The 144,179-nt window shown below is 47.2% G+C and overlaps 3 protein-coding genes across 5 annotated transcripts; 1 reads left to right on the forward strand and 2 right to left on the reverse strand.

Annotated features, from left to right (window-relative positions):
* Positions 1-4,533: 4,533 nt before the first annotated feature.
* SYT11 (synaptotagmin 11) lies at positions 4,534-23,824 on the reverse strand. 3 transcript variants are annotated; one of them, XR_011850984.1, is made up of 5 exons: positions 23,664-23,823; positions 10,795-11,585; positions 10,489-10,612; positions 7,297-8,452; positions 4,534-7,140 (listed from the first exon to the last, which is right to left on the reverse strand). XR_011850984.1 is itself a non-coding variant. In XM_072131618.1 (4 exons), the coding sequence occupies exons 1-4, from the start codon at positions 23,695-23,697 to the stop codon at positions 8,142-8,144; spliced, it is 1,257 nt and encodes a 418-aa protein (XP_071987719.1). In that variant the 5' UTR covers positions 23,698-23,824; the 3' UTR covers positions 4,534-8,141. The 3 variants fall into 3 exon arrangements, 2 of the variants coding, with proteins under 2 accessions (XP_071987719.1, XP_071987718.1); XM_072131618.1 differs by having other exon boundaries at positions 4,534-8,452; positions 10,492-10,612; positions 23,664-23,824; XM_072131617.1 differs by having other exon boundaries at positions 4,534-8,452.
* A 12,490-nt stretch (positions 23,825-36,314) lies between these two features.
* On the forward strand, positions 36,315-72,632 carry GON4L (gon-4 like). The gene is made up of 32 exons (XM_072131615.1): positions 36,315-36,468; positions 49,394-49,586; positions 49,660-49,752; positions 56,308-56,489; positions 56,563-56,637; positions 60,494-60,544; positions 60,618-60,668; positions 60,826-60,912; positions 60,990-61,103; positions 61,185-61,340; positions 61,426-61,618; positions 61,707-61,808; positions 61,888-61,928; positions 66,883-66,986; positions 67,231-67,441; positions 67,517-67,603; positions 67,768-67,939; positions 68,054-68,195; positions 68,269-68,419; positions 68,492-68,608; positions 68,689-69,843; positions 69,979-70,213; positions 70,295-70,476; positions 70,551-70,748; positions 70,825-70,968; positions 71,057-71,200; positions 71,277-71,393; positions 71,469-71,582; positions 71,655-71,724; positions 71,821-72,190; positions 72,268-72,370; positions 72,493-72,632. Exons 2-32 carry the CDS (start codon positions 49,397-49,399, stop codon positions 72,595-72,597), a joined length of 5,256 nt encoding a protein of 1,751 aa, XP_071987716.1. The 5' UTR covers positions 36,315-36,468; positions 49,394-49,396; the 3' UTR covers positions 72,598-72,632.
* On the reverse strand, positions 72,425-85,134 carry MSTO1 (misato mitochondrial distribution and morphology regulator 1). Its single transcript, XM_072131616.1, has 14 exons — positions 84,965-85,134; positions 81,524-81,638; positions 74,900-74,972; positions 74,769-74,808; positions 74,661-74,697; positions 74,461-74,590; positions 74,284-74,389; positions 74,079-74,213; positions 73,861-74,013; positions 73,653-73,784; positions 73,397-73,575; positions 73,185-73,289; positions 72,996-73,111; positions 72,425-72,814 (listed from the first exon to the last, which is right to left on the reverse strand). Exons 1-14 carry the CDS (start codon positions 85,043-85,045, stop codon positions 72,594-72,596), a joined length of 1,623 nt encoding a protein of 540 aa, XP_071987717.1. The 5' UTR covers positions 85,046-85,134; the 3' UTR covers positions 72,425-72,593.
* Between the last annotated feature and the right edge of the window lie 59,045 nt (positions 85,135-144,179).

Genomic DNA, 144,179 nt, shown 5'->3' on the forward strand with positions numbered 1-144,179 from the left:
GTATGGGGGGGAGGTATCTGTGTTATGTAGTATGGGGGGGAGGTATCTGTGTTATGTAGTATGGGGGGGGAGGTATCTGTGTTATGTAGTATGGGGGAGAGGTATCTGTGTTATGTAGTATGGGGGGGGAGGTATCTGTGTTATGTAGTATGGGGGGGGAGGTATCTGTGTTATGTAGTATGGGGGGGAGGTATCTGTGTTATGTAGTATGGGGGGGGGTATCTGTGTTATGTAGTATGGGGGGGAGGTATCTGTGTTATGTAGTATGGGGGGGGAGGTATCTGTGTTATGTAGTATGGGGGGGGAGGTATCTGTGTTATGTAGTATGGGGGGGGGTATCTGTGTTATGTAGTATGGGGGGGGTATCTGTGTTATGTAGTATGGGGGGGGAGGTATCTGTGTTATGTAGTATGGGGGGGAGGTATCTGTGTTATGTAGTATGGGGGGGAGGTATCTGTGTTATGTAGTATGGGGGGGGAGGTATCTGTGTTATGTAGTATGGGGGGGGAGGTATCTGTGTTATGTAGTATGGGGGGGGTATCTGTGTTATGTAGTATGGGGGGGGTATCTGTGTTATGTAGTATGGGGGGAGGTATCTGTGTTATGTAGTATGGGGGGGGAGGTATCTGTGTTATGTAGTATGGGGGGGGGTATCTGTGTTATGTAGTATGGGGGGGGGAGGTATCTGTGTTATGTAGTATGGGGGGGGGGGTATCTGTGTTATGTAGTATGGGGGGGGAGGTATCTGTGTTATGTAGTATGGGGGGGGGAGGTATCTGTGTTATGTAGTATGGGGGGAGGTATCTGTGTTATGTAGTATGGGGGGAGGTATCTGTGTTATGTAGTATGGGGGGGGGTATCTGTGTTATGTAGTATGGGGGGGGGAGGTATCTGTGTTATGTAGTATGGGGGGGGGTATCTGTGTTATGTAGTATGGGGGGGGAGGTATCTGTGTTATGTAGTATGGGGGGAGGTATCTGTGTTATGTAGTATGGGGGGGGAGGTATCTGTGTTATGTAGTATGGGGGGAGGTATCTGTGTTATGTAGTATGGGGGGGGGAGGTATCTGTGTTATGTAGTATGGGGGGGGAGGTATCTGTGTTATGTAGTATGGGGGGGAGGTATCTGTGTTATGTAGTATGGGGGGGGAGGTATCTGTGTTATGTAGTATGGGGGGGAGGTATCTGTGTTATATAGTATGGGGGGGAGGTATCTGTGTTATGTAGTATGGGGGGGGAGGTATCTGTGTTATGTAGTATTGGGGGGGAGGTATCTGTGTTATGTAGTATGGGGGGAGGTATCTGTGTTATGTAGTATGGGGGGGGGTATCTGTGTTATGTAGTATGGGGGGGAGGTATCTGTGTTATGTAGTATGGGGGGGAGGTATCTGTGTTATGTAGTATGGGGGGGGGGGTATCTGTGTTATGTAGTATGGGGGGGAGGTATCAGTGTTATGTAGTATGGGGGGGGTATCTGTGTTATGTAGTATGGGGGGGGGAGGTATCTGTGTTATGTAGTATGGGGGGAGGTATCTGTGTTATGTAGTATGGGGGGGAGGTATCTGTGTTATGTAGTATGGGGGGGAGGTATCTGTGTTATGTAGTATGGGGGGGGGAGGTATCTGTGTTATGTAGTATGGGGGGGGAGGTATCTGTGTTATGTAGTATGGGGGGGGGGTATCTGTGTTATGTAGTATTGGGGGGGGAGGTATCTGTGTTATGTAGTATGGGGGGGGAGGTATCTGTGTTATGTAGTATGGGGGGGGAGGTATCTGTGTTATGTAGTATGGGGGAGGAGGTATCTGTGTTATGTAGTATGGGGGGAGGTATCTGTGTTATGTAGTATGGGGGGGAGGTATCTGTGTTATGTAGTATGGGGGGGGAGGTATCTGTGTTATGTAGTATGGGGGGGGAGGTATCTGTGTTATGTAGTATGGGGGGGGGGGAGGTATCTGTGTTATGTAGTATGGGGGGGGGAGGTATCTGTGTTATGTAGTATGGGGGGGGGAGGTATCTGTGTTATGTAGTATGGGGGAGGAGGTATCTGTGTTATGTAGTATGGGGGGGGGAGGTATCTGTGTTATGTAGTATGGGGGGGAGGTATCTGTGTTATGTAGTATGGGGGGGGGAGGTATCTGTGTTATGTAGTATGGGGGGGGAGGTATCTGTGTTATGTAGTATGGGGGGGGGAGGTATCTGTGTTATGTAGTATGGGGGGGGGAGGTATCTGTGTTATGTAGTATTGGGGGGGGAGGTATCTGTGTTATGTAGTATGGGGGGGAGGTATCTGTGTTATGTAGTATTGGGGGGGGAGGTATCTGTGTTATGTAGTATGGGGGGGGAGGTATCTGTGTTATGTAGTATGGGGGGGGAGGTATCTGTGTTATGTAGTATGGGGGAGGAGGTATCTGTGTTATGTAGTATTGGGGGGGAGGTATCTGTGTTATGTAGTATGGGGGGGAGGTATCTGTGTTATGTAGTATGGGGGGAGGTATCTGTGTTATGTAGTATGGGGGGGGAGGTATCTGTGTTATGTAGTATGGGGGGGGAGGTATCTGTGTTATGTAGTATGGGGGGGAGGTATCTGTGTTATGTAGTATGGGGGGGGAGGTATCTGTGTTATGTAGTATGGGGGAGGAGGTATCTGTGTTATGTAGTATGGGGGGGGGGAGGTATCTGTGTTATGTAGTATGGGGGGGGAGGTATCTGTGTTATGTAGTATGGGGGGGGAGGTATCTGTGTTATGTAGTATGGGGGGGGAGGTATCTGTGTTATGTAGTATGGGGGGGGAGGTATCTGTGTTATGTAGTATGGGGGGGGGAGGTATCTGTGTTATGTAGTATGGGGGGGGGGAGGTATCTGTGTTATGTAGTATGGGGGGGGAGGTATCTGTGTTATGTAGTATGGGGGGGGTATCTGTGTTATGTAGTATGGGGGGGAGGTATCTGTGTTATGTAGTATGGGGGGAGGTATCTGTGTTATGTAGTATGGGGGGGGGGAGGTATCTGTGTTATGTAGTATGGGGGGGGAGGTATCTGTGTTATGTAGTATGGGGGGGGTATCTGTGTTATGTAGTATGGGGGGGGAGGTATCTGTGTTATGTAGTATGGGGGGGAGGTATCTGTGTTATGTAGTATGGGGGGGGGAGGTATCTGTGTTATGTAGTATGGGGGGGGAGGTATCTGTGTTATGTAGTATGGGTGGAGGTATGTGTGTTGGGGGGTGGAGGTATCTGTGGGGGGGTATCTTTGTTGGGGGGGAGGTATCTGTGTGTGTGGGGTATCTGTGTGGGGGGCTGGGGAGGTATCTGTGTGGGGGGCTGGGGAGGTATCTGTGTGGGGGGTAGGGAGGTATCTGAGGGGGGAGGTATCTGTGTGGGGGGGTAGGGAGGTATCTGAGGGGCGAGGTATCTGTGGGGGGGTGGTATCTGTGTGGGGGGGCGTAGGTATCTGTGTGGGGGAGGTATCTGTGTGGGGGGGGTGGGGAGGTATCTGTGTTATGTAGTATGGGGGGGAGGTATCTGTGTTATGTAGTATGGGGGGGGGGTATCTGTGTTATGTAGTATGGGGGGGGGGGGAGGTATCTGTGTTATGTAGTATGGGGGGGAGGTATCTGTGTTATGTAGTATGGGGGGGGGTATCTGTGTTATGTAGTATGGGGGGGGGAGGTATCTGTGTTATGTAGTATGGGGGGGGGAGGTATCTGTGTTATGTAGTATGGGGGGGAGGTATCTGTGTTATGTAGTATGGGGGGGGGGTATCTGTGTTATGTAGTATGGGGGGGGGGGGTATCTGTGTTATGTAGTATGGGGGGGGGAGGTATCTGTGTTATGTAGTATGGGGGGGGAGGTATCTGTGTTATGTAGTATGGGGGGGGGGAGGTATCTGTGTTATGTAGTATGGGGGGGAGGTATCTGTGTTATGTAGTATGGGGGGGGGTATCTGTGTTATGTAGTATGGGGGGGGGAGGTATCTGTGTTATGTAGTATGGGGGGGGAGGTATCTGTGTTATGTAGTATGGGGGGGAGGTATCTGTGTTATGTAGTATGGGGGGGGAGGTATCTGTGTTATGTAGTATGGGGGGGGGAGGTATCTGTGTTATGTAGTATGGGGGGGAGGTATCTGTGTTATGTAGTATGGGGGGGGGAGGTATCTGTGTTATGTAGTATGGGGGGGGAGGTATCTGTGTTATGTAGTATGGGTGGAGGTATGTGTGTTGGGGGGTGGAGGTATCTGTGGGGGGGTATCTTTGTTGGGGGGGAGGTATCTGTGTGTGTGGGGTATCTGTGTGGGGGGCTGGGGAGGTATCTGTGTGGGGGGCTGGGGAGGTATCTGTGTGGGGGGTAGGGAGGTATCTGAGGGGGGAGGTATCTGTGTGGGGGGGTAGGGAGGTATCTGAGGGGCGAGGTATCTGTGGGGGGGTGGTATCTGTGTGGGGGGGCGTAGGTATCTGTGTGGGGGAGGTATCTGTGTGGGGGGGGGTGGGGAGGTATCTGTGTGGGGGGTATTTTAAAATACAAATCACACATCAAACGTTTTAAGTGAATTCGTTTTTATTCTGTGGTTACGAGATTGCGTTACAGGGCGGCAGCGCGGTGTCTGCAGGTCACATGACACACGAGGCTCTACCGACCCCACATACAGAAAGCTACACTACAACATGGAGCTCCTCCCATTATCAGGGGTCACAGCATCAGTAGGGATTAGAGAAGGAGCCTTATCAGACGGCATCAGAGCCCCAGCAATCAGGCCTCATCAGGGTCCTTCAGTAGGGATGAGAGCCTTATCAGTAGGGATGAGAGCCTTATCAGCATGGATGAGAGCCTTATCAGTAGGGATTAGAGAGGAGTCTGAAGGGATGAGAGCCTTATGGGAGGGGATTAGAGCTTTATAAGGGGCGATCAGGGCCTTCTCTATAGAGACGAGTCTGACGGGATGAGAGCCTTATCGGAGGGGATAAGAGCCTTCTCTATAGGGATTAGAGATGAGTCTGAAGGGATGAGAGCCTTATCGGAGGGGATTAGAGCCTTATCGGAGGGGATTAGAGCCTTATCAGAGGGGATCAGAGCCTTATCGAAGGGGAGCAGAGCCTTCTCTATAGGGATTAGAGATGAGTCTGAAGGGATGAGAGCCTTATCGGAGGGGATTAGAGCTTTATAAGGGGCGATCAGGGCCTTCTCTATAGAGACGAGTCTGACGGGATCAGAGCCTTATCGGAGGGGATAAGAGCCTTCTCTATAGGGATTAGAGATGAGTCTGAAGGGATGAGAGCCTTATCGGAGGGGATTAGAGCCTTATCGGAGGGGATTAGAGCCTTATCAGAGGGGATCAGAGCCTTATCGAAGGGGAGCAGAGCCTTCTCTATAGGGATTAGAGATGAGTCTGAAGGGATGAGAGCCTTATCGGAGGGGATTAGAGCCTTATCGGAGGGGATTAGAGCCTTATCAGAGGGGATCAGAGCCTTATCGAAGGGGAGCAGAGCCTTCTCTATAGGGATTAGAGATGAGTCTGAAGGGATGAGAGCCTTTTCGGAGGGGATTAGAGCCTGATCAGGGCACTACTGAATGCAATGCGAGCCTTATCTTAGGGAATCGGAGCCTTATTGTAGGGGATCCAAGCTTCATTAGAGAATACAAGCTCCTTTACACTACAGTTATAGTAGAGCATTATAACAGGTTATAACAGGCCGAGTATAATAACATCACAGACAGGAGCCTAGAAGGAAGTTAGAGAAATCGAGACTTTTCTCTGAGATAAAAGATTACAATAAAATCAGAACTTTATTACTTGAAGATTACAGATTACGCAGAGATCGGAGCCTTTTCCGTAGGTTCTGGTCCTAAAGACATCTTCTTTACAGATAGGATTTATATTTGGGTCTGAGCCTTTTGTATATGAGGATGGAGACCTGAAGCAGATGATAATCAGGGATAGGGAGGTCCAAGCTTTTTCTATGGAAAAATGGGGGATTGAAGGGTCAGGTCATTTTTATGGGATTGTCCCAGAGCGTCATAAGACTTATTGGGGATTGTTGGAGAGTCGCGTCTAGTCCTCATATTGGATGGAATCTGAGCTTCATTACTTGGACATCTGAGGTAGACCTTGGTCTAATCACAGAAAGCTCCACACTTTATATACAGGACATCAGAGGATGGAGGGATCAGAGCCTTTTCTATAGGGAATATTACTGCAGAATACAGGACCGAGCCTTTTCTATAGGGAATATTACTGCAGAATACAGGACTGAGCCTTTTCTATAGGGAATATTACTGCAGAATACAGGACTGAGCCTTTTCTATAGGGAATATTACTGCAGAATACAGGACTGAGCCTTTTATATAGGGAATATTACTGCAGAATATGGGACTGAGCCTTTTATATAGGGAATATTACTACAGAATACATGACTGAGCCTTTTCTATAGGGAATATTACTGCAGAATACAGGACCGAGCCTTTTCTATAGGGAATATTACTGCAGAATACAGGACTGAACCTTTTCTATAGGGAATATTACTGCAGAATACAGGACTGAGCCTTTTCTATAGGGAATATTACTGCAGAATACGGACTGAGCCTTTTCTATAGGGAATATTACTGCAGAATACGGGACTGAGCCTTTTATATAGGGAATATTACTGCAGAATACGGGACTGAGCCTTTTCTATAGGGAATATTACTGCAGAATACGGGACTGAGCCTTTTCTATAGGGAATATTACTACAGAATACATGACTGAGCCTTTTATATAGGGAATATTACTACAGAATACATGACTGAGCCTTTTATATAGGGAATATTACTAAAGAATACAGGACTGAGCCTTTTATATAGGGAATATTACTGCAATATACAGGACTGAGCCTTTTACCAGAGCCCTGTACCACCTGGTAAAGTATATTGCGGAGCCGAGCCTTGTGGTAGGTGCTCATCGGGAAGTAGATTACTATCAGGACGAGGGCAATGTCCTATATAATTGGCCATAGATGTTAGTCTGACGTGGACAAGCTCTGAATGTGTCTTCAACCAGCAGATAAATCCTCTTCCTTGTAAGACTGATGGTCCTTCAGCTGAACGTGTCTGGGCCGTGTCCATGACTGTGATGTATCTTATCATTCACCAGTTGTTCAGCCATCGACCTACCTCTAACTGATGTGTTTGGACACCGTTACCGTGGCCTGAAGACATTTGTGTTCAGGAACATGAGAGTCGGGGTAGAGGGCTGAATCAATGTGACGCACCCATCGAGCTTCTATGAAATGGATACAAACAACTTGGAGCAGTCCGGTGACAGGAAACCCAAGAGTCTTCTCCCCTTCAGGAGGACATCATGACTATTCCTTTGCTATCATCAATAGGCCGTTAGTATTTTACTCATTGGTTCGAGGCCAGGGAGAAGGCTAACTGGCCACAATCTCTGCAAAACATGTGTACGGCAGGAGTTCCTGCTGGGCTCCTGGGTTCCCTGACAATGCGAGGCGGTTCTGAACATCTGGATCATACTGGTGAGAAGGTACAACAGATAAAAGTCCATGCTGGAACCATGTCCACATTCAGAGAAGGACAACTGGAGTGATAAGGACTTGAGCGCACCAGTACAATGGCCTGTTCTTCTGGGTTGTCATCAGCTGTGACCTAGGGTGCAGGAGACACAAAGCCATGGGCTACACACATCACAACAGCTGCCATGCGGTCACGGGACTCATGGAGCAGAAGACAATGGGTGCACATGATTCATTTCAAGAGCAAAATCTGGTCTTGTGCTACCACGTTGGACCCTCCTCACCAAGAGCTGGGAATGTGGACCTCATGCACGGGGCTTCTAGAGAGAGACAGCTGAAACAAGTGTCTGCCGTGAACATGCAAACAAAGGGTTACACTCTGTATATACCGTATAGAGATGCTGTGTTACTATTATCGTGTCCTGACTGCCTAAAGAATTTGACCTACCACTAAAACGAGGCTGATACCTTCAGCATTCGGCAGATGTAAAGTATGGTAGGTAACAGGTGCCTTGGTCACTGGAGGGTTAAACAGGATAACACAAAGAATGGATATCTCCTGCCCGTTTGGTTCTAGCTCTCTGCCTATCACTATGGCCGCTGTCACCTCCTTCACCCTGCTAAAGTGCTCTGGAGAAGCCCCTAGTACTCGCTCAAGCTGTGCCACTTGGCAATCAGCTTGCGCGGGTTATCACACACTTCCCGCCAATGTTCAATGCCGTTAGCTGTGACGCTGTGTGCCCCCAAGATTACGCGGCCCACCACCTGGTTCTTGGTGGTGCGATCAAAGTCGATGACTAGAAACTCAATGCTGATATCCGGCAACAGGTCTATGGGAATGTCATAGATGAAAGACTCGTTGAAGACCGGGCTAAGCGTACACTTCTTCACGTGCGTCTTCTTCTTTGCGATACGTTTTCGGCCATAGTAGACGTTTACTTTGACATATGGATCTGTGGAAGGAGACAAAACTCGCACGTTACACTGCCCAATCACGTATGGGATTATTGGGGATGAACCCAAGGCCCTTCCTTGTACACTACTAGGAGAGAACTGTAGAAAGGGACATCAACTAAGAGTGGCACTGATTGGAGAGGAAAAAATAAATCATAAGGGGGTGGGGACTGATGGAAGAAGTGAGGTGGATAGATAAGAGGAGGACACATGAAGGAGATCGTGGAAGATCAAGGACTGATGGAAGACAAAGACTAAATCTATGGAAGACAGAAGAAAAAAGGAAAGATCTATAAAGAATGGGGACTGTTATGAGGAGAAGGGATCTATGGAGGAAGAGGAGAGAAGTCATCATCTTCTGGGAAAGAGGACAGAAGAAGAGGACATCTAATGATCAGAGAGAGGAGGACAGATCTGTAAAGAACTGAAGGGGAACTTAGATGAGAAGAAGAGATCTAAGGAGGATGGAGACAAATCAGGTGACAACGGTAGAGGAGGCCACAAGGCAAAAGGAGAAGATGACATAAGAGGAGATATATAAAGACTTAATATAGAACTGGAGCAAGAACAGAAGAGGAGGTTATCTACAAGGGATGAAGACCGATAGGAGAGAAAGAGAAGAGATTTATTTGGTATGAGGGCTGAAAAAGGAGGAAAGCTACAGTAGAGGGCAAGGGCTGACGGACGAGGAGATCCGTAGAGGGCAAGGGCTGACGGACGAGGAGATCCGTAGAGGGCAAGGGCTGGCGGACGAGGAGATCCGTAGAGGGCAAGGGCTGACGGACGAGGAGATCCGTAGAGGGCAAGGGCTGACGGACGAGGAGATCCGTAGAGGGCAAGGGCTGACGGACGAGGAGATCCGTAGAGGGCAAGGGCTGACGGACGAGGAGATCCGTAGAGGGCAAGGGCTGACGGACGAGGAGATCCGTAGAGGGCAAGGGCTGACGGACGAGGAGATCCGTAGAGGGCAAGGGCTGACGGACGAGGAGATCCGTAGAGGGCAAGGGCTGACGGACGAGGAGATCCGTAGAGGGCAAGGGCTGGCGGACGAGGAGATCCGTAGAGGGCAAGGGCTGGCGGACGAGGAGATCCGTAGAGGGCAAGGGCTGACGGACGAGGAGATCCGTAGAGGGCAAGGGCTGACGGACGAGGAGATCCGTAGAGGGCAAGGGCTGACGGACGAGGAGATCCGTAGAGGGCAAGGGCTGGCGGACGAGGAGATCCGTAGAGGGCAAGGGCTGGCGGACGAGGAGATCCGTAGAGGGCAAGGGCTGGCGGACGAGGAGATCCGTAGAGGGCAAGGGCTGGCGGACGAGGAGATCCGTAGAGGGCAAGGGCTGGCGGACGAGGAGATCCGTAGAGGGCAAGGGCTGGCGGACGAGGAGATCCGTAGAGGGCAAGGGCTGGCGGACGAGGAGATCCGTAGAGGGCAAGGGCTGGCGGACGAGGAGATCCGTAGAGGGCAAGGGCTGGCGGACGAGGAGATCCGTAGAGGGCAAGGGCTGGCGGACGAGGAGATCCGTAGAGGGCAAGGGCTGGCGGACGAGGAGATCCGTAGAGGGCAAGGGCTGGCGGACGAGGAGATCAATAGAGGACGGGGACTGATAGAAGGGGGTAATAGAAGTAATCCATAGAGGACAGGGACTGATAAGGTAATAGGAGAGATTGAACAGGACAGGGAATGATGGAAGAGGTCAATAGAAGAGATTCAAGAGGACGGGAGTACTGATGCAAGAGAAGACCCATAGAGGACAGGGACTGGTGGAAGAGGGTAATAGAGGAGATCCATAGAGAACAGGGAGTGACTGAAGAAGAGAACCGTAGAGGCTGGGGACTGATAAGAGGGGGTGAAAGAAGAAATTGTGACTGGAAGGGTTAGAGGAAGAGCGAGAAAGAAAAGGTTTGTAGAGTTGTGTGGGGCCGTAGGTTATTTCTGCCGGTGTGGCTGGATATAAACGGGGAAGAATCCATAACAGCAAGGTGGGCGCCTTGGTCTGACTGGTTGGGGAGGAGTCTATGGTGGATAAATAGCTGCTACCTGACAGGCCAGTGATGTCCATTCTGGGCAGATGTTTGGCTTTCAGCACCACCACCGTCATTCGCTGTGCCACCGGCTGATAGGACAACGACACCTGCAGTTCACCACGGCTGACACACTTCTGTGAAGACAAAGACAACTCTCATCATGTGGAGTCACTCTCCATACCGCAGTACATGCTCGCCACTCATCAGACTGACTACTTCACTCGTCATCCTGTGCAATCCCAGTATGTCACACAGCAGCTGTACCGCACCATGGGATAACGGGCACGCCAATAGTTACATGTCTGACGCTGCTCACCTGAATGTTCCTTCTCACAATGTCCCTGGAGATCTGCACTCGCCCAGTGCTTGGATCCACACCAGATAATGGCACCATCACTTCCCCGATCACATCATCTCGCGAGAAGCGGTCAAAGCTCAACACTAGAAAGTGAAGCACCAGGTCCTGGAGCTGGCTGTACGGGATGCCGTAGAAGGTAAATGTCTCATCAAACACCGGGTCTAGAGTCTTCCGTAGAACGCGTGTCTTCACTCGATGCTTCTTGTCTGGCAGGATGGTCATTTTGATGTAGGGGTCCGAACCTTGAGAGTGTTCATCCATCACAGGGAGGCTGTGAGCTTCTTGTATGGTCACCACCAGGGCTTTCTTTGGAAAGTTATAGTCCACGGAGATGGTGAGTGTCCCCAGCGCAGCCTCTTCATCCGGGGATGAAGGAGAGGACCTCTTGCTTCCGCTGGAGCTTGTGCTGACGCTCGGACTTGCTTCCTCTCCATAGTGAGGGTTGATGGGAAGCTGGTTGACGGCAGTGGCCAAGCCATTGGGACCTTTCTCAGCCCCCACTAGCCCTGCCTCAACACTGTCGCCATCTACACGTGACTTGTCCCTGCGGACACGAAAAGTCTTCTTTTTGTTGCTGAGGGCCTCGGGGTAAATACTGATCCCCTTTAGCATATGGATGAACTTGTATGGAGGATTTTTAAATTTCTTCTCTGATCGCCCATGACAGCAGCTCCAGATAAAGACCCCGACTGAGACCGAAACCACCAAGACCGCTGCCCCGATGAACCCTGCCGCTATCGGAGACATATCTGTGGAAGAAGACAGAAGATGTGATATATACAACAAGGGATCACAGCACAGAATGACCTCCAACATCGAACACACGTGTCCTGTAGTCTAGTGACATCACCTGATACACGGATCACACGTGTCCTGTCCTCTAATGACATCACCTGATACACGGATCACACGTGTCCTGTCCTCTAGTGACATCACCTGATACACGGATCACACGTGTCCTGTCCTCTAGTGACATGACCTGATACACGGATCACACGTGTCCTGTAGTCTAGTGACATCACCTGATACACGGATCACACGTGTCCTGTCCTCTAGTGACATCACCTGATACACGAATCACATGTGTCCTGTCCTCTAGTGACATCACCTGATACACGGATCACACGTGTCCTGTCCTCTAGTGACATCACCTGATACACGGATCACACGTGTCCTGTCCTCTAGTGACATCACCTGATACACAGATCACACGTGTCCTGTCCTCTAGTGACATCACCTGATACACGGATCACACGTGTCCTGTCCTCTAGTGACATCACCTGATACACGGATCACACGTGTCCTGTAGTCTAGTGCCATCACCTGATACACGGATCACACGTGTCCTGTCCTCTAATGACATCACCTGATACACGAATCACATGTGTCCTGTCCTCTAGTGACATCACCTGATACACGGATCACACGTGTCCTGTCCTCTAGTGACATCACCTGATACACGGATCACACGTGTCCTGTCCTCTAGTGATATCACCTGATACACGGATCACACGTGTCCTGTAGTCTAGTGACATCACCTGATACACGGATCACACGTGTCCTGTCCTCTAGAGACATCACCTGATACACGGATCACACGTGTCCTGTCCTCTAATGACATCACCTGATACACGAATCACATGTGTCCTGTCCTCTAGTGACATCACCTGATACACGGATCACACGTGTCCTGTCCTCTAGTGACATCACCTGATACACGGATCACACGTGTCCTGTCCTCTAGTGACATCACCTGATACACGGATCACACGTGTCCTGTCCTCTAGTGACATCACCTGATACACGGATCACACGTGTCCTGTCCTCTAGTGACATCACCTGATACACTGATCACACGTGTCCTGTCCTCTAGTGAAATCACCTGATACACTGATCACACGTGTCCTGTCCTCTAGTGAAATCAACTGATAAACGGATCACACGTGTCCTGTCCTCTAGTGACATCACCTGATACACGGATCACACGTGTCCTGTCCTCTAGTGACATCACCTGATACACGAATCACATGTGTCCTGTCCTCTAGTGACATCACCTGATACACGGATCACACGTGTCCTGTCCTCTAGTGACATCACCTGATACACGGATCACACGTGTCCTGTCCTCTAGTGATATCACCTGATACACGGATCACACGTGTCCTGTAGTCTAGTGACATCACCTGATACACGGATCACACGTGTCCTGTCCTCTAGAGACATCACCTGATACACGGATCACACGTGTCCTGTCCTCTAATGACATCACCTGATACACGAATCACACGTGTCCTGTCCTCTAGTGACATCACCTGATACACGGATCACACGTGTCCTGTCCTCTAGTGACATCACCTGATACACGGATCACACGTGTCCTGTCCTCTAGTGACATCACCTGATACACGGATCACACGTGTCCTGTCCTCTAGTGACATCACCTGATACATGGATCACACGTGTCCTGTCCTCTAGTGACATCACCTGATACACTGATCACACGTGTCCTGTCCTCTAGTGAAATCAACTGATAAACGGATCACACGTGTCCTGTCCTCTAGTGACATCACCTGATACACGGATCACACGTGTCCTGTCCTCTAGTGACATCACCTGATACACGGATCACACGTGTCCTGTCCTCTAGTGACATCACCTGATACATGGATCACACGTGTCCTGTCCTCTAGTGAAATCACTTGATACACGGATCACACGTGTCCTGTCCTCTAGTGACATCACCTGATACACGGATCACACGAGTCCTGTCCTGTGGTGACATCACCTGATACACGGATCACACGTGTCCTGTCCTTTAGTGACATCACCTGATACACAATCACACGTGTCCTGTCCTCTAGTGACATCACCTGATACACGGATCACACGTGTCCTGGCCACTAGTGACATCACCTGATACAAGGATCACACGTGTCCTGTCCTCTAGTGAAATCACTTGATACACGGATCACACGTGTCCTGTCCTCTAGTGACATCACCTGATACACGGATCACACGTATCCTGTCCTGTGGTGACATCACCTGATACACGGATCACACGTGTCCTGTCCTTTAGTGACATCACCTGATACACGATCACACGTGTCCTGTCCTCTAGTGACATCACCTGATACACGGATCACACGTGTCCTGGCCACTAGTGACATCACCTGATACAAGGATCACACGTGTCCTGTCCTCTAGTGACATCACCTGATACACGGATCACACGTGTCCTGTCCTCTAGTGACATCACCTGATACATGGATCACACGTGTCCTGTCCTCTAGTGACATCACCTGATACACGGATCACACGTGTCCTGTCCTCTAGTGACATCACCTGATACACGGATCACACGTGTCCTGTCCTCTAGTGGTGACATCACCTGATACACGAATCACACGTGTCCTGTCCTCTAGTGACATCACCTGATACACGGATCACACGAGTCCTGTCCTGTGGTGACATCACCTGATACACGGATCACACGTGTCCTGTCCTCTAGTGACATCACCTGATACACGGATCACACGAGTCCTGTCCTGTGGTGACATCACCTGATACACGGATCACACGTGTCCTGTCCTTTAGTGACATCACCTGATACACAATCACACGTGTCCTGTCCTCTAGTGACATCACCCGATACACGGATCACACGTGTCCTGGCCACTAGTGACATCACCTGATACAAGGATCACACGTGTCCTGTCCTCTAGTGAAATCACTTGATACACGGATCACACGTGTCCTGTCCTCTAGTGACATCACCTGATACACGGATCACACGTATCCTGTCCTGTGGTGACATCACCTGATACACGGATCACACGTGTCCTGTCCTTTAGTGACATCACCTGATACACGATCACACGTGTCCTGTCCTCTAGTGACATCACCTGATACACGGATCACACGTGTCCTGGCCACTAGTGACATCACCTGATACAAGGATCACACGTGTCCTGTCCTCTAGTGACATCACCTGATACACGGATCACACGTGTCCTGTCCTCTAGTGACATCACCTGATACATGGATCACACGTGTCCTGTCCTCTAGTGACATCACCTGATACACGGATCACACGTGTCCTGTCCTCTAGTGACATCACCTGATACACGGATCACACGTGTCCTGTCCTCTAGTGGTGACATCACCTGATACACGAATCACACGTGTCCTGTCCTCTAGTGACATCACCTGATACACGGATCACACGTGTCCTGTCCTCTAGTGACATCACCTGATACACAGATCACACGTGTCCTGTCCTCTAGTGACATCACCTGATACACGGATCACACGTGTCCTGTCCTCTAGTGACATCACCTGATACACTGATCACACGTGTCCTGTCCTCTAGTGACATCACCTGATACACGGATCACACGTGTCCTGTCCTCTAGTGACATCACCTGATACACGGATCACACGTGTCCTGTCCTCTAGTGACATCACCTGATACACGGATCACACGTGTCCTGTCCTCTAGTGACATCACCTGATACACGGATCACACGTGTCCTGTCCTCTAGTGACATCACCTGATACACGGATCACACGTGTCCTGTCCTCTAGTGACATCACCTGATACACGGATCCCACGTGTCCTGTCCTCTAGTGACATCACCTGATACACGGATCACACGTGTCCTGTCCTCTAGTGACATCACCTGATACACGGATCACACGTGTCCTGTCCTCTAGTGACATCACCTGATACACGGATCACACGTGTCCTGTCCTCTAGTGGTGACATCATCTGATACACGGATCACACGTGTCCTGTCCTCTAGTGGTGACATCATCTGATACACGGATCACACGTGTCCTGTCCTCTAGTGACATCACCTGATACACGGATCACACGTGTCCTGTCCTCTAGTGACATCACCTGATACACGGATCACACGTGTCCTGTCCTTTAGTGACATCACCTGATACACGGATCACACGTGTCCTGTCCTCTAGTGACATCACCTGATACACGGATCACACGTGTCCTGTCCTCTAGTGACATCACCTGATACACGGATCACACGTGTCCTGTCCTCTAGTGGTGACATCACCTGATACACGGATCACACGTGTCCTGTCCTCTAGTGACATCACCTGATACACGGATCACACGTGTCCTGTCCTCTAGTGACATCACCTGATACACGGATCACACGTGTCCTGTCCTCTAGTGACATCACCTGATACACGGATCACACGTGTCCTGTCCTCTAGTGACATCACCTGATACACGGATCACACGTGTCCTGTCCTCTAGTGACATCACCTGATACACGGATCACACGTGTCCTGTCCTCTAGTGACATCACCTGATACACGGATCACACGTGTCCTGTCCTCTAGTGACATCACCTGATACACGGATCACACGTGTCCTGTCCTCTAGTGACATCACCTGATACACGGATCACACGTGTCCTGTCCTCTAGTGACATCAACTGATACACGGATCACACGTGTCCTGTCCTCAAGTGGTGACATCACCTGATACACGGATCACACGTGTCCTGTCCTCTAGTGACATCACCTGATACACGGATCACACGTGTCCTGTCCTCTAGTGACATCACCTGACACACGGATCACACGTGTCCTATCCTCTAGTGACATCACCTGATACACAGATCACACGTGTCCTGTCCTCTAGTGACATCACCTGATACACGGATCACACGTGTCCTGTCCTCTAGTGACATCACCTGATACACGGATCACACGTGTCCTGTCCTCTAGTGACATCACCTGATACACAGATCACACGTGTCCTGTCCTCTAGTGGTGACATCACCTGATACACGGATCACACGTGTCCTGTCCTCTAGTGACATCACCTGATACACTGATCACACGTGTCCTGTCCTCTAGTGACATCACCTGATACACGGATCACACGTGTCCTGTCCTCTAGTGGTGACATCACCTGATACACGGATCACACGTGTCCTGTCCTCTAGTGACATCACCTGATACACGGATCACACGTGTCCTGTCCTCTAGAGACATCACCTGATACACGGATCACACGTGTCCTGTCCTCTAGTGACATCACCTGATACTATGATCACACGTGTCCTGTCCTCTAGTGACATCACCTGATACACGGATCACACGTGTCCTGTCCTCTAGTGACATCACCTGATACACGGATCACACGTGTCCTGTCCTCTAGTGACATCACCTGATACACGGATCACACGTGTCCTGTCCTCTAGTGACATCACCTGATACACGGATCACACGTGTCCTGTCCTCTAGTGACATCACCTGATACACGGATCACACGTGTCCTGTCCTCTAGTGACATCATCTGATACACGGATCACACGTGTCCTGTCCTCTAGTGACATCACCTGACACACGGATCACACGTGTCCTGTCCTCTAGTGACATCACCTGATACACGGATCACACGTGTCCTGTCCTCTAGTGACATCACCTGATACACGGATCACACGTGTCCTGTCCTCTAGTGACATCACCTGACACACGGATCACACGTGTCCTATCCTCTAGTGACATCACCTGATACACGGATCACACGTGTCCTGTCCTCTAGTGACATCACCTGATACATGGATCACACGTGTCCTGTCCTCTAGTGACATCACCTGATACACGGATCACACGTGTCCTGTCCTCTAGTGACATCACCTGATACACGGTTCACACGTGTCCTGTCCTCTAGTGACATCATCTGATACACGGATCACACGTGTCCTGTCCTCTAGTGACATCACCTGATACACGGATCACACGTGTCCTGTCCTCTAGTGACATCACCTGATACACGGATCACACGTGTCCTGTCCTCTAGTGACATCACCTGATACACGGATCACACGTGTCCTGTCCTCTAGTGACATCATCTGATACACGGATCACACGTGTCCTGTCCTCTAGTGACATCACCTGACACACGGATCACACGTGTCCTATCCTCTAGTGACATCACCTCATACACGGATCACACGTGTCCTGTCCTCTAGTGACATCACCTGATACACGGATCACAGGTGTCCTGTCCTCTAGTGACATCACCTGATACACGGATCACACGTGTCCTGTCCTCTAGTGATATCACCTGATACACAGATCACACGTGTCCTGTCCTCTAGTGACATCACCTGATACACGGATCACACGTGTCCTGTCCTCTAGTGACATCACCTGACACACGTATCACACGTGTCCTATCCTCTAGTGATATCACCTGATACACGGATCACACGTGTCCTGTCCTCTAGTGATATCACCTGATACACGGATCACACGTGTCCTGTCCTCTAGTGACATCACCTGATACACAGATCACACGTGTCCTGTCCTCTAGTGACATCACCTGATACACGGATCACACGTGTCCTGTCCTCTAGTGACATCACCTGATACACTGATCACACGTGTCCTGTCCTCTAGTGACATCACCTGATACACGGATCACACGTGTCCTGTCCTCTAGTGACATCACCTGATACACGGATCACACGTGTCCTGTCCTCTAGTGACATCACCTGATACACGGATCACACGTGTCCTGTCCTCTAGTGACATCACCTGATACACGGATCACACGTGTCCTGTCCTCTAGTGACATCACCTGATACACGGATCACACGTGTCCTGTCCTCTAGTGACATCACCTGATACACTGATCACACGTGTCCTGTCCTCTAGTGACATCACCTGATACACGGATCACACGTGTCCTGTCCTCTAGTGACATCACCTGACACACGGATCTCACGTGTCCTGTCCTCTAGTGACATCACCTGATACACGGATCACACGTGTCCTGTCCTCTAGTGACATCACCTGATACATGGATCATACGTGTCCTGTCCTCTAGTGACATCACCTGATACACGGATCACAGGTGTCCTGTCCTCTAGTGACATCACCTGATACACGGATCACACGTGTCCTGTCCTCTAGTGATATCACCTGATACACAGATCACACGTGTCCTGTCCTCTAGTGACATCACCTGATACACGGATCACACGTGTACTGTCCTCTAGTGACATCACCTGATACACAGATCACACGTGTCCTGTCCTCTAGTGACATCACCTGACACACGGATCACACGTGTCCTATCCTCTAGTGATATCACCTGATACACGGATCACACGTGTCCTGTCCTCTAGTGACATCACCTGATACACGGATCACACGTGTCCTGTCCTCTAGTGACATCACCTGATACACGGATCACACGTGTCCTGTCCTCTAGTGACATCACCTGATACACGGATCACACGTGTCCTGTCCTCTAGTGACATCACCTGATACACAGATCACACGTGTCCTGTCCTCTAGTGACATCACCTGATACACGGATTACACGTGTCCTGTCCTCTAGTGACATCACCTGATACACAGATCACACGTGTCCTGTCCTCTAGTGACATCACCTGATACACGGATCACACGTGTCCTGTCCTCTAGTGACATCACCTGATACACGGATCACACGTGTCCTGTCCTCTAGTGACATCACCTGATACACAGATCACACGTGTCCTGTCCTCTAGTGACATCACCTGATACACAGATCACACGTGTCCTGTCCTCTAGTGACATCACCTGATACACAGATCACACGTGTCCTGTCCTCTAGTGACATCACCTGATACATGGATCACACGTGTCCTGTCCTCTAGTGACATCACCTGATACACGGATCACACGTGTCCTGTCCTCTAGTGACATCACCTGATACACGGATCACACGTGTCCTATCCTCTAGTGACATCACCTGATACACAGATCACACGTGTCCTGTCCTCTAGTGACATCACCTGATACACGGATCACACGTGTCCTGTCCTCTAGTGACATCACCTGATACACGGATCACACGTGTCCTGTCCTCTAGTGACATCACCTGATACACGGATCACACGTGTCCTGTCCTCTAGTGACATCACCTGATACACGGATCACACGTGTCCTGTCCTCTAGTGACATCACCTGATACACGGATCACACGTGTCCTGTCCTCTAGTGACATCATCTGATACACGGATCACACGTGTCCTGTCCTCTAGTGACATCACCTGATACACGGATCACACGTGTCCTGTCCTCTAGTGACATCACCTGATACACGGATCACACGTGTCCTGTCCTCTAGTGACATCACCTGATACACGGATCACACGTGTCCTGTCCTCTAGTGACATCATCTGATACACGGATCACACGTGTCCTGTCCTCTAGTGACATCACCTGATACACGGATCACACGTGTCCTGTCCTCTAGTGACATCACCTGATACACGGATCACACGTGTCCTGTCCTCTAGTGACATCACCTGATACACGGATCACACGTGTCCTGTCCTGTAGTGACATCACCTGATACACGGATCACACGTGTCCTGTCCTCTAGTGACATCACCTGATACACGGATCACACGTGCCCTGTCCTCTAGTGACATCACCTGATACACAGATCACACGTGTCCTGTCCTCTAGTGACATCATCTGATACACGGATCACACGTGTCCTGTCCCCTAGTGATGTCACCTGATACACGGATCACACGTGTCCTGTCCTCTAGTGACATCACCTGATACACGGATCACACGTGTCCTGTCCTCTAGTGACATCACCTGATACACTGATCACACGTGTCCTGTCCTCTAGTGACATCACCTGATACACTGATCACACGTGTCCTGTCCTCTAGTGACATCACCTGATACACGGATCACACGTGTCCTGTCCTCTAGTGACATCACCTGATACACGGATCACACGTGCCCTGTCCTCTAGTGACATCACCTGATACACGGATCACACGTGTCCTGTCCTCTAGTGACATCACCTGATACACGGATCACACGTGTCCTGTCCTCTAGTGACATCACCTGATACACGGATCACACGTGTCCTGTCCTCTAGTGACATCACCTGATACACGGATCACACATGTCCTGTCCTCTAGTGACATCACCTGATACACGGATCACACGTGTCCTGTCCTCTAGTGACATCACCTGATACACGGATCACACGTGTCCTGTCCTCTAGAGACATCACCTGATACACGGATCACACATGTCCTGTCCTCTAGTGACATCACCTGATACACGGATCACACGTGTCCTGTCCTCTAGTGATATCACCTGATACACGGATCACACGTGTCCTGTCCTCTAGTGACATCACCTGATACACGGATCACACGTGTCCTGTCCTCTAGTGACATCACCTGATACACGGATCACACGTGTCCTGTCCTCTAGTGACATCACCTGATACACGGATCACACGTGTCCTGTCCTCTAGTGACATCACCTGATACACGGATCACACGTGTCCTGTCCTCTAGTGACATCACCTGATACACAGATCACACGTGTCCTGTCCTCTAGTGACATCACCTGATACACGGATCACACGTGTCCTGTCCTCTAGTGACATCACCTGATACACGGATCACACGTGTCCTGTCCTCTAGTGACATCACCTGATACACGGATCACATGTGTCCTGTCCTCTAGTGACATCACCTGATACACGGATCACACGTGTCCTGTCCTCTAGTGACATCACCTGATACACGGATCACACGTGTCCTGTCCTCTAGTGACATCACCTGATACACGGATCACACGTGTCCTGTCCTCTAGTGACATCACCTGATACACGGATCACACGTGTCCTGTCCTCTAGTGACATCACCTGATACACAGATCACACGTGTCCTGTCCTCTAGTGACATCACCTGATACACGGATCACACGTGTCCTGTCCTCTAGTGACATCACCTGATACACTGATCACACGTGTCCTGTCCTCTAGTGACATCACCTGATACACGGATCACACGTGTCCTGTCCTCTAGTGACATCACCTGATACACTGATCACACGTGTCCTGTCCTCTAGTGACATCACCTGATACACGGATCACACGTGTCCTGTCCTCTAGTGACATCACCTGATACACGGATCACACGTGTCCTGTCCTCTAGTGACATCACCTGATACACGGATCACATGTGTCCTGTAGTCTAGTGACATCACCTGATACACGGATCACATGTGTCCTGTCCTCTAGTGACATCACCTGATACACAGATCACACGTGTCCTGTCCTCTAGTGACATCACCTGATACACAGATCACACGTGTCCTGTCCTCTAATGACATCACCTGATACACGGATCACACGTGTCCTGTCCTCTAGTGACATCACCTGATACACGGATCACACGTGTCCTGTCCTCTAGTGATATCACCTGATACATGGATCACACATGTCCTGTCCTCTAGTGACATCACCTGATACACTGATCACACGTGTCCTGTAGTCTAGTGACATCACCTGATACACGGATCACACGTGTCCTGTCCTCTAGTGACATCACCTGATACACGGATCACACGTGTCCTGTCCTCTAGTGACATCACCTGATACACTGATCACACGTGTCCTGTCCTCTAGTGACATCACCTGATACACGGATCACACGTGTCCTGTCCTCTAGTGACATCACCTGATACAAGGATCACACGTGTCCTGTCCTCTAGTGACATCACCTGATACACGGATCACACGTGTCCTGTCCTCTAGTGACATCACCTGATACACGGATCACACGTGTCCTGTCCTCTAGTGACATCACCTGATACACTGATCACACGTGTCCTGTCCTCTAGTGACATCACCTGATACACAGATCACACGTGTCCTGTCCTCTAGTGACATCACCTGATACACGGATCACACGTGTCCTGTCCTCTAGTGACATCACCTGATACACGGATCACACGTGTCCTGTCCTCTAGTGACATCACCTGATACACAGATCACACGTGTCCTGTCCTCTAGTGACATCACCTGATACACGGATCACACGTGTCCTGTCCTCTAGTGACATCACCTGATACACGGATCACACGTGTCCTGTCCTCTAGTGACATCACCTGATACACGGATCACACGTGTCCTGTCCTCTAGTGATATCACCTGATACACGGATCACACGTGTCCTGTCCTCTAGTGACATCACCTGATACACTGATCACACGTGTCCTGTCCTCTAGTGACATCACCTGATACACGGATCACACGTGTCCTGTCCTCTAGTGACATCACCTGATACACGGATCACACGTGTCCTGTCCTCTAGTGACATCACCTGATACACTGATCACACGTGTCCTGTAGTCTAGTGACATCACCTGATACACGGATCACACGTGTCCTGTCCTCTAGTGACATCACCTGATACACGGATCACACGTGTCCTGTCCTCTAGTGACATCACCTGATACACTGATCACACGTGTCCTGTCCTCTAGTGACATCACCTGATACACGGATCACACGTGTCCTGTCCTCTAGTGACATCACCTGATACACGGATCACACGTGTCCTGTCCTCTAGTGACATCACCTGATACAAGGATCACACGTGTCCTGTCCTCTAGTGACATCACCTGATACACTGATCACACGTGTCCTGTCCTCTAGTGACATCACCTGATACACGGATCACACGTGTCCTGTCCTCTAGTGACATCACCTGATACACGGATCACACGTGTCCTGTAGTCTAGTGACATCACCTGATACACGGATCACACGTGTCCTGTCCTCTAGTGACATCACCTGATACACTGACCACACGTGTCCTGTCCTCTGGTGACATCACATGTTGTATTTTGTGTCCTGTGGATGTGACGTCATTCCTGATAAACACAGCATCGGGCCTGGTGACGTCATAACAACAACAAGGCCGCTGACGTCACAGGAGCCCGGGCCGCGCCCTGCACCAGACACTTACCGAAGCCTCGGGTGAGGCTGGTGATATCCGCCATTGCCGCTCCCGTCACTGCATCTCCCGCCGCCGCCGGTGCTGACAGGATCCCGGAGATGCGCCTGGTCCTGATGCGAGACAAGCCCGCCCACTGCTGCCGAGCCCCGCCCTGCCTACGGAGATAGCCGAGCCCCGCCCTGCCCAGCACACGGAGATAGCCGAGCAGCCGAGCCCCGCCCAGCCAGGCACACGGAGATAGCCGAGCAGCCGAGCCCCGCCCAGCCAGGCACACGGAGATAGCCGAGCCCCGCCCAGCCAGTCACACGGAGATAGCCGAGCCCCGCCCAGCCAGTCACACGGAGATAGCCGAGCCCCGCCCAGCCAGGCACACGGAGATAGCCGAGCAGCCGAGCTCCGCCCAACCAGGCACACGGAGATAGCCGAGCCCCGCCCAGCCAGGCACACGGAGATAGCCGAGCCCCGCCCAGCCAGGCACACGGAGATACCCGAGCAGCCTAGCCCCAACCAGCCAGGCACACGGAGATAGCCGAGCAACCGAGCCCCGCCCAGCCAGGCACACGGAGATAGCCGAGCCCCTCCCAGCCAGGCACACGGAGATAACCGAGCAGCCGAGCCCCGCCCTGCACACGGAGATACCCGAGCTGCCGAGCCCCCCCCAGATACCCGAGCTGCCGAGCCCCGCCCTGCCCTGCACAGAGAAATACCCGAGCGGCCGAGCCCCGCCCTGCCCTGCACAGAGAAATACCCGAGCGGCCGAGCCCCGCCCTGCCCTGCGCACTGAGATACCCAGCAGCCGAGCCCCCCCCAGCGTGCCACACGGAGATAGCCGAGCTTAGCCCCGCCCCTGGACTCTCTGGAGATGTAAAGACGCGATCAGACACAGCTAAATGTCCCGCCCGCACCCTGAGCGTGTCCTGCAGGGATCGCCAATCACATCGCTGCTTACAAGTGGCAGGAGCTGCAATGTGATTGGATGATTCTGATCATAACTCAATCACTGCCCCGAGACTACCCGAACCCAAGCATCCAATGACCCGAACACCACAACCCGAACCTCCTCCTCCTTATCCTCTGCTTCATCTCTCCTCCTCACCCTCCTCTGCTTCATCTCTTCTCTGCTTCATCCCTCCTCTGCTTCATCTCTCCTCCTCATCCTCCTCTGCTTCATCTCTCCTCCTCATCCTCCTCTGCTTCATCTCTCCTCTGCTTCATCTCTCCTCTGCTTCATCTCTCCTCCTCATCCTCCTCTGCTTCATCTCTCCTCTGCTTCATCTCTCCTCTGCTTCATCCCTCCTCCTCATCCTCCTCTGCTTCATCTCTCCTCTGCTTCATCTCTCCTCTGCTTCATCCCTCCTCCTCATCCTCCTCTGCTTCATCCCTCCTCTGCTTCATCCCTCCTCCTCATCCTCCTCTGCTTCATCTCTCCTCTGCTTCATCTCTCCTCCTCCTCATCCTCCTCTGCTTCATCTCTCCTCTGCTTCATTCCTCTTCTGCTTCATCTCTCCTCATCCTCCTCTGCTTTATCCCTCCTCTGCTTCATCTCTCCTCCTCCTCATCCTCCTCTGCTTCACCCCTCCTCTGCTTCATCCCTCCTCTGCTTCATCCCTCATCCTCCTCTGCTTTATCCCTCCTCTGCTTCATCTCTCCTGCTCATCCTCCTCTGCTTCATCTCTCCTCTGCTTTATCTCTCCTCCTCATCCTCCTCTGCTTCATCCCTCCTCCTCATCCTCCTCTGCTTCATCTCTCCTCCTCATCCTCCTCTGCTTCATCTCTCCTCCTCTGCTTCATCCCTCCTCTGCTTCATCTCTCCTCCTCATCCTCCTCTGCTTCATCCCTCCTCTGCTTCATCTCTCCTCCTCATCCTCCTCTGCTTTATCTTTCTCTGCTTCATCCCTCCTCTGCTTCATCTCTCCTCCTCCTCATCCTCCTCTGCTTCATCTCTCCTCTGCTTCATCTCTCCTCCTCCTCACCCTCCTCTGCTTTATTCCTCCTCTGCTTCATCTCTCCTCCTCTGCTTCATCTCTCCTCTGCTTCATCTCTCCTCCTCCTCATCCTCCTCTGCTTTATCCCTCCTCTGCTTCTCCTCCTCCTCATCCTCCTCTGCTTCATCCCTCCTCTGCTTCATCTCTCCTTTGCTTCATGTCTCCTCCTTCTCACCCTCCTCTGCTTCATCTCTCCTCCTTCTCATCCTCCTCTGCTATATCTCTCCTCATCTCTCTCCTCCTCATCCTCCTCTGCTTCATCTCTCCTCTGCTTCATCTCTCCTCTGCTTCATCCCTCCTCCTCATCCTCCTCTGCTTCATCTCTCCTCTGCTTCATCTCTCCTCTGCTTCATCCCTCCTCCTCATCCTCCTCTGCTTCATCCCTCCTCTGCTTCATCCCTCCTCCTCATCCTCCTCTGCTTCATCTCTCCTCCTCCTCATCCTCCTCTGCTTCATCTCTCCTCTGCTTCATCCCTCTTCTGCTTCATCTCTCCTCATCCTCCTCTGCTTTATCCCTCCTCTGCTTCATCTCTCCTCCTCCTCATCCTCCTCTGCTTCACCCCTCCTCTGCTTCATCCCTCCTCTGCTTCATCCCTCATCCTCCTCTGCTTTATCCCTCCTCTGCTTCATCTCTCCTGCTCATCCTCCTCTGCTTCATCTCTCCTCTGCTTTATCTCTCCTCCTCATCCTCCTCTGCTTCATCCCTCCTCCTCATCCTCCTCTGCTTCATCTCTCCTCCTCATCCTCCTCTGCTTCATCTCTCCTCCTCTGCTTCATCCCTCCTCTGCTTCATCTCTCCTCCTCATCCTCCTCTGCTTCATCCCTCCTCTGCTTCATCTCTCCTCCTCATCCTCCTCTGCTTTATCTTTCTCTGCTTCATCCCTCCTCTGCTTTATGTCTCCTCCTCCTCATCCTCCTCTGCTTCATCTCTCCTCCTCCTCACCCTCCTCTGCTTTATTCCTCCTCTGCTTCATCTCTCCTCCTCATCCTCCTCTGCTTCATCTCTCCTCTGCTTTATCTCTCCTCCTCCTCATCCTCCTCTGCTTTATCCCTCCTCTGCTTCTCCTCCTCCTCATCCTCCTCTGCTTCATCCCTCCTCTGCTTCATCTCTCCTTTGCTTCATGTCTCCTCCTTCTCACCCTCCTCTGCTTCATCTCTCCTCCTTCTCATCCTCCTCTGCTATATCTCTCCTCATCTCTCTTCAGCTTCATCCCTCCTCTGCTTCATCCCTCCTCTGCTTCATCTCTCCTCTGCTTCATCTCTCCTCTACTTCATCCCTCCTCTGCTTCATCCCTTCACTGCTTCATTCCTCCTCTGCTTCAACTCTCCTCCTCTGCTTCATCTCTGCTCTGCTTCATCCCTTTTCTCCTCATCCTCCAATGCTTCATCTTTCCTTCTCCTCCTCTGCCTTATCTCTCCTCTGCTTCATTTCTCCTCAACTCTCCTGTCTATGGTGATGGTAGAACCTCCTCTCCTCTAGGTGTAGAGGATGCCCCCTGTCTATGGTGATGGTAGAACCTCCTCTCCTCTAGGTGTAGAGGATGCCCCCTGTCTATGGAGATGGTAGAACCTCCTCTCCTCTAGGTGTAGAGGATGCCCCCTGTCTATGGTGATGGTAGAACCTCCTCTCCTCTAGGTGTAGAGGATGCCCCCTGTCTATGGTGATGGTAGAACCTCCTGTCCTCTAGGTGTAGAGGATGTCCCCTGTCTATGGTGATGGTAGAACCTCCTGTCCTCTAGGTGTAGAGGATGCCCCCTGTCTAAGGTGATGGTAGAGCCTCCTCTCCTCTAGGTGTAGAGGATGTCCCCTGTCTATGGTGATGGTAGAACCTCCTCTCCTCTAGGTGTAGAGGATGCCCCCTGTCTATGGTGATGGTAGAACCTCCTCTCCTCTAGGTGTAGAGGATGCCCCCTGTCTATGGTGATGGTAGAACCTCCTCTCCTCTAGGTGTAGAGGATGCCCCCTGTCTATGGTGATGGTAGAACCTCCTCTCCTCTAGGTGTAGAGGATGCCCCCTGTCTATGGTGATGGTAGATCCTCCTCTCCTCTAGGTGTAGAGGATGCCCCTGTCTATGGTGATGGTAGAACCTCCTCTCCTCTAGGTGTAGAGGATTCCCCCTGTCTATGGTGATGGTAGAACCTCCTCTCCTCTAGGTGTAGAGGATGCCCCCTGTCTATGGTGATGGTAGAACCTCCTCTCCTCTAGGTGTAGAGGATGTCCCCTGTCTATGGTGATGGTAGAACCTCCTCTCCTCTAGGTGTAGAGGATGTCCCCTGTCTATGGTGATGGTAGAACCTCCTCTCCTCTAGGTGTAGAGGATGCCCCCTGTCTATGGTGATGGTAGAACCTCCTCTCCTCTAGGTGTAGAGGATGCCCCCTGTCTATGGTGATGGTAGAACCTCCTCTCCTCTAGGTGTAGAGGATGCCCCCTGTCTATGGTGATGGTAGAACCTCCTCTCCTCTAGGTGTAGAGGATGCCCCCTGTCTATGGTGATGGTAGAACCTCCTCTCCTCTAGGTGTAGAGGATGCCCCCTGTCTATGGCGATGGTAGAACCTCCTCTCCTCTAGGTGTAGGGGATGTCCCCTGTCTATGGTGATGGTAGAACCTCCTCTCCTCTAGGTGTAGAGGATGTCCCCTGTCTATGGGGATGGTAGAACCTCCTCTCCTCTAGGTGTAGAGGATGCCCCCTGTTTATGGTGATGGTAGAACCTCCTCTCCTCTAGGTGTAGAGGATGCCCCCTGTCTATGGTGATGGTAGAACCTCCTCTCCTCTAGGTGTAGAGGATGCCCCCTGTCTATGGTGATGGTAGATCCTCCTCTCCTCTAGGTGTAGAGGATGCCCCTGTCTATGGTGATGGTACAACCTCCTCTCCTCTAGGTGTAGAGGATGCCCCCTGTCTATGGTGATGGTAGATCCTCCTCTCCTCTAGGTGTAGAGGATGCCCCTGTCTATGGTGATGGTAGAACCTCCTCTCCTCTAGGTGTAGAGGATTCCCCCTGTCTATGGTGATGGTACAACCTCCTCTCCTCTAGGTGTAGAGGATGCCCCCTGTCTATGGTGATGGTAGATCCTCCTCTCCTCTAGGTGTAGAGGATGCCCCTGTCTATGGTGATGGTAGAACCTCCTCTCCTCTAGGTGTAGAGGATGCCCCCTGTCTATGGTGATGGTAGAACCTCCTCTCCTCTAGGTGTAGAGGATGCCCCCTGTCTATGGTGATGGTAGTACCTCCTCACCTCTAGGTGTAGAGGATGCCCCCTGTCTATGGTGATGGTAGAACCTCCTCTCCTCTAGGTGTAGAGGATGTCCCCTGTCTATGGTGATGGTAGAGCCTCCTCTCCTCTAGGTGTAGAGGATGCCCCCTGTCTATGGTGATGGTAGAACCTCCTCTCCTCTAGGTGTAGAGGATGCCCCCTGTCTATGGTGATGGTAGAACCTCCTCTCCTCTAGGCGTAGAGGATGCCCCCTGTCTATGGTGATGGTAGAACCTCCTCTCCTCTAGGTGTAGAGGATGTCCCCTGTCTATGGTGATGGTAGAACCTCCTCTCCTCTAGGTGTAGAGGATGCCTCCAGTCTATGGTGATGGTAGAACCTCCTCTCCTCTAGGCGTAGAGGATGCCCCCTGTCTATGGTGATGGTAGAACCTCCTCTCCTCTAGGTGTAGAGGATGCCTCCTGTCTATGGTGATGGTAGAACCTCCTCTCCTCTAGGTGTAGAGGATGCCTCCTGTCTATGGTGATGGTAGAACCTCCTCTCCTCTAGGTGTAGAGGATGTCCCCTGTCTATGGTGATGATAGAACCTCCTCTCCTCTAGGTGTAGAGGATGCCCCCTGTCTATGGTGATGGTAGAACCTCCTCTCCTCTAGGTGTAGAGGATGTCCCCTGTCTATGGTGATGGTAGAACCTCCTCTCCTCTAGGTGTAGAGGATGCCTCCTGTCTATGGTGATGGTAGAACCTCCTCTCCTCTAGGTATAGAGGATGCCCCCTGTCTATGGTGATGGTAGAACCTCCTCTCCTCTAGGCGTAGAGGATGCCCCCTGTCTATGGTGATGGTACAACCTCCTCTCCTCTAGGTGTAGAGGATGCCCCCTGTCTATGGTGATGGTAGAACCTCCTTTCCTCTAGGTGTAGAGGATGCCCCCTGTCTATGGAGATGGTAAAACCTCCTCTCCTCTAGGTGTAGAGGATGCCCCCTGTCTATGGTGATGGTGGTACCTCCTCTCCTCTAGGTGTAGAGGATGCCCCCTGTCTATGGAGATGGTAGAACCTCCTCTCCTCTAGGTGTAGAGGATGCCCCCTGTCTATGGTGATGGTAGAACCTCCTCTCCTCTAGGTGTAGAGGATGCCCCCTGTCTATGGTGATGGTAGAACCTCCTCTCCTCTAGGTGTAGAGGATGCCCCCTGTCTATGGAGATGGTAGAACCTCCTCTCCTCTAGGTGTAGAGGATGCCCCCTGTCTATGGTGATGGTGGTACCTCCTCTCCTCTAGGTGTAGAGGATGTCCCCTGTCTATGGTGAAGGTAGAACCTCCTCTCCTCTAGGTGTAGAGGATGCCCCCTGTCTATGGTGATGGTAGAACCTCCTCTCCTCTAGGTGTAGAGGATGTCCCCTGTCTATGGTGATGGTAGAACCTCCTCTCCTCTAGGTGTAGAGGATGCCCCCTGTCTATGGTGATGGTAGAACCTCCTCTCCTCTAGGTGTAGAAGATGCCCCCTGTCTATGGTGATGGTAGAACCTCCTCTCCTCTAGGTGTAGAGGATGTCCCCTGTCTATGGTGATGGTAGAACCTCCTCTCCTCTAGGTGTAGAGGATGCCCCCTGTCTATGGTGATGGTAGAACCTCCTCTCCTCTAGGTGTAGAGGATGTCCCCTGTCTATGGTGATGGTAGAACCTCCTCTCCTCTAGGTGTAGAAGATGCCCCCTGTCTATGGTGATGGTAGAACCTCCTCTCCTCTAGGTGTAGAGGATGTCCCCTGTCTATGGTGATGGTAGAACCTCCTCTCCTCTAGGTGTAGAGGATGCCCCCTGTCTATGGTGATGGTAGAACCTCCTCTCCTCTAGGTGTAGAGGATGTCCCCTGTCTATGGTGATGGTAGAACCTCCTCTCCTCTAGGTGTAGAGGATGCCCCCTGTCTATGGTGATGGTAGAACCTCCTCTCCTCTAGGTGTAGAGGATGTCCCCTGTCTATGGTGATGGTAGAACCTCCTCTCCTCTAGGTGTAGAGGATGCCCCCTGTCTATGGTGATGGTAGAACCTCCTCTCCTCTAGGTGTAGAGGATGTCCCCTGTCTATGGTGATGGTAGAACCTCCTCTCCTCTAGGTGTAGAGGATGCCCCCTGTCTATGGTGATGGTAGAACCTCCTCTCCTCTAGGTGTAGAAGATGCCCCCTGTCTATGGTGATGGTAGAACCTCCTCTCCTCTAGGTGTAGAGGATGTCCCCTGTCTATGGTGATGGTAGAACCTCCTCTCCTCTAGGTGTAGAGGATGCCCCCTGTCTATGGTGATGGTAGAACCTCCTCTTCTCTAGGTGTAGAGGATGCCCCCTGTCTATGGTGATGGTAGAACCTCCTCTCCTCTAGGTGTAGAGGATGCCCCCTGTCTATGGTGATGGTAGAACCTCCTCTCCTCTAGGTGTAGAGGATGTCCCCTGTCTATGGTGATGGTAGATCCTCCTCTCCTCTAGGTGTAGAGGATGTCCCCTGTCTATGGTGATGGTAGAACCTCCTCTCCTCTAGGTGTAGAGGATGCCTCCTGTCTATGGTGATGGTAGAACCTCCTCTCCTCTAGGTGTAGAGGATGCCTCCTGTCTATGGTGATGGTAGAACCTCCTCTCCTCTAGGTGTAGAGGATGCCCCCTGTCTATGGTGATGGTAGAACCTCCTCTCCTCTAGGTATAGAGGATGCCCCCTGTCTATGGTGATGGTAGAACCTCCTCTCCTCTAGGTGTAGAGGATGTCCCCTGTCTATGGTGATGGTAGAACCTCCTCTCCTCTAGGTGTAGAGGATGCCCCTGTCTATGGTGATGGTAGAACCTCCTCTCCTCTAGGTGTAGAGGATGCCTCCTGTCTATGGTGATGGTAGAACCTCCTCTCCTCTAGGTGTAGAGGATGCCCCCTGTCTATGGTGATGGTAGAACCTCCTCTCCTCTAGGTGTAGTGGATGCCCCCTGTCTATGGTGATGGTAGAACCTCCTCTCCTCTATGTGTAGAGGATGCCCCCTGTCTATGGTGATGGTAGAACCTCCTCTCCTCTAGGTGTAGAGGATGTCCCCTGTCTATGGTGATGGTAGAACCTCCTCTCCTCTAGGTGTAGGGGATGCCCCCTGTCTATGGTGATGGTAGAACCTCATCTCCTCTAGGTGTGGAGGATGCCCCCTGTCTATGGTGATAGTAGATCCTCCTCTCCTCTAGGTGTAGAGGATGCCTCCTGTCTATGGTGATGATAGAACCTCCTCTCCTCTAGGTGTAGAGGATGCCCCCTGTCTATGGTGATGGTAGAACCTCCTCTCCTCTAGGTGTAGAGGATGCCCCCTGTCTATGGTGATGGTAGAACCTCCTCTCCTCTAGGTGTAGAGGATGCCCCCTGTCTATGGTGATGGTAGAACCTCCTCTCCTCTAGGTGTAGAGGATGCCCCCTGTCTATGGTGATGGTAGAACCTCCTCTCCTCTAGGTGTAGAGGATGTCCCCTGTCTATGGTGATGGTAGAACCTCCTCTCCTCTAGGTGTAGAGGATGCCCCCTGTCTATGGTGATAGTAGATCCTCCTCTCCTCTAGGTGTAGAGGATGCCTCCTGTCTATGGTGATGGTAGAACCTCCTCTCCTCTAGGTGTAGAGGATGCCTCCTGTCTATGGTGATGATAGAACCTCCTCTCCTCTAGGTGTAGAGGATGCTCCCTGTCTATGGTGATGGTAGAACCTCCTCTCCTCTAGGTGTAGAGGATGTCCCCTGTCTATGGTGATGGTAGAACCTCCTCTCCTCTAGGTGTAGAGGATGCCCCCTGTCTATGGTGATGGTAGAACCTCCTCTCCTCTAGGTGTAGAGGATGCCCCCTGTCTATGCTGATGGTAGAACCTCCTCTCCTCTAGGTGTAGAGGATGCCTCCTGTCTATGGTGATGGTAGAACCTCCTCTCCTCTAGGTGTAGAGGATGCCCCCTGTCTATGGTGATGGTAGACCCTCCTCTCCTCTAGGTGTAGAGGATGCCCCCTGTCTATGGTGATGGTAGAACCTCCTCTCCTCTAGGTGTAGAGGATGCCTGCTGTCTATGGTGATGGTAGAACCTCCTCTCCTCTAGGTGTAGAGGATGCCCCCTGTCTATGGTGATGGTAGAACCTCCTCTCCTCTAGGTGTAGAGGATGCCCCCTGTCTATGGTGATGATAGACCCTCCTCTCCTCTAGGTGTAGAGGATGTCCCCTGTCTATGGTGATGGTAGAACCTCCTCTCCTCTAGGTGTAGAGGATGCCCCCTGTCTATGGTGATGGCAGAACCTCCTCTCCTATAGGTGTAGAGGATTCCCCCTGTCTATGGTGATGGTAGAATATCCTCTCCTCTAGGTGTAGAGGATGCCTCCTGTCTATGGTGATGGTAGAACCTCCTCCCCTCTAGGTGTAGAGGATGCTCCTGTCTATGGTGATGGTAGAACCTCCTCTCCTCTAGGTGTAGAGGATGCCCCCTGTCTATGGTGATGGTAGAACCTCCTCTCCTCTAGGTGTAGAGGATGCTCCCTGTCTATGGTGATGGTAGAACTGCCTCTCCTATACGTGTAGAGGATGCCCCCTGTCTATGGTGATGGGAGAACCTCCTCTCCTCTAGGTGTTGAAGATGCCCCCTGTCTATGGTGATGGTAGAACCTCCTCTCCTCTAGGTGTAGAGGATGCCCCCTGTCTATGGTGATGGTAGAACCTCCTCTCCTCTAGGTGTAGAGGATGTCCCCTGTCTATGGTGATGGTAGAACCTCCTCTCCTCTAGGTGTAGAGGATGCCCCCTGTCTATGGTGATGGTAGAACCTCCTCTCCTCTAGGTGTAGAGGATGCCCCCTGTCTATGGTGATGGTAGAACCTCCTCTCCTCTAGGTGTAGAGGATGCCCCCTGTCTATGGTGATGGTAGAACCTCCTCTCCTCTAGGTGTAGAGGATGCCCCCTGTCTATGGTGATGGTAGAACCTCCTCTCCTCTAGGTGTAGAGGATGTCACCTGTCTATGGTGATGGTAGAACCTCCTCTCCTCTAGGTGTAGAGGATGCCCCCTGTCTATGGTGATGGTAGAACCTCCTCTCCTCTAGGTGTAGAGGATGTCCCCTGTCTATGGTGATGGTAGAACCTCCTCTCCTCTAGGTGTAGAGGATGCCCCCTGTCTATGGTGATGGTAGAACCTCCTCTCCTCTAGGTGTAGAGGATGCCCCCTGTCTATGGTGATGGTAGAACCTCCTCTCCTCTAGGTGTAGAGGATGCCCCCTGTCTATGGTGATGGTAGAACCTCCTCTCCTCTAGGTGTAGAGGATGCCCCCTGTCTATGGTGATGGTAGAACCTCCTCTCCTCTAGGTGTAGAGGATGTCCCCTGTCTATGGTGATGGTAGAACCTCCTCTCCTCTAGGTGTAGAGGATGCCCCCTGTCTATGGTGATGGTAGAACCTCCTCTCCTCTAGGTGTAGAGGATGTCCCCTGTCTATGGTGATGGTAGAACCTCCTCTCCTCTAGGTGTAGAGGATACTCCCTGTCTATGGTGATGGTAGAACCTCCTCTCCTCTAGGTGTAGAGGATGCCCCCTGTTTATGGTGATGGTAGATCCTCCTCTCCTCTAGGTGTAGAGGATGCCCCCTGTCTATGGTGATGGTAGAACCTCCTCTCCTCTAGGTGTAGAGGATGCCCCCTGTCTATGGTGATGGTAGAACCCCCTCTCCTCTAGGTGTAGAGGATGCCCCCTGTCTATGGTGATGGTAGAACCTCCTCTCCTCTAGGTGTAGAGGATGCCTCCTGTCTATAGTGATGGGAGAATATCCTCTACTCTAGGTGTAGAGGATGCCCCCTGTCTATGGTGATGGTAGAACCTCCTCTCCTCTAGGTGTAGAGGATGCCCCCTGTTTATGGTGATGGTAGATCCTCCTCTCCTCTAGGTGTAGAGGATGCCCCCTGTCTATGGTGATGGTAGAACCTCCCCTCCTCTAGGTGTAGAGGATGCCCCCTGTTTATGGTGATGGTAGATCCTCCTCTCCTCTAGGTGTAGAGGATGTCCCCTGTCTATGGTGATGGTAGAACCTCCTTTCCTCTAGGTGTAGAGGATGCCTCCTGTCTATGGTGATGGTAGAACCTCCTCTCCTCTAGGTGTAGAGGATGCCCCCTGTCTATGGTGATGGTAGAGCCTCCTCTCCTCTAGGTGTAGAGGATGCCCCCTGTCTATGGTGATGATAGAACCTCCTCTCCTCTAGGTGTAGAGGATGTCCCCTGTCTATGGTGATGGTAGAACCTCCTCTCCTCTAGGTGTAGAGGATGTCCCCTGTCTATGGTGATGATAGAACCTCCTCTCCTCTAGGTGCAGAGGATGCCCCCTGTCTATGGTGATGGTAGAACCTCCTCTCCTCTAGGAGTAGAGGATGCCCCCTGTCTATGGTGATGGTAGAACCTCCTCTCCTCTAGGAGTAGAGGATGCCCCCTGTCTATGGTGATGGTAGAACCTCCTCTCCTCTAGGTGTAGAGGATGTCCCCTGTCTATGGTGATGGTAGAACCTCCTCTCCTCTAGGAGTAGAGGATGCCCCCTGTCTATGGTGATGGTAGAACTACCTCTCCTCTAGGTGTAGAGGATGTCCCCTGTCTATGGTGATGGTAGAACCTCCTCTCCTCTAGGTGTAGAGGATGTCCCCTGTCTATGGTGATGGTAGAACCTCCTCTCCTCTAGGAGTAGAGGATGCCCCCTGTCTATGGTGATGGTAGAACCTCCTCTCCTCTAGGTGTAGAGGATGCCACCTGTCTATGGTGATGGTAGAACCTCCTCTCCTCTAGGAGTAGAGGATGCCCCCTGTCTATGGTGATGGTAGAACCTCCTCTCCTCTAGGTGTAGAGGATGTCCCCTGTCTATGGTGATGGTAGAACCTCCTCTCCTCTAGGTGTAGAGGATGCCACCTGTCTATGGTGATGGTAGAACCTCCTCTCCTCTAGGAGTAGAGGATGCCCCCTGTCTATGGTGATGATAGACCCTCCTCTCCTCTAGGTGTAGAGGATGCCTCCTGTCTATGGCGATGGTAGAACCTCCTCTCCTCTAGGTGTAGAGGATGCCCCCTGTCTATGGTGATGGTAGAACCTCCTCTCCTCTAGGTGTAGAGGATGCCCCCTGTCTATGGTGATGGTAGAACCTCCTCTCCTCTAGGTGTAGAGGATGCCCCCTGTCTATGGAGATGGTAGAACCTCCTCTCCTCTAGATGTAGAGGATGCCCCCTGTCTATGGAGATGGTACAGCCTGCTGTAGATGGATTGGATCCCCCTATCTATGGAGATGGTACAGACTGCTGTAGATGGATTGTATCCCCCCATCTTCGGAGATGGTACAGCCTGCTGTAGGTGTGGACTATTTGTATATCAGATGACTGTGGGGGGCGGGACATGTGTTTTATCTGGATTGGGATTGGTTGTTGCCAGTCAGTACTAACACCCCCTAGCAGACTCCTCCTTCAATAGTCCCCGCCTTTTCCCGACTGTTTCTCTTGCAGTGCGCAGGCGCGGTGTCACGGGGCGGTGCTGTGTTGTTTGTATTTTGGAGTCAATATGGCGGCCGCGTCGTAGCGGGAAACCGGAATGTGTGACCGAGGCCGAACCTGAGCGCTGCGATACCGGTAATTACAGGGCGTCCTGCCCCTCTATACTGATACTATATACTGTGTACTGCCCCTGTATACTGATACTATATACTGTGTACTGCCCCTGCTGCTGTATATACTGCCCCTGTATACTGATACTATATACTGTGTACTGCCCCTGCTGCTGTATATACTGCCCCTGTATACTGATACTATATACTGTGTACTGCCCCTGCTGCTGTATATACTGCCCCTGTATACTGATACTATATACTGTGTACTGCCCCTGCTGCTGTATATACTGCCCCTGTATACTGATACTATATACTGTGTACTGCCCCTGCTGCTGTATATACTGCCCCTGTATACTGATACTATATACTGTGTACTGCCCCTGCTGCTGTATATACTGCCCCTGTATACTGATACTATATACTGTGTACTGCCCCTGCTGCTGTATATACTGCCCCTGTATACTGATACTATATACTGTGTACTGCCCCTGCTGCTGTATATACTGCCCCTGTATACTGATACTATATACTGTGTACTGCTCCTGCTGCTGTATATACTGCCCCTGTATACTGATACTATATACTGTGTACTGCTCCTGTATACTGATACTATATACTGTGTACTGCCCCTGTATACTGATACTATATACTGTGTACTGCTCCTGTATACTGATACTATATACTGTGTACTGCCCCTGTATACTGATACTATATACTGTGTACTGCCCCTGCTGCTGTATATACTGCCCCTGTATACTGATACTATATACTGTGTACTGCTCCTGCTGCTGTATATACTGCCCCTGTATACTGATACTATATACTGTGTACTGCTCCTGCTGCTGTATATACTGCCCCTGTATACTGATACTATATACTGTGTACTGCCCCTGCTGCTGTATATACTGCCCCTGTATACTGATACTATATACTGTGTACTGCCCCTGCTGCTGTATATACTGCCCCTGTATACTGATACTATATACTGTGTACTGCCCCTGCTGCTGTATATACTGCCCCTGTATACTGATACTATATACTGTGTACTGCCCCTGTATACTGATACTATATACTGTGTACTGCCCCTGCTGCTGTATATACTGCCCCTGTATACTGATACTATATACTGTGTACTGCCCCTGCTGCTGTATATACTGCCCCTGTATACTGATACTATATACTGTGTACTGCCCCTGCTGCTGTATATACTGCCCCTGTATACTGATACTATATACTGTGTACTGCCCCTGCTGCTGTATATACTGCCCCTGTATACTGATACTATATACTGTGTACTGCCCCTGCTGCTGTATATACTGCCCCTGTATACTGATACTATATACTGTGTACTGCCCCTGCTGCTGTATATACTGCCCCTGTATACTGATACTATATACTGTGTACTGCCCCTGCTGCTGTATATACTGCCCCTGTATACTGATACTATATACTGTGTACTGCCCCTGCTGCTGTATATACTGCCCCTGTATACTGATACTATATACTGTGTACTGCCCCTGCTGCTGTATATACTGCCCCTGTATACTGATACTATATACTGTGTACTGCCCCTGTATACTGATACTATATACTGTGTACTGCCCCTGCTGCTGTATATACTGCCCCTGTATACTGATACTATATACTGTGTACTGCTCCTGCTGCTGTATATACTGCCCCTGTATACTGATACTATATACTGTGTACTGCCCCTGCTGCTGTATATACTGCCCCTGTATACTGATACTATATACTGTGTACTGCCCCTGCTGCTGTATATACTGCCCCTGTATACTGATACTATATACTGTGTACTGCCCCTGTATACTGATACTATATACTGTGTACTGCCCCTGCTGCTGTATATACTGCCCCTGTATACTGATACTATATACTGTGTACTGCCCCTGCTGCTGTATATACTGCCCCTGTATACTGATACTATATACTGTGTACTGCCCCTGCTGCTGTATATACTGCCCCTGTATACTGATACTATATACTGTGTACTGCCCCTGTATACTGATACTATATACTGTGTACTGCCCCTGCTGCTGTATATACTGCCCCTGTATACTGATACTATATACTGTGTACTGCCCCTGCTGCTGTATATACTGCCCCTGTATACTGATACTATATACTGTGTACTGCCCCTGCTGCTGTATATACTGCCCCTGTATACTGATACTATATACTGTGTACTGCCCCTGCTGCTGTATATACTGCCCCTGTATACTGATACTATATACTGTGTACTGCTCCTGTATACTGATACTATATACTGTGTACTGCCCCTGCTGCTGTATATACTGCCCCTGTATACGGATACTATATACTGTGTACTGCCCCTGCTGCTGTATATACTGCCCCTGTATACGGATACTATATACTGTGTACTGCCCCTGCTGCTGTATATACTGCCCCTGTATACGGATACTATATACTGTGTACTGCCCCTGCTGCTGTATATACTACCCCTGTATACTGATACTATATACTGTGTACTGCCCCTGCTGCTGTATATACTACCCCTGTATACTGATACTATATACTGTGTACTGCCCCTGCTGCTGTATATACTGCCCCTGTATACTGATACTATATACTGTGTACTGCTCCTGCTGCTGTATATACTGCCCCTGTATACTGATACTATATACTGTGTACTGCCCCTGCTGCTGTATATACTGCCCCTGTATACTGATACTATATACTGTGTACTGCTCCTGCTGCTGTATATACTGCCCCTGTATACTGATACTATATACTGTGTACTGCTCCTGCTGCTGTATATACTGCCCCTGTATACTGATACTATATACTGTGTACTGCCCCTGCTGCTGTATATACTGCCCCTGTATACTGATACTATATACTGTGTACTGCCCCTGTATACTGATACTATATACTGTGTACTGCTCCTGCTGCTGTATATACTGCCCCTGTATACTGATACTATATACTGTGTACTGCTCCTGCTGCTGTATATACTGCCCCTGTATACTGATACTATATACTGTGTACTGCCCCTGCTTCTGTATATACTGCCCCTGTATACTGATACTATATACTGTGTACTGCCCCTGCTGCTGTATATACTGCCCCTGTATACTGATACTATATACTGTGTACTGCCCCTGCTGCTGTATATACTGCCCCTGTATACTGATACTATATACTGTGTACTGCCCCTGCTGCTGTATATACTGCCCCTGTATACTGATACTATATACTGTGTACTGCTCCTGCTGCTGTATATACTGCCCCTGTATACTGATACTATATACTGTGTACTGCCCCTGCTGCTGTATATACTGCCCCTGTATACTGATACTATATACTGTGTACTGCCCCTGCTGCTGTATATACTGCCCCTGTATACTGATACTATATACAGTGTACTGCCCCTGTATACTGATACTATATACTGTGTACTGCCCCTGCTGCTGTATATACTGCCCCTGTATACTGATACTATATACTGTGTACTGCTCCTGCTGCTGTATATACTGCCCCTGTATACTGATACTATATACTGTGTACTGCCCCTGCTGCTGTATATACTGCCCCTGTATACTGATACTATATACTGTGTACTGCCCCTGCTGCTGTATATACTGCCCCTGTATACTGATACTATATACTGTGTACTGCCCCTGCTGCTGTATATACTGCCCCTGTATACTGATACTATATACTGTGTACTGCCCCTGCTGCTGTATATACTGCCCCTGTATACTGATACTATATACTGTGTACTGCCCCTGCTGCTGTATATACTACCCCTGTATACTGATACTATATACTGTGTACTGCCCCTGCTGCTGTATATACTGCCCCTGTATACTGATACTATATACTGTATACTGCCCCTGTATACTGATACTATATACTGTGTACTGCCCCTGCTGCTGTATATACTGATACTATATAATGTGTACTGCCCCTGCTGCTGTATATACTGCCCCTGTATACTGATACTATATACTGTGTAGTGCCCCTACTGCTGTATATACTGCCCCTGTATACTGATACTATATACTGTGTACTGCCCCTGCTGCTGTATATACTGTCCCTGTATACTGATGCTATATACTGTGTACTGCTCCTGCTGCTGTATATACTGCCCCTGTATACTGATACTATATACTGTGTACTGCCCCTGCTGCTGTATATACTGCCCCTGTATACTGATACTATATACTGTGTACTGCTCCTGCTGCTGTATATACTGCCCCTGTATACTGATACTATATACTGTGTACTGCCCCTGCTGCTGTATATACTGCCCCTGTATACTCATACTATATACTGTATACTGCCCCTGTATACTGATACTATATACTGTGTACTGCCCCTGCTGCTGTATATACTGCCCCTGTATACTGATACTATATACTGTGTACTGCTCCTGCTGCTGTATATACTGATACTATATACTGTGTACTGCCCCTGCTGCTGTATATACTGCCCCTGTATACTGATACTATATACTGTGTACTGCCCCTGCTGCTGTATGTACTGCCCCTGTATACTGATACTATATAGTGTGTACTGCCCCTGTATACTGATACTATATACTGTGTACTGCCCCTGCTGCTGTATATACTGCCCCTGTATACTGATACTATATACTGTGTACTGCCCCTGCTGCTGTATATACTGCCCCTGTATACTGATACTATATACTGTGTACTGCCCCTGCTGCTGTATATACTGCCCCTGTATACTGATACTATATACTGTGTACTGCTCCTGCTGCTGTATATACTGCCCCTGTATACTGATACTATATACTGTGTACTGCCCCTGCTGCTGTATATACTGCCCCTGTATACTGATACTATATACTGTGTACTGCTCCTGCTGCTGTATATACTGCCCCTGTATACTGATACTATATACTGTGTACTGCTCCTGCTGCTGTATATACTGCCCCTGTATACTGATACTATATACTGTGTACTGCCCCTGCTGCTGTATATACTGATACTATATACTGTGTACTGCCCCTGCTGCTGTATATACTGCCCCTGTATACTGATACTATATACTGTGTACTGCCCCTGCTGCTGTATATACTGCCCCTGTATACTGATACTATATACTGTGTACTGCCCCTGCTGCTGTATATACTGCCCCTCTATACTGATACTATATACTGTGTACTGCCCCTGCTGCTGTATATACTGCCCCTGTATACTGATACTATATACTGTGTACTGCCCCTGCTGCTGTATATACTGCTCCTGTATACTGATACTATATACTGTGTACTGCCCCTGCTGCTGTATATACTGCCCCTGTATACTGATACTATATACTGTGTACTGCCCCTGCTGCTGTATATACTGCCCCTGTATACTGATACTATATACTGTGTACTGCCCCTGCTGCTGTATATACTGCTCCTGTATACTGATACTATATACTGTGTACTGCCCCTGCTGCTGTATATACTGCCCCTGTATACTGATACTATATACTGTGTACTGCCCCTGCTGCTGTATATACTGCCCCTGTACACTGATACTATATACTGTGTACTGCTCCTGCTGCTGTATATACTGCCCCTGTATACTGATACTATATACTGTGTACTGCCCCTGCTGCTGTATATACTGCCCCTGTATACTGATACTATATACTGTGTACTGCCCCTGCTGCTGTATATACTGCCCCTGTATACTGATACTATATACTGTGTACTGCCCCTGCTGCTGTATATACTGCCCCTGTATACTGATACTATATACTGTGTACTGCCCCTGCTGCTGTATATACTGCCCCTGTATACTGATACTATATACTGTGTACTGCCCCTGCTGCTGTATGTACTGCCCCTGTATACTGATACTATATACTGTGTACTGCCCCTGCTGCTGTATATACTGCCCCTGTATACTGATACTATATACTGTGTACTGCCCCTGCTGCTGTATATACTGCCCCTGTATACTGATACTATATACTGTGTACTGCCCCTGCTGCTGTATATACTGCCCCTGTATACTGATACTATATACTGTGTACTGCCCCTGCTGCTGTATATACTGCCCCTGTATACTGATACTATATACTGTGTACTGCTCCTGCTGCTGTATATACTGCCCCTGTATACTGATACTATATACTGTGTACTGCCCCTGCTGCTGTATATACTGATACTATATAATGTGTACTGCCCCTGCTGCTGTATATACTGCCCCTGTATACTGATACTATATACTGTGTACTGCCCCTGCTGCTGTATATACTGCCCCTGTATACTGATACTATATACTGTGTACTGCCCCTGCTGCTGTATATACTGCCCCTGTATACTGATACTATATACTGTGTACTGCCCCTGCTGCTGTATATACTGCCCCTGTATACTGATACTATATTCTGTGTACTGCTCCTGCTGCTGTATATACTACCCCTGTATACTGATACTATATACTGTGTACTGCCCCTGCTGCTGTATATACTGCCCCTGTATACTGATACTATATACTGTGTACTGCTCCTGCTGCTGTATATACTGCCCCTGTATACTGATACTATATACTGTGTACTGCCCCTGCTGCTGTATATACTGCCCCTGTATACTGATACTATATACTGTGTACTGCCCCTGCTGCTGTATATACTGCCCCTGTATACTGATACTATATACTGTGTACTGCCCCTGCTGCTGTATATACTGATACTATATACTGTGTACTGCCCCTGCTGCTGTATATACTGCCCCTGTATACTGATACTATATACTGTGTACTGCCCCTGCTGCTGTATATACTGCCCCTGTATACTGATACTATATACTGTGTACTGCTCCTGCTGCTGTATATACTACCCCTGTATACTGATACTATATACTGTGTACTGCCCCTGCTGCTGTATATACTGCCCCTGTATACTGATACTATATACTGTGTACTGCTCCTGCTGCTGTATATACTACCCCTGTATACTGATACTATATACTGTGTACTGCCCCTGCTGCTGTATATACTACCCCTGTATACTGATACTATATACTGTGTACTGCCCCTGCTGCTGTATATACTACCCCTGTATACTGATACTATATACTGTGTACTGCCCCTGCTGCTGTATATACTGTCCCTGTATACTGATACTATATACTGTGTACTGCCCCTGCTGCTGTATATACTGTCCCTGTATACTGATGCTATATACTGTGTACTGCCCCTGCTGCTGTATATACTGCCCCTGTATACTGATACTATATACTGTGTACTGCTCCTGCTGCTGTATATACTGCCCCTGTATACTGATACTATATACTGTGTACTGCCCCTGCTGCTGTATATACTGCCCCTGTATACTGATACTATATACTGTGTACTGCCCCTGCTGCTGTATATACTGCCCCTGTATACTGATACTATATACTGTGTACTGCCCCTGTATACTGATACTATATACTGTGTACTGCCCCTGCTGCTGTATATACTGCCCCTGTATACTGATACTATATACTGTGTACTGCCCCTGCTGCTGTATATACTGCCCCTGTATACTGATACTATATACTGTGTACTGCCCCTGCTGCTGTATATACTGCCCCTGTATACTGATACTATATACTGTGTACTGCCCCTGCTGCTGTATATACTGCCCCTGTATACTGATACTATATACTGTGTACTGCCCCTGCTGCTGTATATACTGCCCCTGTATACTGATACTATATACTGTGTACTGCCCCTGCTGCTGTATATACTGCCCCTGTATACTGATACTATATACTGTGTACTGCCCCTGCTGCTGTATATACTGCCCCTGTATACTGATACTATATACTGTGTACTGCCCCTGCTGCTGTATATACTGCCCCTGTATACTGATACTATATACTGTGTACTGCCCCTGCTGCTGTATATACTGCCCCTGTATACTGATACTATATACTGTGTACTGCCCCTGCTGCTGTATATACTGCCCCTGTATACTGATACTATATACTGTGTACTGCCCCTGCTGCTGTATATACTGCCCCTGTATACTGATACTATATACTGTGTACTGCCCCTGCTGCTGTATATACTGCCCCTGTATACTGATACTATATACTGTGTACTGCCCCTGCTGCTGTATATACTGCCCCTGTATACTGATACTATATACTGTGTACTGCCCCTGCTGCTGTATATACTGCCCCTGTATACTGATACTATATACTGTGTACTGCCCCTGCTGCTGTATATACTGCCCCTGTATACTGATACTATATACTGTGTACTGCCCCTGCTGCTGTATATACTGCCCCTGTATACTGATACTATATACTGTGTACTGCCCCTGCTGCTGTATATACTGATACTATATACTGTGTACTGCCCCTGCTGCTGTATATACTGCCCCTGTATACTGATACTATATACTGTGTACTGCCCCTGTATACTGATACTATATACTGTGTACTGCCCCTGTATACTGATACTATATACTGTGTACTGCCCCTGTATACTGATACTATATACTGTTGGTAGTGATGATCGGGGGGTGAGGTACGGTCAGGCGGTGCCTCCTCGCTGTGTAGTGATGGGGGGGTGAGGTACGGTCAGGCGATGCCTCCTCGCTGTGTAGTGATGGGGGGGTGAGGTACGGTCAGGCGGTGCCTCCTCGCTGTGTAGTGATGGGGGGGGAGGTACGGTCAGGCGGTGCCTCCTCGCTGTGTAGTGACGGGGGGGTGAGGTACAGTCAGGCGGTGCCTCCTCGCTGTGTAGTGATGGGGGGGGAGGTACGGTCAGGCGGTGCCTCCTCGCTGTGTAGTGATGGGGGGTGAGGTACGGTCAGGCGGTGCCTCCTCGCTGTGTAGTGATGGGGGGGGTGAGGTACGGTCAGGCGGTGCCTCCTCGCTGTGTAGTGATGGGGGGGGTGAGGTACGGTCAGGCGGTGCCTCCTCGCTGTGTAGTGATGGGGGGGGTGAGGTACGGTCAGGCGGTGCCTCCTCGCTGTGTAGTGATGGGGGGGGTGAGGTACGGTCAGGCGGTGCCTCCTCGCTGTGTAGTGATGGGGGGGTGAGGTACAGTCAGGCGGTGCCTCCTCGCTGTGTAGTGATGGGGGGGTGAGGTACGGTCAGGCGGTGCCTCCTCGCTGTGTAGTGATGGGGGGGTGAGGTACGGTCAGGCGGTGCCTCCTCGCTGTGTAGTGATGGGGGGGTGAGGTACAGTCAGGCGGTGCCTCCTCGCTGTGTAGTGATGGGGGGGTGAGGTACGGTCAGGCGGTGCCTCCTCGCTGTGTAGTGATGGGGGGGTGAGGTACGGTCAGGCGGTGCCTCCTCGCTGTGTAGTGATGGGGGGTGAGGTACAGTCAGGCGGTGCCTCCTCGCTGTGTAGTGCAGGGGGGGTGAGGTACGGTCAGGCGGTGCCTCCTCGCTGTGTAGTGATGGGGGGTGAGGTACGGTCAGGCGGTGCCTCCTCGCTGTGTAGTGATGGGGGGTGAGGTACAGTCATGCGGTGCCTCCTCGCTGTGTAGTGATGGGGGGTGAGGTACAGTCAGGCGGTGCCTCCTCGCTGTGTAGTGCAGGGGGGGTGAGGTACAGTCAGGCGGTGCCTCCTCGCTGTGTAGTGACTGGGGGGGTGAGGTACGGTCAGGCGGTGCCTCCTCGCTGTGTAGTGATGGGGGGTTGAGGTACGGTCAGGCGGTGCCTCCTCGCTGTGTAGTGATGGGGGGTGAGGTACGGTCAGGCGGTGCCTCCTCGCTGTGTAGTGATGGGGGGGGGTGAGGTACGGTCAGGCGGTGCCTCCTCGCTGTGTAGTGATGGGGGGGGGTTGAGGTACGGTCAGGCGGTGCCTCCTCGCTGTGTAGTGATGGGGGGTGAGGTACAGTCAGGCGGTGCCTCCTCGCTGTGTAGTGATGGGGGGGTGAGGTACGGTCAGGCGGTGCCTCCTCGCTGTGTAGTGATGGGTGGGTGAGGTACGGTCAGGCGGTGCCTCCTCGCTGTGTAGTGACGGGGGGGGGGTGAGGTACAGTCAGGCGGTGCCTCCTCGCTGTGTAGTGATGGGGGGGTGAGGTACAGTCAGGCGGTGCCTCCTCGCTGTGTAGTGATGGGGGGTGAGGTACGGTCAGGTGGTGCCTCCTCGCTGTGTAGTGATGGGGGGGGGTTGAGGTACGGTCAGGCGGTGCCTCCTCGCTGTGTAGTGATGGGGGGTGAGGTACAGTCAGGCGGTGCCTCCTCGCTGTGTAGTGATGGGGGGGTGAGGTACGGTCAGGCGGTGCCTCCTCGCTGTGTAGTGATGGGTGGGTGAGGTACGGTCAGGCGGTGCCTCCTCGCTGTGTAGTGATGGGGGGGTGAGGTACGGTCAGGCGGTGCCTCCTCGCTGTGTAGTGATGGGGGGGGGTGAGGTACGGTCAGGCGGTGCCTCCTCGCTGTGTAGTGATGGGGGGGTGAGGTATGGTCAGGCGGTGCCTCCTCGCTGTGTAGTGATGGGGGGGGTGAGGTACGGTCAGGTGGTGCCTCCTCGCTGTGTAGTGATGGGGGGGGGGTGAGGTACAGTCAGGCGGTGCCTCCTCGCTGTGTAGTGATGGGGGGGGTGAGGTACAGTCAGGCGGTGCCTCCTCGCTGTGTAGTGATGGGGGGGGGGGTGAGGTACGGTCAGGCGGTGCCTCCTCGCTGTGTAGTGATGGGGGGGTGAGGTACGGTCAGGCGGTGCCTCCTCGCTGTGTAGTGATGGGGGGGTGAGGTACAGTCAGGCGGTGCCTCCTCGCTGTGTAGTGATGGGGGGGTGAGGTACGGTCAGGCGGTGCCTCCTCGCTGTGTAGTGACGGGGGGGTGAGGTACGGTCAGGCGGTGCCTCCTCGCTGTGTAGTGATGGGGGGTGAGGTACGGTCAGGCGGTGCCTCCTCGCTGTGTAGTGACGGGGGGGGGGTGAGGTACAGTCAGGCGGTGCCTCCTCGCTGTGTAGTGATGGGGGGGTGAGGTACAGTCAGGCGGTGCCTCCTCGCTGTGTAGTGATGGGGGGGTGAGGTACGGTCAGGCGGTGCCTCCTCGCTGTGTAGTGATGGGGGGGTGAGGTACAGTCAGGCGGTGCCTCCTCGCTGTGTAGTGATGGGGGGGTGAGGTACGGTCAGGCGGTGCCTCCTCGCTGTGTAGTGATGGGGGGGTGAGGTACGGTCAGGCGGTGCCTCCTCGCTGTGTAGTGACGGGGGGGGGGTGAGGTACAGTCAGGCGGTGCCTCCTCGCTGTGTAGTGATGGGGGGGTGAGGTACAGTCAGGCGGTGCCTCCTCGCTGTGTAGTGACGGGGGGGGGGTGAGGTACAGTCAGGCGGTGCCTCCTCGCTGTGTAGTGATGGGGGGGGTGAGGTACAGTCAGGCGGTGCCTCCTCGCTGTGTAGTGATGGGGGGGGTGAGGTACGGTCAGGCGGTGCCTCCTCGCTGTGTAGTGATGGGGGGGTGAGGTACGGTCAGGCGGTGCCTCCTCGCTGTGTAGTGACGGGGGGGGTGAGGTACAGTCAGGCGGTGTCTCCTCGCTGTGTAGTGATGGGGGGGTGAGGTACGGTCAGGTGGTGTCTCCTCGCTGTGTAGTGATGGGGGGGGTGAGGTACGGTCAGGCGGTGCCTCCTCGCTGTGTAGTGATGGGGGGGTGAGGTACAGTCAGGCGGTGCCTCCTCGCTGTGTAGTGATGGGGGGGTGAGGTACGGTCAGGCGGTGCCTCCTCGCTGTGTAGTGATGGGGGGGGGTGAGGTACGGTCAGGCGGTGCCTCCTCGCTGTGTAGTGATGGGGGGGTGAGGTACAGTCAGGCGGTGCCTCCTCGCTGTGTAGTGATGGGGGGGGTGAGGTACGGTCAGGCGGTGCCTCCTCGCTGTGTAGTGATGGGGGGGGAGGTACGGTCAGGCGGTGCCTCCTCGCTGTGTAGTGCAGGGGGGGTGAGGTACGGTCAGGCGGTGCCTCCTCGCTGTGTAGTGATGGGGGGGTGAGGTACAGTCAGGCGGTGCCTCCTCGCTGTGTAGTGATGGGGGGGGTGAGGTACGGTCAGGCGGTGCCTCCTCGCTGTGTAGTGATGGGGGGGTGAGGTACAGTCAGGCGGTGCCTCCTCGCTGTGTAGTGATGGGGGGGTGAGGTACGGTCAGGCGGTGCCTCCTCGCTGTGTAGTGATGGGGGGTGAGGTACGGTCAGGCGGTGCCTCCTCGCTGTGTAGTGATGGGGGGGGTGAGGTACGGTCAGGCGGTGCCTCCTCGCTGTGTAGTGATGGGGGGGTGAGGTACGGTCAGGCGGTGCCTCCTCGCTGTGTAGTGATGGGGGGGTGAGGTACAGTCAGGCGGTGCCTCCTCGCTGTGTAGTGATGGGGGGGGTGAGGTACAGTCAGGCGGTGCCTCCTCGCTGTGTAGTGACGGGGGGGGTGAGGTACGGTCAGGCGGTGCCTCCTCGTTGTGTAGTGATGGGGGGGTGAGGTACGGTCAGGCGATGCCTCCTCGCTGTGTAGTGATGGGGGGGTGAGGTACGGTCAGGCGGTGCCTCCTCGCTGTGTAGTGATGGGGGGGTGAGGTACGGTCAGGCGGTGCCTCCTCGCTGTGTAGTGCAGGGGGGGTGTGAGGTACAGTCAGGCGGTGCCTCCTCGCTGTGTAGTGATGGGGGGGTGAGGTACGGTCAGGCGGTGCCTCCTCGCTGTGTAGTGATGGGGGGGTGAGGTACAGTCAGGCGGTGCCTCCTCGCTGTGTAGTGATGGGGGGGGGTTGAGGTACGGTCAGGCGGTGCCTTCTCGCTGTGTAGTGATGGGGGGGTGAGGTACGGTCAGGCGGTGCCTCCTCGCTGTGTAGTGATGGGGGGGTGCGGTACAGTCAGGCGGTGCCTCCTCGCTGTGTAGTGATGGGGGGGTGAGGTACAGTCAGGCGGTGCCTCCTCGCTGTGTAGTGACGGGGGGGGTTGAGGTACGGTCAGGCGGTACCTCCTCTCTGGTCTCTTTATGACCCCCTCTTCCTCTTTCAGGTGATGGAGACCCCCCCTAGTGGTGACCCCTCTGCGGGGGTGCGGGGAGAAGGACAATGTGACCTCATAAGACGTCCTCCTCTGCCCTCTGACCCCCCTGGTGACCCTGTGATTGAGGAGCAGCCGTCACGTGACCCCACTGATGGGTCTGCAGCTGGTGCCCCGCCTGGAGCCTCCCAGCGCCTATCTACAGGTAAGTAGAGACCTCCTGGCCCATGGCAGGCGCCTCCTGTACACGCCTCACAGGTGCCTCTTCTCTCCGGTAGGTGGAGCTCTCCATGAGGAGATGGGGGGTGACAGCGAGGGTCTTCCCCTTGTGTCCCCAGAGGACGATGAGGCAGCGCTGGTTATACCCTCAGGTAAGTGACCACCTACATCACATCCCCGAGTCTAGAGACAACAGTCATAGCTGCAAAGGGGCTGCTCCTCCTCCTCCTCCTCCTCTCTCGGGGTTGGATGTGTAGGGATGGAGCTGCTCCTCCTCTTCCTCCTCTCTCGGGGTTGGATGTGTAGGAATGGAGCTGCTCCTCCTCTCTCGGGGTTGGATGTGTAGGGATGGAGCTGCTCCTCCTCTTCCTCCTCTCTCGGGGTTGGATGTGTAGGGATGGAGCTGCTCCTCCTCTTCCTCCTCTCTCGGGGTTGGATGTGTAGGGATGGAGCTGCTCCTCCTCTCTCGGGGTTGGATGTGTAGGGATGCAGCTGCTCCTCCTCTTCCTCCTCTCTCGGGGTTGGATGTGTAGGGATGGAGCTGCTCCTCCTCTTCCTCCTCTCTCGGGGTTGGATGTGTAGGGATGGAGCTGCTCCTCCTCTTCCTCCTCTCTCGGGGTTGGATGTGTAGGGATGGAGCTGCTCCTCCTCTCTCGGGGTTGGATGTGTAGGGATGGAGCTGCTCCTCCTCCTCCTCCTCTCTCGGGGTTGGATGTGTAGGGATGGAGCTGCTCCTCCTCTTCCTCCTCTCTCGGGGTTGGATGTGTAGGGATGGAGCTGCTCCTCCTCTTCCTCCTCTCTCGGGGTTGGATGTGTAGGGATGGAGCTGCTCCTCCTCTCTCGGGGTTGGATGTGTAGGGATGCAGCTGCTCCTCCTCTTCCTCCTCTCTCGGGGTTGGATGTGTAGGGATGGAGCTGCTCCTCCTCTTCCTCCTCTCTCGGGGTTGGATGTGTAGGGATGGAGCTGCTCCTCCTCTTCCTCCTCTCTCGGGGTTGGATGTGTAGGGATGGAGCTGTTCCTCCTCTCTCGGGGTTGGATGTGTAGGGATGGAGCTGCTCCTCCTCCTCCTCCTCCTCTCTCGGGGTTGGATGTGTAGGGATGGAGCTGCTCCTCCTCTTCCTCCTCTCTCGGGGTTGGATGTGTAGGGATGGAGCTGCTCTTCCTCTTCCTCCTCTCTCGGGGTTGGATGTGTAGGGATGGAGCTGCTCCTCCTCTCTCGGGGTTGGATGTGTAGGGATGCAGCTGCTCCTCCTCTTCCTCCTCTCTCGGGGTTGGATGTGTAGGGATGGAGCTGCTCCTCCTCTCTCGGGGTTGGATGTGTAGGGATGGAGCTGCTCCTCCTCTCTCGGGGTTGGATGTGTAGGGATGGAGCTGCTCCTCCTCTCTCGGGGTTGGATGTGTAGGGATGGAGCTGCTCCTCATCTCTCGGGGTTGGATGTGTAGGGATGGAGCTGCTCCTCCTCTTCCTCCTCTCTCGGGGTTGGATGTGTAGGGATGGAGCTGCTCCTCATCTCTCGGGGTTGGATGTGTAGGGATGGAGCTGCTCCTCCTCTCTCGGGGTTGGATGTGTATGGATGGAGCTGCTCCTCCTCTTCCTCCTCTCTCGGGGTTGGATGTGTAGGGATGGAGCTGCTCCTCCTCTCTCAGGGTTGGATGTGTAGGGATGCAGCTGCTCCTCCTCTTCCTCCTCTCTCGGGGTTGGATGTGTAGGGATGGAGCTGCTCCTCCTCTCTCGGGTTTGGATGTGTAGGGATGGAGCTGCTCCTCCTCTTCCTCCTCTCTCGGGGTTGGATGTGTAGGGATGGAGCTGCTCCTCCTCTCTCGGGGTTGGATGTGTAGGGATGGAGCTGCTCCTCCTCCTCTCTCGGGGTTGGATGTGTAGGGATGGAGCTGTTCCTCCTCTCTCGGGGTTGGATGTGTAGGGATGGAGCTGCTCCTCCTCTTCCTCCTCTCTCGGGGTTGGATGTGTAGGGATGGAGCTGCTCCTCCTCTCTCGGGGTTGGATGTGTAGGGATGGAGCTGCTCCTCCTCTCTCGGGGTTGGATGTGTAGGGATGGAGCTGCTCCTCCTCTTCCTCCTCTCTCGGGGTTGGATGTGTAGGGATGGAGCTGCTCCTCCTCTTCCTCCTCTCTCGGGGTTGGATGTGTAGGGATGGAGCTCCTCCTCTTCCTACTCTCTCGGGGTTGGATGTGTAGGGATGGAGCTGCTCCTCCTCTTCCTACTCTCTCGGGGTTGGATGTGTAGGGATGGAGCTGCTCCTCCTCTCTCGGGGTTGGATGTGTAGGGATGGAGCTGCTCCTCCTCTCTCGGGGTTGGATGTGTAGGGATGGAGCTGCTCCTCCTCTCTCACGGTTGGATGTGTAGGGATGGAGCTGCTCCTCCTCTCTCACGGTTGGATGTGTAGGGATGGAGCTGCTCCTCCTCTCTCGGGGTTGCATGTGTAGGGATGGAGCTGCTCCTCCTCTCTCGGGGTTGGATGTGTAGAGATGGAGCTGCTCCTCCTCTCTCGGGGTTGGATGTGTAGGGATGGAGCTGCTCCTCATCTCTCGGGGTTGGATGTGTAGGGATGGAGCTGCTCCTCCTCTCTCGGGGTTGGATGTGTAGGGATGGAGCTGCTCCTCCTCTCTCGGGGTTGGATGTGTAGGGATGGAGCTGCTCCTCCTCTCTCGGGGTTGGATGTGTAGGGATGGAGCTGCTCCTCCTCTCTCGTGGTTGGATGTGTAGGGATGGAGCTGCTCCTCCTCTCTCGGGGTTGGATGTGTAGGGATGGAGCTGCTCCTCCTCTCTCGGGGTTGGATGTGTAGGGATGGAGCTGCTCCTCCTCTTCCTCCTCTCTCGGGGTTGGATGTGTAGGGATGGAGCTGCTCCTCCTCTCTCGGGGTTGGATGTGTAGGGATGGAGCTGCTCCTCCTCTCTTGGGGTTGGATGTGTAGGGATGGAGCTGCTCCTCCTCTTCCTCCTCTCTCGGGGTTGGATGTGTAGGGATGGAGCTGCTCCTCCTCTTCCTCCTCTCTCGGGGTTGGATGTGTAGGGATGGAGCTGCTCCTCCTCTCTCAGGGTTGGATGTGTAGGGATGGAGCTGCTCCTCCTCTTCCTCCTCTCTCGGGGTTGGATGTGTAGGGATGGAGCTGCTCCTCCTCTCTCGGGGTTGGATGTGTAGGGATGGAGCTGCTCCTCCTCCTCCTCTCTCGGGGTTGGATGTGTAGGGGGTTGGATGTGTAGGGATGGAGCTGCTCCTCCTCTTCCTCCTCTCTCGGGGTTGGATGTGTAGGGATGGAGCTGCTCCTCCTCTCTCGGGGTTGGATGTGTAGGGATGGAGCTGCTCCTCCTCTCTCGGGGTTGGATGTGTAGGGATGGAGCTGCTCCTCCTCTTCCTCCTCTCTCGGGGTTGGATGTGTAGGGATGGAGCATCTCCTCCTCTTCCTCCTCTCTCGGGGTTGGATGTGTAGGGATGGAGCTGCTCCTCCTCTCTCGGGGTTGGATGTGTAGGGATGGAGCTGCTCCTCCTCTCTCGGGGTTGGATGTGTAGGGATGGAGCTGCTCCTCCTCTTCCTCCTCTCTCGGGGTTGGATGTGTAGGGATGGAGCTGCTCCTCCTCTTCCTCCTCTCTCGGGGTTGGATGTGTAGGGATGGAGCTGCTCCTCCTCTCTCAGGGTTGGGTGTGTAGGGATGGAGCTGCTCCTCCTCTCTCGGGGTTGCATGTGTAGGGATGGAGCTGCTCCTCATCTCTCGGGGTTGGATGTGTAGGGATGGAGCTGCTCCTCTCTCGGGGATGTGTAGGGATGGAGCTCCTCCTCTTCCTACTCTCTCGGGGTTGGATGTGTAGGGATGGAGCTCCTCCTCTTCCTACTCTCTCGGGGTTGGATGTGTAGGGATGGAGCTGCTCCTCCTCTCTCGGGGTTGGATGTGTAGGGATGGAGCTGCTCCTCCTCTCTCGGGGTTGGATGTGTAGGGATGGAGCTGCTCCTCCTCTCTCGGGGTTGGATGTGTAGGGATGGAGCTGCTCCTCCTCTCTTGGGGTTGGATGTGTAGGGATGGAGCTGCTCCTCCTCTCTCGGGGTTGGATGTGTAGGGATGGAGCTGCTCCTCTCTCGGGGTTGGATGTGTAGGGATGCAGCTGCTCCTCCTCTCTCGGGGTTGGATGTGTAGGGATGGAGCTGCTCCTCCTCCTCCTCCTCTCTCGGGGTTGGATGTGTAGGGATGGAGCTGCTCCTCCTCTTCCTCCTCTCTCGGGGTTGGATGTGTAGGGATGGAGCTGCTCCTCCTCTCTCGGGGTTTGATGTGTAGGGATGGAGCTGCTCCTCCTCTCTCGGGGTTGGATGTGTAGGGATGGAGCTGCTCCTCCTCTCTCGGGGTTGGATGTGTAGGGATGCAGCTGCTCCTCCTCTCTCGGGGTTGGATGTGTAGGGATGGAGCTGCTCCTCCTCTCTCGGGGTTGGATGTGTAGGGATGGAGCTGCTCCTCCTCTCTCGGGGTTGGGTGTGTAGGGATGGAGCTGCTCCTCCTCTCTCGGGGTTGGATGTGTAGGGATGGAGCTGCTCCTCCTCCTCTTCCTCCTCTCTCGGGGTTGGATGTGTAGGGATGGAGCTGCTCCTCATCTCTCGGGGTTGGATGTGTAGGGATGGAGCTGCTCCTCCTCTCTCAGGGTTGGATGTGTAGGGATGCAGCTGCTCCTCCTCTCTCGGGGTTGGATGTGTAGGGATGCAGCTGCTCCTCCTCTCTCGGGGTTGGATGTGTAGGGATGGAGCTGCTCCTCCTCTCTCAGGGTTGGATGTGTAGGGATGGAGCTGCTCCTCCTCCTCTTCCTCCTCTCTCGGGGTTGGATGTGTAGGGATGGAGCTGCTCCTCATCTCTCGGGGTTGGATGTGTAGGGATGGAGCTGCTCCTCCTCTCTCGGGGTTGGGTGTGTAGGGATGGAGCTGCTCCTCCTCTCTCGGGGTTGGATGTGTAGGGATGGAGCTGCTCCTCCTCCTCTTCCTCCTCTCTCGGGGTTGGATGTGTAGGGATGGAGCTGCTCCTCCTCTCTCGGGGTTGGATGTGTAGGGATGGAGCTGCTCCTCCTCCTCTTCCTCCTCTCTCGGGGTTGGGTGTGTAGGGATGGAGCTGCTCCTCCTCTCTCGGGGTTGGATGTGTAGGGATGGAGCTGCTCCTCCTCTCTCGGGGTTGGATGTGTAGGGATGGAGCTGCTCCTCCTCTCTCGGGGTTGGATGTGTAGGGATGGAGCTGCTCCTCCTCTCTCGGGGTTGGATGTGTAGGGATGGAGCTGCTCCTCCTCTCTCGGGGTTGGATGTGTAGGGATGGAGCTGCTCCTCCTCTCTCGGGGTTGGATGTGTAGGGATGGAGCTGCTCCTCCTCTCTCGGGGTTGGATGTGTAGGGATGGAGCTGCTCCTCCTCCTCTTCCTCCTCTCTCGGGGTTGGATGTGTAGGGATGGAGCTGCTCCTCCTCTTTTGGGGTTGGATGTGTAGGGATGGAGCTGCTCCTCCTCCTCTTCCTCCTCTCTCGGGGTTGGATGTGTAGGGATGGAGCTGCTCCTCCTCTCTCGGGGTTGGGTGTGTAGGGATGGAGCTGCTCCTCCTCTCTCGGGGTTGGATGTGTAGGGATGGAGCTGCTCCTCCTCTCTCGGGGTTGGATGTGTAGGGATGGAGCTGCTCCTCCTCTTCCTCCTCTCTCGGGGTTGGATGTGTAGGGATGGAGCTGCTCCTCCTCTCTCGGGGTTGGATGTGTAGGGATGCAGCTGCTCCTCCTCTCTCGGGGTTGGATGTGTAGGGATGCAGCTGCTCCTCCTCTCTCGGGGTTGGATGTGTAGGGATGGAGCTGCTCCTCCTCTCTCGGGGTTGGGTGTGTAGGGATGGAGCTGCTCCTCCTCTCTCGGGGTTGGATGTGTAGGGATGGAGCTGCTCCTCCTCTTTTGGGGTTGGATGTGTAGGGATGGAGCTGCTCCTCCTCCTCTTCCTCCTCTCTCGGGGTTGGATGTGTAGGGATGGAGCTGCTCCTCCTCTTTTGGGGTTGGATGTGTAGGGATGGAGCTGCTCCTCCTCCTCTTCCTCCTCTCTCGGGGTTGGATGTGTAGGGATGGAGCTGCTCCTCCTCTCTCGGGGTTGGATGTGTAGGGATGGAGCTCCTCCTCTTCCTCCTCTCTCGGGGTTGGATGTGTAGGGATGGAGCTCCTCCTCTTCCTCCTCTCTCGGGGTTGGATGTGTAGGGATGGAGCTGTTCCTCCTCTCTCGGGGTTGGATGTGTAGGGATGGAGCTGCTCCTCCTCTCTCGGGGTTGGATGTGTAGGGATGGAGCTCCTCCTCTTCCTCCTCTCTCGGGGTTGGATGTGTAGGGATGGAGCTGCTCCTCCTCTTCCTCCTCTCTCGGGGTTGGATGTGTAGGGATGGAGCTGCTCCTCCTCTTCCTCCTCTCTCGGGGTTGGATGTGTAGGGATGGAGCTGCTCCTCCTCTTCCTCCTCTCTCGGGGTTGGATGTGTAGGGATGGAGCTGCTCCTCCTCTCTCGGGGTTGGATGTGTAGGGATGGAGCTGCTCCTCCTCTTCCTCCTCTCTCGGGGTTGGATGTGTAGGGATGGAGCTGCTCTTCCTCTTCCTCCTCTCTCGGGGTTGGATGTGTTGGGATGGAGCTGCTCCTCCTCTCTCGGGGTTGGATGTGTAGGGATGGAGCTGCTCCTCCTCCTCGTCTCACCTGTGTGTCATGTGATGTTAGATGAGGGCGGATCGGATGATGAGCAAAGTAAAAGAAGGAAGAAGAAGTTAATGGGGAAGAGAAAACGGGAGGAGACGGAGGAGGCCGTGACCTGTGATGTGGACCAGGATCTGGACCGAGCCCTGGAGGACGGGGCAAAGCAACACAACCTGACTGCAGTCAACGTCCGCAACATCCTCCATGTGAGTGAGCAAGCTGCCAGTGGGTGGATGCTGGGAGTTGTAGTTCCTGTGTAATATGTGCCTCTATTTGCAGGAGGTGATCACTAATGAGCACGTTGTGGCCATGATGAAAGCCGCCATCACCGAGACCGAGGGCCTCCCGCTCTTTGTAAGTACCAGAGCCCCTGATGGCCCCCACTGCCGCCCTCCTGATCTGGAGAGGTGGCCCCTGATGGCCCCCACTGCCGCCCTGATCTGGAGAGGTGGCCCCTGATGGCCCCCACTGCCGCCCTCCTGATCTGGTGGCCCCTGATGGCCCCCACTGCCGCCCTCCTGATCTGGAGAGGTGGCCCCTGATGGCCCCCACTGCCGCCCTGATCTGGAGAGGTGGCCCCTGATGGCCCCCACTGCCGCCCTGATCTGGAGAGGTGGCCCCTGATGGCCCCCACTGCCGCCCTGATCTGGAGAGGTGGCCCCTGATGGCCCCCACTGCCGCCCTCCTGATCTGGAGAGGTGGCCCCTGATGGCACCCACTGCCGCCCTGATCTGGAGAGGTGGCCCCTGATGGCCCCCACTGCCGCCCTCCTGATCTGGAGAGGTGGCCCCTGATGGCCCCCACTGCCGCCCTCCTGATCTGGTGGCCCCTGATGGCACCCACTGCCGCCCTCCTGATCTGGAGAGGTGGCCCCTGATGGCCCCCACTGCCGCCCTCCTGATCTGGAGAGGTGGCCCCTGATGGCACCCACTGCCGCCCTCCTGATCTGGAGAGGTGGCCCCTGATGGCCCCCACTGCCGCCCTGATCTGGAGAGGTGGCCCCTGATGGCCCCCACTGCCGCCCTGATCTGGAGAGGTGGCCCCTGATGGCCCCCACTGCCGCCCTGATCTGGAGAGGTGGCCCCTGATGGCCCCCACTGCCGCCCTCCTGATCTGGAGAGGTGGCCCCTGATGGCCCCCACTGCCGCCCTCCTGATCTGGAGAGGTGGCCCCTGATGGCCCCCACTGCCGCCCTCCTGATCTGGAGAGGTGGCCCCTGATGGCCCCCACTGCCGCCCTCCTGATCTGGTGGCCCCTGATGGCCCCCACTGCCGCCCTCCTGATCTGGAGAGGTGGCCCCTGATGGCCCCCACTGCCGCCCTCCTGATCTGGAGAGGTGGCCCCTGAAGGCCCCCACTGCCGCCCTCCTGATCTGGAGAGGTGGCCCCTGATGGCACCCACTGCCGCCCTCCTGATCTGGAGAGGTGGCCCCTGATGGCACCCACTGCCGCCCTCCTGATCTGGAGAGGCGGCCCCTGATGGCCCCCACTGCTGCCCTGATCTGGAGAGGTGGCCCCTGATGGCCCCCACTGCCGCCCTCCTGATCTGGAGAGGTGGCCCCTGATGGCCCCCACTGCCGCCCTCCTGATCTGGAGAGGTGGCCCCTGATGGCCCCCACTGCCGCCCTCCTGATCTGGAGAGGTGGCCCCTGATGGCCCCCACTGCCGCCCTCCTGATCTGGAGAGGTGGCCCCTGATGGCCCCCACTGCCGCCCTCCTGATCTGGAGAGGTGGCCCCTGATGGCCCCCACTGCCGCCCTCCTGATCTGGAGAGGTGGCTTCTGATGGCCCCCACTGCCGCCCTCCTGATCTGGAGAGGTGGCCCCTGATGGCCCCCACTGCCGCCCTCCTGATCTGGAGAGGTGGCCCCTGATGGCCCCCACTGCCGCCCTCCTGATCTGGAGAGGTGGCCCCTGATGGCCCCCACTGCCGCCCTCCTGATCTGGAGAGGTGGCCCCTGATGGCCCCCACTGCCGCCCTCCTGATCTGGAGAGGTGGCCCCTGATGGCCCCCACTGCCGCCCTCCTGATCTGGAGAGGTGGCCCCTGATGGCCCCCACTGCCGCCCTCCTGATCTGGAGAGGTGGCCCCTGATGGCCCCCACTGCCGCCCTCCTGATCTGGAGAGGTGGCCCCTGATGGCCCCCACTGCCGCCCTCCTGATCTGGAGAGGTGGCCCCTGATGGCCCCCACTGCCGCCCTCCTGATCTGGAGAGGTGGCCCCTGATGGCCCCCACTGCCGCCCTCCTGATCTGGAGAGGTGGCCCCTGATGGCCCCCACTGCCGCCCTCCTGATCTGGAGAGGTGGCCCCTGATGGCCCCCACTGCCGCCCTCCTGATCTGGAGAGGTGGCCCCTGATGGCCCCCACTGCCGCCCTCCTGATCTGGAGAGGTGGCCCCTGATGGCCCCCACTGCCGCCCTCCTGATCTGGAGAGGTGGCCCCTGATGGCCCCCACTGCCGCCCTCCTGATCTGGAGAGGTGGCCCCTGATGGCCCCCACTGCCGCCCTCCTGATCTGGAGAGGTGGCCCCTGATGGCCCCCACTGCCGCCCTCCTGATCTGGAGAGGTGGCCCCTGATGGCCCCCACTGCCGCCCTCCTGATCTGGAGAGGTGGCCCCTGATGGCCCCCACTGCCGCCCTCCTGATCTGGAGAGGTGGCCCCTGATGGCCCCCACTGCCGCCCTCCTGATCTGGAGAGGTGGCCCCTGATGGCCCCCACTGCCGCCCTCCTGATCTGGAGAGGTGGCCCCTGATGGCCCCCACTGCCGCCCTCCTGATCTGGAGAGGTGGCCCCTGATGGCCCCCACTGCCGCCCTCCTGATCTGGAGAGGTGGCCCCTGATGGCCCCCACTGCCGCCCTCCTGATCTGGAGAGGTGGCCCCTGATGGCCCCCACTGCCGCCCTCCTGATCTGGAGAGGTGGCCCCTGATGGCCCCCACTGCCGCCCTCCTGATCTGGAGAGGTGGCCCCTGATGGCCCCCACTGCCGCCCTCCTGATCTGGAGAGGTGGCCCCTGATGGCCCCCACTGCCGCCCTCCTGATCTGGAGAGGTGGCCCCTGATGGCCCCCACTGCCGCCCTCCTGATCTGGAGAGGTGGCCCCTGATGGCCCCCACTGCCGCCCTCCTGATCTGGAGAGGTGGCCCCTGATGGCCCCCACTGCCGCCCTCCTGATCTGGAGAGGTGGCCCCTGATGGCCCCCACTGCCGCCCTCCTGATCTGGAGAGGTGGCCCCTGATGGCCCCCACTGCCGCCCTCCTGATCTGGAGAGGTGGCCCCTGATGGCCCCCACTGCCGCCCTCCTGATCTGGAGAGGTGGCCCCTGATGGCCCCCACTGCCGCCCTCCTGATCTGGAGAGGTGGCCCCTGATGGCCCCCACTGCCGCCCTCCTGATCTGGAGAGGTGGCCCCTGATGGCCCCCACTGCCGCCCTCCTGATCTGGAGAGGTGGCCCCTGATGGCCCCCACTGCCGCCCTCCTGATCTGGAGAGGTGGCCCCTGATGGCCCCCACTGCCGCCCTCCTGATCTGGAGAGGTGGCCCCTGATGGCCCCCACTGCCGCCCTCCTGATCTGGAGAGGTGGCCCCTGATGGCCCCCACTGCCGCCCCCCTGATCTGGAGAGGTGGCCCCTGATGGCCCCCACTGCCGCCCCCCTGACCTGGAGAGGTGGCCCCTGATGGCCCCCACTGCCGCCCCCCTGACCTGGAGAGGTGGCCCCTGATGGCCCCCACTGCCGCCCCCCTGACCTGGAGAGGTGGCCCCTGATGGCCCCCACTGCCGCCCCCCTGACCTGGAGAGGTGGCCCCTGATGGCCCCCACTGCCGCCCCCCTGACCTGGAGAGGTGGCCCCTGATGGCCCCCACTGCCGCCCTCCTGATCTGGAGAGGTGGCCCCTGATGGCCCCCACTGCCGCCCTCCTGATCTGGAGAGGTGGCCCCTGATGGCCCCCACTGCCGCCCTCCTGATCTGGAGAGGTGGCCCCTGATGGCCCCCACTGCCGCCCTCCTGATCTGGAGAGGTGGCCCCTGATGGCCCCCACTGCCGCCCTCCTGATCTGGAGAGGTGGCCCCTGATGGCCCCCACTGCCGCCCTCCTGATCTGGAGAGGTGGCCCCTGATGGCCCCCACTGCCGCCCTCCTGATCTGGAGAGGTGGTCCCTGATGATGGGTCCGATATCCGTGAGCAGTTATCACAAGTTTTGTGTTTTTCAGGAACCCAAAATGACTCGATCAAAGCTGAAGGAGGTGGTGGAGAAGGGCGTGGTGAGTGTGTGGCTGCTGGGTGGCGGGGGTCCTGTTATGTGTCAGTCCCTGACTGTGTCCTTCTGCCCCTCAGGTTATCCCCACCTGGAACCTGTCACCAATCAAGAAGAGTAGCAAACAGCAGGTGGGAAGGAGATAACATGGACATAGGCTGCAAGAGCGGTCCCGGGGTGCTGGGGTCTCGGCCCCGTCCTCTTGGGGCCCCATGTTCTTCTCACTTGAACCCCACATACTTTCGTCTGTCTCTCACTTCTGACCCCTCCTCCCAATCTCTCTCTTAGTTTGTGGACATTCCCCTGGAAGAAGAGGACTCATCAGATGAGGAGTATCAGCCAGAGGAAGAGGAGGAAGATGAGACGGCAGAGGAGGTGAGGGGGGGGTGCTGGTGCTCTGTATTGTGGGGGCTCTGTGCCGGGTCTATACTGAGTGATGGTTCTGTCTGCAGAGCGTGCTGGAGAGTGATGTGGAGAGCACAGCGTCTTCCCCTCGGGGCCACAAGCGCCTGAGGGGCCATCGTTTATCGGAGTCGCATGGGGAGGAGTCCCAGGACGGAGTACAGGTATTTTGGTGGGGCGCCCCTCCTGGGGTAGGTGGCTTCAGGGCTTCCTCTCCATAACTGCGTGTCATGTCTGTCTCACAGGCTTCACCAAGAAGACATGTCAGCGCGGCGACCGTTCCGATGGGGCCTCCTCCACCACCCAAGACCAGGGACTTCCAAGACTGCGCCTTCATGGAAAAGCTTCACGCTGTGGAGGAGGAGCTGGACAGTCACCCAGTCATGATGGACTCCTTGCAGGTGAGCACCCTCCCAGGTGCTATTTCCAGGTAAGCTCCTCCCCATTGTCTGCTGTGGTGGTGATGAGCTCTTCTTGCCCTGATAGTCCCTGGACGAGAGTCTCATCGCCTTCCGCACACGTTCTAAGAGACCCCTGAAGGACGTCCCGATTGGTCAGCTGGAGGCGGAGCTCCGAGCCCCGGACATCACCCCCGACATGTATGAGGGCAACACCGCCGACGATGACGTCTGGAAAGACTGGCTGCGAGGCCTGATGCAAGACGACGTAGGGAATGAGGGTGAGGGGCCCAAGTATTAGGCACCCGTGACCCCATGAACTCTACCCTGGCGCCCCTCGTGGAGATCACCACTCATTTCTTGTTTCAGATGAAGCAGACGATGACGATGATCCAGAATACAACATCCTAGAAGATTGGGATGAGCCGGACACCGAGGACCTGCGCAATGACCGCGCTGTCAGGATCACAAGTAGGCCACATCGCTATGAGAGAGGGGGAGCCATGGCACTGGGGGCGCAATTTAACACTCTCCCTTTACTGATTGACAGAGAAAGAGGTGAACGAGCTAATGGAGGAGCTGTTTGAGACGGTGAGTGATGGCGCCCCCTCCGCTGAGCTGATGAAAAACTCGCTGCCTCATCGCCTTTGGATTTTTCGTTGACTTCCAGTTATCACAAGAACTATTTGTAATCCAGGGGCTCCATGATGTTGATGCTCGCTGCCCAGCGCTCTTCTTCTTCTTCGTCTCTATGATGCTCGCTGCCCGGCGCTCTTCTTCTTCTTTGTCTCTATGATGCTCACTGCCCGGCGCTCTTCTTCTTTGTCTCTATGATGCTCCCTGCCCGGCGCTCTTCTTCTTCGTCTCTATAATGCTCGTTGCCCGGCGCTCTTCTTCTTCTTCGTCTCTATAATTCTCGTTGCCCGGCGCTCTTCTTCTTTGTCTCTATGATGCTCCCTGCCCGGCGCTCTTCTTCTTCTTCGTCTCTATAATGCTCGTTGCCCGGCGCTCTTCTTCTTCTTCTTCGTCTCTATAATTCTCGTTGCCCGGCGCTCTTCTTCTTTGTCTCTATGATGCTCCCTGCCCGGCGCTCTTCTTCTTCGTCTCTATAATGCTCGCTGCCCGGCGCTCTTCTTCTTCCTCTCTATGATGCTCACTGCCCGGCGCTCTTCTTCTTTGTCTCTATGATGCTCGCTGCCCGGCGCTCTTCTTCTTCGTCTCTATGATGCTCCCTGCCCGCCGCTCTTCTTCTTCGTCTCTATGATGCTCCCTGCCCGGCGCTCTTCTTCTTCTTCGTCTCTATAATGCTCGTTGCCCGGCGCTCTTCTTCTTCTTCTTCGTCTCTATAATTCTCGTTGCCCGGCGCTCTTCTTCTTTGTCTCTATGATGCTCCCTGCCCGGCGCTCTTCTTCTTCGTCTCTATAATGCTCGCTGCCCGGCGCTCTTCTTCTTCCTCTCTATGATGCTCACTGCCCGGCGCTCTTCTTCTTTGTCTCTATGATGCTCGCTGCCCGGCGCTCTTCTTCTTCGTCTCTATGATGCTCCCTGCCCGCCGCTCTTCTTCTTCGTCTCTATGATGCTCCCTGCCCGGCGCTCTTCTTCTTCTTCGTCTCTATAATGCTCGTTGCCCGGCGCTCTTCTTCTTCTTCTTCGTCTCTATAATTCTCGTTGCCCGGCGCTCTTCTTCTTTGTCTCTATGATGCTCCCTGCCCGGCGCTCTTCTTCTTCGTCTCTATAATGCTCGCTGCCCGGCGCTCTTCTTCTTCCTCTCTATGATGCTCACTGCCCGGCGCTCTTCTTCTTTGTCTCTATGATGCTCGCTGCCCGGCGCTCTTCTTCGTCTCTATGATGCTCCCTGCCCGCCGCTCTTCTTCTTCGTCTCTATGATGCTCCCTGCCCGGCGCTCTTCTTCTTCTTCGTCTCTATAATGCTCGCTGCCCGGCGCTCTTCTTTTTCGTCTCTATGATGCTCCCTGCCCGGCGCTCTTCTTCTTCTTCCTCTCTATGATGCTCACTGCCCGGCGCTCTTCTTCTTTGTCTCTATGATGCTCCCTGCCCGCCGCTCTTCTTCTTCGTCTCTATGATGCTCCCTGCCCGGCGCTCTTCTTCTTCTTCGTCTCTATAATGCTCGCTGCCCGGCACTCTTCTTCTTCGTCTCTATGATGCTTGCTGCCCGGCACTCTTCTTCTTCTTCGTCTCTATGATGCTCACTGCCCGGCGCTCTTCTTCTTCTTCGTCTCTATGATGCTCCCTGCCCGGCGCTCTTCTTCTTCTTCCTCTCTATGATGCTCACTGCCCGGCGCTCTTCTTCTTTGTCTCTATGATGCTCCCTGCCCGCCGCTCTTCTTCTTCTTCGTCTCTATAATGCTCGCTGCCCGGCGCTCTTCTTCTTCTTCGTCTCTATAATGCTCGCTGCCCGGCGCTCTTCTTCTTTGTCTCTATGATGCTTGCTGCCCGGCGCTCTTCTTCTTCGTCTCTATGATGCTCGCTGCCCGGCGCTCTTCTTCTTCGTCTCTAGGATGCTCACTGTCCGGCGCTCTTCTTCGTCTCTGTGATGCTCGCTGCCCGGCGCTCTTCTTCTTCGTCTCTAGGATGCTCCTCGCTCTCCGGCGCTCTTCTTCTTCCTCTCTAGGATGCTCACTGTCCGGCGCTCTTCTTCTTTGTCTCTATGATGCTCGCTGCCCGGCGCTCTTCTTCTTCGTCTCTAGGATGCTCACTGTCCGGCGCTCTTCTTCGTCTCTGTGATGCTCGCTGCCCGGCGCTCTTCTTCTTCTTCCTCTCTATGATGCTCGCTGCCCGGCGCTCTTCTTCTTTTTCGTCTCTATGATGCTCGCTGTGCGGCGCTCTTCTTCTTCTTCCTCTCTATGATGCTCGCTGCTCGGCGCTCTTCTTCTTCGTCTCTAGGATGCTCACTGTCCGGTGCTCTTCTTCTTCTTCTTCGTCTCTGATGCTCGCTGCCCGGCGCTCTTCTTCCTCTCTAGGATGCTTGCTGCCCGGTGCTCTTCTTCTTCTTCGTCTCTAGGATGCTCTTCGCTGTCCGGCGCTCTTCTTCTTTGTCTCTATGATGCTCCCTGCCCGGCGCTCTTCTTCGTCTCTAGGATGCTCCTCGCTGTCCGGCGCTCTTCTTCTTCTTCGTCTCTAGGATGCTCCTCGCTGTCCGGCGCTCTTCTTCTTTGTCTCTAGGATGCTCCTCGCTGTCCGGCGCTCTTCTTCTTCTTCGTCTCTAGGATGCTCCTCGCTGTCCGGCGCTCTTCTTCTTTGTCTCTATGATGCTCCCTGCCCGGCGCTCTTCTTCTTCTTCGTCTCTATGATGCTCGCTGCCCGGCGCTCTTCTTCTTCTTCGTCTCTAGGATGCTCCTCGCTCTCCGGCGCTCTTCTTCTTCCTCTCTAGGATGCTCACTGTCCGGCGCTCTTCTTCTTCCTCTCTAGGATGCTCACTGTCCGGCGCTCTTCTTCGTCTCTAGGATGCTCACTGTCCGGTGCTCTTCTTCTTCTTCTTCGTCTCTGTGATCCTCTTTGCCCGGCGCTCTTCTTCTTCTTTGTCTCTATGATGCTCCCTGCCCGGCGCTCTTCTTCTTCTTTGTCTCTGTGATGCTCGCTGCCCGGCGCTCTTCTTCCTCTCTAAGATGCTTGCTGCCCGGTGCTCTTCTTCTTCTTCGTCTCTAGGATGCTCCTCGCTGTCCGGCGCTCTTCTTCTTCTTCGTTTCTAGGATGTTCCTCGCTGTCCGGCGCTCTTCTTCTTCTTCGTTTCTAGGATGTTCCTCGCTGTCCGGCGCTCTTCTTCCTCTCTAGGATGCTCGCTGCCCGGCGCTCTTCTTCGTCTCTATGATGCTCCCTGCCCGGCGCTCTTCTTCTTCTTCGTCTCTAGGATGCTCGCTGCCCGGCGCTCTTCTTCGTCTCTATGATGCTCCCTGCCCGGCGCTCTTCTTCTTCTTCGTCTCTAGGATGCTCCTCTCTGTCCGGCGCTCTTCTTCTTTGTCTCTATGATGCTCCCTGCCCGGCGCTCTTCTTCTTCTTCGTCTCTATGATGCTCGCTGCCCGGCGCTCTTCTTCTTCTTCGTCTCTAGGATGCTCCTCTCTGTCCGGCGCTCTTCTTCTTCCTCTCTAGGATGCTCACTGTCCGGCGCTCTTCTTCGTCTCTATGATGCTCGCTGCCCGGCGCTCTTCTTCTTCTTCCTTTCTATGATGCTCGGCGCTCTTCTTCTTCGTCTCTAGGATGCTCACTGTCCGGTGCTCTTCTTCTTCTTCTTCGTCTCTGTGATCCTCTTTGCCCGGCGCTCTTCTTCTTCTTTGTCTCTATGACGCTCTTCTTCTTCTTTGTCTCTGTGATGCTCGCTGCCCGGCGCTCTTCTTCTTCTTCGTCTCTAGGATGCTCCTCGCTGCCCGGCGCTCTTCTTCTTCTTCGTTTCTAGGATGTTCCTCGCTGCCCGGCGCTCTTCTTCTTCTTCCTCTCTAGGATGCTTGCTGCCCGGTGCTCTTCTTCTTCTTCGTCTCTAGGATGCTCCTCGCTGTCCGGCGCTCTTCTTCGTCTCTAGGATGTTCCTCGCTGTCCGGCGCTCTTCTTCCTCTCTAGGATGCTCGCTGCCCGGCGCTCTTCTTCTTCTTCGTTTCTAGGATGCTCCTCGCTGTCCGGCGCTCTTCTTCTTCTTCGTCTCTAGGATGCTCCTCGCTGTCCGGCGCTCTTCTTCTTTGTCTCTATGATGCTCCCTGCCCGGCGCTCTTCTTCTTCTTCGTCTCTAGGATGCTCCTCTCTGTCCGGAGCTCTTCTTCTTCCTCTCTAGGATGCTCACTGTCCGGCGCTCTTCTTCGTCTCTATGATGCTCGCTGTGCGGCGCTCTTCTTCTTCTTCCTTTCTATGATGCTCGGCGCTCTTCTTCTTCGTCTCTAGGATGCTCACTGTCCGGTGCTCTTCTTCTTCTTCTTCGTCTCTGTGATCCTCTTTGCCCGGCGCTCTTCTTCTTCTTTGTCTCTATGACGCTCTTCTTCTTCTTTGTCTCTGTGATGCTCGCTGCCCGGCGCTCTTCTTCCTCTCTAAGATGCTTGCTGCCCAGTGCTCTTCTTCTTCTTCGTCTCTAGGATGCTCCTCGCTGTCCGGCGCTCTTCTTCTTCCTCTCTATGATGCTCGCTGCCCGGCGCTCTTCTTCTTCTTCGTTTCTAGGATGTTCCTCGCTGTCCGGCGCTCTTCTTCCTCTCTAGGATGCTCGCTGCCCGGCGCTCTTCTTCTTCTTCGTCTCTATGATGCTTGCTGCCCGGTGCTCTTCTTCTTCTTCGTCTCTAGGATGCTCCTCGCTGTCCGGCGCTCTTCTTCTTCTTCGTCTCTAGGATGTTCCTCGCTGTCCGGCGCTCTTCTTCCTCTCTAGGATGCTTGCTGCCTGGCGCTCTTCTTCTTCTTCGTCTCTACGATGCTCGCTGCCCGGCGCTCTTCTTCTTCCTCTCTATGATGCTCGCTGCCCGGCGCTCTTCTTCTTCTTCCTCTCTATGATGCTCGCTGCCCGGCGCTCTTTGTCTTCTCTGTGATGTTGACTCTCGCTATCAATGTTATTCAGTTTCAGGATGAAATGGGAATCTCTCACCAGGAAGAAGAGGGAGCAGATGATGAGGACAGTGCAGTGGATCCGCTGCCCAACTTTAACACCCCACAGGCGATCAGGTAAGTGAGTGGCAGGTGGTCATCTGCCCCCTCTGGGTTATGTTGTAAATGTTAGCCTCCCCTTATGGGGCAGAGCAGCCTTAGTATTGCTGCTGCTGTTTGGGAAAGGAGGTAGATGAAGGTCGGGCCGCGACAATCCCTTGCCACACGAGTTGTGCTGCGCTGGGGTGTACCACGGTGTCCCCACATGACTGCTGTCCTTACGCTGTACATGATAATCTCCTGGGATGTGCTTCCACCGCAGGCTGGAGGAGCCCCTCCTGACACAGCAGCATCGCACCGTCCGGGCGCAGCTCGAATATCTACGTTTAAGGAGATCCATGATGATGAAAACTGAGGAGAAGCCTCCTGCCAAGGAGCCACAGCCCCCCATGCCCTCCCCAGCCACCAAACTGTTACCTGTCATGACTCTGGACACCACTCAGAGAAAGCGGCTGCAACAGCAGATGCAGCAGGTAAGTACCTCCTGTCCCGTGACCCCGAGCGGCCTGCACAGTGTATGATTTACACCCACCTCCATGTCATTCCAGCATGTCCAGCTCCTGACCCAGCTCCACCTCCTGAGCTTCAGGAACCCCAAGATCTGCACCGAGGCCAACACTGCAGAGATGTATCTGGTAAGGAGGGGCACGAGGATAGAGGGAAGGCTATGCCAGTACAGGGGGGGGGGGGTGAGAACTTATCTGATGGATGGTAGGTGATAGATCAGTCAGGGTGAAGGTCCTGGTGGGGTCCTACATCGAGGGTCAGGCTTTCAATGTTTCTCCCCCGTCTCCCTTAGGCTGAACTGTTGACCTTTGCAGAACGCTCGGCCCTCACCCATGGAGCAGTGAACCCCCACTTTCACAGCACTTTCCAGGCCTGCAACCTGAAGGAGGCCCTGCAGCTCCTGCCCCTGGTGCATAGCCAGGTCCCAGAAGATGTCGAGCCCCCCAGACCAATGAGGAAGAACGGTAAGGGGTTGTCTGCGTACTTTTGCCTTGTACGGATCTATTCTATGAGGTGGAGGGCAGTTGTGGTTCTTCCTGTGGTGAGATCTCATGCAGTTGACCTGTTACTTCCCACAGCAAATGCCCCCAACCTGCCGAAACACACGGCCTGGGTCCTGGCCACGCGCTCCGTCTTCATGTATCCAGAGCTGCTGCCTGTGTGCGCCATGAAGCCCAGGGGACCTCGGGACCGAGTGTTCTTCACAAAGGCAGAAGACAAGTAAGTAATGGCCCCGTCCCCATGAGACCCGCCCCTGCCGTGCACAGTCATGTTGACTCCTCCTTGTTGTCAGTTTGCTTGCTTTAGGATTGAAGCACTTTGAAGGCCTTGAATCGTCCAGGCAGCTGATCAGCAAATACCTAATGACGGCCAAGACGGCGAAGCAGCTGACTCTGCGCATCAGGAACCTCACCATGAAGGCGGCTCCTGACAACATTATCAAGGTGGGTGCCCTGGAGAGGGGTGCCAGAGGGGACGCTCGGCAGGACTCGCTCATCACACTGATTTTACAACAGGTTTATGAGAAAACCAAGACGTTCCCACCGATGAGTAGATGCTGTGAAGATGTCCTGGCGCAGGATGCCCGCCCCCCGGTGGAGGTGGAGAAGCATCGGCTCCCGTTCTGGATTAAGGTTGGTGTCTGGGCTGTAGCTGCCACGTGGTGCTGTAGTGCCGCCCCCCACGTGACACTCTGCTCCCTTCTCCACCACAGGCCAGCCTCGCCAGCATTGAAGAAAGAATGAAGAAATCTCCCGACTCCCGATATCCACTTATTCTACCACCAGAAGTCTCCCTAATCCTCAAACCCCTCCCCAAACGCTTCTTCAGTAAATCCTGGCGCCAGAGGCGATCCTCTCTGAAACCATTACTGATACGACCCACGGCCAAGCTCTCAGCTCCACAGACTATTCCTGTCAGGATTGTAGGACAGATGCCACCACTAGTTCAGCCAGCCGTGGCCATGCAGAGGATCGTCAACCTTCAGCCGGTCAATGTACCAGCACGGAAAGCGCCATATGTGTCTGCTGCCACCACGAAGACTCAGGTGGTCCTGCCCTCCATGGCTGCTCAGAAAACTAGGATTTCTCTAGTTTGTACTTTACCCAAAAAGGCCGAGGCCAAGACTCTGGGGCCCCAAGCGTCTCCCATCCTGCAGTCCGCTCCCGTTGTCTTTGCTGTTCCACATGGAGCCTTGAAGCTGGTGAGTCTGGGTACAACGTGCAGCGTCCTTCAGCCTCTCAGTCCAGGGACCACGGTGCTGCTAAGTCCTGCCCATGTACCCCTCAGCCAAACACTGGAGCCTCCTCCCTGCACCCAGAAGCTGGAGTCCCCCTGCCCTGAGGTCTATAATGATCAGCCTGAAGCCAGCAGCCACAAGAGCGAGGAGGACGAGTGGGAGTGCGTGTCCATCACAATAAAGGTAGAAGATGATGAGAGCTTCTCGACTGTGGGAGAAGGGACGACTCTGCAGGATAAAGACCAGCCTGAGGGAACCCCAAATCCGGAGGAACCTGGCGTCTCCACTGAAAGCCCGCAGTCTGTTCCGCTCCACGACTTCGCAGCTTCTCCTCCACCCTCAAAGACTGAGGATCCTGGAGAAGTGGAGGAGGCAGAAGAGATTAACCAAGAGCAACAGACAGAGCAACCAGGTGACTCTCCAAAAAACATGTCCTCCACAGACGGTGATGTGGCGATCAGCAGCCCCGTAGGGGCCCAAATAGACTCCTCCAGCCCTATGGATGGCCAGGACCAGGGCAACGACAAAGATGTTCCAGAAGAGGAGGAAGACGAAGACTTTGATGACCTAACCCAGGATGAGGATGACATTTCTTCAGAAGAATCGGTGCTGTCTGTTCCTGAGCTGCAGGTGAGACAATGAGGGGCAGCTGTGAGGTGGGTGGGAGAGGTAGGTGCGTCTCTCGCAGTCGTCTGCAGCTTGGATAGAGGATGGTGGGTACATGGAAGCGGGTGCTGATGCTAATGCTAGACTTTGTGCTACCAGGAGACCATGGAGAAGCTGACGTGGCTGGCATCGGAGCGTCGTCTCAGTCAGGAGGGAGACTCTGAGGATAACTCCCAGGAGGAGAACACTGAACCGGAGGAGGAGGAGGAGGGCGTGGATGGATCTTCTCAGAAACCAGAGGAAATGACAGATGAGGCTGGAGATGAGAAGCTTCTAATCTGTCACCAACGTGTCCCATCACCGGTCCCTGTGGAGTCCAGCATGGCTCCAGCAGGTAGGTGCTGTTCTTTGTCCACCTACCAATGGGTGATCCTTTCCCGACTTCTCGGAGGTATACAAGTCCCTTTCTTCTCAGTAGAGCGTCGTCGTGGGGGCAGCAAAGGACAGAGCTCTCACCGAGCGCGGAGCAGGAGGGGCCGTGCACGAGCCAGCAAGGACTCCTCCAAACTTCTGCTGCTCTACGATGAGAAGATCCTGACCAAAGACCCGCTGCGGGAGCAGAAGGACATGGCCTTCGCACAGTCCTACCTGAACAGGGTGAGTAGTGGGGGCTCTTCTGAGCGCTTCATCATGTATGACCCGCACATGACCACCGGTCTCCTTGTACACAGGTGCGCGATGTTCTGCAGACCTCCCCTGGGACCTACCAGCAGTTCCTCAACCTCATCTACGAATTTGAGACAAAGGGAGAGGGGAAGACGCCCGTGCATCTGTACGAGGGTCTGCGGCTGCTCCTCCAGGACTGGCCCCAACTTCTCAAGGACTTTGCTGCTTTTCTGCTACCAGAACAAGCCTTGGAGTGTGGCCTGGTCAGTAACTACTGGGGGGTTCTGGGAATATTGGGGGTTACAGTGACCAGACTTGTAACCCAGGTCTTCTCTCCAGTTTGAGGAGCAGCAAGCCTTTGATAAGAGTCGCAGGTTCCTCCGACAGCTGGAGATCTGCTTTCAGGAGAACCCAGCACAACACCAGAAGATCATCAAACTGCTGCAGAGCTGCGCAGAGTGCCCCCTGCAGGAGACTGGGAAGGTAGGTGCTTCCTCCGCAAGCCCCCCCACCCCCCCCCCAACACTTCCCTCCAGAGGACATGTCCATCATGTATTTGGTTTCTCTGCAGCTCAAAACTCAGATGTGGCAGCTGCTGAAGGGCCACACGCACCTGCAGGACGAGTTCTCTCTTTTCTTCGATCAGCTGCGGCCTCCTCCCAGCCGCATGGAGGACTTCGAGGTGATGAATTGGACTGAGGACAAGGACTACACAGTAAGTGCTTCAGAGGATGGGGGGAGGTGCAGGCGGAAGGGGCACACGCTGATGGTTCTTCTTCTTCTTCCCGAAGTTTGATGGCTTTGAAGAAGTGACAATACCAGACATGGAGGAGGAGGAGGAGCAGAGTAAAGTGGCTGCACCTCAGAGGAGTAAGAAGAGGAAAGATGGCGGCAGCGGCCTAGATAAGGTGAGGCTCTTGGCTGTAGCTTAGGGGTCGGGACGGTTCTCCTTCTGGGTCCATCATGTGCCGTTGTGTTTGCAGGATGTGGATTGGCCGGATGGGGTGAAGGAGTGTCCATGTTCTTGCCATGATGTAGGAATGGAGCAGAGGATGAAGCGCAGTAAGAGGAGAGTGTGCGCTCAGTGCACTAGTAAGGTGAGTGCGGTGCAGGATCGGTAGGTGCTGCTGTCTACCTCGTACCTCGCTCACTTATATTGTCCCATTCAGGGCTGTGACAGTCGTTCTACGCATAGATCTACGGACGGGGCATCCGCCATGAAGGACGCGGGTGAGCTGGGTAATACTGGGGTAGAAGAGTCCGTATATTTTGGGCTTTGTTGTATATTAGGGGGGGGAGGGGTCTTTATTAATCGATTCGTCATGTCTGTTCTAGCTGATAGATTGTCACTCCCAGGGGCCCGGGGCCCCTCAAGTAGTAGAACCACAATGGCTGTGGAAAGCAGTGGCTCGGTACAGAGATTACGCTCCGGGACTGACACGGGCAAAGCGAGGAACCAGCTGAAAAGAGCCTCAGCCCGAGGAGGCAGGAGACCTCAGGCCCTGAAGCCGGTTCACCAGAGCCCCTCCACGCACGATGCTCCAAGCCTGAGCTCTGCCCCCACAATCTCCTCTGAGCTCCGCCCTAGTCCAGCCCCTGAGGATCCTCCTGTCCTCCAGGCCACTGCCCGGGAGGAGCAGACGCCGCCCATGTGCGCCAAGAACATCAAGGTCCGCTCTAGTGGAGAGAAGGTGGTGTGGACCAGGTAAGTTCTCCACTAGAGGACATCATTGCTGTGGGAAACCTTACAGCACCGGCCTAAAACTCTTGTTATCTGTGCAGGGAGGCGGATCGCGTGATCCTCACCATGTGCCAGCAGCGAGGGGCTCAAGACGACACCTTCACAGCCATCTCTGTGCAACTAGGGAACAAAAGCCCTTCGGAGGTGAGGTCACCCACCATGTACAGCGGGGGAGGGGGGATAAAACACAACGAGAAGTATTTCTCAAGCTTTATTCATAGTCCATGCACACAGCAGCGCGTCCTAACTCTCCATCTCGCACGCAGGTGTCGGAGCGCTTCCGAGAGCTCATTAATCTCTTCCAGACGGGAAGCGTCACCAGCTCCGATGATGAGGACGAGGACAATGTGAGTGACGAGGAGGAGGATTAGTCGCTATCGTCGCTCTCTTCCCCCTCGCGGTAGCAGTGGGCCAGGCTCCGCACGGTATCTACCGCTTCTCGGAAGTCGTCCTGCTCCACGGCAGCGGTGGAGAAGTTCATCCATCTCCGTACGTCAGACGCGCTGACCTCCTGGCACAGGACACGGAGCGTCTGATGGAGAGCGCTCGATGCCTGCAAGGCGCCCATCACCGGGATGTGACCTACAACTGAGACACGGAGGGGTCAGAACAGGACGCCCCAATAGTGTCTGAGCCCGAATGTCTGGACTCTGGTCGGGCAGAGCACTCGCACTTTCCGTACAACATGGTGACGTTTACTGTTTTAAATAAAATGTATTGTTTTGTGACCGGGCCGTGGGTCCCAGCGCCGATGATTTGGTGTCCTCACCTGGTGCCTCGCTCTGGGGCTGCTCCATCGTAAAACCGTCTTTAGTCACAAACCGAGAGAAGAACTGAGGAAATGTGGACCCCAGCGCACACGGGGCCCCCAGCAGATGAGTCGTGCTAAAGAGAGGGGAGAGAGGACAGGGTAAGTGCAAGGTCTGTGACCCCTCTATCCTGATACGGGACAACCTACCTGAGGGCCCGGGAGTAGAGGGAGGACAGGTAGTGCTGCAGGACTTGGCTTCCACTTTCACACGCGTGTAGAGAGGATGGGAGCCGGGTACCAGCGGGCAGCGAACTGAGGGTGCAAGGGGACAACATCATGTACTAGGCGGGGCCTGTGCTGCTAGCCACTCCCACTAGGGGGAAAGGGTCTGGCATCTTATAGGCTCTGCTATGGGTCACCTGGTCTGTCGTGTCTCTGGGATTCCCCTGAGGACCACGGACTGGGAGAAGACGGTGGAGGGGTGTTGGCAGGGTGACACCGAGCGCCAGGGGGCAGAGGTCATGTGCGGCAGCAAGGCATCAGGCAGAGACCAGGCTGGTGCCAGCGGGAAGGGCACTGAACAGGTGGCAGCAAGCATCTGCAGAAAGAGTGGCATGTGACCCGTGGAGCACAAGGACCCCTAGATCTGATCAAGTACCGCCCCCCAATACCCACCTTTCTACCACCAAACGTCAGCGCCTCGGCAAAGTGCAGCATGGAGAAGCCAGAGGAGGACATCCGATAAGGGGCGGTCAGTGTATTCAGCGCCAGCGCCAGAACCGCACTACTGTGATATGGCAAAGCAGCCTGCAATATAAAAGGGAAGTCAGGGGCCACACACGGCCTGGGGCCCACAAGGACCGCACCTTTACCTTCTGCTCACATTGTACAACAGCTGCGGGAAAGCGGCGCTGGCTCCCGGTCTGCGGCCCAGGCTGGACGACACCGACAACGGGCAGAAGAAGGAGCTCTGGCTGCACAGGGGCCCCAGGGCCAGCACACAGTTCACAAGCTGGTAGACGGCGGTGCAGGGGTCCTGCAAGACAAAGGAGGTAAGTGACTGCATCAGGAGCTGTGCTCACCCTCTGCCCGCCCGCTCACCCTATCGCCCGATGGAGCAGGACACGTCCCAAAGCTGAGGATCCCCCGACCAGGATACTCGTCATGCAGAAGCTCAGCCGTCCGCGCCCCGACTCCAGAGAAGCCATTGTGTAGGTCACAGAGAAGCTGGAAGCCCTGGAAACGGCGTGGAGGTCAGGAAAACGCCCCTAAATCCCCACCCACTGCCTCTAGGCCACGCCCTCACCTGTAAGTAGTCACATTCCTCGGAGAAGAAGTGTAGTCTATCTTCCAGCTCCTCCAGTTGGGCCTTGAAGACGGCTTCACCCTGACTGAACGACTCCAGTCCATCCCTAAACACAAGGATGAGTCTCCCTCCGGGCACCCGCGGCCTCCCCAAACCTCCCCGTCACCCACCACTCACCCACCAGGGCTGCTCACAAGGCAGAGGGACTTAGGATGGAGCTTTGTCTGGAGAACGTCCGACCACAACCAGCTGCTCATCTCTGTGGTCAGAGGGGTCCCGGTGCCGCCTGATGGGTGCGCCAGCGAGTCTGAAGAGAGAGCCCAGGGTAACAACCCAACCAACACCCCTACTGCCCCAGCTCCTCCCTCTGTACTTACCTCCATCGTGGTCACCACCTTGGGCTGCAGCTTCTCCCTGATTACAGAGACAGGACGAGAGGTCACACAGCAGAGACAGGTGCGCGCCCGTCCAGCCCAATCACTTACCTGCCGGGCCTCCTGGCTGTGGACGCTCACACTCCCCGTCCTGCAACAATGGCACACAGATCATTGCCCTGGCAGAGGGGGCAGGGAGGGGAAATCCTAGGTCTATCACCATGATGGGCAGAGAACCTTACCAGGCCGGAGTGCTGTGCCTCGCGCCTCTTTCTTCATATAGATAGCCTTCATCTCTCAGAGACCGAACACTCCCTACAACATGTACAACAAGGGAGACGCCATCAGACAGGGAGGGGGGAGGAGGGAGCAGCGGCAGTAATCAGACAGGGAGGGGGGAGGAGGGAGCAGCGGCAGTAATCAGACAGGGAGGGGGGAGCAGCGGCAGTAATCCGACAGGGAGGGGAGAGGAGCCGCAGTAATCAGACAGGGAGGAGGGAGCAGCCGCAGTAATCAGACAGGGAGGGGGGGGGAATCATACAGGCACGTGGAGGCCACACACTACTAAGCCTCATCAGGAGCATGCCGAGGTGTTATAGGGAGGTCATTAGGGCACGTGGAGGCCACACACAATACTGACCTCATCAGGAGCATTCCCAGGCATTGTAGGGAGGTCATACAGGCACATGGAGGCCACACACAATACTGAAACTCATCAGGAGCATGACGAGGTGTTGTAGGGAGGTCATAGAGGCACATGGAGGCCACACACACTACTGAACCTCATCAGGAGCATGACGAGGTGTTGTAGGGAGGTCATAGAGGCACATGGAGGCCACACACACTACTGAACCTCATCAGGAGCATGACGAGGTGTTGTAGGGAGGTCATAGAGGCACATGGAGGCCACACACACTACTGAACCTCATCAGGAGCATGACGAGGTGTTGTAGGGAGGTCATACAGGCACGTGGAGGCCACACACACACTACTGAACCTCATCAGGAGCATGATGAGGTGTTGTAGGGAGGTCATACAGGCACGTGGAGGTCACACACACACTACTGAACCTCATCAGGAGCATGATGAGGTGTTGTAGGGAGGTCATACAGGCATGTGGAGGCCACACACAATACTGAGCCTCATCAGGAGCATGCCGAGGTGTTGTAGGGAGGTCATACAGGCACGTGGAGGCCACACACTACTAAGCCTCATCAGGAGCATGCCGAGGTGTTGTAGGGAGGACATACAGGCATGTGGAGGCCACACACAATACTGAGCCTCATCAGTAACACGCTCAGGCGTTGTCTTGAGGTATCTCCACTGAAGTTGGGTCAGCCGTAAATGTGATTTTCCATTTTGAAGGGAGCAGCTGCAGTAATACAGTAACCAGGCGGAGAGGAGGAGGGGGGATGCAGCTGCAGTAATACAGTAACCAGGCGGAGAGGAGGAGGGGAATACAGCTGCAGTAATACAGTAACCAGGCGGAGAGGAGGAGGGGAATACAGCTGCAGTAATACAGTAACCAGGCAGAGAGGAGGAGGGGGGGATGCAGCTGCAGTAATACAGTAACCAGGCAGAGAGGAGGAGGGGGGGGATGCAGCTGCAGTAATACAGTAACCAGGCAGAGAGGAGGAGGGGGGGATGCAGCTGCAGTAATACAGTAACCAGGCAGAGAGGAGGAGGGGGGATGCAGCTGCAGTAATACAGTAACCAGGCGGAGAGGAGGAGGGGGGATGCAGCTGCAGTAATACAGTAACCAGGCGGAGAGGAGGAGGGGAATACAGCTGCAGTAATACAGTAACCAGGCGGAGAGGAGGAGGGGGGATGCAGCTGCAGTAATACAGTAACCAGGCGGAGAGGAGGAGGGGGGATGCAGCTGCAGTAATACAGTAACCAGGCGGAGAGGAGGGGGGGAAGCAGCTGCAGTAATACAGTAACCAGGCGGAGAGAAGATGGGAAGCAGCTGCAGTAATACAGTAACCAGGCGGAGAGGAGGAGGGGGGATGCAGCTGCAGTAATACAGTAACCAGGCGGAGAGGAGGAGGGGAATACAGCTGCAGTAATACAGTAACCAGGCGGAGAGGAGGAGGGGAATACAGCTGCAGTAATACAGTAACCAGGCAGAGAGGAGGAGGGGGGATGCAGCTGCAGTAATACAGTAACCAGGCGGAGAGGAGGAGGGGAATACAGCTGCAGTAATACAGTAACCAGGCAGAGAGGAGGAGGGGGATGCAGCTGCAGTAATACAGTAACCAGGCGGAGAGGAGGAGGGGGGATGCAGCTGCAGTAATACAGTAACCAGGCGGAGAGGAGGGGGGATGCAGCTGCAGTAATACAGTAACCAGGCGGAGAGGAGGAGGGGAATACAGCTGCAGTAATACAGTAACCAGGCGGAGAGGAGGAGGGGGGATGCAGCTGCAGTAATACAGTAACCAGGCGGAGAGGAGGAGGGGGGATGCAGCTGCAGTAATACAGTAACCAGGCGGAGAGGAGGGGGGGAAGCAGCTGCAGTAATACAGTAACCAGGCGGAGAGAAGATGGGAAGCAGCTGCAGTAATACAGTAACCAGGCGGAGAGGAGGAGGGGGGATGCAGCTGCAGTAATACAGTAACCAGGCGGAGAGGAGGAGGGGAATACAGCTGCAGTAATACAGTAACCAGGCGGAGAGGAGGAGGGGAATACAGCTGCAGTAATACAGTAACCAGGCAGAGAGGAGGAGGGGGGATGCAGCTGCAGTAATACAGTAACCAGGCGGAGAGGAGGAGGGGGGATGCAGCTGCAGTAATACAGTAACCAGGCGGAGAGGAGGAGGGGAATACAGCTGCAGTAATACAGTAACCAGGCGGAGAGGAGGAGGGGGGGATGCAGCTGCAGTAATACAGTAACCAGGCGGAGAGGAGGAGGGGGGGATGCAGCTGCGGTAATACAGTAACCCGGCGGAGAGGAGGGGGGGATGCAGCTGCAGTAATACAGTAACCAGGCGGAGAGGAGGGGGGATGCAGCTGCAGTAATACAGTAACCAGGCGGAGAGGAGGAGGGGGGGATGCAGCTGCAGTAATACAGTAACCAGGCGGAGAGGAGGAGAGGATGCAGCTGCAGTAATACAGTAACCAGGTGGAGAGGAGGAGGGGGGATGCAGCTGCAGTAATACAGTAACCAGGCGGAGAGGAGGAGAGGATGCAGTAATACAGTAACCAGGCGGAGAGGAGGAGGGGAATACAGCTGCAGTAATACAGTAACCAGGCGAAGAGGAGGAGGGGGGATGCAGCTGCAGTAATACAGTAACCAGGCGGAGAGGAGGGAGATACAGCTGCAGTAATACAGTAACCAGGCGGAGAGGATGCAGTAATACAGTAACCAGGCGGAGAGGAGGAGGGGAATACAGCTGCAGTAATACAGTAACCAGGCGAAGAGGAGGAGGGGGGATGCAGCTGCAGTAATACAGTAACCAGGCGGAGAGGAGGGAGATACAGCTGCAGTAATACAGTAACCAGGCGGAGAGGAGGGGAATACAGCTGCAGTAATACAGTAACCAGGCGGAGAGGAGGGGGGATGCAGCTGCAGTAATACAGTAACCAGGCAGAGAGGAGGAGGGGGGATGCAGCTGCAGTAATACAGTAACCAGGCGGAGAGGAGGAGGGGAATACAGCTGCAGTAATACAGTAACCAGGCGGAGAGGAGGAGGGGGGATGCAGCTGCAGTAATACAGTAACCAGGCGGAGAGGAGGAGGGGAATACAGCTGCAGTAATACAGTAACCAGGCGGAGAGGAGGAGGGGAATACAGCTGCAGTAATACAGTAACCAGGCAGAGAGGAGGAGGGGGGATGCAGCTGCAGTAATACAGTAACCAGGCGGAGAGGAGGAGGGGGGATGCAGCTGCAGTAATACAGTAACCAGGCGGAGAGGAGGAGGGGAATACAGCTGCAGTAATACAGTAACCAGGCGGAGAGGAGGAGGGGGGGGGATGCAGCTGCGGTAATACAGTAACCCGGCGGAGAGGAGGGGGGGATGCAGCTGCAGTAATACAGTAACCAGGCGGAGAGGAGGAGAGGATGCAGCTGCAGTAATACAGTAACCAGGCGGAGAGGAGGAGGGGGGGTGCAGCTGCAGTAATACAGTAACCAGGCGGAGAGGAGGAGGGGGGATGCAGCTGCAGTAATACAGTAACCAGGCAGAGAGGAGGGGGGATGCAGCTGCAGTAATACAGTAACCAGGCGGAGAGGGGAGGGGGGATGCAGCTGCAGTAATACAGTAACCAGGCGGAGAGGAGGGGAATACAGCTGCAGTAATACAGTAACCAGGCGGAGAGGAGGAGGGGGGAGATGCAGCTGCAGTAATACAGTAACCAGGCGGAGAGAAGGGGGGGATGCAGCTGCAGTAATACAGTAACCAGGCGGAGAGGAGGGGAATACAGCTGCAGTAATACAGTAACCAGGCGGAGAGGAGGGGAATACAGCTGCAGTAATACAGTAACCAGGCGGAGAGGAGGGGGGATGCAGCTGCAGTAATACAGTAACCAGGCGGAGAGGAGGAGGGGGATGCAGCTGCAGTAATACAGTAACCAGGCGGAGAGGAGGAGGGGGGGATGCAGCTGCACTAATACAGTAACCAGGCGGAGAGGAGGAGAGGATGCAGCTGCAGTAATACAGTAACCAGGTGGAGAGGAGGAGGGGGGATGCAGCTGCAGTAATACAGTAACCAGGCGGAGAGGAGGAGAGGATGCAGTAATACAGTAACCAGGCGGAGAGGAGGAGGGGGGATGCAGCTGCAGTAATACAGTAACCAGGCGGAGAGGAGGAGGGGATGCAGCTGCAGTAATACAGTAACCAGGCGGAGAGAAGGGGGAGATGCAGCTGCAGTAATACAGTAACCAGGCGGAGAGAAGGGGGGGATGCAGCTGCAGTAATACAGTAACCAGGCGGAGAGGAGGGGAATACAGCTGCAGTAATACAGTAACCAGGCGGAGAGGAGGGGAATACAGCTGCAGTAATACAGTAACCAGGCGGAGAGGAGGAGGGGGGATGCAGCTGCAGTAATACAGTAACCAGGCGGAGAGGAGGGGGGGATGCAGCTGCAGTAATACAGTAACCAGGCGGAGAGGAGGAGGGGGGATGCAGCTGCAGTAATACAGTAACCAGGCGGAGAAGAGGAGGGGGGGATGCAGCTGCAGTAATACAGTAACCAGGCGGAGAGGAGGGGGGATGCAGCTGCAGTAATACAGTAACCAGGTGGAGAGGAGGAGGGGGGATGCAGCTGCATTAATACAGTAACCAGGCGGAGAGGAGGAGAGGATGCAGTAATACAGTAACCAGGCGGAGAGGAGGAGGGGGGATGCAGCTGCAGTAATACAGTAACCAGGCGGAGAGGAGGAGGGGATGCAGCTGCAGTAATACAGTAACCAGGCGGAGAGAAGGGGGGGATGCAGCTGCAGTAATACAGTAACCAGGCGGAGAGGAGGAGGGGGGATGCAGCTGCAGTAATACAGTAACCAGGCGGAGAGGAGGGGAATACAGCTGCAGTAATACAGTAACCAGGCGGAGAGGAGGAGGGGGGATGCAGCTGCAGTAATACAGTAACCAGGCGGAGAGAAGGGGGGGATGCAGCTGCAGTAATACAGTAACCAGGCGGAGAGAAGGGGGGGATGCAGCTGCAGTAACCAGGCGGAGAGGAGGGGAATACAGCTGCAGTAATACAGTAACCAGGCGGAGAGAAGGGGGGGATGCAGCTGCAGTAATACAGTAACCAGGCGGAGAGGAGGAGGGGATGCAGCTGCAGTAATACAGTAACCAGGCGGAGAGGAGGGGGGATGCAGCTGCAGTAATACAGTAACCAGGCGGAGAGGAGGGGGGGATGCAGCTGCAGTAATACAGTAACCAGGCGGAGAGGAGGGAGATACAGCTGCAGTAATACAGTAACCAGGCGGAGAGGAGGAGGGGGGATGCAGCTGCAGTAATACAGTAACCAGGCGGAGAAGAGGAGGGGGGGATGCAGCTGCAGTAATACAGTAACCAGGCGGAGAGGAGGGAGATACAGCTGCAGTAATACAGTAACCAGGCGGAGAGGAGGAGGGGGGATGCAGCTGCAGTAATACAGTAACCAGGGGGAGAGGAGGGGGGATGCAGCTGCAGTAATACAGTAACCAGGCGGAGAGGGGGGGGGGATGCAGCTGCAGTAATACAGTAACCAGGCAGAGAGGAGGAGGGGGGATGCAGCTGCACTAATACAGTAACCAGACGGAGGAGAGGAGGAGGGGGGGATGCAGCTGCAGTAATACAGTAACCAGGCGGAGAGGAGGAGGGGGGATGCAGCTGCACTAATACAGTAACCAGGCAGAGAGGAGGAGGGGGGATGCAGCTGCAGTAATACAGTAACCAGGCGGAGAGGAGGAGGGGGGATGCAGCTGCAGTAATACAGTAACCAGGCGGAGAGGAGGGGAATACAGCTGCAGTAATACAGTAACCAGGCGGAGAAGAGGAGGGGAATACAGCTGCAGTAATACAGTAACCAGGCGGAGAGGAGGGGGGATGCAGCTGCAGTAATACAGTAACCAGGCGGAGAGGAGGAGGGGGGATGCAGCTGCAGTAATACAGTAACCAGGCGGAGAGGAGGGGGGATGCAGCTGCAGTAATACAGTAACCAGGCAGAGAGGAGGGGGAGATGCAGCTGCAGTAATACAGTAACCAGGCGGAGAGGAGGGGGGGATGCAGCTGCAGTAATACAGTAACCAGGCGGAGAGGAGGAGGGGGGATGCAGCTGCAGTAATACAGTAACCAGGCGGAGAGGAGGAGGGGGGATGCAGCTGCAGTAATACAGTAACCAGGCGGAGAGGAGGGAGATACAGCTGCAGGAATAGTGTTGGTACCTTTCAGGTCCAGGGATATGAGACGTGGGGTGTAGGTCTCCGCCCCCTGCAGGGTGACTCCTCGCCGGAAAAGGACATCGCTACAAATCTCCGAATTCTGGGAAAACTCCGCCTCCTGCAGGACAAGAAAGACACAACAAGTCCTCATCAACTGATGCCGACACACTCCCCCTCTACGCCGACAGCCTCCCCCTCCACGCTCCCCCTCTACCGCGCCTCCACGCCCCCCCCCTCTACCGCGCCTCCACGCCCCCCCCCTCTACCGCGCCTCCACGCCCCCCCCCCTCTACCGCGCCTCCACGCCCCCCCCCCCTCTACCGCGCCTCCACGCCCCCCCCCCCTCTACCGCGCCTCCACGCCCCCCCCTCTACCGCGCCTCCACGCCCCCCCCCTCTACCGCGCCTCCACGCCCCCCCCCCTCTACCGCGCCTCCACGCCCCCCCCCTCTACCGCGCCTCCACGCCCCCCCCCCTCTACCGCGCCTCCACGCCCCCCCCCCCCTCTACCGCGCCTCCACGCCCCCCCCTCTACCGCGCCTCCACGCCCCCCCCTCTACCGCGCCTCCACGCCCCCCCCCCTCTACCGCGCCTCCACGCCCCCCCCCCCTCTACCGCGCCTCCACGCCCCCCCCCCCTCTACCGCGCCTCCACGCCCCCCCCTCTACCGCGCCTCCACGCCCCCCCCTCTACCGCGCCTCCACGCCCCCGCCTCTACCGCGCCTCCACGCCCCCGCCTCCACGCCCCCCCTCCACACTCCCCCTCCACACTCCCCCTCCACACCCCCCCTCCACACTCCCCCTCCTCCTCCTGTATACTCCTGTACACTCCCCTCCTCCTCCTGTATACTCCTGTACACTCCCCTCCTCCTCCTGTATACTCCTGTACACTCCCCCTCCTCCTCCTGTATACTCCTGTACACTCCCCTCCTCCTCCTGTATACTCCTGTACACTCCCCTCCTCCTCCTGTATACTCCTGTACACCCCCTCCTCCTCCTGTATACTCCTGTACACTCCCCTCCTCCTCCTGTACACTCCCCTCCTCCTCCTGTATACTCCTGTACACCCCCTCCTCCTCCTGTATACTCCCCTCCTCCTCCTGTATACTCCTGTACACCCCCCTCCTCCTCCTGTATACTCCTGTACACCCCCCTCCTCCTCCTGTATACTCCTGTACACCCCCCTCCTCCTCCTGTATACTCCTGTACACCCCCCTCCTCCTCCTGTATACTCCTGTACACCCCCCTCCTCCTCCTCCTCCTGTACACTCCCCTCCTCCTCCTGTACACCCCCTCCTCCTCCTGTACACTCCTGTACACCCCCCTCCTCCTCCTGTATACTCCTGTACACCCCCCTCCTCCTCCTGTATACTCCTGTACACCCCCCTCCTCCTCCTGTATACTCCTGTACACCCCCCTCCTCCTCCTGTATACTCCTGTACACCCCCCTCCTCCTCCTGTATACTCCTGTACGCCCCCCTCCTCCTCCTGTATACTCCTGTACGCCCCCCTCCTGTATACTCCTGTACACCCCCCTCCTCCTCCTGTATACTCCTGTACACTCCCCTCCTCCTCCTGTATACTCCTGTACACCCCCCTCCTCCTCCTGCTCCTGTATACTCCTGTACACCCCCCTCCTGTATACTCCTGTACACCCCCCTCCTCCTCCTGTATACTCCTGTACACTCCCCTCCTCCTCCTGTATACTCCTGTACACCCCCCTCCTCCTCCTGTATACTCCTGTACACCCCCCTCCTCCTCCTGTATACTCCTGTACACCCCCCTCCTCCTCCTGTATACTCCTGTACGCCCCCCTCCTCCTCCTGTATACTCCTGTACGCCCCCTCCTCCTCCTGTATACTCCTGTACGCCCCCCTCCTCCTCCTGTATACTCCTGTACGCCCCCCTCCTGTATACTCCTGTACACCCCCCTCCTCCTCCTGTATACTCCTGTACACTCCCCTCCTCCTCCTGTATACTCCTGTACACCCCCCTCCTCCTCCTGTATACTCCTGTACACCCCCCTCCTCCTCCTGTATACTCCTGTACACCCCCCTCCTCCTCCTGTATACTCCTGTACGCCCCCCTCCTCCTCCTGTATACTCCTGTACGCCCCCCTCCTCCTCCTGTATACTCCTGTACGCCCCCCTCCTCCTCCTGTATACTCCTGTACGCCCCCCTCCTGTATACTCCTGTACACCCCCCTCCTCCTCCTGTATACTCCTGTACACTCCCCTCCTCCTCCTGTATACTCCTGTACACCCCCCTCCTCCTCCTGTATACTCCTGTACACCCCCCTCCTCCTCCTGTATACTCCTGTACACCCCCCTCCTCCTGTATACTCCTGTACACCCCCTCCTCCTCCTGTATACTCCTGTACACCCTCCTCCTCCTGTATACTCCTGTACACTTCCCTCCTCCTCCTGTATACTCCTGTACACTTCCCTCCTCCTCCTGTATACTACTGTATACTCCCCTCCTCCTCCTGTATACTCCTGTACACTTCCCTCCTCCTCCTGTATACTACTGTATACTCCCCTCCTCCTCCTGTATACTCCTGTACACTTCCCTCCTCCTCCTGTATACTCCTGTACACTTCCCTCCTCCTCCTGTATACTCCTGTACACTTCCCTCCTCCTCCTGTATACTCCTGTACACTCCCCTCCTCCTCCTGTATACTCCTGTACACTCCCCTCCTCCTCCTGTATACTCCTGTACACCCCCCTCCTCCTGTATACTCCTGTACACCCCCCTCCTCCTCCTGTATACTCCTGTACACCCCCCTCCTCCTCCTGTATACTCCTGTACACCCCCTCCTCCTCCTGTATACTCCTGTACACCCCTCCTCCTCCTGTATACTCCTGTACACTTCCCTCCTCCTCCTGTATACTACTGTATACTCCCCTCCTCCTCCTGTATACTCCTGTACACTTCCCTCCTCCTCCTGTATACTACTGTATACTCCCCTCCTCCTCCTGTATACTCCTGTACACTTCCCTCCTCCTCCTGTATACTCCTGTACACTCCCCTCCTCCTCCTGTATACTCCTGTACCCTCCCCTCCTCCTCCTGTATACTCCTGTACCCTCCCCTCCTCCTCCTGTATACTCCTGTACACCCCCCTCCTCCTCCTGTATACTCCTGTACACCCCCCTCCTCCTCCTGTATACTCCTGTACACCCCCCTCCTCCTCCTGTATACTCCTGTACACCCCCTCCTCCTCCTGTATACTCCTGTACACTTCCCTCCTCCTCCTGTATACTCCTGTACACTTCCCTCCTCCTCCTGTATACTCCTGTACACTTCCCTCCTCCTCCTGTATACTCCTGTACACTCCCCTCCTCCTCCTGTACACTCCTGTACACTCCCCTCCTCCTCCTGTATACTCCTGTACACCCCCCTCCTCCTCCTCCTGTATACCCCTGCACCCCCGGGCCCCCCGTCACCTGCAGGCCCCAGTAGTGCGCCCCCACGTGGCCGCTGTATCCTCCTGTGGCGACGCTGATGACTTCTCCGCTTCCCGCCATGTGACCTCCTCACACCAGGGCGCGGCCTGTAACCATGACAGCAGCCATCGCCGCCTTTATTGGCTGGAGACGCCTGTCTATTACAGAGCTTTAACTCCGCCCCATTTACAAGGGCGGAGCAGCCGAGCGTCACGCACATGCGCACTGCGTAGTCAGGAAGTGTCACTGCACTGGAGCCGCCATCTTACTGGTTACCGGAAACCATCGAGACTGAGAATACTGACCCCCAAATACACCCCCTGTACCCCTCATCCACTACTGACCCCCAAATACACCCCCCTGTACTCCTCATCCACTACTGACCCCCAAATACACCCCCCTGTACCCCTCATCCACTACTGACCCCCAAATACACCCCCTGTACCCCTCATCCACTACTGACCCCCAAATACACCCCCCTGTACCCCTCATCCTCTACTGACCCCCCAAATACACCCCCCTGTACCCCTCATCCACTACTGACCCCCAAATACACCCCCTTGTACCCCTCATCTACTACTGACCCCCAAATACACCCCCTGTACCCCTCATCCACTACTGACCCCCCAAATACACCCCCTGTACCCCTCATCTACTACTGACCCCCAAATACACCCCTTGTACCCCTCATCTACTACTGACCCCCAAATACACCCCCTGTACCCCTCATCTACTACTGACCCCCAAATACACCCCCTGTACCCCTCATCTACTACTGACCCCCAAATACACCCCCTGTACCCCTCATCCACTACTGACCCCCAAATACACCCCCTGTACCCCTCATCTACTACTGACCCCCAAATACACCCCCTGTACCCCTCATCTACTACTGTCCCCCAAATACACCCCCTGTACCCCTCATCTACTACTGACCCCCAAATACACCCCCTGTACCCCTCATCTACTACTGACCCCCAAATACACCCCCCTGTACTCCTCATCCACTACTGACCCCCAAATACACCCCTTGTACCCCTCATCTACTACTGACCCCCAAATACACCCCCTGTACCCCTCATCTACTACTGACCCCCAAATACACCCCCTGTACCCCTCATCTACTACTGACCCCCAAATACACCCCCCTGTACCCCTCATCTACTACTGACCCCCAAATACACCCCCTGTACCCCTCATCTACTACTGACCCCCAAATACACCCCCTGTACCCCTCATCTACTACTGTCCCGCAAATACACCCCCTGTACCCCTCATCTACTACTGCCCCCAAATACACCCCCCTGTACCCCTCATCTACTACTGACCCCCAAATACACCCCCTGTACCCCTCATCTACTACTGACCCCCAAATACACCCCCCTGTACCCCTCATCTACTACTGACCCCCAAATACACCCCCTGTACCCCTCATCTACTACTGTCCCCCAAATACACCCCCTGTACCCCTCATCTACTACTGACCCCCAAATACACCCCCTGTACCTCTCATCTACTACTGACCCCCAAATACACCCCCTGTACCCCTCACCTACTACTGACCCCCAAATACACCTCCCTGTACCCCCCCTCATCTACTACTGACCCCCAAATACACCCCCTGTACCCCTCATCTACTACTGACCCCCAAATACACCCCCCTGTACCCCTAATCTACTACTGTCCCCCAAATACACCCCCTGTACCCCTCATCTACTACTGACCCCCAAATACACCCCCTGTACCTCTCATCTACTACTGACCCCCAAATACACCCCCCGTACCCCTCATCCACTACGGACCCCCAAATACTCCCCCTGTACCCCTCATCTACTACTGACCCCCAAATACACCCCCTGTACCCCTCATCTACTACTGACCCCCAAATACACCCCCTGTACCCCTCATCTACTACTGACCCCCAAATACACCCCCTGTACCCCTCATCCACTACTGACCCCCAAATACACCCCCTGTACCCCTCATCCACTACTGACCCCCAAATACACCCCCTGTACCCCTCATCTACTACTGACCCCCAAATACACCCCCTGTACCCCTCATCTACTACTGACCCCCAAATACACCCCCCTGTACCCCTCATCTACTACTGACCCCCAAATACACCCCCTGTACCCCTCATCTACTACTGACCCCCAAATACACCCCCCGTACCCCTCATCCACTACGGACCCCCAAATACACCCCCTGTACCCCTCATCCACTACTGACCCCCCCCCAAATACACCCCCCTGTACCCCTCATCTACTACTGACCCCCAAATACACCCCCCGTACCCCTCATCCACTACGGACCCCCAAATACACCCCCTGTACCCCTCATCCACTACTGACCCCCAAATACACCCCCTGTACCCCTCATCTACTACTGACCCCCAAATACACCCCCTGTACCCCTCATCTACTACTGACCCCCAAATACACCCCCTGTACCCCTCATCTACTACTGACCCCCAAATACACCCCCTGTACCCCTCATCCACTACTGACCCCCAAATACACCCCCCTGTACCCCTCATCTACTACTGACCCCCCAAATACACCCCCTGTACCCCTCATCTACTACTGACCCCCAAATACACCCCCTGTACCCCTCATCTACTACTGACCCCCAAATACACCCCCCGTACCCCTCATCCACTACGGACCCCCAAATACTCCCCCTGTACCCCTCATCTACTACTGACCCCCAAATACACCCCCTGTACCCCTCATCTACTACTGACCCCCAAATACACCCCCTGTACCCCTCATCTACTACTGACCCCCAAATACACCCCCTGTACCCCTCATCCACTACTGACCCCCAAATACACCCCCTGTACCCCTCATCCACTACTGACCCCCAAATACACCCCCTGTACCCCTCATCTACTACTGACCCCCAAATACACCCCCTGTACCCCTCATCTACTACTGACCCCCAAATACACCCCCCTGTACCCCTCATCTACTACTGACCCCCAAATACACCCCCTGTACCCCTCATCTACTACTGACCCCCAAATACACCCCCCTGTACCCCTCATCTACTACTGACCCCCAAATACACCCCCTGTACCCCTCATCTACTACTGACCCCCAAATACACCCCCCCGTACCCCTCATCCACTACGGACCCCCAAATACACCCCCTGTACCCCTCATCCACTACTGACCCCCCCCCCAAATACACCCCCCTGTACCCCTCATCTACTACTGACCCCCAAATACACCCCCCGTACCCCTCATCCACTACGGACCCCCAAATACACCCCCTGTACCCCTCATCCACTACTGACCCCCAAATACACCCCCTGTACCCCTCATCTACTACTGACCCCCAAATACACCCCCTGTACCCCTCATCTACTACTGACCCCCAAATACACCCCCTGTACCCCTCATCTACTACTGACCCCCAAATACACCCCCTGTACCCCTCATCTACTACTGACCCCCAAATACACCCCCTGTACCCCTCATCCACTACTGACCCCCAAATACACCCCCCTGTACCCCTCATCTACTACTGACCCCCCAAATACACCCCCTGTACCCCTCATCTACTACTGACCCCCAAATACACCCCCTGTACCCCTCATCTACTACTGACCCCCAAATACACCCCCTGTACCCCTCATCTACTACTGACCCCCAAATACACCCCCCTGTACCCCTCACCTACTACTGAACCCCAAATACACCCCCCTGTACCCCTCATCTACTACTGACCCCCCAAATACACCCCCTGTACCCCTCATCTACTACTGACCCCCTAAATACACCCCTGTACCCCTCATCTACTACTGACCCCCAAATACACCCCCCTGTACCCCTCATCCACTATTGACCCCCAAATACACCCCCCTGTTTCCCTCATCCACTACTGACCCCCAAATACACCCCCCTGTACCCCTCATCCACTACTGACCCCCAAATACACCCCCCTCTACCCCTCATCCACTACGGACCCCCAAATACACCCCCTGTACCCCTCATCTACTACTGACCCCCAAATACACCCCCTGTACCCCTCATCTACTACTGATCCCCAAATACACCCCCCTGTACCCCTCATCTACTACTGACCCCCTAAATACTCCCCCTGTACCCCTCATCTACTACTGACCCCCCAAATACACCCCCTGTACCCCTCATCTACTACTGACCCCCAAATACACCCCCCTGTACTCCTCATCTACTACTGACCCCCAAATACACCCCCTGTACCCCTCATCTACTACTGACCCCCCAAATACACCCCCTGTACCCCTCATCCACTACTGACCCCCAAATACACCCCTGTACCCCTCATCTACTACTGACCCCCCAAATACACCCCCTGTACCCCTCATCTACTACTGACCCCCCAAATACCCCTCATCTACTACTGACCCCCCAAATACACCCCCTGTACCCCTCATCTACTACTGACCCCCCAAATACACCCCCTGTACCCCTCATCTACTACTGACCCCCAAATACACCCCCCTGTACCCCTCATCTACTACTGACCCCCAAATACACCCCCCTGTACCCCTCATCTACTACTGACCCCCAAATACACCCCCCTGTACCCCTCATCTACTACTGACCCCCAAATACACCCCTGTACCTCTCATCCACTACTGACCCCCAAATACACCCCCCTGTACCCCTCATCCACTACTGACCCCCAAATACACCCCCCTGTACCCATCATCCACTACTGACCCACAAATACACCCCCCTGTACCCCTCATCTACTACTGACCCCCAAATACACCCCCTGTACCCCTCATCCACTACTGACCCCCAAATACACCCCCTGTACCCCTCATCCACTACTGACCCCCAAATACACCCCCTGTACCCCTCATCCACTACTGACCCCCAAATACACCCCCTGTACCCCTCATCTACTACTGACCCCCAAATACACCCCCTGTACCCCTCATCTACTACTGACCCCAAATACACCCCCCTGTACTCCTCATCTACTACTGACCCCCCAAATACACCCCCTGTACCCCTCATCTACTACTGACCCCCAAATACACCCCCTGTACCCCTCATCTACTACTGACCCCCAAATACATCCCCCTGTACCCCTCATCTACTACTGACCCCCAAATACACCCCCTGTAGCCCTCATCTACTACTGACCCCCAAATACACCCCCTGTACCCTGCATCTACTACTGACCCCCAAATACACCCCCCTGTACCCCTCATCTACTACTGACCCCCAAATACACCCCCTTTACCCCTCATCTACTACTGACCCCCCAAATACACCCCCTGTACCCCTCATCCACTACTGACCCCCAAATACACCCCCCGTACCCCTCATCCACTACTGACCCCCAAATACACCCCCCGTACCCCTCATCTACTACTGACCCCCAAATACACCCCCTGTACCCCTCATCTACTACTGACCCCCAAATACAACCCCTGTACCCCTCATCTACTACTGACCCCCAAATACACCCCCTGTACCCCTCATCTACTACTGACCCCCCCCCCAAATACACCCCCCTGTACCCCTCATCTACTACTGACCCCCCAAATACACCCCCTGTACCCCTCATCCACTACTGACCCCCAAATACACCCCCCGTACCCCTCATCCACTACTGACCCCCAAATACACCCCCCGTACCCCTCATCTACTACTGACCCCCAAATACACCCCCTGTACCCCTCATCTACTACTGACCCCCAAATACAACCCCTGTACCCCTCATCTACTACTGACCCCCAAATACACCCTAACCCTAATGATAGGGGGGCATCAGAAAATAATTAATGATGGAGGGGGCATCATAGAAAATAAATAATGATGGAGGGGCATCATAGAAAATAATTAATGATGGAGGGGGCATCATAGAAAATAATTAATGATGGAGGGGGCATCATAGAAAATAATTAATGATGGAGGGGCATCATAGAAAATAAATAATGATGGAGGGGGCATCATAGAAAATAATTAATGATGGAGGGGGCATCATAGAAAATAATTAATGATGGAGAGGGCATCATAGAAAATAATTAATGATGGAGGGGGCATCATAGAAAATAATTAATGATGGAGGGGGCATCATAGGAAATAAGTAAAAATGGAGGGGGCATCATAGAAAATAATTAATGATGGAGGGGGCATCAGAAAATAATTAATGATGGAGGGGCATCATAGAAAATAATTAATGATGGAGGGGGCATCATAGAAAATAATTAATGATGGAGGGGGCATCATAGAAAATAATTAATGATGGAGGGGGCATCAGAAAATAATTAATGGTGGACGGGGCATCATAGAAAATAATTAATGATGGAGGGGGCATCATAGAAAATAATTAATGATGGAGGGGGCATCATAGAAAATAATTAATGATGGAGGAGGCATCATAGAAAATAATTAATGATGGAGGGGGCATCATAGAAAATAATTAATGGTGGAGGGGGCATCATAGAAAATAATTAATGATGGAGGGGCATCATAGAAAATAATTAATGATGGAGCGGGCATCAGAAAATAATTAATGATGGAGGGGGCATCAGAAAATAATTAATGATGGAGGGGGCATCAGAAAATAATTAATGATGGAGGGGCATCAGAAAATAATTAATGATGGAGGGGGCATCAGAAAATAATTAATGATGGAGGGGCATCATAGAAAATAATGATAGAGGGGGCATCATAGAAAATAATTAATGATGGAGGGGCATCATAGAAAATAATTAATGATGGAGGGGGCATCATAGAAAATAATTAATGATGGAGGGGCATAATAGAAAATAATTAATGATGGAGCGGGCATCAGAAAATAATTAATGATGGAGGGGGCATCAGAAAATAATTAATGATGGAGGGGGCATCAGAAAATAATTAATGATGGAGGGGCATCAGAAAATAATTAATGATGGAGGGGGCATCAGAAAATAATTAATGATGGAGGGGCATCATAGAAAATAATGATAGAGGGGGCATCATAGAAAATAATTAATGATGGAGGGGCATCATAGAAAATAATTAATGATGGAGGGGGCATCATAGAAAATAATTAATGATGGAGGGGCATCATAGAAAATAATTAATGATGGAGGGGCATCATAGAAAATAATTAATGATGGAGCGGGCATCATAGAAAATAATTAATGATGGAGGGGGCATCATAGAAAATAATTAATGATGGAGGGGCATCATAGAAAATAATTAATGATGGAGGGGGCATCATAGAAAATAATTAATGATGGAGGGGGCATCATAGAAAATAATTAATGATGGAGGGGGCATCATAGAAAATAATTAATAATGGAGGGGGCATCATAGAAAATAATTAATGATGGAGGGGGCATCATAGAAAATAATTAATGATGGAGGGGGCATCATAGAAAATAATTAATGATGGAGGGGGCATCATAGAAAATAATTAATGATGGAGGGGCATCATAGAAAATAATTAATGATGGAGGGGCATCATAGAAAATAATTAATGATGGAGGGGGCATCATAGAAAATAATTAATGATGGAGGGGCATCATAGAAAATAATTAATGATGGAGAGGGCATCATAGAAAATAATTAATGATGGAGGGGGCATCAGACAAAATAATTAATGATGGAGGGGCATCATAGAAAATAAATAATGATGGAGGGGGCATCATAGAAAATAATTAATGATGGAGGGGCATCATAGAAAATAATTAATGATGGAGGGGGCATCATAGAAAATAATTAATGATGGAGGGGCATCATAGAAAATAATTAATGATGGAGGGGGCATCATAGAAAATAATTAATAATGGAGGGGGCATCATAGAAAATAAGTAATGATGGAGGGGCATTATAGAAAATAATTAGTGATGGAGGGGGCATCATAGAAAATAATTAATGATGGAGGGGCATCATAGAAAATACTTAATGATGGAGGGGGCATCATAGAAAATAATTAATGATGGAGGGGGCATCATAGAAAATACTTAATGATGGAGGGGGCATCATAGAAAATAATTAATGATGGAGGGGCATTATAGAAAATAATTAATGATGGAGGGGGCATCATAGAAAATAATTAATGATGGAGGGGCATCATAGAAAATACTTAATGATGGAGGGGGCATCATAGAAAATAATTAATGATGGAGGGGGCATCATAGAAAATACTTAATGATGGAGGGGGCTTCATAGAAAATAATTAATGATGGAGGGGGCATCATAGAAAATAATTAATGATGGAGGGGGCATCAGAAAATAATTAATGATGGAGGGGGCATCAGACAATAATTAATGATGGAGGGGGCATCAGACAAAAATTAATGATGGAGAGGCATCATACAAAATAATTAATGATGGAGGGGGCATAATAGAAAATAATTAATAATGGAGGAGGCATCATAGAAAATAATTAATGATGGAGGGGGCATCAGAAAATAATTAATAATGGAGGGGGCATCATAGAAAATAATTAATGATGGAGGGGGCATCATAGAAAATAATTAATGATGGAGGGGCATCAGAAAATAATTAATGATGGAGGGGGCATCATAGAAAATAATTAATGATGGAGGGGCATCATAGAAAATAATTAATGATGGAGGGGCATCAGAAAATAATTAATGATGGAGGGGCATCATAGAAAATAATTAATGATGGAGGGGCATCAGAAAATAATTAATGATGGAGGGGGCATCATAGAAAATAAATAATGATGGAGGGGCATCATAGAAAATAATTAATGAAGGAGGGGGCATCAGAAAATAATTAATGATGGAGGGGGCATCATAGAAAATAATTAATGATGGAGGGGCATCAGAAAATAATTAATGATGGAGGGGCATCATAGAAAATAATTAATGATGGAGGGGCATCAGAAAATAATTAATGATGGAGGGGCATCATAGAAAATAATTAATGATGGAGGGGCATCATAGAAAATAATTAATGATGGAGGGGCATCATAGAAAATAATTAATGCTGGAGGGGGCATCAGAAAATAATTAATGATGGAGGGGCATCATAGAAAATAATTAATGATGGAGGGGGCATCAGACAATAATTAATGATGGAGGGGCATCATAGAAAATAATTAATGATGGAGGGGGCATCAGAAAATAATTAATGATGGAGGGGGCATCATAGAAAATAATTAATGATGGAGTGGGCATCATAGAAAATAATTAATGATGGAGGGGCATCATAGAAAATAATTAATGATGGAGGGGGCATCATAGAAAATAATTAATGATGGAGGGGGAATCAGAAAATAATTAATGATGGAGGCGGCATCAGACAATAATTAATGATGGAGGGGGCATCATAGAAAATAATTAATGATGGAGGGGGCATCAGAAAATAATTAATGATGGAGGGGGCATCATAGAAAATAATTAATGATGGAGTGGGCATCATAGAAAATAATTAATGATGGAGGGGCATCATAGAAAATAATGATGGAGGGGGCATAATAGAAAATAATTAATTATGGAGGAGGCATAATAGAAAATAATTAATGATGGAGGAGGCATCATAGAAAATAATTAATGATGGAGGGGCATCATAGAAAATAATTAATGATGGAGTGGCATCATAGAAAATAATTAATGATGGAGGGGCATCATAGAAAATAATTAATGATGGAGGAGGCATCATAGAAAATAATTAATTATGGAGGAGGCATCATAGAAAATAATTAATGATGGAGTGGCATCATAGAAAATAATTAATGATGGAGGGGGCATAATAGAAAATAATTAATTATGGAGGGGCATCAGAAAATAATTAATGATGGAGGGGGCATCATAGAAAATAATTAATTATGGAGGGGCATCAGAAAATAATTAATGATGGAGGGGGCATCATAGAAAATAATTAATGATGGAGGGGCATCATAGAAAATAATTAATGATGGAGGGGCATCATAGAAAATAATTAATGATGGAGGGGCATCATAGAAAATAATTAATGATGGAGGAGGCATCATAGAAAATAATTAATGATGGAGGGGGCATCATAGAAAATAATTAATGATAGAGGGGGAATGATAGAAAATAATTAATGATGGAGGGGGCATGATAGAAAATAATTAATGATGGAGGGGGCATCATAGAAAATAATTAATGATGGAGGAGGCATCATAGAAAATAATTAATGATGGAGGGGCATCATAGAAAATAATTAATGATGGAGGGGCATCATAGAAAATAATTAATGGTGGAGGGGGCATCATAGAAAATAATTAATGATGGAGGGGCATCATAGAAAATAATTAATGATGGAGGGGCATCATAGAAAATAATTAATGATGGAGGGGCATCATAGAAAATAATTAATGATGGAGGGGCATCATAGAAAATAATTAATGATGGAGGGGGCATCATAGAAAATAATTAATGGTGGAGGGGGCATCATAGAAAATAATTAATGATGGAGGGGGCATCATAGAAAATAATTAATGATGGAGGGGGCATCATAGAAAATAATTAATGATGGAGGGGCATCAGAAAATAATTAATGATGGAGGGGGCATCATAGAAAATAATTAATGATGGAGGGGCATCATAGAAAATAATTAATGATGGAGGAGGCATCATAGAAAATAATTAATGATGGAGGGGCATCATAGAAAATAATTAATGATGGAGGGGCATCATAGAAAATAATTAATGATGGAGGGGCATCATAGAAAATAATTAATGATGGAGCGGGCATCATAGAAAATAATTAATGATGGAGGGGGCATCATAGAAAATAATTAATGATGGAGGGGCATCATAGAAAATAATTACTGATGGAGGGGGCATCATAGAAAATAATTAATGATGGAGAAGGCATCATAGAAAATAATTAATGATGGAGGGGCATCATAGAAAATAATTAATGATGGAGGGGGCATCATAGAAAATAATTAATGATGGAGGGGCATCATAGAAAATAATTAATGATGGAGGAGGCATCATAGAAAATAATTAATGATGGAGGGGCATCATAGAAAATAATTAATGATGGAGGGGCATCATAGAAAATAATTAATGATGGAGGAGGCATCATAGAAAATAATTAATGATGGAGGAGGCATCATAGAAAATAATTAATGATGGAGGAGGCATCATAGAAAATAATTAATGATGGAGGAGGCATCATAGAAAATAATTAATGATGGAGGGGCATCATAGAAAATAATTAATGATGGAGGAGGCATCATAGAAAATAATTAATGATGGAGGAGGCATCATAGAAAATAATTAATGATGGAGGAGGCATCATAGAAAATAATTAATGATGGAGGGGCATCATAGAAAATAATTAATGATGGAGGAGGCATCATAGAAAATAATTAATGATGGAGGAGGCATCATAGAAAATAATTAATGATGGAGGGGCATCATAGAAAATAATTAATGATGGAGGGGCATCATAGAAAATAATTAATGATGGAGGGGGCATCAGACAATAATTAATGATGGAGGGGCATCATAGAAAATAATTAATGATGGAGGGGGCATCATAGAAAATAATTAATGATGGAGGGGGCATCATAGAAAATAATGATGGAGGGGGCATAATAGAAAATAATTAATTATGGAGGAGGCATCATAGAAAATAATTAATGATGGAGGGGCATCAGAAAATAATTAATGATGGAGGGGGCATCATAGAAAATAATTAATGATGGAGGGGGCATCATAGAAAATAATTAATGATGGAGGGGCATCATAGAAAATAAATAATGATGGAGGGGGCATCATAGAAAATAATTAATGATGGAGGGGCATCATAGAAAATAATTAATGATGGAGGGGGCATCATAGAAAATAATTAATGATGGAGGGGGCATCATAGAAAATAATTAATGATGGAGGAGGCATCATAGAAAATAATTAATGATGGAGGGGGCATCATAGAAAATAATTAATGGTGGAGGGGGCATCATAGAAAATAATTAATGATGGAGGGGCATCATAGAAAATAATTAATGATGGAGCGGGCATCAGAAAATAATTAATGATGGAGGGGGCATCAGAAAATAATTAATGATGGAGGGGGCATCAGAAAATAATTAATGATGGAGGGGCATCAGAAAATAATTAATGATGGAGGGGGCATCAGAAAATAATTAATGATGGAGGGGCATCATAGAAAATAATGATAGAGGGGGCATCATAGAAAATAATTAATGATGGAGGGGCATCATAGAAAATAATTAATGATGGAGGGGGCATCATAGAAAATAATTAATGATGGAGGGGCATAATAGAAAATAATTAATGATGGAGCGGGCATCAGAAAATAATTAATGATGGAGGGGGCATCAGAAAATAATTAATGATGGAGGGGGCATCAGAAAATAATTAATGATGGAGGGGCATCAGAAAATAATTAATGATGGAGGGGGCATCAGAAAATAATTAATGATGGAGGGGCATCATAGAAAATAATGATAGAGGGGGCATCATAGAAAATAATTAATGATGGAGGGGCATCATAGAAAATAATTAATGATGGAGGGGGCATCATAGAAAATAATTAATGATGGAGGGGCATCATAGAAAATAATTAATGATGGAGGGGCATCATAGAAAATAATTAATGATGGAGCGGGCATCATAGAAAATAATTAATGATGGAGGGGGCATCATAGAAAATAATTAATGATGGAGGGGCATCATAGAAAATAATTAATGATGGAGGGGGCATCATAGAAAATAATTAATGATGGAGGGGGCATCATAGAAAATAATTAATGATGGAGGGGGCATCATAGAAAATAATTAATAATGGAGGGGGCATCATAGAAAATAATTAATGATGGAGGGGGCATCATAGAAAATAATTAATGATGGAGGGGGCATCATAGAAAATAATTAATGATGGAGGGGGCATCATAGAAAATAATTAATGATGGAGGGGCATCATAGAAAATAATTAATGATGGAGGGGCATCATAGAAAATAATTAATGATGGAGGGGGCATCATAGAAAATAATTAATGATGGAGGGGCATCATAGAAAATAATTAATGATGGAGAGGGCATCATAGAAAATAATTAATGATGGAGGGGGCATCAGACAAAATAATTAATGATGGAGGGGCATCATAGAAAATAAATAATGATGGAGGGGGCATCATAGAAAATAATTAATGATGGAGGGGCATCATAGAAAATAATTAATGATGGAGGGGGCATCATAGAAAATAATTAATGATGGAGGGGCATCATAGAAAATAATTAATGATGGAGGGGGCATCATAGAAAATAATTAATAATGGAGGGGGCATCATAGAAAATAAGTAATGATGGAGGGGCATTATAGAAAATAATTAGTGATGGAGGGGGCATCATAGAAAATAATTAATGATGGAGGGGCATCATAGAAAATACTTAATGATGGAGGGGGCATCATAGAAAATAATTAATGATGGAGGGGGCATCATAGAAAATACTTAATGATGGAGGGGGCATCATAGAAAATAATTAATGATGGAGGGGCATTATAGAAAATAATTAATGATGGAGGGGGCATCATAGAAAATAATTAATGATGGAGGGGCATCATAGAAAATACTTAATGATGGAGGGGGCATCATAGAAAATAATTAATGATGGAGGGGGCATCATAGAAAATACTTAATGATGGAGGGGGCTTCATAGAAAATAATTAATGATGGAGGGGGCATCATAGAAAATAATTAATGATGGAGGGGGCATCAGAAAATAATTAATGATGGAGGGGGCATCAGACAATAATTAATGATGGAGGGGGCATCAGACAAAAATTAATGATGGAGAGGCATCATACAAAATAATTAATGATGGAGGGGGCATAATAGAAAATAATTAATAATGGAGGAGGCATCATAGAAAATAATTAATGATGGAGGGGGCATCAGAAAATAATTAATAATGGAGGGGGCATCATAGAAAATAATTAATGATGGAGGGGGCATCATAGAAAATAATTAATGATGGAGGGGCATCAGAAAATAATTAATGATGGAGGGGGCATCATAGAAAATAATTAATGATGGAGGGGCATCATAGAAAATAATTAATGATGGAGGGGCATCAGAAAATAATTAATGATGGAGGGGCATCATAGAAAATAATTAATGATGGAGGGGCATCAGAAAATAATTAATGATGGAGGGGGCATCATAGAAAATAAATAATGATGGAGGGGCATCATAGAAAATAATTAATGAAGGAGGGGGCATCAGAAAATAATTAATGATGGAGGGGGCATCATAGAAAATAATTAATGATGGAGGGGCATCAGAAAATAATTAATGATGGAGGGGCATCATAGAAAATAATTAATGATGGAGGGGCATCAGAAAATAATTAATGATGGAGGGGCATCATAGAAAATAATTAATGATGGAGGGGCATCATAGAAAATAATTAATGATGGAGGGGCATCATAGAAAATAATTAATGCTGGAGGGGGCATCAGAAAATAATTAATGATGGAGGGGCATCATAGAAAATAATTAATGATGGAGGGGGCATCAGACAATAATTAATGATGGAGGGGCATCATAGAAAATAATTAATGATGGAGGGGGCATCAGAAAATAATTAATGATGGAGGGGGCATCATAGAAAATAATTAATGATGGAGTGGGCATCATAGAAAATAATTAATGATGGAGGGGCATCATAGAAAATAATTAATGATGGAGGGGGCATCATAGAAAATAATTAATGATGGAGGGGGAATCAGAAAATAATTAATGATGGAGGCGGCATCAGACAATAATTAATGATGGAGGGGGCATCATAGAAAATAATTAATGATGGAGGGGGCATCAGAAAATAATTAATGATGGAGGGGGCATCATAGAAAATAATTAATGATGGAGTGGGCATCATAGAAAATAATTAATGATGGAGGGGCATCATAGAAAATAATGATGGAGGGGGCATAATAGAAAATAATTAATTATGGAGGAGGCATAATAGAAAATAATTAATGATGGAGGAGGCATCATAGAAAATAATTAATGATGGAGGGGCATCATAGAAAATAATTAATGATGGAGTGGCATCATAGAAAATAATTAATGATGGAGGGGCATCATAGAAAATAATTAATGATGGAGGAGGCATCATAGAAAATAATTAATTATGGAGGAGGCATCATAGAAAATAATTAATGATGGAGTGGCATCATAGAAAATAATTAATGATGGAGGGGGCATAATAGAAAATAATTAATTATGGAGGGGCATCAGAAAATAATTAATGATGGAGGGGGCATCATAGAAAATAATTAATTATGGAGGGGCATCAGAAAATAATTAATGATGGAGGGGGCATCATAGAAAATAATTAATGATGGAGGGGCATCATAGAAAATAATTAATGATGGAGGGGCATCATAGAAAATAATTAATGATGGAGGGGCATCATAGAAAATAATTAATGATGGAGGAGGCATCATAGAAAATAATTAATGATGGAGGGGGCATCATAGAAAATAATTAATGATAGAGGGGGAATGATAGAAAATAATTAATGATGGAGGGGGCATGATAGAAAATAATTAATGATGGAGGGGGCATCATAGAAAATAATTAATGATGGAGGAGGCATCATAGAAAATAATTAATGATGGAGGGGCATCATAGAAAATAATTAATGATGGAGGGGCATCATAGAAAATAATTAATGGTGGAGGGGGTATCATAGAAAATAATTAATGATGGAGGGGCATCATAGAAAATAATTAATGATGGAGGGGCATCATAGAAAATAATTAATGATGGAGGGGCATCATAGAAAATAATTAATGATGGAGGGGCATCATAGAAAATAATTAATGATGGAGGGGGCATCATAGAAAATAATTAATGGTGGAGGGGGCATCATAGAAAATAATTAATGATGGAGGGGGCATCATAGAAAATAATTAATGATGGAGGGGGCATCATAGAAAATAATTAATGATGGAGGGGCATCAGAAAATAATTAATGATGGAGGGGGCATCATAGAAAATAATTAATGATGGAGGGGCATCATAGAAAATAATTAATGATGGAGGAGGCATCATAGAAAATAATTAATGATGGAGGGGCATCATAGAAAATAATTAATGATGGAGGGGCATCATAGAAAATAATTAATGATGGAGGGGCATCATAGAAAATAATTAATGATGGAGCGGGCATCATAGAAAATAATTAATGATGGAGGGGGCATCATAGAAAATAATTAATGATGGAGGGGCATCATAGAAAATAATTACTGATGGAGGGGGCATCATAGAAAATAATTAATGATGGAGAAGGCATCATAGAAAATAATTAATGATGGAGGGGCATCATAGAAAATAATTAATGATGGAGGGGGCATCATAGAAAATAATTAATGATGGAGGGGCATCATAGAAAATAATTAATGATGGAGGAGGCATCATAGAAAATAATTAATGATGGAGGGGCATCATAGAAAATAATTAATGATGGAGGGGCATCATAGAAAATAATTAATGATGGAGGAGGCATCATAGAAAATAATTAATGATGGAGGAGGCATCATAGAAAATAATTAATGATGGAGGAGGCATCATAGAAAATAATTAATGATGGAGGAGGCATCATAGAAAATAATTAATGATGGAGGGGCATCATAGAAAATAATTAATGATGGAGGAGGCATCATAGAAAATAATTAATGATGGAGGAGGCATCATAGAAAATAATTAATGATGGAGGAGGCATCATAGAAAATAATTAATGATGGAGGGGCATCATAGAAAATAATTAATGATGGAGGAGGCATCATAGAAAATAATTAATGATGGAGGAGGCATCATAGAAAATAATTAATGATGGAGGGGCATCATAGAAAATAATTAATGATGGAGGGGCATCATAGAAAATAATTAATGATGGAGGGGGCATCAGACAATAATTAATGATGGAGGGGCATCATAGAAAATAATTAATGATGGAGGGGGCATCATAGAAAATAATTAATGATGGAGGGGGCATCATAGAAAATAATGATGGAGGGGGCATAATAGAAAATAATTAATTATGGAGGAGGCATCATAGAAAATAATTAATGATGGAGGGGCATCAGAAAATAATTAATGATGGAGGGGGCATCATAGAAAATAATTAATGATGGAGGGGGCATCATAGAAAATAATGATGGAGGGGGCATAATAGAAAATAATTAATTATGGAGGAGGCATCATAGAAAATAATTAATGATGGAGGGGCATCAGACAATAATTAATGATGGAGGGGCATCATAGAAAATAATTAATGATGGAGTGGCATCATAGAAAATAATGATGGAGGGGCATCATAGAAAATAATTAATGATGGAGGAGGCATCATAGAAAATAATTAATGATGGAGGAGGCATCATAGAAAATAATTAATGATGGAGTGGCATCATAGAAAATAATTAATGATGGAGGGGCATCATAGAAAATAATTAATGATGGAGGAGGCATAATAGAAAATAATTAATGATGGAGGAGGCATCATAGAAAATAATTAATGATGGAGGGGCATCATAGAAAATAATTAATGATGGAGTGGCATCATAGAAAATAATTAATGATGGAGGGGGCATAATAGAAAATAATTAATTATGGAGGAGGCATCATAGAAAATAATTAATGATGGAGGGGCATCATAGAAAATAATTAATGATGGAGGGGGCATCAGAAAATAATTAATGATGGAGGGGCATCATAGAAAATAATTAATTATGGAGGAGGCATCATAGAAAATAATTAATGATGGAGCGGCATCATAGAAAATAATTAATGATGGAGGGGGCATCATAGAAAATAATTAATGATGGAGGGGCATCATAGAAAATAATTAATGATGGAGGGGCATCATAGAAAATAATTAATGATGGAGGGGCATCATAGAAAATAATTAATGATGGAGGGGGCATCAGACAATAATTAATGATGGAGGGGCATCATAGAAAATAATTAATGATGGAGGGGCATCATAGAAAATAATTAATGATGGAGTGTGCATCATAGAAAATAATTAATGATGGAGGGGGCATCATAGAAAATAATTAATTATGGAGGAGGCATCATAGAAAATAATTAATTATGGAGGAGGCATCATAGAAAATAATTAATGATGGAGGGGCATCATAGAAAATAATTAATGATGGAGTGGCATCATAGAAAATAATTAATGATGGAGGGGCATCATAGAAAATAATTAATTATGGAGGAGGCATCATAGAAAATAATTAATGATGGAGGGGCATCATAGAAAATAATTAATGATGGAGTGGCATCATAGAAAATAATTAATGATGGAGGGGCATCATAGAAAATAATTAATGATGGAGGAGGCATAATAGAAAATAATTAATGATGGAGGAGGCATCATAGAAAATAATTAATGATGGAGGGGCATCATAGAAAATAATTAATGATGGAGGGGCATCATAGAAAATAATTAATGATGGAGGAGGCATCATAGAAAATAATTAATGATGGAGGGGGCATCATAGAAAATAATTAATGATGGAGGGGCATGATAGAAAATAATTAATGATGGAGGGGCATCATAGAAAATAATTAATGATGGAGGGGCATGATAGAAAATAATTAATGATGGAGGAGGCATCATAGAAAATAATTAATGATGGAGGGGGCATCATAGAAAATAATTAATGATGGAGGGGGCATCATAGAAAATAATTAATGGTGGAGGGGGCATCATAGAAAATAATTAATGATGGAGGGGCATCATAGAAAATAATTAATGATGGAGGGGGCATCATAGAAAATAATTAATGATGGAGGGGGCATCATAGAAAATAATTAATGGTGGAGGGGGCATCATAGAAAATAATTAATGATGGAGGGGGCATCATAGAAAATAATTAATGGTGGAGGGGGCATCATAGAAAATAATTAATGATGGAGGGGCATCATAGAAAATAATTAATGATGGAGGGGGCATCATAGAAAATAATTAATGGTGGAGGGGGCATCATAGAAAATAATTAATGATGGAGGGGCATCATAGAAAATAATTAATGATGGAGGGGCATCATAGAAAATAATTAATGATGGAGGGGGCATCATAGAAAATAATTAATGGTGGAGGGGGCATCATAGAAAATAATTAATGATGGAGGGGGCATCATAGAAAATAATTAATGATGGAGGGGGCATCATAGAAAATAATTAATGATGGAGGGGCATCAGAAAATAATTAATGATGGAGGGGGCATCATAGAAAATAATTAATGATGGAGGGGCATCATAGAAAATAATTAATGATGGAGGAGGCATCATAGAAAATAATTAATGATGGAGGGGGCATCATAGAAAATAATTAATGATGGAGGGGCATCATAGAAAATAATTAATGATGGAGGGGGCATCATAGAAAATAATTAATGATGGAGGGGCATCATAGAAAATAATTAATGATGGAGGGGCATCATAGAAAATAATTAATGATGGAGGGGGCATCATAGAAAATAATTAATGATGGAGGGGCATCATAGAAAATAATTACTGATGGAGGGGGCATCATAGAAAATAATTAATGATGGAGGGGGCATCATAGAAAATAATTAATGATGGAGGGGCATCATAGAAAATAATTAATGATGGAGGAGGCATCATAGAAAATAATTAATGATGGAGGAGGCATCATAGAAAATAATTAATGATGGAGGGGGCATCAGAAAATAATTAATGATGGAGGGGGCATCGTAGAAAATAATTAATGATGGAGGGGCATCATAGAAAATAATTAATGATGGGGGGGCATCGTAGAAAATAATTAATGATGGAGGGGGAATCATAGAAAAAAATTAATGATGGAGGGGGCATCATAGAAAATAATTAATGATGGAGGGGCATCATAGAAAATAATTAATGATGGAGGGGGCATCATAGAAAATAATTAATGATGGAGGGGGCATCAGAAAATAATTAATGATGGAGGGGCATCATAGAAATTAATTAATGATGGAGGGGGCATCATAGAAAATAATGGTGGAGGGTGCATCAGAAAATAATTAATGATAGGGGGGCATCAGAAAATAATTAATTATGGAGGGGGCATCAGAAATTAATTAATGATGGAGGGGGCATCATAGAAAATAATTAATGATGGAGGGGGCATCAGAAAATAATTAATGATGGAGGGGGCATCATAGAAAATAATTAATGATGGAGGAGGCATCATAGAAAATAATTAATGATGGAGGGGGCATCATAGAAAATAATTAATGATGGAGGGGGCATCGTAGAAAATAATTAATGATGGAGGGGCATCATAGAAAATAATTAATGATGGAGGGGCATCATAGAAAATAATTAATGATGGAGTGGCATCATAGAAAATAATTAATAATGGAGGGGGCATCATAGAAAATAATTAATAATGGAGGGGGCATCATAGAAAATAATTAATGATGGAGGGGGCATCATAGAAAATAATTAATGATGGAGGGGGCATCATAGAAATTAATTAATGATGGAGGGGGCATCAGAAAATAATTAATGATGGAGGGGCATCATAGAAATTAATTAATGATGGAGGGGGCATCATAGAAAATAATTAATGATGGAGGGGCATCATAGAAAATAATTTATGATGGAGGGGCATCATAGAAAATAATTAATGATGGAGGGGGCATCATAGAAAAAAATTAATGATGGAGGGGGCATCATAGAAAATAATTAATGATGGAGGGGGCATCAGAAAATAATTAATGATGGAGGGGCATCATAGAAATTAATTAATGATGGAGGGGGCATCATAGAAAATAATTAATGATGGAGGGGGCATCAGAAAATAATTAATGATGGAGGGGGCATCGTAGAAAATAATTAATGATGGAGGGGCATCATAGAAATTAATTAATGATGGAGGGGGCATCATAGAAAATAATGATGGAGGGTGCATCAGAAAATAATTAATGATGGAGGGGGCATCAGAAAATAATTAATGATGGAGGGGGCAACATAGAAAATAATTAATGATGGAGGGGTCATCATAGAAAATAATTAATGATGGAGGGGCATCATAGAAAATAATTAATGATGGAGGGGGCATCATAGAAAATAATTAATGATGGAGGAGGCATCATAGAAAATAATTAATGATGGAGGGGCATCATAGAAAATAATTAATGATGGAGGGGGCATCATAAAAAATAATTAATGATGGAGGAGGCATCATAGAAAATAATTAATGATGGAGGGGGCATCATAGAAAATAATTAATGATGGAGGGGGCATCGTAGAAAATAATTAATGATGGAGGGGCATCATAGAAAATAATTAATGATGGAGGGGCATCATAGAAAATAATTAATGATGGAGTGGCATCATAGAAAATAATTAATAATGGAGGGGGCATCATAGAAAATAATTAATAATGGAGGGGGCATCATAGAAAATAATTAATGATGGAAGGGGCATCATAGAAAATAATTAATGATGGAGGGGGCATCATAGAAATTAATTAATGATGGAGGGGGCATCAGAAAATAATTAATGATGGAGGGGCATCATAGAAATTAATTAATGATGGAGGGGGCATCATAGAAAATAATTAATGATGGAGGGGGCATCGTAGAAAATAATTAATGATGGAGGGGCATCATAGAAAATAATTTATGATGGAGGGGCATCATAGAAAATAATTAATGATGGAGAAGGCATCATAGAAAAAAATTAATGATGGAGGGGGCATCATAGAAAATAATTAATGATGGAGGGGGCATCAGAAAATAATTAATGATGGAGGGGCATCGTAGAAATTAATTAATGATGGAGGGGGCATCATAGAAAATAATTAATGATGGAGGGGGCATCAGAAAATAATTAATGATGGAGGGGGCATCGTAGAAAATAATTAATGATGGAGGGGCATCATAGAAATTAATTAATGATGGAGGGGGCATCATAGAAAATAATGATGGAGGGGGCATCAGAAAATAATTAATGATAGGGGAGCATCAGAAAATAATTAATTATGGAGGGGGCATCAGAAATTAATTATTGATGGAGGGGGCATCATAGAAAATAATTAATGATGGAGTGGGCATCAGAAAATAATTAATGATGGAGGGGGCATCATAGAAAATAATTAATGATGGAGGGGTCATCATAGAAAATAATTAATGATGGAGGGGCATCATAGAAAATAATTAATGATGGAGGGGCATCATAGAAAATAATTAATGATGGAGTGGCATCATAAAAAATAATTAATAATGGAGGGGGCATCATAGAAAAAAATTAATGATGGAGGGGGCATCATAGAAAATAATTAATGATGGAGGGGGCATCATAGAAAATAATTAATAAAGGAGGGGGCATCTTAGAAAATAATTAATGATGGAGGGGGCATCAGAAAATAATTAATGATGGAGGGGCATCATAGAAAATAATTAATGATGGAGGGGCATCATAGAAATTAATTACTGATGGAGGGGGCATCATAGAAAATAATTAATGATGGAGGGGGCATCGTAGAAAATAATTAATGATGGAGGGGCATCATATAAAATAATTAATGCTGGAGGGGGCATCATAGAAAATAATTAATGATGGAGGGGCATCAAAGAAAATAATTAATGATGGAGGGGCATCATAGAAAATAATTAATGATGGAGGAGGCATCATAGAAAATAATTAATGATGGAGGGGCATCATAGAAAATAATTAATGATGGAGGGGCATCATAGAAAATAATTTATGATGGAGGGGATTCATAGAAAATAATTAATGATGGAGGGGCATCAGAAAATAATTAATGATGAAGGGGCATCATAGAAAATAATTAATGATGCTGGGGCATCATAGAAAATAATTAATGATGGAGGGGGCATCATAGAAAATAATTGATGATGGAGGGGCATCAGAAAATAATTAATGATGGAGGGGGCATCAGAAAATAATTAATGATGGAGGGGGCATCAGACAATAATTAATGATAGAGGGGCATCATAGAAAATAATTAATGATGGAGGGGCATCATAGAAAATAATTAATGATGGAGGGGGCATCATAGAAAATAATGGTGGAGGGGACATCAGAAAATAATTAATGATGGAGGGGGCATCAGAAAATAATTAATGATGGAGGGGGCATCAGAAAATAATTAATGATGAAGGGGGCTTTAGAAAATAATTAATGATGGAGGAGGCATCATAGAAAATAATTAATGATGGAGGAGGCATCACAGAAAATAATAGTGGAGGGGGCATCATAGAAAATAATTACTGATGGAGGGGGCATCATAGAAAATAATTAATGATGGAGGGGGCATCGTAGAAAATAATTAATGATGGAGGGGCATCATATAAAATAATTAATGCTGGAGGGGGCATCATAGAAAATAATTACTGATGGAGGGGGCATCATAGAAAATAATTAATGATGGAGGGGCATCATAGAAAATAATTAATGATGGAGGGGCATCATAGAAAATAATTAATGATGGAGGGGCATCATAGAAAATAATTAATGATGGAGCGGGCATCATAGAAAATAATTAATGATGGAGGGGGCATCATAGAAAATAATTAATGATGGAGGGGCATCATAGAAAATAATTACTGATGGAGGGGGCATCATAGAAAATAATTAATGATGGAGAAGGCATCATAGAAAATAATTAATGATGGAGGGGCATCATAGAAAATAATTAATGATGGAGGGGGCATCATAGAAAATAATTAATGATGGAGGGGCATCATAGAAAATAATTAATGATGGAGGAGGCATCATAGAAAATAATTAATGATGGAGGGGCATCATAGAAAATAATTAATGATGGAGGAGGCATCATAGAAAATAATTAATGATGGAGGAGGCATCATAGAAAATAATTAATGATGGAGGAGGCATCATAGAAAATAATTAATGATGGAGGGGCATCATAGAAAATAATTAATGATGGAGGAGGCATCATAGAAAATAATTAATGATGGAGGAGGCATCATAGAAAATAATTAATGATGGAGGAGGCATCATAGAAAATAATTAATGATGGAGGAGGCATCATAGAAAATAATTAATGATGGAGGGGCATCATAGAAAATAATTAATGATGGAGGAGGCATCATAGAAAATAATTAATGATGGAGGAGGCATCATAGAAAATAATTAATGATGGAGGAGGCATCATAGAAAATAATTAATGATGGAGGGGCATCATAGAAAATAATTAATGATGGAGGAGGCATCATAGAAAATAATTAATGATGGAGGAGGCATCATAGAAAATAATTAATGATGGAGGGGCATCATAGAAAATAATTAATGATGGAGGGGCATCATAGAAAATAATTAATGATGGAGGGGGCATCAGACAATAATTAATGATGGAGGGGCATCATAGAAAATAATTAATGATGGAGGGGGCATCATAGAAAATAATTAATGATGGAGGGGGCATCATAGAAAATAATGATGGAGGGGGCATAATAGAAAATAATTAATTATGGAGGAGGCATCATAGAAAATAATTAATGATGGAGGGGCATCAGAAAATAATTAATGATGGAGGGGGCATCATAGAAAATAATTAATGATGGAGGGGGCATCATAGAAAATAATGATGGAGGGGGCATAATAGAAAATAATTAATTATGGAGGAGGCATCATAGAAAATAATTAATGATGGAGGGGCATCATAGAAAATAATTAATGATGGAGGGGCATCATAGAAAATAATTAATGATGGAGGGGGCATCAGACAATAATTAATGATGGAGGGGCATCATAGAAAATAATTAATGATGGAGGGGGCATCATAGAAAATAATTAATGATGGAGGGGGCATCATAGAAAATAATGATGGAGGGGGCATAATAGAAAATAATTAATTATGGAGGAGGCATCATAGAAAATAATTAATGATGGAGGGGCATCAGAAAATAATTAATGATGGAGGGGGCATCATAGAAAATAATTAATGATGGAGGGGGCATCATAGAAAATAATGATGGAGGGGGCATAATAGAAAATAATTAATTATGGAGGAGGCATCATAGAAAATAATTAATGATGGAGGGGCATCAGACAATAATTAATGATGGAGGGGCATCATAGAAAATAATTAATGATGGAGTGGCATCATAGAAAATAATTAATGATGGAGGGGCATCATAGAAAATAATTAATGATGGAGGAGGCATCATAGAAAATAATTAATGATGGAGGAGGCATCATAGAAAATAATTAATGATGGAGTGGCATCATAGAAAATAATTAATGATGGAGGGGCATCATAGAAAATAATTAATGATGGAGGAGGCATAATAGAAAATAATTAATGATGGAGGAGGCATCATAGAAAATAATTAATGATGGAGGGGCATCATAGAAAATAATTAATGATGGAGTGGCATCATAGAAAATAATTAATGATGGAGGGGGCATAATAGAAAATAATTAATTATGGAGGAGGCATCATAGAAAATAATTAATGATGGAGGGGCATCATAGAAAATAATTAATGATGGAGGGGGCATCATAGAAAATAATTAATGATGGAGGGGCATCATAGAAAATAATTAATGATGGAGGGGGCATCAGAAAATAATTAATGATGGAGGGGCATCATAGAAAATAATTAATTATGGAGGAGGCATCATAGAAAATAATTAATGATGGAGGGGCATCATAGAAAATAATTAATGATGGAGGGGGCATCATAGAAAATAATTAATGATGGAGGGGCATCATAGAAAATAATTAATGATGGAGGGGCATCATAGAAAATAATTAATGATGGAGGGGCATCATAGAAAATAATTAATGATGGAGGGGGCATCAGACAATAATTAATGATGGAGGGGCATCATAGAAAATAATTAATGATGGAGGGGCATCATAGAAAATAATTAATGATGGAGTGGGCATCATAGAAAATAATTAATGATGGAGGGGGCATCATAGAAAATAATTAATTATGGAGGAGGCATCATAGAAAATAATTAATTATGGAGGAGGCATCATAGAAAATAATTAATGATGGAGGGGCATCATAGAAAATAATTAATGATGGAGTGGCATCATAGAAAATAATTAATGATGGAGGGGCATCATAGAAAATAATTAATTATGGAGGAGGCATCATAGAAAATAATTAATGATGGAGGGGCATCATAGAAAATAATTAATGATGGAGTGGCATCATAGAAAATAATTAATGATGGAGGGGCATCATAGAAAATAATTAATGATGGAGGAGGCATCATAGAAAATAATTAATGATGGAGGGGCATCATAGAAAATAATTAATGATGGAGGGGCATCATAGAAAATAATTAATGATGGAGGAGGCATCATAGAAAATAATTAATGATGGAGGGGGCATCATAGAAAATAATTAATGATGGAGGGGCATGATAGAAAATAATTAATGATGGAGGGGCATCATAGAAAATAATTAATGATGGAGGGGCATGATAGAAAATAATTAATGATGGAGGAGGCATCATAGAAAATAATTAATGATGGAGGGGGCATCATAGAAAATAATTAATGATGGAGGGGGCATCATAGAAAATAATTAATGGTGGAGGGGGCATCATAGAAAATAATTAATGATGGAGGGGCATCATAGAAAATAATTAATGATGGAGGGGGCATCATAGAAAATAATTAATGATGGAGGGGGCATCATAGAAAATAATTAATGGTGGAGGGGGCATCATAGAAAATAATTAATGATGGAGGGGGCATCATAGAAAATAATTAATGGTGGAGGGGGCATCATAGAAAATAATTAATGATGGAGGGGCATCATAGAAAATAATTAATGATGGAGGGGGCATCATAGAAAATAATTAATGGTGGAGGGGGCATCATAGAAAATAATTAATGATGGAGGGGCATCATAGAAAATAATTAATGATGGAGGGGCATCATAGAAAATAATTAATGATGGAGGGGGCATCATAGAAAATAATTAATGGTGGAGGGGGCATCATAGAAAATAATTAATGATGGAGGGGGCATCATAGAAAATAATTAATGATGGAGGGGGCATCATAGAAAATAATTAATGATGGAGGGGCATCAGAAAATAATTAATGATGGAGGGGGCATCATAGAAAATAATTAATGATGGAGGGGCATCATAGAAAATAATTAATGATGGAGGAGGCATCATAGAAAATAATTAATGATGGAGGGGGCATCATAGAAAATAATTAATGATGGAGGGGCATCATAGAAAATAATTAATGATGGAGGGGGCATCATAGAAAATAATTAATGATGGAGGGGCATCATAGAAAATAATTAATGATGGAGGGGCATCATAGAAAATAATTAATGATGGAGGGGGCATCATAGAAAATAATTAATGATGGAGGGGCATCATAGAAAATAATTACTGATGGAGGGGGCATCATAGAAAATAATTAATGATGGAGGGGGCATCATAGAAAATAATTAATGATGGAGGGGCATCATAGAAAATAATTAATGATGGAGGAGGCATCATAGAAAATAATTAATGATGGAGGAGGCATCATAGAAAATAATTAATGATGGAGGGGGCATCAGAAAATAATTAATGATGGAGGGGGCATCGTAGAAAATAATTAATGATGGAGGGGCATCATAGAAAATAATTAATGATGGGGGGGCATCGTAGAAAATAATTAATGATGGAGGGGGAATCATAGAAAAAAATTAATGATGGAGGGGGCATCATAGAAAATAATTAATGATGGAGGGGGCATCATAGAAAATAATTAATGATGGAGGGGGCATCAGAAAATAATTAATGATGGAGGGGCATCATAGAAATTAATTAATGATGGAGGGGGCATCATAGAAAATAATGGTGGAGGGTGCATCAGAAAATAATTAATGATAGGGGGGCATCAGAAAATAATTAATTATGGAGGGGGCATCAGAAATTAATTAATGATGGAGGGGGCATCATAGAAAATAATTAATGATGGAGGGGGCATCAGAAAATAATTAATGATGGAGGGGGCATCATAGAAAATAATTAATGATGGAGGAGGCATCATAGAAAATAATTAATGATGGAGGGGGCATCATAGAAAATAATTAATGATGGAGGGGGCATCGTAGAAAATAATTAATGATGGAGGGGCATCATAGAAAATAATTAATGATGGAGGGGCATCATAGAAAATAATTAATGATGGAGTGGCATCATAGAAAATAATTAATAATGGAGGGGGCATCATAGAAAATAATTAATAATGGAGGGGGCATCATAGAAAATAATTAATGATGGAGGGGGCATCATAGAAAATAATTAATGATGGAGGGGGCATCATAGAAATTAATTAATGATGGAGGGGGCATCAGAAAATAATTAATGATGGAGGGGCATCATAGAAATTAATTAATGATGGAGGGGGCATCATAGAAAATAATTAATGATGGAGGGGCATCATAGAAAATAATTTATGATGGAGGGGCATCATAGAAAATAATTAATGATGGAGGGGGCATCATAGAAAAAAATTAATGATGGAGGGGGCATCATAGAAAATAATTAATGATGGAGGGGGCATCAGAAAATAATTAATGATGGAGGGGCATCATAGAAATTAATTAATGATGGAGGGGGCATCATAGAAAATAATTAATGATGGAGGGGGCATCAGAAAATAATTAATGATGGAGGGGGCATCGTAGAAAATAATTAATGATGGAGGGGCATCATAGAAATTAATTAATGATGGAGGGGGCATCATAGAAAATAATGATGGAGGGTGCATCAGAAAATAATTAATGATGGAGGGGGCATCAGAAAATAATTAATGATGGAGGGGGCAACATAGAAAATAATTAATGATGGAGGGGTCATCATAGAAAATAATTAATGATGGAGGGGCATCATAGAAAATAATTAATGATGGAGGGGGCATCATAGAAAATAATTAATGATGGAGGAGGCATCATAGAAAATAATTAATGATGGAGGGGCATCATAGAAAATAATTAATGATGGAGGGGGCATCATAAAAAATAATTAATGATGGAGGAGGCATCATAGAAAATAATTAATGATGGAGGGGGCATCATAGAAAATAATTAATGATGGAGGGGGCATCGTAGAAAATAATTAATGATGGAGGGGCATCATAGAAAATAATTAATGATGGAGGGGCATCATAGAAAATAATTAATGATGGAGTGGCATCATAGAAAATAATTAATAATGGAGGGGGCATCATAGAAAATAATTAATAATGGAGGGGGCATCATAGAAAATAATTAATGATGGAAGGGGCATCATAGAAAATAATTAATGATGGAGGGGGCATCACAGAAATTAATTAATGATGGAGGGGGCATCAGAAAATAATTAATGATGGAGGGGCATCATAGAAATTAATTAATGATGGAGGGGGCATCATAGAAAATAATTAATGATGGAGGGGGCATCGTAGAAAATAATTAATGATGGAGGGGCATCATAGAAAATAATTTATGATGGAGGGGCATCATAGAAAATAATTAATGATGGAGAAGGCATCATAGAAAAAAATTAATGATGGAGGGGGCATCATAGAAAATAATTAATGATGGAGGGGGCATCAGAAAATAATTAATGATGGAGGGGCATCGTAGAAATTAATTAATGATGGAGGGGGCATCATAGAAAATAATTAATGATGGAGGGGGCATCAGAAAATAATTAATGATGGAGGGGGCATCGTAGAAAATAATTAATGATGGAGGGGCATCATAGAAATTAATTAATGATGGAGGGGGCATCATAGAAAATAATGATGGAGGGGGCATCAGAAAATAATTAATGATAGGGGAGCATCAGAAAATAATTAATTATGGAGGGGGCATCAGAAATTAATTATTGATGGAGGGGGCATCATAGAAAATAATTAATGATGGAGTGGGCATCAGAAAATAATTAATGATGGAGGGGGCATCATAGAAAATAATTAATGATGGAGGGGTCATCATAGAAAATAATTAATGATGGAGGGGCATCATAGAAAATAATTAATGATGGAGGGGCATCATAGAAAATAATTAATGATGGAGTGGCATCATAAAAAATAATTAATAATGGAGGGGGCATCATAGAAAAAAATTAATGATGGAGGGGGCATCATAGAAAATAATTAATGATGGAGGGGGCATCATAGAAAATAATTAATAAAGGAGGGGGCATCTTAGAAAATAATTAATGATGGAGGGGGCATCAGAAAATAATTAATGATGGAGGGGCATCATAGAAAATAATTAATGATGGAGGGGCATCATAGAAATTAATTACTGATGGAGGGGGCATCATAGAAAATAGTTAATGATGGAGGGGGCATCGTAGAAAATAATTAATGATGGAGGGGCATCATATAAAATAATTAATGCTGGAGGGGGCATCATAGAAAATAATTAATGATGGAGGGGCATCAAAGAAAATAATTAATGATGGAGGGGCATCATAGAAAATAATTAATGATGGAGGAGGCATCATAGAAAATAATTAATGATGGAGGGGCATCATAGAAAATAATTAATGATGGAGGGGCATCATAGAAAATAATTTATGATGGAGGGGATTCATAGAAAATAATTAATGATGGAGGGGCATCAGAAAATAATTAATGATGGAGGGGCATCATAGAAAATAATTAATGATGCTGGGGCATCATAGAAAATAATTAATGATGGAGGGGGCATCATAGAAAATAATTGATGATGGAGGGGCATCAGAAAATAATTAATGATGGAGGGGGCATCAGAAAATAATTAATGATGGAGGGGGCATCAGACAATAATTAATGATAGAGGGGCATCATAGAAAATAATTAATGATGGAGGGGCATCATAGAAAATAATTAATGATGGAGGGGGCATCATAGAAAATAATGGTGGAGGGGACATCAGAAAATAATTAATGATGGAGGGGGCATCAGAAAATAATTAATGATGGAGGGGGCATCAGAAAATAATTAATGATGAAGGGGGCTTTAGAAAATAATTAATGATGGAGGAGGCATCATAGAAAATAATTAATGATGGAGGAGGCATCACAGAAAATAATAGTGGAGGGGGCATCATAGAAAATAATTACTGATGGAGGGGGCATCATAGAAAATAATTAATGATGGAGGGGGCATCGTAGAAAATAATTAATGATGGAGGGGCATCATATAAAATAATTAATGCTGGAGGGGGCATCATAGAAAATAATTACTGATGGAGGGGGCATCATAGAAAATAATTAATGATGGAGGGGGCATCGTAGAAAATAATTAATGATGGAGGGGCATCATATAAAATAATTAATGCTGGAGGGGGCATCATAGAAAATAATTAATGATGGAGGGGCATCAAAGAAAATAATTAATGATGGAGGGGCATCATAGAAAATAATTAATGATGGAGGAGGCATCATAGAAAATAATTAATGATGGAGGGGCATCATAGAAAATAATTAATGATGGAGGGGCATCATAGAAAATAATTTATGATGGAGGGGAATCATAGAAAATAATTAATGATGGAGGGGCATCAGAAAATAATTAATGATGGAGGGGCATCATAGAAAATAATTAATGATGCTGGGGCATCATAGAAAATAATTAATGATGGAGGGGGCATCAGAAAATAATTAATGATGGAGGGGCATCATAGAAAATAATTGATGATGGAGGGGCATCAGAAAATAATTAATGATGGAGGGGGCATCAGAAAATAATTAATGATGGAGGGGGCATCAGACAATAATTAATGATAGAGGGGCATCATAGAAAATAATTAATGATGGAGGGGCATCATAGAAAATAATTAATGATGGAGGGGGCATCATAGAAAATAATGGTGGAGGGGACATCAGAAAATAATTAATGATGGAGGGGGCATCAGAAAATAATTAATGATGGAGGGGGCATCAGAAAATAATTAATGATGGAGGGGGCTTTAGAAAATAATTAATGATGGAGGAGGCATCATAGAAAATAATTAATGATGGAGGAGGCATCACAGAAAATAATAGTGGAGGGGGCATCAGAAAATAATTAATGATCGAGGGGGCATCAGAAAATAATTAATGATGGAGGGGCATCATAGAAAATAATAAATGATGGAGGGGGCATCGTAGAAAAAAATTAATGATGGAGGGGCATCATAGAAAATAATTACTGATGGAGGGGGCATCATAGAAAATAATTAATGATGGAGGGGGCATCGTAGAAAATAATTAATGATGGAGGGGCATCATATAAAATAATTAATGATGGAGGGGGCATCATAGAAAATAATTAATGATGGAGGGGGCATCATAGAAAATAATTAATGATGGAGGGGGCATCAGAAAATAATTAATGATGGAGGGGCATCATAGAAATTAATTAATGATGGAGGGGGCATCATAGAAAAAAATGAATGATGGAGGGGGCATCATAGAAAATAATTAATGATGGAGGGGCATCATAGAAAATAATTAATGATGGAGGGGGCATCAGAAAATAATTAATGATGGAGGGGCATCATAGAAATTAATTAATGATGGAGGGGGCATCATAGAAAAATAATGGTGGAGGGTGCATCAGAAAATAATGATAGGGGGGCATCAGAAAATAATTAATTATGGAGGGGGCATCAGAAATTAATTAATGATGGAGGGGGCATCATAGAAAATAATTAATGATGGAGGGGGCATCAGAAATTAATTAATGATGGAGGGGGCATCATAGAAAATAATTAATGATGGAGGGGTCATCATAGAAAATAATTAATGATGGAGGGGCATCATAGAAAATAATTAATGATGGAGGGGGCATCATAGAAAATAATTAATGATGGAGGGAGCATCATAGAAAATAATTAATGATGGAGAAGCATCATAGAAAATAATGATGGAGGGGTCATCATAGAAAATAATTAATGATGGAGGGGGCATCATAGAAAATAATTAATGATGGAGGGGCATCATACAAAATAATTAATGATGGAGGGGGCATCAGAAAATAATTAATGATGGAGGGAGCATCATAGAAAATAAATAATGATGGAGCGGGCATCATAGAAAATAATTAATGATGGAGGGGCATCATAGAAAATAATTAATGATGGAGGGGCATCATAGAAAATAATTAATGATGGAGGGGGCATCAGACAAAAATTAATGATGGAGGGGCATCATAAAAAATAATTAATGATGGAGGGGCATCAGAAAATAATGATGGAGGGGCATCATACAAAATAATTAATGATGGAGGGGCATCATACAAAATAATTAATGATGGAGGGGCATCATAGAAAATAATTTATGATGGAGGGGAATCATAGAAAATAATTAATGATGGAGGGGCATCAGAAAATAATTAATGATGGAGGGGCATCATAGAAAATAATTTATGATGGAGGGGAATCATAGAAAATAATTAATGATGGAGGGGCATCAGAAAATAATTAATGATGGAGGGGCATCATAGAAAATAATTAATGATGCTGGGGCATCATAGAAAATAATTAATGATGGAGGGGGCATCAGAAAATAATTAATGATGGAGGGGCATCATAGAAAATAATTGATGATGGAGGGGCATCAGAAAATAATTAATGATGGAGGGGGCATCAGAAAATAATTAATGATGGAGGGGGCATCAGACAATAATTAATGATAGAGGGGCATCATAGAAAATAATTAATGATGGAGGGGCATCATAGAAAATAATTAATGATGGAGGGGGCATCATAGAAAATAATGGTGGAGGGGACATCAGAAAATAATTAATGATGGAGGGGGCATCAGAAAATAATTAATGATGGAGGGGGCATCAGAAAATAATTAATGATGGAGGGGGCTTTAGAAAATAATTAATGATGGGGGAGGCATCATAGAAAATAATTAATGATGGAGGAGGCATCACAGAAAATAATAGTGGAGGGGGCATCAGAAAATAATTAATGATCGAGGGGGCATCAGAAAATAATTAATGATGGAGGGGCATCATAGAAAATAATAAATGATGGAGGGGGCATCGTAGAAAAAAATTAATGATGGAGGGGCATCATAGAAAATAATTACTGATGGAGGGGGCATCATAGAAAATAATTAATGATGGAGGGGGCATCGTAGAAAATAATTAATGATGGAGGGGCATCATATAAAATAATTAATGATGGAGGGGGCATCATAGAAAATAATTAATGATGGAGGGGGCATCATAGAAAATAATTAATGATGGAGGGGGCATCAGAAAATAATTAATGATGGAGGGGCATCATAGAAATTAATTAATGATGGAGGGGGCATCATAGAAAAAAATGAATGATGGAGGGGGCATCATAGAAAATAATTAATGATGGAGGGGCATCATAGAAAATAATTAATGATGGAGGGGGCATCAGAAAATAATTAATGATGGAGGGGCATCATAGAAATTAATTAATGATGGAGGGGGCATCATAGAAAAATAATGGTGGAGGGTGCATCAGAAAATAATGATAGGGGGGCATCAGAAAATAATTAATTATGGAGGGGGCATCAGAAATTAATTAATGATGGAGGGGGCATCATAGAAAATAATTAATGATGGAGGGGGCATCAGAAATTAATTAATGATGGAGGGGGCATCATAGAAAATAATTAATGATGGAGGGGTCATCATAGAAAATAATTAATGATGGAGGGGCATCATAGAAAATAATTAATGATGGAGGGGGCATCATAGAAAATAATTAATGATGGAGGGAGCATCATAGAAAATAATTAATGATGGAGAAGCATCATAGAAAATAATGATGGAGGGGTCATCATAGAAAATAATTAATGATGGAGGGGGCATCATAGAAAATAATTAATGATGGAGGGGCATCATACAAAATAATTAATGATGGAGGGGGCATCAGAAAATAATTAATGATGGAGGGAGCATCATAGAAAATAAATAATGATGGAGCGGGCATCATAGAAAATAATTAATGATGGAGGGGCATCATAGAAAATAATTAATGATGGAGGGGCATCATAGAAAATAATTAATGATGGAGGGGGCATCAGACAAAAATTAATGATGGAGGGGCATCATAAAAAATAATTAATGATGGAGGGGCATCAGAAAATAATTAATGATGGAGGGGCATCATACAAAATAATTAATGATGGAGGGGCATCATACAAAATAATTAATGATGGAGGGGCATCATAGAAAATAATTTATGATGGAGGGGAATCATAGAAAATAATTAATGATGGAGGGGCATCAGAAAATAATTAATGATGGAGGGGCATCATAGAAAATAATTAATGATGCTGGGGCATCATAGAAAATAATTAATGATGGAGGGGCATCATAGAAAATAATTGATGATGGAGGGGCATCAGAAAATAATTAATGATGGAGGGGGCATCAGAAAATAATTAATGATGGAGGGGGCATCAGAAAATAATTAATGATGGAGGGGCATCAGAAAATAATTAATGATCGAGGGGGCATCAGAAAATAATTAATGATGGAGGGGCATCATAGAAAATAATAAATGATGGAGGGGGCATCGTAGAAAAAAATTAATAATGGAGGGGCATCATAGAAAATAATTACTGATGGAGGGGGCATCATAGAAAATAATTAATGATGGAGGGGGCATCGTAGAAAATAATTAATGATGGAGGGGCATCATATAAAATAATTAATGCTGGAGGGGGCATCATAGAAAATAATTAATGATGGAGGGGCATCAAAGAAAATAATTAATGATGGAGGGGCATCATAGAAAATAATTAATGATGGAGGAGGCATCATAGAAAATAATTAATGATGGAGGGGCATCATAGAAAATAATTTATGATGGAGGGGAATCATAGAAAATAATTAATGATGGAGGGGCATCATAGAAAATAATTAATGATGCTGGGGCATCATAGAAAATAATTAATGATGGAGGGGCATCATAGAAAATAATTGATGATGGAGGGGCATCAGAAAATAATTAATGATGGAGGGGGCATCAGAAAATAATTAATGATGGAGGGGGCATCAGACAATAATTAATGATAGAGGGGCATCATAGAAAATAATTAATGATGGAGGGGCATCATAGAAAATAATTAATGATGGAGGGGCCATCATAGAAAATAATGGTGGAGGGGACATCAGAAAATAATTAATGATGGAGGGGGCATCAGAAAATAATTAATGATGGAGGGGGCTTTAGAAAATAATTAATGATGGAGGAGGCATCATAGAAAATAATTAATGATGGAGGAGGCATCACAGAAAATACTAGTGGAGGGGGCATCAGAAAATAATTAATGATCGAGGGGGCATCAGAAAATAATTAATGATGGAGGGGCATCATAGAAAATAATAAATGATGGAGGGGGCATCGTAGAAAAAAATTAATGATGGAGGGGCATCATAGAAAATAATTACTGATGGAGGGGGCATCATAGAAAATAATTAATGATGGAGGGGGCATCGTAGAAAATAATTAATGATGGAGGGGCATCATAGAAAATAATTAATGATGCTGGGGCATCATAGAAAATAATTAATGATGGAGGGGCATCATAGAAAATAATTAATGATGCTGGGGCATTATAGAAAATAATTAATGATGGAGGGGGCATCAGAAAATAATTAATGATGGAGGGGCATCATAGAAAATAATTAATGATGCTGGGGCATCATAGAAAATAATTAATGATGGAGGGGCATCAGAAAATAATTAATGATGGAGGGGGCATCAGAAAATAATTAATGATGGAGGGGGCATCAGACAATAATTAATGATAGAGGGGCATCATAGAAAATAATTAATGATGGAGGGGCATCATAGAAAATAATGGTGGAGGGGACATCAGAAAATAATTAATGATGGAGGGGGCATCATAGAAAATAATGGTGGAGGGGACATCAGAAAATAATTAATGATGGAGGGGGCATCAGAAAATAATTAATGATGGAGGGGGCATCAGAAAATAATTAATGATGGAGGGGGCTTTAGAAAATAATTAATGATGGAGGAGGCATCATAGAAAATAATTAATGATGGAGGAGGCATCACAGAAAATACTAGTGGAGGGGGCATCAGAAAATAATTAATGATCGAGGGGGCATCAGAAAATAATTAATGATGGAGGGGCATCATAGAAAATAATAAATGATGGAGGGGGCATCGTAGAAAAAAATTAATGATGGAGGGGCATCATAGAAAATAATTACTGATGGAGGGGGCATCATAGAAAATAATTAATGATGGAGGGGGCATCGTAGAAAATAATTAATGATGGAGGGGCATCATAGAAAATAATTAATGATGGAGGGGGCATCAGAAAATAATTAATGATGGAGAGGCATCATAGAAATTAATTAATGATGGAGGGGGCATCATAGAAAATTATTAATGATGGAGGGGGCATCATAGAAAATAATTAATGATGGAGGGGCATCATAGAAAATAATTAATGATGGAGGGGGAATCATAGAAAAAAATTAATGATGGAGGGGGCATCATAGAAAATAATTAATGATGGAGGGGCATCATAGAAAATAATTAATGATGGAGGGGGCATCAGAAAATAATTAATGATGGAGGGGCATCATAGAAATTAATTAATGATGGAGGGGGCATCATAGAAAAATAATGGTGGAGGGTGCATCAGAAAATAATGATAGGGGGGCATCAGAAAATAATTAATTATGGAGGGGGCATCAGAAATTAATTACTGATGGAGGGGGCATCATAGAAAATAATTAATGATGGAGGGGGCATCAGAAAATAATTAATGATGGAGGGGGCAACATAGAAAATAATTAATGATGGAGGGGTCATCATAGAAAATAATTAATGATGGAGGGGCATCATAGAAAATAATTAATGATGGAGGGGGCATCATAGAAAATAATTAATGATGGAGGGAGCATCATAGAAAATAATTAATGATGGAGGGGCATCATAGAAAATAATGATGGAGGGGTCATCATAGAAAATAATTAATGATGGAGGGGGCATCATAGAAAATAATTAATGATGGAGGGGCATCATACAAAATAATTAATGATGGAGGGGGCATCAGAAAATAATTAATGATGGAGGGAGCATCATAGAAAATAAATAATGATGGAGCGGGCATCATAGAAAATAATTAATGATGGAGGGGCATCATAGAAAATAATTAATGATGGAGGGGCATCATAGAAAATAGTTAATGATGGAGGGGGCATCAGACAAAAATTAATGATGGAGGGGCATCATAAAAAATAATTAATGATGGAGGGGCATCAGAAAATAATTAATGATGGAGGGGCATCATACAAAATAATTAATGATGGAGGGGCATCATACAAAATAATTAATGATGGAGGGGGCATCAGAAAATAATTAATGATGGAGGGGACATCATAGAAAATAATTAATGATGGAGGGGGCATCATTGAAAATAATTAATGATGGTGGGGCATCATAGAAAATAATTAATGAAGGAGGGGGCATCATAGAAAATAATTAATAATGGAGGTGGCATCATAGAAAATAATTAATGATGGAGGGGCCATCATAGAAAATAATTAATGATGGAGGAGGCATCATAGAAAATAATTAATGATGGAGGGGGCATCATAGAAAATAATTAATGATGGAGGGGGCATCAGACAAAAATTAATGATGGAGGGGCATCATAGAAAATAATTAATGATGGAGGGGTCATCAGACAAAAATTAATGATGGAGGGGCATCATAGAAAATAATTAATGATGAAGGGGGCATCAGAAAATAATTAATGATGGAGGGGGCATCATAGAAAATAATTAATGATGGAGGGGGCATCAGACAAAAATTAATGATGGAGGGGCATCATAGAAAATAATTAATGATGGAGGGGCATCATAGAAAATAATTAATGATGGAGGGGCATCATAGAAAATAATTAATGATGGAGGGGGCATCAGAAAATAATTAATGATGGAGGGGCATCAGAAAATAATTAATGATGGAGGGGCATCATAGAAAATAATTAATGATGGAGGGGGCATCATAGAAAATAATTAATGATGGAGGAGGCATCATAGAAAATAATTAATGATGGAGGGGCATCATAGAAAATAATTAATGATGGAGGGGGCATCATAGAAAATAATTAATGATGGAGGGGGCATCATAGAAAATAAATAATGATGGAGCGGGCATCATAGAAAATAATTAATGATGGAGGGGCATCATAGAAAATAATTAATGATGGAGGGGCATCATAGAAAATAATTAATAATGGAGGGGGCATCAGACAAAAATTAATGATGGAGGGGCATCATAAAAAATAATTAATGATGGAGGGGCATCAGAAAATAATTAATGATGGAGGGGCATCATACAAAATAATTAATGATGAAGGGGGCATCAGAAAATAATTAATAATGGAGGGGGCATCATAGAAAATAATTAATGATGGAGGGGGCATCATAGAAAATAATTAATAATGGAGGGGGCATCATAGAAAATAATTAATGATGGAGGGGCATCATAGAAAATAATTAATGATGGAGGGGCATCAGAAAAATAATTAATGATGGAGGGGCATCATACAAAATAATTAATGATGGAGGGGCATCATACAAAATAATTAATGATGGAGGGGGCATCAGACAATAATTAATGATGGAGGGGCATCATAGAAAATAAATAATGATGGAGGGGGCATTGTAGAAAATAATTAATGATGGAGGGGCATCATAGAAAATAATTAATGAAGGAGGGGGCATCATAGAAAATAATTAATAATGGAGGGGGCATCATCGAAAATAATTAGTGATGGAAGGGGCATCATAGAAAATAATTAATGATGGAGGAGGCATCATAGAAAATAATTAATGATGGAGGGGGCATCAGACAATAATTAATGATGGACGGGCATCATAGAAAATAAATAATGATGGATGGGGCATCGTAGAAAATAATTAATGATGGAGGGGCATCATAGAAAATAATTAATGATGGAGGGGCATCATAGAAAATAATTAATTATGGAGGGGCATCATATAAAATAATTAATGATGGAGGGGGCATCAGAAAATAATTAATGATGGAGGGGCATCAGAAAATAATTAATGATGGAGGGGCATCATAGAAAATAATTAATGATGGAGGGGGCATCATAGAAAATAATTAATGATGGAGGAGGCATCATAGAAAATAATTAATGATGGAGGGGCATCATAGAAAATAATTAATGATGGAGGGGCATCATACAAAATAATTAATGATGGAGGGGGCATCAGAAAATAATTAATGATGGAGGGGGCATCATAGAAAATAATTAATGATGGAGGGGGCATCATAGAAAATAAATAATGATGGAGCGGGCATCATAGAAAATAATTAATGATGGAGGGGCATCATAGAAAATAATTAATGATGGAGGGGGCATCAGACAAAAATTAATGATGGAGGGGCATCATAAAAAATAATTAATGATGAAGGGGCATCAGAAAATAATTAATGATGGAGGGGCATCATACAAAATAATTAATGATGGAGGGGCATCATACAAAATAATTAATGACGGAGGGGGCATCAGAAAATAATTAATGATGGAGGGGACATCATAGAAAATAATTAATGATGGAGGGGGCATCATAGAAAATAATTAATGATGGAGGGGCATCATAGAAAAAAATTAATGAAGGAGGGGGCATAATAGAAAATAATTAATAATGGAGGGGGCATCATAGAAAATAATTAATGATGAAGGGGGCATCATAGAAAAAAATTAATGATGGAGGGGGCATCAGAAAATAATTAATAATGGAGGGGCATCATAGAAATTAATTAATGATGGAGGGGGCATCATAGAAAATAATTAATGATGGAGGGGGCATCGTAGAAAATAATTAATGATGGAGGGGCATCATAGAAAATAATTTATGATGGAGGGGCATCATAGAAAATAATTAATGAAGGAGGGGGCATCATAGAAAAAAATTAATGATGGAGGGGGCATCATAGAAAATAATTAATGATGGAGGGGGCATCAGAAAATAATTAATGATGGAGGGGCATCATAGAAATTAATTAATGATGGAGGGGGCATCATAGAAAATAATTAATGATGGAGGGGGCATCAGAAAATAATTAATGATGGAGGGGGCATCGTAGAAAATAATTAATGATGGAGGGGCATCATAGAAATTAATTAATGATGGAGGGGGCATCATAGAAAATAATGGTGGAGGATGCATCAGAAAATAATTAATGATAGGGGAGCATCAGAAAATAATTAATTATAGAGGGGGCATCAGAAATTAATTATTGATGGAGGGGGCATCATAGAAAATAATTAATGATGGAGGGGGCATCAGAAAATAATTAATGATGGAGGGGGCATCATAGAAAATAATTAATGATGGAGGGGTTATCATAGAAAATAATTAATGATGGAGGGGCATCATAGAAAATAATTAATGATGCTGGGGCATCATAGAAAATAATTAATGATGGAGGGGGCATCATAGAAAATAATTAATAAAGGAGGGGGATTCTTAGAAAATAATTAATGATGGAGGGGGCATCAGAAAATAATTAATGATGGAGGGGCATCATAGAAAATAATTTATGATGGAGGGGCATCATAGAAAATAATTAATGATGGAGGGGGCATCATAGAAAAAAATTAATGATGGAGGGGGCATCATAGAAAATAATTAATGATGGAGGGGGCATCAGAAAATAATTAATGATGGAGGGGCATCATAGAAATTAATTAATGATGGAGGGGGCATCATAGAAAATAATTAATGATGGAGGGGGCATCAGAAAATAATTAATGATGGAGGGGGCATCGTAGAAAATAATTAATGATGGAGGGGGCATCGTAGAAATTAATTAATGATGGAGGGGGCATCATAGAAAATAATGGTGGAGGATGCATCAGAAAATAATTAATGATAGGGGAGCATCAGAAAATAATTAATTATGGAGGGGGCATCAGAAATTAATTATTGATGGAGGGGGCATCATAGAAAATAATTAATGATGGAGGGGGCATCAGAAAATAATTAATGATGGGAGGGGCATCATAGAAAATAATTAATGATGGAGGGGTCATCATAGAAAATAATTAATGATGGAGGGGCATCATAGAAAATAATTAATGATGGATTGGCATCATAGAAAATAATTAATGATGGAGTGGCATCATAGAAAATAATTAATAATGGAGGGGGCATCATAGAAAATAATTAATGATGGAGGGGGCATCATAGAAAATAATTAATGATGGAGGGGGCATCATAGAAAAAAATTAATGATGGAGGGGGCATCATAGAAAATAATTAATGATGGAGGGGGCATCATAGAAAATAATTAATAAAGGAGGGGGCTTCTTAGAAAATAATTAATGATGAAGGGGGCATCAGAAAATAATTAATGATGGAGGGGCATCATAGAAAATAATTAATGATGGAGGGGCATCATAGAAAATAATTACTGATGGAGGGGGCATCATAGAAAATAATTAATGATGGAGGGGGCATCGTAGAAAATAATTAATGATGGAGGGGGCATCAGAAAATAATTAATGATGGAGGGGACATCATAGAAAATAATTAATGATGGAGGGGCATCATAGAAAAAAATTAATGAAGGAGGGGGCATAATAGAAAATAATTAATAATGGAGGGGGCATCATAGAAAATAATTAATGATGGAGGGGGCATCATAGAAAATAATTAATGATGGAGGGGGCATTAGAAAATAATTAATGATGGAGGGGTATCATAGAAATTAATTAATGATGGAGGGGCATCATACAAAATAATTAATGATGGAGGGGCATCATAGAAAATAATTTATGATGGAGGGGAATCATAGAAAATAATTAATGATGGAGGGGCATCAGAAAATAATTAATGATGGAGGGGCATCATAGAAAATAATTAATGATGCTGGGGCATCATAGAAAATAATTAATGATGGAGGGGCATCATAGAAAATAATTGATGATGGAGGGGCATCAGAAAATAATTAATGATGGAGGGGGCATCAGAAAATAATTAATGATGGAGGGGGCATCAGAAAATAATTAATGATGGAGGGGCATCAGAAAATAATTAATGATCGAGGGGGCATCAGAAAATAATTAATGATGGAGGGGCATCATAGAAAATAATAAATGATGGAGGGGCATCATAGAAAATAATTACTGATGGAGGGGGCATCATAGAAAATAATTAATGATGGAGGGGGCATCGTAGAAAATAATTAATGATGGAGGGGCATCATATAAAATAATTAATGCTGGAGGGGGCATTATAGAAAATAATTAATGATGGAGGGGCATCAAAGAAAATAATTAATGATGGAGGGGCATCATAGAAAATAATTAATGATGGAGGAGGCATCATAGAAAATAATTAATGATGGAGGGGCATCATAGAAAATAATTTATGATGGAGGGGAATCATAGAAAATAATTAATGATGGAGGGGCATCATAGAAAATAATTAATGATGCTGGGGCATCATAGAAAATAATTAATGATGGAGGGGCATCATAGAAAATAATTGATGATGGAGGGGCATCAGAAAATAATTAATGATGGAGGGGGCATCAGAAAATAATTAATGATGGAGGGGGCATCAGACAATAATTAATGATAGAGGGGCATCATAGAAAATAATTAATGATGGAGGGGCATCATAGAAAATAATTAATGATGGAGGGGGCATCATAGAAAATAATGGTGGAGGGGACATCAGAAAATAATTAATGATGGAGGGGGCATCAGAAAATAATTAATGATGGAGGGGGCATCAGAAAATAATTAATGATGGAGGGGGCTTTAGAAAATAATTAATGATGGAGGAGGCATCATAGAAAATAATTAATGATGGAGGAGGCATCACAGAAAATACTAGTGGAGGGGGCATCAGAAAATAATTAATGATCGAGGGGGCATCAGAAAATAATTAATGATGGAGGGGCATCATAGAAAATAATAAATGATGGAGGGGGCATCGTAGAAAAAAATTAATGATGGAGCGGCATCATAGAAAATAATTACTGATGGAGGGGGCATCATAGAAAATAATTAATGATGGAGGGGGCATCGTAGAAAATAATTAATGATGGAGGGGCATCATAGAAAATAATTAATGATGCTGGGGCATCATAGAAAATAATTAATGATGGAGGGGCATCATAGAAAATAATTAATGATGCTGGGGCATCATAGAAAATAATTAATGATGGAGGGGGCATCAGAAAATAATTAATGATGGAGGGGCATCATAGAAAATAATTAATGATGCTGGGGCATCATAGAAAATAATTAATGATGGAGGGGCATCAGAAAATAATTAATGATGGAGGGGGCATCAGAAAATAATTAATGATGGAGGGGGCATCAGACAATAATTAATGATAGAGGGGCATCATAGAAAATAATTAATGATGGAGGGGCATCATAGAAAATAATTAATGATGGAGGGGGCATCATAGAAAATAATGGTGGAGGGGACATCAGAAAATAATTAATGATGGAGGGGGCATCAGAAAATAATTAATGATGGAGGGGGCATCAGAAAATAATTAATGATGGAGGGGGCTTTAGAAAATAATTAATGATGGAGGAGGCATCATAGAAAATAATTAATGATGGAGGAGGCATCACAGAAAATACTAGTGGAGGGGGCATCAGAAAATAATTAATGATCGAGGGGGCATCAGAAAATAATTAATGATGGAGGGGCATCATAGAAAATAATAAATGATGGAGGGGGCATCGTAGAAAAAAATTAATGATGGAGGGGCATCATAGAAAATAATTACTGATGGAGGGGGCATCATAGAAAATAATTAATGATGGAGGGGGCATCGTAGAAAATAATTAATGATGGAGGGGCATCATAGAAAATAATTAATGATGGAGGGGGCATCAGAAAATAATTAATGATGGAGAGGCATCATAGAAATTAATTAATGATGGAGGGGGCATCATAGAAAATAATTAATGATGGAGGGGGCATCATAGAAAATAATTAATGATGGAGGGGCATCATAGAAAATAATTAATGATGGAGGGGGAATCATAGAAAAAAATTAATGATGGAGGGGGCATCATAGAAAATAATTAATGATGGAGGGGCATCATAGAAAATAATTAATGATGGAGGGGGCATCAGAAAATAATTAATGATGGAGGGGCATCATAGAAATTAATTAATGATGGAGGGGGCATCATAGAAAAATAATGGTGGAGGGTGCATCAGAAAATAATGATAGGGGGGCATCAGAAAATAATTAATTATGGAGGGGGCATCAGAAATTAATTAATGATGGAGGGGGCATCATAGAAAATAATTAATGATGGAGGGGGCATCAGAAAATAATTAATGATGGAGGGGGCAACATAGAAAATAATTAATGATGGAGGGGTCATCATAGAAAATAATTAATGATGGAGGGGCATCATAGAAAATAATTAATGATGGAGGGGGCATCATAGAAAATAATTAATGATGGAGGGAGCATCATAGAAAATAATTAATGATGGAGGGGCATCATAGAAAATAATGATGGAGGGGTCATCATAGAAAATAATTAATGATGGAGGGGGCATCATAGAAAATAATTAATGATGGAGGGGCATCATACAAAATAATTAATGATGGAGGGGGCATCAGAAAATAATTAATGATGGAGGGAGCATCATAGAAAATAAATAATGATGGAGGGGGCATCATAGAAAATAATTAATGATGGAGGGGCATCATACAAAATAATTAATGATGGAGGGGCATCATACAAAATAATTAATGATGGAGGGGGCATCAGAAAATAATTAATGATGGAGGGGACATCATAGAAAATAATTAATGATGGAGGGGGCATCATTGAAAATAATTAATGATGGTGGGGCATCATAGAAAATAATTAATGAAAGAGGGGGCATCATAGAAAATAATTAATAATGGAGGTGGCATCATAGAAAATAATTAATGATGGAGGGGCCATCATAGAAAATAATTAATGATGGAGGAGGCATCATAGAAAATAATTAATGATGGAGGGGGCATCATAGAAAATAATTAATGATGGAGGGGGCATTAGACAAAAATTAATGATGGAGGGGCATCATAGAAAATAATTAATGATGGAGGGGTCATCAGACAAAAATTAATGATGGAGGGGCATCATAGAAAATAATTAATGATGAAGGGGGCATCAGAAAATAATTAATGATGGAGGGGGCATCATAGAAAATAATTAATGATGGAGGGGGCATCAGACAAAAATTAATGATGGAGGGGCATCATAGAAAATAATTAATGATGGAGGGGCATCATAGAAAATAATTAATGATGGAGGGGCATCATAGAAAATCATTAATGATGGAGGGGGCATCAGAAAATAATTAATGATGGAGGGGCATCAGAAAATAATTAATGATGGAGGGGCATCATAGAAAATAATTAATGATGGAGGGGGCATCAGAAAATAATTAATGATGGAGGGGACATCATAGAAAATAATTAATGATGGAGGGGGCATCATAGAAAATAATTAATGATGGAGGGGCATCATAGAAAATAATTAATGAAGGAGGGGGCATAATAGAAAATAATTAATAATGGAGGGGGCATCATAGAAAATAATTAATGATGGAGGGGGCATCATAACAAATAATTAATGATGGAGGGGGCATCATAGAAAATAATTAATGATGGAGGGGGCATCAGACAAAAATTAATGATGGAGGGGCATCATAGAAAATAATTAATGATGGAGTGGCATCAGAAAATAAATAATGATGGAGGGGCATCATACAAAATAATTAATGATGAAGGGGGCATCAGAAAATAATTAATAATGGAGGGGGCATCATAGAAAATAATTAATGATGGAGGGGGCATCATAGAAAATAATTAATAATGGAGGGGGCATCATAGAAAATAATTAATGATGGAGGGGCATCATAGAAAATAATTAATGATGGAGGGGCATCAGAAAAATAATTAATGATGGAGGGGCATCATACAAAATAATTAATGATGGAGGGGCATCATACAAAATAATTAATGATGGAGGGGGCATCAGACAATAATTAATGATGGAGGGGCATCATAGAAAATAAATAATGATGGAGGGGGCATCGTAGAAAATAATTAATGATGGAGGGGCATCATAGAAAATAATTAATGAAGGAGGGGGCATCATAGAAAATAATTAATAATGGAGGGGGCATCATCGAAAATAATTAGTGATGGAAGGGGCATCATAGAAAATAATTAATGATGGAGGAGGCATCATAGAAAATAATTAATGATGGAGGGGGCATCAGACAATAATTAATGATGGACGGGCATCATAGAAAATAATTAATGATGGAGGGGGCATCATAGAAAATAATTAATGATGGAGGGGCATCATAGAAAATAATTAATTATGGAGGGGCATCATATAAAATAATTAATGATGGAGGGGGCATCAGAAAATAATTAATGATGGAGGGGCATCAGAAAATAATTAATGATGGAGGGGCATCATAGAAAAAAATTAATGATGGAGGGGGCATCATAGAAAATAATTAATGATGGAGGAGGCATCATAGAAAATAATTAATGATGGAGGGGCATCATAGAAAATAATTAATGATGGAGGGGCATCATACAAAATAATTAATGATGGAGGGGGCATCAGAAAATAATTAATGATGGAGGGGGCATCATAGAAAATAATTAATGATGGAGGGGGCATCATAGAAAATAAATAATGATGGAGCGGGCATCATAGAAAATAATTAATGATGGAGGGGCATCATAGAAAATAATTAATGATGGAGGGGCATCATAGAAAATAATTAATGATGGAGGGGGCATCAGACAAAAATTAATGATGGAGGGGCATCATAAAAAATAATTAATGATGAAGGGGCATCAGAAAATAATTAATGATGGAGGGGCATCATACAAAATAATTAATGATGGAGGGGCATCATACAAAATAATTAATGACGGAGGGGGCATCAGAAAATAATTAATGATGGAGGGGACATCATAGAAAATAATTAATGATGGAGGGGGCATCATAGAAAATAATTAATGATGGAGGGGCATCATAGAAAAAAATTAATGAAGGAGGGGGCATAATAGAAAATAATTATTAATGGAGTGGGCATCATAGAAAATAATTAATGATGAAGGGGGCATCATAGAAAAAAATTAATGATGGAGGGGGCATCAGAAAATAATTAATAATGGAGGGGCATCATAGAAATTAATTAATGATGGAGGGGGCATCATAGAAAATAATTAATGATGGAGGGGGCATCGTAGAAAATAATTAATGATGGAGGGGCATCATAGAAAATAATTTATGATGGAGGGGCATCATAGAAAATAATTAATGAAGGAGGGGGCATCATAGAAAAAAATTAATGATGGAGGGGGCATCATAGAAAATAATTAATGATGGAGGGGGCATCAGAAAATAATTAATGATGGAGGGGCATCATAGAAATTAATTAATGATGGAGGGGGCATCATAGAAAATAATTAATGATGGAGGGGGCATCAGAAAATAATTAATGATGGAGGGGGCATCGTAGAAAATAATTAATGATGGAGGGGCATCATAGAAATTAATTAATGATGGAGGGGGCATCATAGAAAATAATAGTGGAGGATGCATCAGAAAATAATTAATGATAGGGGAGCATCAGAAAATAATTAATTATGGAGGGGGCATCAGAAATTAATTATTGATGGAGGGGGCATCATAGAAAATAATTAATGATGGAGGGGGCATCAGAAAATAATTAATGATGGAGGGGGCATCATAGAAAATAATTAATGATGGAGGGGTTATCATAGAAAATAATTAATGATGGAGGGGCATCATAGAAAATAATTAATGATGGAGGGGCATCATAGAAAATAATTAATAATGGAGGGGGCATCATAGAAAATAATTAATGATGGAGGGGGCATCATAGAAAATAATTAATGATGGCGGGGGCATCATAGACAAAAATTAATGATGGAGGGGGCATCATAGAAAATAATTAATGATGGAGGGGGCATCATAGAAAATAATTAATAAAGGAGGGGGCTTCTTAGAAAATAATTAATGATGGAGGGGGCATCAGAAAATAATTAATGATGGAGGGGCATCATAGAAAATAATTTATGATGGAGGGGCATCATAGAAAATAATTAATGATGGAGGGGGCATCATAGAAAAAAATTAATGATGGAGGGGGCATCATAGAAAATAATTAATGATGGAGGGGGCATCAGAAAATAATTAATGATGGAGGGGCATCATAGAAATTAATTAATGATGGAGGGGGCATCATAGAAAATAATTAATGATGGAGGGGGCATCAGAAAATAAATAATGATGGAGGGGGCATCGTAGAAAATAATTAATGATGGAGGGGCATCGTAGAAATTAATTAATGATGGAGGGGGCATCATAGAAAATAATGGTGGAGGATGCATCAGAAAATAATTAATGATAGGGGAGCATCAGAAAATAATTAATTATGGAGGGGGCATCAGAAATTAATTATTGATGGAGGGGGCATCATAGAAAATAAATAATGATGGAGCGGGCATCATAGAAAATAATTAATGATGGAGGGGCATCATAGAAAATAATTAATGATGGAGGGGCATCATAGAAAATAATTAATGATGGAGGGGGCATCAGACAAAAATTAATGATGGAGGGGCATCATAGAAAATAATTAATGATGGAGGGGCATCATAGAAAATAATTAATGATGGAGGGGCATCATAGAAAATCATTAATGATGGAGGGGGCATCAGAAAATAATTAATGATGGAGGGGCATCAGAAAATAATTAATGATGGAGGGGCATCATAGAAAATAATTAATGATGGAGGGGGCATCATAGAAAATAATTAATGATGGAGGAGGCATCATAGAAAATAATTAATGATGGAGGGGCATCATAGAAAATAATTAATGATGGAGGGGGCATCATAGAAAATAATTAATGATGGAGGGGGCATCATAGAAAATAAATAATGATGGAGCGGGCATCATAGAAAATAATTAATGATGGAGGGGCATCATAGAAAATAATTAATGATGGAGGGGCATCATAGAAAATAATTAATAATGGAGGGGGCATCAGACAAAAATTAATGATGGAGGGGCATCATAAAAAATAATTAATGATGGAGGGGCATCAGAAAATAATTAATGATGGAGGGGCATCATACAAAATAATTAATGATGGAGGGGCATCATACAAAATAATTAATGATGGAGGGGGCATCAGAAAATAATTAATGATGGAGGGGACATCATAGAAAATAATTAATGATGGAGGGGGCATCATAGAAAATAATTAATGATGGAGGGGCATCATAGAAAATAATTAATGAAGGAGGGGGCATAATAGAAAATAATTAATAATGGAGGGGGCATCATAGAAAATAATTAATGATGGAGGGGGCATCATAACAAATAATTAATGATGGAGGGGGCATCATAGAAAATAATTAATGATGGAGGGGGCATCAGACAAAAATTAATGATGGAGGGGCATCATAGAAAATAATTAATGATGGAGTGGCATCAGAAAATAAATAATGATGGAGGGGCATCATACAAAATAATTAATGATGAAGGGGGCATCAGAAAATAATTAATAATGGAGGGGGCATCATAGAAAATAATTAATGATGGAGGGGGCATCATAGAAAATAATTAATAATGGAGGGGGCATCATAGAAAATAATTAATGATGGAGGGGCATCATAGAAAATAATTAATGATGGAGGGGCATCAGAAAAATAATTAATGATGGAGGGGCATCATACAAAATAATTAATGATGGAGGGGCATCATACAAAATAATTAATGATGGAGGGGGCATCAGACAATAATTAATGATGGAGGGGCATCATAGAAAATAAATAATGATGGAGGGGGCATCGTAGAAAATAATTAATGATGGAGGGGCATCATAGAAAATAATTAATGAAGGAGGGGGCATCATAGAAAATAATTAATAATGGAGGGGGCATCATCGAAAATAATTAGTGATGGAAGGGGCATCATAGAAAATAAATAATGATGGAGGAGGCATCATAGAAAATAATTAATGATGGAGGGGGCATCAGACAATAATTAATGATGGACGGGCATCATAGAAAATAATTAATGATGGAGGGGGCATCATAGAAAATAATTAATGATGGAGGGGCATCATAGAAAATAATTAATTATGGAGGGGCATCATATAAAATAATTAATGATGGAGGGGGCATCAGAAAATAATTAATGATGGAGGGGCATCAGAAAATAATTAATGATGGAGGGGCATCATAGAAAAAAATTAATGATGGAGGGGGCATCATAGAAAATAATTAATGATGGAGGAGGCATCATAGAAAATAATTAATGATGGAGGGGCATCATAGAAAATAATTAATGATGGAGGGGCATCATACAAAATAATTAATGATGGAGGGGGCATCAGAAAATAATTAATGATGGAGGGGGCATCATAGAAAATAATTAATGATGGAGGGGGCATCATAGAAAATAAATAATGATGGAGCGGGCATCATAGAAAATAATTAATGATGGAGGGGCATCATAGAAAATAATTAATGATGGAGGGGCATCATAGAAAATAATTAATGATGGAGGGGGCATCAGACAAAAATTAATGATGGAGGGGCATCATAAAAAATAATTAATGATGAAGGGGCATCAGAAAATAATTAATGATGGAGGGGCATCATACAAAATAATTAATGATGGAGGGGCATCATACAAAATAATTAATGACGGAGGGGGCATCAGAAAATAATTAATGATGGAGGGGACATCATAGAAAATAATTAATGATGGAGGGGGCATCATAGAAAATAATTAATGATGGAGGGGCATCATAGAAAAAAATTAATGAAGGAGGGGGCATAATAGAAAATAATTAATAATGGAGTGGGCATCATAGAAAATAATTAATGATGAAGGGGGCATCATAGAAAAAAATTAATGATGGAGGGGGCATCAGAAAATAATTAATAATGGAGGGGCATCATAGAAATTAATTAATGATGGAGGGGGCATCATAGAAAATAATTAATGATGGAGGGGGCATCGTAGAAAATAATTAATGATGGAGGGGCATCATAGAAAATAATTTATGATGGAGGGGCATCATAGAAAATAATTAATGAAGGAGGGGGCATCATAGAAAAAAATTAATGATGGAGGGGGCATCATAGAAAATAATTAATGATGGAGGGGGCATCAGAAAATAATTAATGATGGAGGGGCATCATAGAAATTAATTAATGATGGAGGGGGCGTCATAGAAAATAATTAATGATGGAGGGGGCATCAGAAAATAATTAATGATGGAGGGGGCATCGTAGAAAATAATTAATGATGGAGGGGCATCATAGAAATTAATTAATGATGGAGGGGGCATCATAGAAAATAATGGTGGAGGATGCATCAGAAAATAATTAATGATAGGGGAGCATCAGAAAATAATTAATTATGGAGGGGGCATCAGAAATTAATTATTGATGGAGGGGGCATCATAGAAAATAATTAATGATGGAGGGGGCATCAGAAAATAATTAATGATGGAGGGGGCATCATAGAAAATAATTAATGATGGAGGGGTTATCATAGAAAATAATTAATGATGGAGGGACATCATAGAAAATAATTAATGATGGAGGGGCATCATAGAAAATAATTAATAATGGAGGGGGCATCATAGAAAATAATTAATGATGGAGGGGGCATCATAGAAAATAATTAATGATGGCGGGGGCATCATAGACAAAAATTAATGATGGAGGGGGCATCATAGAAAATAATTAATGATGGAGGGGGCATCATAGAAAATAATTAATAAAGGAGGGGGCTTCTTAGAAAATAATTAATGATGGAGGGGGCATCAGAAAATAATTAATGATGGAGGGGCATCATAGAAAATAATTTATGATGGAGGGGCATCATAGAAAATAATTAATGATGGAGGGGGCATCATAGAAAAAAATTAATGATGGAGGGGGCATCATAGAAAATAATTAATGATGGAGGGGGCATCAGAAAATAATTAATGATGGAGGGGCATCATAGAAATTAATTAATGATGGAGGGGGCATCATAGAAAATAATTAATGATGGAGGGGGCATCAGAAAATAAATAATGATGGAGGGGGCATCGTAGAAAATAATTAATGATGGAGGGGCATCGTAGAAATTAATTAATGATGGAGGGGGCATCATAGAAAATAATGGTGGAGGATGCATCAGAAAATAATTAATGATAGGGGAGCATCAGAAAATAATTAATTATGGAGGGGGCATCAGAAATTAATTATTGATGGAGGGGGCATCATAGAAAATAAATAATGATGGAGCGGGCATCATAGAAAATAATTAATGATGGAGGGGCATCATAGAAAATAATTAATGATGGAGGGGCATCATAGAAAATAATTAATGATGGAGGGGCATCAGAAAATAATTAATGATGGAGGGGCATCATACAAAATAATTAATGATGGAGGGGCATCATACAAAATAATTAATGACGGAGGGGGCATCAGAAAATAATTAATGATGGAGGGGACATCATAGAAAATAATTAATGATGGAGGGGGCATCATAGAAAATAATTAATGATGGAGGGGCATCATAGAAAAAAATTAATGAAGGAGGGGGCATAATAGAAAATAATTAATAATGGAGGGGGCATCATAGAAAATAATTAATGATGAAGGGGGCATCATAGAAAAAAATTAATGATGGAGGGGGCATCAGAAAATAATTAATAATGGAGGGGCATCATAGAAATTAATTAATGATGGAGGGGGCATCATAGAAAATAATTAATGATGGAGGGGGCATCGTAGAAAATAATTAATGATGGAGGGGCATCATAGAAAATAATTTATGATGGAGGGGCATCATAGAAAATAATTAATGAAGGAGGGGGCATCATAGAAAAAAATTAATGATGGAGGGGGCATCATAGAAAATAATTAATGATGGAGGGGGCATCAGAAAATAATTAATGATGGAGGGGCATCATAGAAATTAATTAATGATGAAGGGGGCATCATAGAAAATAATTAATGATGGAGGGGGCATCAGAAAATAATTAATGATGGAGGGGCATCATAGAAATTAATTAATGATGAAGGGGGCATCATAGAAAATAATTAATGATGGAGGGGGCATCAGAAAATAATTAATGATGGAGGGGGCATCGTAGAAAATAATTAATGATGGAGGGGCATCATAGAAATTAATTAATGATGGAGGGGGCATCATAGAAAATAATGGTGGAGGATGCATCATAGAAAATAATTAATGATGGAGGGGGCATCAGAAAATAATTAATGATGGAGGGGGCATCATAGAAAATAATTAATGATGGAGGGGTTATCATAGAAAATAATTAATGATGGAGGGGCATCATAGAAAATAATTAATGATGGAGGGGCATCATAGAAAATAATTAATAATGGAGGGGGCATCATAGAAAATAATTAATGATGGAGGGGGCATCATAGAAAATAATTAATGATGGCGGGGGCATCATAGAAAAAAATTAATGATGGAGGGGGCATCATAGAAAATAATTAATGATGGAGGGGGCATCATAGAAAATAATTAATAAAGGAGGGGGCTTCTTAGAAAATAATTAATGATGGAGGGGGCATCAGAAAATAATTAATGATGGAGGGGCATCATAGAAAATAATTTATGATGGAGGGGCATCATAGAAAATAATTAATGATGGAGGGGGCATCATAGAAAAAAATTAATGATGGAGGGGGCATCATAGAAAATAATTAATGATGGAGGGGGCATCAGAAAATAATTAATGATGGAGGGGCATCATAGAAATTAATTAATGATGGAGGGGGCATCATAGAAAATAATTAATGATGGAGGGGGCATCAGAAAATAATTAATGATGGAGGGGGCATCGTAGAAAATAATTAATGATGGAGGGGCATCGTAGAAATTAATTAATGATGGAGGGGGCATCATAGAAAATAATGGTGGAGGATGCATCAGAAAATAATTAATGATAGGGGAGCATCAGAAAATAATTAATTATGGAGGGGGCATCAGAAATTAATTATTGATGGAGGGGGCATCATAGAAAATAATTAATGATGGAGGGGGCATCAGAAAATAATTAATGATGGGAGGGGCATCATAGAAAATAATTTATGATGGAGGGGTCATCATAGAAAATAATTAATGATGGAGGGGCATCATAGAAAATAATTAATGATGGATTGGCATCATAGAAAATAATTAATGATGGAGTGGCATCATAGAAAATAATTAATAATGGAGGGGGCATCATAGAAAATAATTAATGATGGAGGGGGCATCATAGAAAATAATTAATGATGGAGGGGGCATCATAGAAAAAAATTAATGATGGAGGGGGCATCATAGAAAATAATTAATGATGGAGGGGGCATCATAGAAAATAATTAATAAAGGAGGGGGCTTCTTAGAAAATAATTAATGATGGAGGGGGCATCAGAAAATAATTAATGATGGAGGGGCATCATAGAAAATAATTAATGATGGAGGGGCATCATAGAAAATAATTACTGATGGAGGGGGCATCAGAAAATAATTAATGATGGAGGGGACATCATAGAAAATAATTAATGATGGAGGGGCATCATAGAAAAAAATTAATGAAGGAGGGGGCATAATAGAAAATAATTAATAATGGAGGGGGCATCATAGAAAATAATTAATGATGGAGGGGGCATCATAGAAAATAATTAATGATGGAGGGGGCATTAGAAAATAATTAATGATGGAGGGGTATCATAGAAATTAATTAATGATGGAGGGGGCATCATAGAAAATAATTAATGATGGAGGGGGCATCGTAGAAAATAATTAATGATGGAGGGGCATCATAGAAATTAATTAATGATGGAGGGGGCATCATAGAAAATAATGGTGGAGGATGCATCAGAAAATAATTAATGATAGGGGAGCATCAGAAAATAATTAATTATGGAGGGGGCATCAGAAATTAAATATTGATGGAGGGGGCATCATAGAAAATAATTAATGATGGAGGGGGCATCAGAAAAAAATTAATGATGGAGGGGGCATCATAGAAAATAATTAATGATGGAGGGGCATCATAGAAAATAATTACTGATGGAGGGGGCATCATAGAAAATAATTAATGATGGAGGGGGCATCGTAGAAAATAATTAATGATGGAGGAGGCATCATAGAAAATAATTAATGATGGAGGGGGCATCATAGAAAATAATTAATGATGGAGGGGCATCATAGAAAATAATTAATGATGGAGGAGGCATCATAGAAAATAATTAATGATGGAGGGGCATCATAGAAAATAATTTATGATGGAGGGAAATCATAGAAAATAATTAATGATGGAGGGGCATCAGAAAATAATTAATGATGGAGGTGCATCATAGAAAATAATTAATGATGGTGGGGCATCATAGAAAATAATTAATGATGGAGGGGCATCATAGAAAATAATTGATGATGGAGGGGCATCAGAAAATAATTAATGATGGAGGGGGCATCAGAAAATAATTAATGATGGAGGGGGCACCAGACAATAATTAATGATAGAGGGGCATCATAGAAAATAATTAATGATGGAGGGGCATCATAGAAAATAATTAATGATGGAGGGGGCATCATAGAAAATAATGGTGGAGGGGACATCAGAAAATAATTAATGATGGAGGGGGCATCAGAAAATAATTAATGATGGAGGGGGCATAAAAAAATAATTAATGATGGAGGGGGCTTTAGAAAATAATTAATGATGGAGGAGGCATCATAGAAAATAATTCATGGAGGGGCATCATAGAAAATAATTAATGATGGAGGGGGCATCATAGAAAATAATTAATGATGGAGGAGGCATCATAGAAAATAATTAATGATGGAGGGGGCATCGTAGAAAAAAATTAATGATGGAGGGGCATCATAGAAAATAATTACTGATGGAGGGGGCATCGTAAAAAAAAATTAATGATGTAGGGGTCATTACAGAAAATAATAGTGGAGGGGGCATCAGAAAATAATTAATGATGGAGGGGGCATCAGAAAATAATTAATGATGGAGGGGGCATCAGAAATTAATTAATGATGTAGGAGCATCATAGAAAATAATTAATGATGGAGGGGGCAACATAGAAAATAATTAAAGATGGAGGGGGCATCATAGAAAATAATTAATGATGGAGGGGGCATCATAGAAAATAATTAATGATGGAGGAGGCATCACAGAAAATAATAGTGGAGGGGGCATCAGAAAATAATTAATGATGTAGGGGCATCATAGAAAATAATTACTGATGGAGGGGGCATCGTAAAAAAAAATTAATGATGGAGGGGCATCATAGAAAATAATTACTGATGGAGGGGGCATCATAGAAAATAATTAATGATGGAGGGGGCATCGTAGAAAATAATTAATGATGGAGGGGCATCATATAAAATAATTAATGATGGAGGGGGCATCATAGAAAATAATTAATGATGGAGGGGCATCATAGAAAATAATTAATGATGGAGGGGGCATCGTAGAAAATAATTAATGATGGAGGGGCATCATAGAAAATAATTAATGATGGAGGGGGCATCGTAGAAAATAATTAATGATGGAGGGGCATCATATAAAATAATTAATGATGGAGGGGGCATCATATAAAATAATTAATGATGGAGGGGGCATCATAGAAAATAATTAATGATGGAGGGGCATCATATAAAATAATTAATGATGGAGGGGGCATCATAGAAAAAAATTAATGATGGAGGGGGCATCATAGAAAATAATTAATGATGGAGGGGGCATCAGAAAATAATTAATGATGGAGGGGCATCATAGAAATTAATTAATGATGGAGGGGGCATCATAGAAAATAATTAATGATGGAGGGGGCATCAGAAAATAATTAATGATGGAGGGGGCATCGTAGAAAATAATTAATGATGGAGGGGCATCATAGAAAATAATTAATGATGGAGGGGCATCATAGAAAATAATTAATGATGGAGGGGGAATCATAGAAAAAAATTAATGATGGAGGGGGGCATCATAGAAAATAATTAATGATGGAGGGGCATCATAGAAAATAATTAATGATGGAGGGGGCATCATAGAAAATAATTAATGATGGAGGGGGCATCATAGAAAATAATTAATGATGGAGGGGGCATCAGAAAATAATTAATGATGGAGGGAGCATCATAGAAAATAATTAATGATGGAGGGGCATCATAGAAAATAATGATGGAGGGGTCATCATAGAAAATAATTAATGATGGAGGGAGCATCATAGAAAATAATTAATGATGGAGGGGCATCATAGAAAATAATGATGGAGGGGTCATCATAGAAAATAATTAATGATGGAGGGGGCATCATATTATTATTATTATTATTATCATAGAAAATAATTAATGATGGAGGGGCATCATACAAAATAATTAATGATGGAGGGGGCATCAGAAAATAATTAATGATGGAGGGGGCATCATAGAAAATAAATAATGATGGAGCGGGCATCATAGAAAATAATTAATGATGGAGGGGCATCATAGAAAATAATTAATGATGGAGGGGCATCATAGAAAATAATTAATGATGGAGGGGGCATCAGACAAAAATTAATGATGGAGGGGCATCATAAAAAATAATTAATGATGGAGGGACATCAGAAAATAATTAATGATGGAGGAGGCATCATACAAAATAATTAATGATGGAGGGGCATCATACAAAATAATTAATGATGGAGGGGGCATCAGAAAATAATTAATGATGGAGGGGACATCATAGAAAATAATTAATGATGGAGGGGGCATCATAGAAAATAATTAATGATGGAGGGGCATCATAGAAAATAATTAATGAAGGAGGGGGCATCATAGAAAATAATTAATAATGGAGGGGGCATCATAGAAAATAATTAATGATGGAGGGGCCATCATAGAAAATAATTAATGATGGAGGAGGCATCATAGAAAATAATTAATGATGGAGGGGGCATCTTAGAAAATAATTAATGATGGAGGGGGCATCATAGAAAATAAGTAATGATGGAGGGGGCATATTAGAAAATAATTTATGATGGAGGGGCATCATAGAAAATAATAAATGATGGAGGGGGCATCATAGAAAATAATTAATGATGGAGGGGGCATCATAGAAAATAATTAATGA

Source organism: Engystomops pustulosus, unplaced genomic scaffold, assembly GCF_040894005.1.
Source record: "Engystomops pustulosus unplaced genomic scaffold, aEngPut4.maternal MAT_SCAFFOLD_105, whole genome shotgun sequence".
NCBI lineage: Eukaryota > Metazoa > Chordata > Amphibia > Anura > Leptodactylidae > Engystomops > Engystomops pustulosus.

Excerpts from the sequence above, each read along its gene's own strand:
- GON4L (XM_072131615.1), top strand. The coding sequence starts at position 49,397 with ATGGAGACCCCCCCTAGTGGTGACCCCTCTGCGGGGGTGCGGGGAGAA. Across the intron at positions 66,987-67,230 it reads AACACCCCACAGGCGATCAG|GCTGGAGGAGCCCCTCCTGA; the intron begins GTAAGTGAGTGG and ends CTTCCACCGCAG. Across the intron at positions 68,609-68,688 it reads GGCTCCCGTTCTGGATTAAG|GCCAGCCTCGCCAGCATTGA; the intron begins GTTGGTGTCTGG and ends TCTCCACCACAG.
- MSTO1 (XM_072131616.1), bottom strand. The coding sequence starts at position 85,045 with ATGGCGGGAAGCGGAGAAGTCATCAGCGTCGCCACAGGAGGATACAGC. Across the intron at positions 74,591-74,660 it reads AGGTGGTGACCACGATGGAG|ACTCGCTGGCGCACCCATCA; the intron begins GTAAGTACAGAG and ends CTCTCTCTTCAG. Across the intron at positions 73,785-73,860 it reads TCCCGCAGCTGTTGTACAAT|GCTGCTTTGCCATATCACAG; the intron begins GTGAGCAGAAGG and ends TTTATATTGCAG.
- SYT11 (XM_072131617.1), bottom strand. The coding sequence starts at position 23,697 with ATGGCGGATATCACCAGCCTCACCCGAGGCTTCG. Across the intron at positions 11,586-23,663 it reads CAGCCTCACCCGAGGCTTCG|ATATGTCTCCGATAGCGGCA; the intron begins GTAAGTGTCTGG and ends CTTCTTCCACAG. Across the intron at positions 10,613-10,794 it reads TTGTGAGAAGGAACATTCAG|AAGTGTGTCAGCCGTGGTGA; the intron begins GTGAGCAGCGTC and ends TTGTCTTCACAG.